Source organism: Trichomycterus rosablanca, chromosome 1 (genome assembly GCF_030014385.1).
Source record: "Trichomycterus rosablanca isolate fTriRos1 chromosome 1, fTriRos1.hap1, whole genome shotgun sequence".
Lineage (NCBI taxonomy): Eukaryota > Metazoa > Chordata > Actinopteri > Siluriformes > Trichomycteridae > Trichomycterus > Trichomycterus rosablanca.
In genome coordinates, this window is record NC_085988.1 from 58094066 (window position 1) to 58234740 (window position 140675).

Genomic DNA, 140675 nt, shown 5'->3' on the forward strand with positions numbered 1-140675 from the left:
CATCTTAATCTGTATATTATGTATATACCACTCTAATCTGTATATCCTGTATGTAGTACATTCTATAATATATTCACCTGTATATCTTGCCCATACCACTGCTCATATCCTGTAAATAATGTATATCGTAGATACTGTACATCCTGCACTTGCTGCTTATTGCACTTCTGGTTAGATGCTAAACTGCATTTCGTGTAATGACAATAAAGTTGAATCTAATCTAATCTAATATATGTTAAGAATCAAAGAATCAGATTATTTAAAGGCACTGATGATAGCGCATAGCAGTAACAGAGGCACTAATGCATTAATGTCCTGCATGTCAAAGTGACTAAACAGCTGTGTTTTTTTTTATATATCACACTTGTTGATGTCTGTTTGTATACCTGGTTGATAATTTAATTGTCTGCTTGTTATTAATTATAATTATTTCATAATCATAATTAAAATAAATTAAATTTAAATTATACAATCTTAAAAATAAACAAGATGCTCCAAATATAAATCTTGTTATGGTGTTAGTGTTTTAAAGTCAGTGTGTTAAAGGTGCTAGGGTGTTTTATTGCGAAGGAACATATGTTATTGATCTGGTGGACTAAGTAGGTTTTCAAATGTTAATGAACTGTTTTGGTTCTTTTATTGTATTTTGGGGATAAGATTAACCAGTGTTCACAATTGCATGTTAATAAAGAAGAGAAAGACGTTTAAAAAAAAAAAAACAATTATTCCATATTTCATGTAATCAATTGTTTTAAAAAACAGCAAAAATGACTGAAGATTAAATCTCTTTAACTTCGTAAATGTGCCACAATCGATAATAAATATAGCTATAGTCTTTGTAATAACAGTGTATGTGCGTCGTAATAAGAAGACAATAAGTATAAACTAGGGCTGGCTCGATACCACTTTTTTATGTTCGATACGATACTGCAAATTGAGTATCTGCCGATACCGATACCAATCCGATACCGTTATTTCTCCTCTCAAACAACTAAGCAGTAATAATACATGTCTCAATGCACCATGGTTAAACTAGCTATCTAAATTACAATGCTCAGACTTTGAAAGAAATATTCTAAAGGAATAAATACAGAACAACATCACACTTATGCAAAACTGCTGTTTTTTTTTTTTTTTTACACACATTTTTGGCTTGTTTAACAACACCATACAGACATTTCAAATTAAATTTAAACTGCAACTTTATCTGTATTTCACAAGTAAATTATAATTTCAGTATAAAATTCTAGATCTGTCAACTCTCAGGTTTACACCTTCAAGTGGCAGCGAAAAAAATATCAAATAAATAATAAAAAATATTATTTATAAACAATAAAAATGAAACAATTAAATAATAAAAAATAAACAAATGTATCTATCTTGTCTTGTCATTGGAGATATCTCACATCCTCAATGAAATTAAACCCATTAGTGTTATGAAATAAAACAAACTGCACCCTTTCCCGTTTAGCCACAGACGTCCTCTTCAAAATCCAGCAGGGTTTTTTAATAAGCGCTTTGGTTCTTAATAATCTAAAAATGTGACAGAACTTTAACGGAAAATCTCAACCAAACTCTGCGTCAATTCTAATTGATCCATCACGTTTGATTGACATCCACATCTTCCAATTGTAGACACTTTGAATGACACGCCGTAAAACAGTGTTTTTAGTTGTGGCAGTAGTAGATGATTTTTTTACAATGCTAAAAGTCTAAGTAGATCAGTGTGTTTTAATTTCTGAATGGCCTTATTTACATTAAGTGTTATTTACATTAAGTGTTATTTACATTAAGCAACAGTATCGGATCGGATTACACGTTTTTTTTCCTTCCGATATCCGATCCAGTGATTTGGGCTAATATCGGACCGATACCGATACAGAGTATCAGATCGGTGCCAGCCCTAGTATAAACAGTATGTGAAAACCCTAGATACGCTGATGCACTTAATACACAAATAGCAGTATAACATACACTACTATGTCAATGCCATGTTACTCTCATTGACATACCATTACTGGTCTACCAATCAGTACCACTTGGGTGGTACAGCAGTTTAATACGTTAGCCCACCAAAGCAGAGAACAAAGTTCAGTGAAGCCACCAGTCTGGTTAGATATACAGTGTATCACAAAAGTGAGTACACCCCTCACATTTCTGCAGATATTTAAGTATATCTTTTCATGGGACAACACTGACAAAATGACACTTTGACACAATGAAAAGTAGTCTGTGTGCAGCTTATATAACAGTGTAAATTTATTCTTCCCTCAAAATAACTTAATATACAGCCATTAATGTCTAAATGGCTGGCAACATAAGTGAGTACACCCCACAGTGAACATGTCCAAATGTGAACATATCCAAAAGTGAACGTGACCACCATTATTATCCAGCACTGCCTTAACCCTCCTGGGCATGGAATTCACCAGAGCTGCACAGGTTGCTACTGGAATCCTCTTCCACTCCTCCATGATGACATCACGGAGCTGGTGGATGTTAGACACCTTGAACTCCCCCACCTTCCACTTGAGGATGCGCCACAGGTGCTCAATTGGGTTTAGTCCATCACCTTTACCTTCAGCTTCCTCAGCAAGGCAGTTGTCATCTTGGAGGTTGTGTTTGGGGTCGTTATCCTGTTGGAAAACTGCCATGAGGCCCAGTTTTCGAAGGGAGGGGATCATGCTCTGCTTCAGAATGTCACAGTACATGTTGGAATTCATGTTTCCCTCAATGAACTGCAGCTCCCCAGTGCCAGCAACACTCATGCAGCCCAAGACCATGATGCTACCACCACCATGCTTGACTGTAGGCAAGATACAGTTGTCTTGGTACTTCTCACCAGGGCGCCGCCACACATGCTGGACACCATCTGAGCCAAACAAGTTTATCTTGGTCTCGTCAGACCACAGGGCATTCCAGTAATCCATGTTCTTGGACTGCTTGTCTTCAGCAAACTGTTTGCGGGCTTTCTTGTGCGTCAGCTTCCTTCTGGGATGACGACCATGCAGACCGAGTTGATGCAGTGTGCGGCGTATGGTCTGAGCACTGACAGGCTGACCTCCCACGTCTTCAACCTCTGCAGCAATGCTGGCAGCACTCATGTGTCTATTTTTTAAAGCCAACCTCTGGATATGACGCCGAACACGTGGACTCAACTTCTTTGGTCGACCCTGGTGAAGCCTGTTCCGAGTGGAACCTGTCCTGGAAAACCGCTGTATGACCTTGGCCACCATGCTGTAGCTCAGTTTCAGGGTGTTAGCAATCTTCTTATAGCCCAGGCCATCTTTGTGGAGAGCAACAATTCTATTTCTCACATCCTCAGAGAGTTCTTTGCCATGAGGTGCCATGTTGAATATCCAGTGGCCAGTATGAGAGAATTGTACCCAAAACACCAAATTTAACAGCCCTGCTCCCCATTTACACCTGGGACCTTGACACATGACACCAGGGAGGGACAACGACACATTTGGGCACAATTTGGACATGTTCACTGTGGGGTGTACTCACTTATGTTGCCAGCTATTTAGACATTAATGGCTGTGTGTTGAGTTATTTTCAGAAGACAGTAAATCTACACTGCTATACAAGCTGTACACTGACTACTCTAAATCATATCCAAGTTTCATGTCTATAGTGTTGTCCCATGAAAAGGTATAATGAAATATTTGCAGAAATGTGAGGGGTGTACTCACTTTTGTGATACACTGTATGTCTAAGGAAGGAAAGGATGTGAAATCACCTTTTATCACTGTAACAGCAACTAATGGTAGACGCAATGTAAAAATGCAGGCATCTGCTTCACAGGTCCCTGAGAATACATGTGCTAGCCTGGAACCAGTAAGGGTATTCTGCAAAAGTGCTTAGGGGAATTGGATATATCAAAATTAGTAGAAAAAAGGGACAAAATGCAAAAACTGAAAGTGTGCATGACAACAGATGGGCTACAGTCAGTAAATGATTTGTATTTTAAGAGTAGCTCATGAACAAATGTATTCTGACGCCACCTTCTTACCAAGTATCATATTTGAACACAAATGCCTGTTCATTGGATTGTGAATACGTGTATTTTATTACTGCCCAGTCTTAGTCCTGAATCTGTAGAAACTTTGGAAGCTGGTCATGCAGTAACACTGATAACCCTGTAGTCTCTTCTGTTCTCCTACAGGCTCACACAGTGAAGAAGAAATGAATGGCTCTTTGAGTTTTGGTTGGTCTTTTCTCAGGCACATACACGCTTGCATAGAGGGCAGGTTGGGGGCCCACGGTTGCCATGGTACCATGGGGTCATGCAGGTCGCAGCTGCAAGGTGCAGCTTTGTAGGGAACTGCAAACCAGAGGGAGTCTGCTAATCTCTCTGATGCAAACACATACTTAATCTATTACAAATAAACAAAGACTTTAATATGACAAGACATGTATATACACAAATAGATATGAATCCAAGGTACAGCAAACGTGTTATATCCTGCTTAGCCATTTTTGCAGAAGATTATCTCCTTCCATTTCTTTCTTGCAAGAATCGCTTGCACACACGCACACATATTCACACCATGCCCATGGCCCTTTATGATAGAGGACAGATGGTGTCCTGTCTTAAACCACTTCTTGTCTTTTTTCTCCTTCATACGGGGGAGAGGGGCTCTTGGGAAAGTGACCTAAACGAGGGGAAAGCCTTAGTGAGGCTTGAGTGGATCTTAAGAGAGAGAAGGATGGGGGAATTGGTGGGTTTGTTGGTCCAACAAAGAGGGTGGAGGTGAAAGACTGGGACAAAGATGGTGCAAACAAGAAATAAAGGAAGGAAAAAGAAAGAAAGGAGGGGAATTGGGGAAAAAAGATAATTGGTGTGATGGGATATTGGTTTTATCGAGACTTGTCAAGCTGGTCTCAATATGCCTGTTTATTTCTGACTCATTGCCAGACTATGATACAGAGATCAATAACAATGACTATTAAGTTAGTAGTCACTTTCCACTGTCTTGTTAGTACTGGTTAGTAGAAAAGTATTCAGAGATCATTGTAAACACTGGAACACAGATGCATATTAGTATGCATATCGCTGTGTGTATATTTTAAATACTGCTGTCTTGTCTTTCATGATTTTCCTCCACTTTATCACTTTAATTGCAGTGTAGATTTGCAGCAGCTTCTCCTGCGCCACAGTCGACTGCACTGACATGCATGAGATTCACTTTGTTAACCAATGCTTTTGCAACAAACCAATTTACTTTGGCTTTTAGCTGCCGTACCATGGCCATTAGTACTGAACTAGGCAGATATACTGCCATTTTAAACTGAAGTTCAGCCATTTATATTGATTTGGACTGATATACTCCAGCTTTAACCTGTAGCATAACCATCCGGATCGATTTGTCCAGATTTACTTTAGGTCTAATCGGGGTGGGCCCATCTATATTGATCAGCTTTAGACTTTCATAGCGTTAACCTCCAGAGATGTTGTGAATATTCCAAGGGCCCATAAAAGAGCTAAAAGGCCTTCTCTAGCACTAGCATTAGTGAAAGTGACAATGTGCTTCGCAAAATGAAGACATATTTCTATAAAGGGTTTTGTAAATGGCGACAAGCTGGAGAAGTGAGATAGAAGAGTGTGTGCATCACTTTAGTAATAAACTTTAAAATTATCATACAAAATATAATACCATAAGAAGAATAATGTAGGTTAAAATCAGATGTATATATTTTATTTATTTATTTATTTAAATTAAATAAATTGATGATATTTTCATTTTTACCACATGCCAACCCACAACAAATTGCTTTGCATTAAAATACCTTAAGATAGTTCTTTTGCTATTTCTCTTGTACAAATATAGAAAAGCTTATACATACACCGTTCAGCCATAACATTAAAACCACCTCCTTGTTTCTACACTCACTGTCCATTTTATCAGCTCCACTTACCATATAGAAGCACTTTGTAATTCTACAATTACTGACTGTAGTCCATCTGTTTCTCTACATACCTTTTTAGCCTGCTTTCACCCTGTTCTTCAATGGTCAGGACCCCCACAGGACCACCACAGAGTAGGTATTATTTGGGTGGTGGGTCATTTTCTCATTCTCAGCACTGCAGTGACAATGACATGGTGGTGGTGTGTTAGTGTGTGTTGTGCCAGTATGAGTGGATCAGACACAGCAGCGCTGTTGAAGTTTTATAATACCATGTCCACTCACTGTCCACTCTATTAGACACACCAGCACCTGGTTGGTCCACCTTGTAGATGTAAAGTCAGAGCCGATTGCTCAGCTATTGCTGCTGTTTAAGTTGGTCATCTTCTAGACCTTCATCAGTGGTCAAAGGACGCTGCCCACAGGGCACTGTTGGCTGGATGTTTTTGGTTGGTGGACTATTCTCAGTCCAGCAGTGACAGTGAAGTGTTTAAAAACTCCAGCAGAGCTGCTGTGTCTTATCCACTTATACCAGCACAACACACAATAACACACCACCACTATGTCATTGTCACTGCAGTGCTGAGAATGATCCACCACCTAAATAATACCTACTCTGTGGTGGTCCTGACCATTGAAGAACAGCATAAAAGGGGGCTAACAAAGCATGCAGAGAAACAGATGGACTACAGTCAATAATTGTAGAACTACAAAGTGCTCCTATACGGTAAGTGGAGCTGAAAAAATGGACAGTGAGTCTAGAAACAAGGAGGTGGTCATAATGTTACGGTTGATCATGTATATTAAATATAAATAAATTAATATAGTAATTAATTGATTAATTAATTATATGCATACACTATATGGCCAAAAGTATGTGAACACATTACAATTATCTAGTTGGACATCCCATTTTAAATAAGTAAAGTCTTGGCCCGCATTTTGCATATGTCAAAGCCTACTCTGTTCTGGGAAGGCTTTCTGCAACATTCTAAAGTGTGTTTGCAGGAATTTGTGCTTATGAAGGTGGTTTTGTACAGACTTCTTTTCATGTAGGAGGTGTAGCACTAACATTTGTTTTGTTGGTATTGTAGTAGTAGACATAATGGTACAGACATCTGTTTTTATTGGTGTAGTAAACCAAGTATCTGTTTATGCTAGTGGTAAAGTACAGACATTTGTTTTTGGTAAGTATGCCAATGATGTTATATGAGCATTTATTTACACAAATAAGCTAAATGGATATGGAGTGAAGCATACATTGACAGGTCAGTAATGCAATTTATTGAGCATACAAAGTGAACAGATCTTATAGGAGTTGGGAATACCAGTGTTTCATGAAGTACCATTAGCATGGCTCATTAAACTTATCCAATACTATGAAATACCCAGACATAAAAAAGAATATAGCAAGGTAAAAAAGGTACATTTGGCAAAACCACACTAAAGCAGCAAACTAAAATGATCAGATAAAGCTTTTAAGCATTGTAAGCTTTAAATATGAACATATACCTCCACCTATAAATATCCACATAAATAAATGGCTGTACTACACCACCTACATAAACAGAAGCCAATACTGCTTTAGCAATGTAAACAGATGTCTGTACTACAACACTACCATAAACAGTTGTCCTTAGATGGTCACCAGCATAAACAGATACATTACCAAGATAAAAATATATCTATACTACATTACCAGCATAATCAGTATTTACACCACCAGTATTGATAGTCTATATTACACCATTAACATAAACAAATGTACAAACTACACCACCTATGCATAATCTAAACAAATGTTTATACTACAACAGTGTAAACTGATGTCCACAGTACACCACCAACATAAACAGAAACCTGTTCTGCACCATTGAAATAAACGTCTGTAAAAGAATATAATGTAAACATGTAAAGATGTACTAAACTCTGTACTATGCCACCTACATAAACAGATATCCAAACTACACCAATGTAATCTGATGTTGTACTACACCATCAGTGTAATAGCACCAATGCACCAAAGTCTGTACTACAACATAAACTACAACATAAACAAATTACAAATCCATACCACACCACAAACGTAAACAGATGCCCATACCACTGCACATATGTGAACAGATGTCTGTACTACATTTCTGTTTAAACAGATGTCTGTACTACACAACTTACATAAAAAGATGTCTATACCACTGCACATATGTAAATAGATGTCTACACAACTTACATAAACAGATGTCTAAATTATAAGACCAATGTAAACAAAAGACTATACATCACACATGTCTATAATTTACCACCTATGTAAAGATGTCCACACTGTACCACCTACATAAGCAGACGTCTATGCTACTAACTACAAACCCCATTTACAGAAATGTTGGGACATTTTGTAAAATGCAATAAAAACCTAAATCTGTAATTTGTTAATTCTCTTTAACTTTTATTTAACTGACAAAAGTACAAAGAATTTTTTTTCAAATTATAACCTTTTCTAATTATAATTATAATTATAATTACTACTTTCCTACACACATTTAATAATTTGGGAGATGATGCAACAACTGATTAAGGATTAAAAAAAAATTTTTAACATCTGAACTAGGCGCTTGTGTGAGGCAGTGGTCTCTACACAGCTATTGGCTTCAGCACAGACACTGCAACCCTGACCAAGATAAAATGTTAGATGAACAATTAGTAACTAGGATGGGTGTCCACATACATTGTACTTCTAATGTTTTTTTTTTTAAATAAAATGTTCTCCAAACTATTACATTTTGAATCATAACACAGTAGAACAATGATTTTTAAGCAGTGTTTTAAGTACAAAAGTGTAACCTTTAAGGTTTGAAGATATGACCCTACTCCTATCACCACTGAGCCCCTCCCCCCCCCAAAAAGAAGCTATATTGTCTGAATCAGGCATGCATGAGGAGTAAATCTAATTGTTCCAGTGTTTTGCAAGTGGGGAGTTTTCCCCTAGCTTTTATGCTTGATACAAGATGTCAGCTGGTCAAAACTTACTGCAGCTTTACTACTGCACTAACATTATTTTTATCTTTATGATTGTGTCTGAAGTGTTTTTTTTGGTTCTCAATTTTACAGCCTTTAACTGGTTATCATTTTTAGCATTTAAACTATTCAAGCAGTGTTCTGTGATCTTGCACTCACTGGCTCAAAGAACAACCAGAAACCAAATGCCTCTAAGCCAAAGATTTACTTCCATTATGTAAAGAATACCAATCATTAGACTGCTAATTACAGCACCCTACACTAAGACTGAGACTTGTTCTTATAATATCCATACAGTGCAGTAATGTCAGTAAAAGTTTACATAGTCACATTAGCTTAAATTTTACGTTGATCCAGTGGATTGAAGCTGCTGGTCAAATGTGGACTTGTAAACATATTAAATGTGTTGGGCATGAAGTAATTGCATTAAACATTTCATGCTTATAAATGTTTTCATATCTACCCAAACAACAAGATGCTATTACATTTTACTCTACTGTAAAAAACTGACACTTAGTGATATACTATAAGACAATTCATATAAAAATGTACTATATTTAAAATCAGTGTAGTTCTGTTGTATCATGTGAGAAAATATAGACCACTAAATTCTTTAAAGACCAGTCACCATATTGTGTATTTAATTTACACTATTTGTGACTACACAAATAGAAAATGGTCTAGAAATACAGTATAATTTCACATGTACCCCAATAAATTAATTGCTACAGTGCTGTCAGTGCTTGAGTAAAAGTAAATGGAATGTTAAAAAACTAAAATAAAAAAAAAATAAAAAACATATGAGAATTATCTGTTAATTACACACCCTATAAAATGTGATAAATTAATTTAAGCTATTCATTATCTTTGGGGTAGCTGGTTTGAAAGCTGCAGTAATTTAAAGTTGTTTTTTTCAATAGCATTAAATATACTCAAAAACACAGTATTGTTCTTGTATTGTACTGCTCAAAAATATTGGAAGGCACTGCTGTTTAGTTAGGATTTACACGTCATCAAGGATTTATGGCAAAAAAAAAAAACATACATTTATTTACTTTTTACACTTTTTGCCATCAGTATGATAGGTTAAGTTGCTTGAAATAATATATAATAAAAGGTCTTACAGAGAGAGCTTCAAATCCCAAAAAACATGAACTCTACAGGAACAGAAAGTTTGGGGTTTCATTATTTTGTATATTTGATCTAATGATCTATAAATCCATTAATGATACTTCACTGCTTGTTCTTGATATAGAGCTTGTGTGGGCTTTGTGTGTGTGTGTTTGTGTGTGTGTGTGTGTGTGTGTGTGTGCGAGTGACCCCAGTGTTGATGTACTCAGTGGGAACCAGTTGCACTGAACTAAGCTGAAGGTCTTTTATAACAAGGATAATGCTCATTCGCCTACAGCTGGCCAACACTATCAAAGGGGAAAGGAGTCCCGGGATTACACATTTAACAAGGCCTTTGTGTGGCCTAATTGCATGTGAATGTGGGACAGTGGGCCCAGCTAACCCAAACCCACTCATATGGCTTACCTCAAACAATCTGTCCAGAATAGCAGAAAGCTATAAGAGGACCAACTAAAAGAAAAAACAATTCTTAATAATTGAAATGTTTGTTATAAATCATGCTTTATAAGGACTGGCATTCTTCCAAAAGTGTAATTACACTAGTCTTAAGACGTACTGTTTTATGAGTTGGAATAAATGCCTGGCTGAGAATGTATTTTTATAATTCTTTAAGTTTTGTGTAATTTGCTGAATCTATCAGAAACCGCAAACTTCCATGTCTGCATACACATAAGCTATTAACATCTCCATATGAGTGCATGGCCATGTTTCAAAACATTCTATTAAGCTTTTAGGGGTTTGGACAGCTAACAAACTGCTTTACCCAATTAGACCGTAAGAAATTAAATCGTTGCGGCATGGGGTCGATATAATTACTGTTAATTTAACGCTCAGATACTTCACTGCTAATTTGTAGGCTACCTTTTAAAAAGACAGATCAGATGAGAGCACGGATTTAAAAGCTAAAATAATCGCAGACTGTAATGTGCTGGTTGGTCTGTGTGTCCTAATAACAGGTCGCGCATCATTTATACGTTATTAAGTCATGTAATTGAACGATCCACAGTTTACATATTACTCTATTAAGGTAATGTGTTCTCTGTCGCGCCTGACACGATTGTCTAAGAGTCGACGGCTTGTAATTATAACAATTACATCCCGATTATGGCAAATGTTCTTTCAGCTTGAGAGGTTCATGGTCATTGTTCAGCTTTCATTCATTTGTCTATTAGGCTGTTTTTGGTCAAGCATAATAAACTTAGTGAATAAAGGTGTTTATTAGTGCTTGACCAGTTGAAACATTTGGTTAATTATTTGCAAAAAAATAAAGATCTAAATTAATTTTGGGGGTTTTTTGGTCTGTTGGTCCTGGATTCTGTAAAGTTGATTTGAAACAATGTTCATTGTAAAAAGCTCTATATAAATGAGTCTGACTTGACTTGATACACATAACTTATTCTGTACAACACTTGCACATCTGGACATTATTAAATGATTCTAATTCTAAACTGAAACGTTATATGCCGGAATAAATCTTGAAACATTTACATTTGCATATCAGAATATGTTTTCTACCTCACCCATCATTTACTCAGTACCATGTACTGACCAACACTTGTCTCTAGTCTTGTCTTCCTTAATTACTCTTTAGATTAGAAATGTCTTTTTTGTATTTATTTTTGGCCTTTTTTGTATTTATTGTACTGTTGTCTACCTGCACTGTATTGTACTGTCTTGCACTTTTTGTTCTATGTTGCACCCTGGTCCTACAGGAACGTATGTACTTGTATACAGTATAGCTGAAATGACAATAAAGCCTCTCTTGACCTCTCAAAAAAAAAAACAGCATACGTGCTATTTTATATAAAATCAGCAATTATCACAGTTATGTCATAAAATGACAAATGTTATAGAAAAATGTTAATTTACACAATAAGTATAAATACATATTTAATTAGGTCATATTCCAAGAATACTGCTACAATAGAATGTTACTGGATGTGTACATGATGATAAGAAGTGCGTCAGTTACATTGTATGACGTCCAAAACCCAGTTCTAGCTGATTCAGACCAGTTCCTATGTTAACTGTGGAATCATCCACTGTCCTACAGGGTCACCAACAAGATATACAAGGATGTTTGTTGTTATTATTATTGTTATCGCATCCACAGAGCTTTTGTGTGATCCTTCTCTGCAGACAAGATTAAAACTTTTCAACTCACAATCCAGTTTTTGAGGTGTTTTATTACGAGTTTTTCCACCACAGTCAAAGTCTCAGGTGTTATCTAAGACAGTTTGGTTACATAATATAAACTATACTATCCTAGTTAGATCATGTGAACAGTAGAATCCGTTTGGCATTCCTGGGTCAGGCAACTACATGTAGAATTAAATCAGCAGTGATTCTGCAGTAACGAAAAAATTATAAATAAAATGTAGCATGTAAAACTGAATTAACAGCGTGGTGATCAGCAAAAGAACTGCAAGATTCTGTTTAAGTGCTTTGCAGATGTTACAAAATACATTTTATTATAAAGATTTGAAGTAACAGTTAATTCTGTTAAGTCCCTTCCGCAGTTTAGCATTAATATTGTAGTTAAGACATACTAGTGTTCCTGCTGCGCAAGGATTGTGCGCCCTGAATTGTGTTGACAAAACAGAGAAGCCTACACTTTTGGGCAGGAACACATTTACCTCTCCTCGGCCTCGAGGCCCGCGCTGCCCTTAGCTGTTCTCAGCCATTGTGCAGTTTTAAATGGACCTATTGCACCCAAACAGCAGAATCGAGCAGATGTGACGTGGGCGGCGTTGTTTTCATTCACGTCTCGCCATAGCAACGCGCAGAGCCTCGTGAAATATGTCCCACTGCGCACTGGGGCTGGATGACAGAGGACTAAATATGTGGGGAGAGGAATGTGTGCAATAATAGTAATAATAATAATAATAATTATAATAATAATAATAATAATAATAATATAAAATAAACATTTAATAATAGTTCACTGAAGCAGAGATTAATAATAATAATAATAATAATAATAATGATAATAATAGTAATAATAATAATAATAATAATAATCAAGAAACATTTATTAATAGTTCTAGCAACACTGAAGCAGAGATTAATAATAATAATAATAATAATAATAATGATAATAATAGTAATAATAATAATAATAATAATAATAATAATAATGATAATAATAATAATAATCAAGAAACATTTATTAATAGTTCTAGCAACACTGAAGCAGAGATTAATAATAATAATAATAATAATAATATACAAGAAACATTTAATAATATTTCACTGAAGCAGAGATTATTAATAATAATAATAATAATAATAATAATAATAACAATAATAATAATAATACTATACAAGAAACATTTAATAATAGTTCACTAAAGCACAGTTTATTAATAATAATACTAATAATACTTACTTTCACTGAAGCATAACCTCTTTGCTATTTATTAACCCTTCAATGGTCTTCTCAACCATTTAGTTAAGCTAACTTTGAGTCTAAATACTTAGGTAGAAATAAGCTGTATTTAAATAATCTTGTTTGGGCCATATCTACTGCTTGTTTGACATGTGTTGAACTCAAAGATATTGATGGATGGTTTTAAGAAAACAGCATTTTTAACCTATATGTCAACTTGAAGCTAGCAGCTAAAAAAATCATCCATGAGAAAGTGCATCATTTTTGTGACCAGCTCAACTGTTTGGTAAAGACTTATTATTGTGTACACTAGTAAACAAACATTAATTGTTTGTTGTTGGTATAGTCCCAAGGAACTAAGAAATGCAAATAAATATTTTTTTAAACATTATTTTCTTGGTAAAACTATTACAGGGTTAATATATAGCATGATCTTATAATAACGAAAATAATAATAATCATCGTCATAAAAGTAATAAAAACTATATGTATTGTTATAGTTTTTATTACTTTCATGATGATGATGATGATGATGACGTTGTATTATATTCATAACTTAAAGCCTACAATAGGAAAAAAAATCATCATCGTTTTTATCTGAATAATTTTCAGTAATCATTCAGTTGTGACAGGTGTCATTCTTCATGCGAACAATATAAATTCATCTTTTTCACCAGTTTAAAGTTCTAATTTTAGTGAGTCCGTTTGTTGTAGATTAAGATTTCCCTTGTCTAACTGATTAGGTCACTTAAATTAACGATAAAATCTTTAATTTAATTTGAAAATGTTTTTAATATTTTTTTTTTTACAGATGAGCTACATGCCCCTCCCCTAATATAATATATAATATATTTTATAATTAAGATAATGCTTTATAGGCTAATAAATTATTTATCATATCAAATTATAATATATTTCTTTCTTATATTGTAAAATATATATTAATATACATTTTATATTTGTATTCATCTTTATAAACCACTGTATCCTGGTCAGGGTCACGGCGGGTCTGGTTCATCTGGGAAAAACTGGGTGCAAGGCATACATTGAACAGATATCAGCGGTGGTGGGCTATAGCGTAATAATTGTATTATACATATTTTATCATTATTTTAGAATTTTAATGGAAAACAAGCAAAGTCTTTTGACATTGATTGATTGATGTTAGGCAACGGATTAGTTCAAACAAAGAGATGTGAACCAAAATCTGAAATTTAGAACACAAATTTTAAAATGACATAATATTGATTGCATGTGGTTCATGAACAATTTGTCTTTCTCTGTCACTACAGGGACAGTGGTAGCCTATAGTGGATACAGCTTTGGACTGTCAATTGAAAGGTTGAGAGTTCAACTCCCAGCTCTGCCATGCAGCCACTGTTGGGCCCTTGAACAAGGGTTTTACCCCTGTCTGCTCCAGGGGCGCCGTACAATGACTGACCCTGCGCTCTGACCCCAGCTTTTAATCAAGCTGGGATAAGAGAAGAGAGAATTTCATTCTACTGTACACGTGTATATGTGTATATGACAAATAAAGGCATTCTATTCTTCTATTCTATACAGGTCCTTACGTGTCGGCACTCAGGCTCGTGCAAAACTTCAAGCGCCGTTCCCCAGGAGCGCGAGGGGTTCTGAATCTGCAATGACCAATAAACGAGCCGCTGTCAGGGGCAACCGCGTCTGTCAAGTCTTTCCGACCAATCAGGGGCGGAACGAGGCGGAACCGCGAGTCGCGCGCCTTTACTCGGCGCTGGGGAGCCGCCTGTGGCACAAAAAAGTAAGTGTGAAAATCGTCTAGGCGAGCAAATCCCACCTCTGTGTCTGTCCCTCTGTCTCTCTCTCTGCTCTGCTGGAGGCTATGGCGACCGCGGCGTCCAACCACTACCGCCTCCTGACGTCGAGCGCGTCCGAAACGGGCAGCATGCAGCAGGCGCCAGCTTACAGGGACGCGCCGAGCCTGCTGCACAGCGACTACACGACCCTGCAGAGCGCCGCCAACCCGCTTGGGCACGCGCACCAGTGGCTGGCTGCATTGTCGCACGGCGGCGAGGGCTCACCGTGGTCCGAGCAGGACATCAAGCCCGCGCTGCACGGAGACGCCGACGAGCTACAGCACTCCCCGAGTCTGCAGCCGCAAGCGCAACAGCAGCAGCAACAGTCGCGATCGACTCATTTATTGCACGAGAGCGCGCATCATCAGGACCATCACTGGAGACCGAGCACGACAGCGCACATGGCCAGCATGCCCAGCTCAAACGGAACAAGCATGATCTACTCGCAGCCAGGCTATGGAGCCGAGCAGGGCATGCACCACCACGCAAGCGCCCTGAGCGAGACGCACGAGGACGAGCCGAGCCCGGGCCTGAGCGAGCACGGTCACGCCGCGAGCCTTCGTCCGGGCCAGCACGAGCACTCAGACGACGACGTGCCCACCTCAGACGACCTAGAGCACTTCGCTAAGCAGTTCAAACAGCGGCGCATCAAACTCGGCTTTACGCAGGCAGACGTGGGGCTCGCGCTTGGCACGCTTTATGGCAACGTGTTCTCGCAGACCACCATCTGTAGGTTCGAGGCTCTACAGCTCAGTTTCAAGAACATGTGCAAGCTGAAACCTCTCCTGAACAAGTGGCTGGAGGAGGCCGACTCGACCTCGGGCAGCCCAACGAGTCTGGATAAAATTGCAGCGCAGGGAAGGAAGAGGAAAAAGCGCACCTCCATCGAGGTGGGCGTCAAGGGCGCACTGGAGAGCCATTTCCTAAAGTGTCCTAAACCTGGTGCAGCAGAGATAACCGCGCTAGCGGACAGCCTGCAGCTGGACAAGGAGGTGGTGCGGGTTTGGTTTTGCAACAGGCGGCAGAAAGAGAAGCGCATGACGCCTCAGTGCGCTCCTCTGACCGATAAGAAAGACGTATACGGGGACACGCCGCCGCACCGCGGTGATCGGACACCGGGTCCGTGATTAAGGGGGATTATTGTTGTGGATTTTTTTTCACCACCTGTACAAACTCGGACCGTGTCTTTGTTCACGCCACGACAGCCCGTTAACGGCGTGCAGATCTGCCAGAAAGCCTACGTGACACCGCATAGGTGTTGCATATTGTTGCCCGAACAATGCGGACAAGGGCAGGCAGCAGAACGCGCGGTACTGTATGTGGCGCATAAAAGACGCACGGAAAGCCAAACACAGGGCTGGTACAAAAATGCTTCATTAAAACTTAAAAGCCCGACGATCTGTGAAAGCACGTCATGCCGGGTCGTAGCTAAGAGCTGAGAAAAGGCGTTCATCACGCCATGTTCCTGTTAGTGCCACAAAACATGTCAACACGCACTGATGCGGTATCTGCCGTTCAGTGTGTCAACCATGATCTAAGGCGTATTATTATTATTATTATTATTATATTTAATACTGGGAAAAAAATCTACCTCTTCTGTAGAGTTTAATGCTGGTTTGGGCTTTGATTACAACAAAAGACTGCTAAGAGCTGTTTTTTAAACTGCACACTCAAACAAGTCCACTTTCATGCAGGTCACGAATTCTCAGCATTGATGTGCAAAACTGAAATCCCTGACAATGTGAAATAAATGACATATCATTAAGAAAGTATGACGTAAGACAAGTAACGCTGTCATCAAACAACGCTGTCCAGTTAAACTAAATACACAATGTAGAAATAATTTAAAAACTGTATTTATCATTCCTATACATTAAAGGTCTACCTTACTGTCATTTATATCAACATTTTAAATGTTTCAATATTTGACAAAACATCCCATTTATTTTTAAATAATAGTAAAAGGTCAATCAAATGACTATTAAGATCTGGAGAAAACTAACGTGTCAAGGATTTATTACTCTTTAAACTTAACCTTTTAAATACTTCAATATCGAATAAAAATACTACACATTGTGCTTGGTTTGCAGGTCAGTTAAATATTACTATGGTCTAAACAGAAAGTGTGGCTATGTAAGGTTGGTTGTGTTGTGCAAAAGTATTTGTAAAATCAGTGATTGATGACTAAATGGGTGCATGTATGCAGAGTAGAACAGATGCCATTATAACAAAATGCTAAAACCGTTTAGGGTTTTATTGGACAAGTTTTTAAAAACCCATAAGCTTTTAATTGTAGTGTAAACAATTATCTTTTCACAATTTAATGAATGGAATGGGGTGGGGGTGGTGGGTTAATATGCTTAAATATATTTACAAATGAAAACAATCGAAGGCCAAGATCTGCATATAGGGATGTATACAATTTTGGAAAATATACAGTCTACAAACTATTATAAATCGGGACCAAATTTCTTTATTATTATTATTTTAATTTTATTATTATTATTATTATTATTATTATTATTTGACTTGAAACAGTAAACATTAAAACAACAACAGAGAAATAACAATAAAAATAAAAAACAATAACAATATATAACACAACAACAATAATAATAATAATAATAATAAACACTATCGCTGACCACGTTTTACTGTGATTATAAACTTGCTATGACAGCGTCATCCTAATGTATATCTATACGTGTTTGTTTGTGTTATGTATTTATCTCTTGTTTTGACAACTACATTGTTAATTTGACTATTTCTGTCAGTCAGAATACGACCTGTGTTCTTTATCTTTTAAGTAAAAATGACCAGCGCTAACCCTGTGCTCAGTGAAAAACCATCAAAAAATGAAAGTGACACATGGAAAATACGGTTGCTTTAAAACACTTTGTATGTATTTTTGTATGGGTTTGTCAGCATTGTTTATTCTTGTCTGCTTATCTTGGCTCCCCGCCAAAGCACAACCTGGATGTAGCTACAGTCTTTTGAAACGAGCAATTATTCTGGTTTTAAAAATTCCCACTGACAACTTGCACAATTTTTAATATCTTTTTGTCATTAAAGGAAATACTCGCTTTTACATAATAGGCTGGTGCATCAATTTGCAGTAATGTGCTAAGTGTATGTTTTTTGGCTATTTTTGTTGGTTCATCCATCACTGTGATTTTACGTAAGGACAAATAGGGGCAGATTTCACTCACAGCATGGTAAATTCATACAAAGGTTATTTTAACTCTAAAAAGAAAGTTTAAATGCAAATACTGTATTGCCTAACGCAGGAGAAGCTATAGTCCAATTTATTACATTTCGCCATAGCCTTGATTTTACTGTTACGCGTTTAAACAGTATTAAATATTTAATTAGGCCTATGTATATCAATTAAATGTAACAAGACCAATAAACTATAATAATATAATACAACACTTAATTGTTTTAAATCCCATTTTCTTTTGATTGCCCACTGCTGATTGGGATTAAATCCAACTGAAAGTGCGCATTGGTTTATTTAACACCAAAGTGATTTATAACCAATTGTTTATTTACAGTTGAACACACACACACCCTCACACATACACACACCCATGCACACATACAACGATTACCTTTAAATCAGAGCACAATTTGACCAGCAGTGAGATAATAGTTATTATTGTTTCAGCATCTCAAAATTCTTGTAAGCTTAAACCACTTCAAACTAATAACAGCACTGCCATTTATAGACCTGACTTACTGTATCATACCTTTCTACTAATTCTGTAAACACAAGCTTATACAGGCTTATAAACCCAACCAGAAATCAAGAAACAGTCACGTTTATTGACTGTTGTTTTGTTTGTTTTTTAACACAAAGAGCTGTTTTGCTGAGGTTTTTTTTATACCTCAAACTAATGATGGGAAAAAGTCAGATACACTTACCCAATGATGTCATTGTATCTGGATTATGCAGAATTCACATCCCAAAAATTCAAGTGGCAATGTAAATTGTTTACTATTAAATGCCTCTAGATGAGTTATTTACCTACTTCTTACAGACACAGTGACATCATTGGTCTAGTTTTCTTTTAGGTCATTAACGTTTGTCATTGCACAACTCTTTCTGCTGTTAAAATGGACAAATGTGATTGTCCCCATTTAGCAAATTCCAGATAAACACTGTAGATATAATTTTAGAACTGTGAGTATGATTTCAGCACTGAAGATTAAGCTGTGCTTTGTCTATATCCTTTTTTTAAATGATTTAAACAGTTACCAAATCAAAAGAACCCTGACACTGGATGGTTTATACCGTTTCTTTATACCATCTTTTTTGGGCTATACAGTTAAGAAAGAATAATTGACATTATTCATTTACAAAACTTAACCGACCGTAAATGAATGCATTTGAAGTGAGATGGAAAATCATGTTGTTAAATTATTGGATCTACTCATAAGCTGTTCATGGGCAAATCACCAATGGGTGCACCACCACCCATTGGCAGTAACCGGTGAAAGACTAGAATTGTATTGGGAAGGAGTAAATGCTTTAAACTGCATAAATAAGATACAAACTGTTTACTTTTTTGTTGTTTTGTAGGATTAAACAGTCAGGAATTAATTTCTGCTTAATCTAAATTACGAGCTCCATCTAAACTCAAAGTGAAGTGTGCATGTACCACCTAGTGGCCAGAGTATATCTGCATTCAACCCTAATGTCCAATCTAAATCGAGGATTAACTCCAAGGGTCAAAGTTCATCAGTTTGGGGATTTTACTTCTGTACTTCTACAACCAGTAAATATTAGGTGTGTTTAAATATTGGAAGGGAAATATTGAAACTGTGCTGAAGTTCAGTGCATTATGGACACGTCCTGGAGTTGTGCACCAGATTGTGGCTAACTTTTCCATGTAAAAGACAAAATGACCACCTGTAAATGCTCTTACACACAAACCATAATATCCATGATAGAATGAAAGGAATGTTTAAAAGAGTAGATGAAACTGATTAATATATACAAAGTTTTAAATCTGAAAAAGTTTTACATTCTATTTTAGGAAGATGTTTTGGCCATTTTAAAACTGAAATAAGTTGAAACCAACATATCAAATGTGTCTTTTAAATATAACAAAAGGATTATTCTGGATATTATCACACTGCCATACACTAATCTGCACTTGCACCCATGTACACAGAATGTAAACGGATGTGTTATTTTCTCCTAAAACCATAGATTAAATAGCTGCTCATTAAAGTGAATCTACAACTCCAAATCAGAAAAAGTTGAGACAGACAAAGGATGAACACCTGTGATCTCCGATCCCTCAGATGGCACTGCACCATGAACCATCTTTCATCAATAGCTACTCTGGCTTACTTACTTTGGCAAACCTTTGTCAGGGACTACAATACAGAGATACATTCACAAAATCCACTTAAAACTTTATTGTGCCGAAAAGAAGCCTTATGTTAACCATGTCCAGGAGCAGTGTTGAGTTTTTTTGGCTCTGAGGCATCTGGGAAGGACCATAACACAGTAAAAACATGCATTATGGTCAGACAAATCAGTATTCTGGACCTTTTTTTTGGAAGAAAGGGATGTCACGTGCTCTAGACCAAAGACACAAAGGACACAGCTGTTAAAAAATTTTGGCCCATTTATTTTTTTATTTCTTAAATTTCTTTAAATTCTGTTCAATTCCAACAGATGTTCAGTGGAGTAAATGTCAGAACTCTGGGCCACTCAAAATTTCAGTGTTGCCTTGGTGGCATGCATTATGTAATTGTCTAGGTATATGAGATAGAACATTTAGGTGGCTAAAACTTTCTTTAAGGCACTCTGTACACTGATCTTCTAAAATATATTGGTACATGTTTGTTTATTAGGATTTTTAACGTCATGTTTTACACTTTGGTTACATTCATGACAGGAACGGTAGTTAATCATTACACAAGATGCATCAGTTCACAAGGTTATATCGAACACAGTCATGGACAATTTAGTGTCTCCAATTCACCTCACTTGCATGTCTTTGGACTGTGGGAGGAAACCAGAGCTCTCAGAGTAAACCCACGCAGGCACAAGGAGAACATGCAAACTTAACACAGAAAGGACCTGGACCACCCCACCTGGGGATTGAACCCTGGGGATTGCTGTGAGGCGACAGTGCTACCCACTTAGCCATTGTGTCGCCACCTATATTGGTAAATAATAAACTAACCATGTAACCTAATTACGCCAGACACTGACATTAGGCAGCAGAATGAAATCAGTATCAATACAATCACTAAAAAGTGGTCAAAAAATGACCAGTACACAGCAGTGAGATAACCATAGCTATATTTAATTAAGTAGACTTTTTAGTACTTAGTTTCATACAGCCATTTATCTCTAAATACTATACACTTATTTCTTATTTTACATTGGCCAACATCATATACATAATACCCTTTCCAACATATTTACAGTGTATCACAAAAGTGAGTACACCCCTCACATTTCTGCAGATATTTAAGTATATCTTTTCATGGGACAACACTGACAAAATGACACTTTGACACAATGAAAAGTAGTCTGTGTGCAGCTTATATAACAGTGTAAATTTATTCTTCCCTCAAAATAACTCAATATACAGCCATTAATGTCTAAACCACCGGCAACAAAAGTGAGTACACCCCTAAGAGACTACACCCCTAAATGTCCAAATTGAGCACTGCTTGTCATTTTCCCTCCAAAATGTCATGTGATTTGTTAGTCTTACTAGGTCTCAGGTGTGCATAGGGAGCAGGTGTGTTCAATTTAGTAGTACAGCTCTCACACTCTCTCATACTGGTCACTGAAAGTTCCAACATGGCACCTCATGGCAAAGAACTCTCTGAGGATCTTAAAAGACGAATTGTTGTGCTACATGAAGATGGCCAAGGCTACAAGAAGATTGCCAACACCCTGAAACTGAGCTGCAGCACAGTGGCCAAAATCATCCAGCGTTTTAAAAGAGCAGGGTCCACTCAGAACAGACTCGCGTTGGTCGTCCAAAGAAGCTGAGTGCACGTGCTCAGCGTCACATCCAACTGTTGTCTTTGAAAGATAGGCGCAGGAGTGCTGTCAGCATTGCTGCAGAGATTGAAAAGGTGGGGGGTCAGCCTGTCAGTGCTCAGACCATACGCCGCACACTACATCAAATTGGTCTGCATGGCTGTCACCCCAGAAGGAAGCCTCTTCTGAAGTCTCTACACAAGAAAGCCCGCAAACAGTTTGCTGAAGACATGTCAACAAAGGACATGGATTACTGGAACCATGTCCTATGGTCTGATGAGACCAAGATTCATTTGTTTGGTTCAGATGGTCTCAAGCATGTGTGGCGGCAATCAGGTGAGGAGTACAAAGATAAGTGTGTCATGCCTACAGTCAAGCATGGTGGTGGGAATGCCATGGTCTGGGGCTGCATGAGTGCAGCAGGTGTTGGGGAGTTACATTTCATTGAGGGACACATGAACAATATGTACTGTGAAATACTGAAGCAGAGCATGATCCCCTCCCTCCGGAAACTGGGTCGCAGGGCAGTGTTCCAGCATGATAATGACCCCAAACACACCTCTAAGACAACCACTGCTTTATTGAAGAGGCTGAGGGTAAAGGTGATGGACTGGCCAAGCATGTCTCCAGACCTAAACCCAATAGAACATCTTTGGGGCATCCTCAAGCGGAAGGTGGAGGAGCGCAAAGTCTCGAATATCCGCCAGCTCCGTGATGTCGTCATGGAGGAGTGGAAAAGCATTCCAGTGGCAACCTGTGAAGCTCTGGTAAACTCCATGCCCAGGAGAGTTAAGGCAGTTCTGGGAAATAATGGTGGCCACACAAAATATTGACACTTCAGGAACTTTCACTAAGGGGTGTACTCACTTTTGTTGCCGGTGGTTTAGACATTAATGGCTGTATATTGAGTTATTTTGAGGAAAGAATAAATTTACACTGTTATATAAGCTGCACACAGACTACTTTTCATTGTGTCAAAGTATCATTTTGTCAGTGTTGTCCCATGAAAAGATATACTTAAATATCTGCAGAAATGTGAGGGGTGTACTCACTTTTGTGATACACTGTACATTATATCCCAGAAAACACTAAACCTGACAACTCTATAGTTCACTAGTTCCCATATGCACATGCACACACATACTCACACAGACAACTGGAAAATATACGTATTATAAATGAGGTTATTTTGACATGACATGTTTTTGTCACCATTTCTTATATTTCGTTTTACACAACATACATGTACATGATTTGGTGTAACAATAGACAGCTTAGCGTTTAGTTTTCCACAAATACACTGAGACAACGTTTTGCTGGATTTGAGGTTTTATGATATGGAGGGTTGCACAATTATAAAAACAAAATTGAAAGATTTTTTTTACTTCTTCGATTGATAACACATTTGCATATGACATTTAATTGCTTTGCAACAGACTTATGTGCTTTATGCACTACTTTAAAAATCAAAAATATAAATATATTCAGTGTAGAATATTCTAATTATTGAACATATAGTTTGATTAACAGGAATCTTTGGTTGTTTTGCCACCTTTGGTTTGGCCACACACTGTCCACAGTGCTTTACACATAGGATGACTTTAATCTGGCAAAAATATAAATTGTTTAAATAAGAATTCATATACATATATTCAGGCATGTGTGGAAAACATGCTGCAAAGTAAGAATGCTTTCAAAAATAGAAGTGTTAATTGTTTATTTTCAAGTGAATGAGGTTTATGATTAACCAGTTATACCAAACAGGTGGTAATGATAATTTTCATATTTGGGATGAAACGGTCATTAAGTGAAACAGGAACAGCTGTGTAGTAGGCTTAAAACTGGGTGAGCAACAGCAAACTTTGCTACAAAAGTGACGTTTTTGAAGAAAGTTTCAAGTCACAGGTCATACACCATGGCAAGACTGAGCACAAGACACAAGGCAGTTCTACAGCATCAGCAAGTTCTCTCCCAGTCAAAGATTTCAAAGCAGACTGGTGTTTCAAGACATGCTTTTCAAGCTCTTTTGAAGAAGAACAAAGAAAACAGGCAACATTGAGGATCGTAGATGCAGTGGTCGGCCAAGGAAACTTAATGCAGCAGATGAAAGACACATCATGCGCACTTCCCTTCAAAATCGGAAGATGTCCAGCAGTGCCATCAGCACGTAAATGGCAGAAACCTGTGGGACCCAGGTACACCCTTGGGGAGGTCTGGCCAGAAGTGGCCTTCATGGAAGAATTGTGGCCAAAAAGTCATACCTTCATCGTGGAAACAAGGCCAAGTGACTCGACTATGCACGAAAACATAGAAACTGGGGTGCAAAAAATGTCAGCTCTGGAGTGATGAGTACACAACTTAGATGGTCATGTGTTTCTGTAAATGAGTTACCAGAACTTTTTTTATTTCATTGGTTTGGCACAAAAATCCAAAAATGCCGTATTAATGCCACTTTAATAGTTAGCACCTTAGACATACACCGACCAGGCATAACATTATGACCACTGACAGGTGAAGTGTATAACACTGATTATCATCACGGCACCTGTTAGTGGTATATTAGGCAGCAAGTGAACATTTTATCCTCAAAGTTGATGTGTTAGAAGCAGGAAAAATGGGCAAGCATAAGGATTTGAGCGAGTCTGACAAGGGCCAAATTGTGATGGCTAGACGACTGGGTCAGAGCATCTTCAAAACTGCAGCTCTTGTGGGGTGTTCCCAGTCTGCAGTGGTCAATATCTATCAGAAGTGGTCCAAGAAAGGAACAGTGGTAAACCGGCGACAGGGTCATGGGCGGCCAAGGCTCATTGATGCACGTGGGGAGCGAAGGCTGGTCTGATCGAGCTACTGTAGCTCAAATTTCTGAAGGAGTTAATGCTGCTTCTGATAGAAAGGTGTCAGAATACACAGTGCATCACAGTTGCAGGGCTGTTTTGGCAGCAAAAAGGGGGACCAACACAATATTAGGATAATGGTCATAATGTTATGGCTGATCTGTGTATTTCAGTTTCTTTTAAGTTCCATATCAAAATGTGTGTACGCTACAGTCATGCTCATTTCGCTGCAATGCAGAGAGATGGTGGACCTGTGCGCATGGCCCAAGTGTGTAGGCCACCCATGAGACAACCGCTGTTAGGTGAATTCATGCATGACTATGACTCATTCATGCACCAGATGAACACACACACACACAACACACACACACAGTTCTCCACCAATTGTGTTAAAAACTCTTACAATAAAACCACTAGGGTTTTCACATTTATGAATATAAAATTTGGTTCCTATGTATGTACAATGTTTGTATTTCACATTAGGTTATATTTAGCTAGGAAAAAGACACATATACCCAGTGATGCCAGCTCAACTTTTTTATTAGCTGGGCCACAACAGGCTGTAACAGTGCCTCGCGGGCTGCACCTCTACATCAAAAGCTGCAAATGATCCACAGGCCACAGGTTAAGAAGTGCTTTGCTAACACAACCAAGATTTATTTTTAGTGGACAATTTAATACATTACAGGTTCATGAATGTACATCTGTGTACTGCACGACAGTTTGCTCAATAAGGGCCTTGGATTTTGTGATATCCATTCTTGGGGTAGAAAGAAGAGAACAAATCTTTACAGAATTCCCATTAAATTGTCATAATACAATAATTTACTATATACTTAACTGTCAATTATTAAATTCAAGCTATGAGCTGTAGAATTGAAGCTGGGCATTTTTGAAAGATTGGTTTGGCACTTTTATAATATTTCATTTTCACCAAGTTAATCCAGCTACTTTTAGTGATATACACTGATCAGCCATAACATTAAAACCACCTCCTTGTTTCTACACTCACATTTATCAGCTCCACTTACCATATAGAAGCACTTTGTAGTTCTACAATTACTGACTGTAGTCCATCTGTTTCTCTACATACCTTTTTAACCTGCTTTCACCCTGTTCTTTAATGGTCAGGACCCCCACAGGACCACCACAGAGTAGGTATTATTTAAATGGTGGATCATTCTCAGCACTGCAGTGACACTGACACGGTGGTGGTTAGTGTGTGTTGTGCTGGTATGAGTGGATCAGACACAGCAGTCCTGCTGGAGTTTTTAAATACCATGTCCACTCACTGTCCACTCTATTAGACACTCCTACCTAGTTGGTCCCCTTGTAGATGTAAAGTCAGAGACGATCGCTCATCTATTGCTGCTGTTTGGGTTGGTCATCTTCTAGACCTTTATCAGTGGTCACAGGACGCTGCCCACGGGACGCTGTTGGCTGGATATATTTATGGGTGGTGGACTATTCTCAGTCCAGCAGTGACAGTGAGGTGTTTAAAAACTCCAGCAGCACTCATACCAGCACAACACACACTAACACACCACCACCATGTCATTGTCACTGCAGTGCTGAGAATCATCCACCACTTAAATAATACCTGCTATATAGTGGTCCTGGGAGAGTGCTGACCATTGAAGAACAGCAGTAAGAGGGCTAACAAAGCATGCAGAGAAACAGATGGACTACAGTCAGTAATTGTAGAACTACAAAGTGCTTCTATATGGTAAGTGGAGCTGATCAAATGGACAGTGAGTGTAGAAACAAGGAGGTGGTTTTAATGTAATGGTTGATTGGTGTAAATCTGATATTAAACAAAAGATGTTTAGGCACAAATTCACAATAAAATATATGTATTCTTGGAGTTCTTTATGTTGTATTAACTACAAATATTGTAAGCTGATCAGTACATGACAGAAGATGTTCTATACAGAACATTCCACTGGTTGTAATGTTTGTACATATTAAAATCAACTTGCTGTATATTCTGATTTGTGTTCAAGCTATAAATAATTAAACAGAGCTATGGGTTTTCAAATTTACTTACAGTGGTGTTCAAAAAAATAGCAGTCCAACACCATTAACCTGATAAATCACTGTTTTTACATAGCAAAAAATTCACTTGAAAGTGTAGTAGAGTAATGAAAACAAAACAAACCCAACAATTAGGACATGCATGCCTCTCATTCTGAGTAATTGAAGCATTGATTGAAAGGGGGTTGTTCAATAATAATAGCAGTGAGGAGTTCAATTGGTGAAGTCATTCATTCTGCAGAAGAACGGGTGTCAATTTTGGCCCTTATTTAAGGTAGGAGGGTGGCAAATGTTGCACAGGTTGGTCATAGCACATTTCCTTCTGAAATACTGGGTAAAATGGGTTGTTCCAGACATTGTTCTGATGAACAGCGTACTTTGATTAAAAAGTTTATTGTAGAGGAAAAAAACATACAGAGAAGTGCAGCAAATTATTGGCTGCTTAGCTAAAATGATCTCAAATGCCTTGAAGTGAAAACCAAAACCTGAAAGACGCAGAAGGAAGCGTGGAACTACTGTTCGAATAGATCGAAGAATAGCCAAAATGGCAAATACTCAGCCAGTGATCACCTCCAGAAAGATCAAGGAACATGTGAAGTTACCAGTGAGTACAGATGATGAATAAGTGAAGCCAATTTACCAGCAAGAACTCCTTGCAAAGTCCCGTTGTTAAGAAAAAGACACGTCCTGAATGGGTTAACATTTGCCAAGGAACACATTGACTGGTCGAAAGAGAAATGGCTCAACATTTTGTGGACTGATGAAAGCAAAATTGTTTTTTTTGGTCTAGTGGCCGTAGACAGTATGTCAGACGACCCCCGAGCACTGAATTCAAGCCAAAGTTCACTGTGAAGACAGTAAAGCATGGTGGTACAAAATGATGATATGGGATGTTTTTCATACCATGGTGTTATGTCTATTTATCAAATACAAGGGATCATGGATCAGTTTAAATATATCAGAATACTTGAGGAGATCATGTTGCCCTATGTCGAAGAAGAAATGTCCTTAAAATGGGTGTTTCAACATGACAATGACCCAAAACATCTTGGTTACAGACAAACAAGATTGAGGTAATAGAGTGACCAGCACAATCCCCTGACTTCAATCTCATAGAAAACTTGTGTTCTGACATCTGAAACAAATTTTTTTTTAGGCAAAACCCAAAAATGCAGAAGAACTGTGGAATGTAGTGTAATCATCCTGGACTGGAATACCTGTTCAGAGGTGCCAGAAGTTGGTCGACTCCATGCAACACAGATCTTGGAAACAATTGTTATGCCACTAATTATTAATTCAGTAATTTAAAGTAAAGTGAAACCTCAAACATTTTTAGTTTATAGATACATTTTTACAGAGTTTTTAAAGAAAAATGCTGGCACTGCTATTTTTTTTGAACAGCCTAATATTCATTTTTCTTAATTTTCTGTAAAGGATTAACACAAACTGGATAAATTGTGTTAATGTTTTGATTTAGAATTGAAAGTGTAGTATTTTCAGTGCATTTGCATTTAAGGAAATAAAAGTTATTATAATGATTTTGTGCTTTATTCGATTTTTAAAATTTCTGCTATTTTTTTGAACACCACTGTATATGTTGTAAGAAAATGCTGGTTTATTCATTTTTCTTTTTTATCAACTGATTTATTCTGGTTAGGTTTCACAGAGCATCTGGTTTCACCCGCAAACACTCAGAGAAAGGAATGACCTGCACAGGGCGCCAATTAATCTCTAGTCAGACATAGCCAATCAAGTGTTTGTAGACGCCCAGCTGGCCTATAGCACTGCTGAGACTCATACCCGGATCTTGGTGGGCTATGGCAAGCACATGGATTTTATTTATGCATTCATGACAATTTTCCTCCAAATCTAGTCGTATCCAATTACCCTATTGCATTGTGCTTCCTCTCCACTGATGTTGATCTCCACCCTGATTGAGGAGAGCCATGACTAACACACCCCCCCTCCGACACGTGTGCAGTATCCGACTGCATCTTTTCACCTGCACGAGGCGAGTTCATATGTAGATTAGCTTTGTGTACGGAGAGCCACACCCTGATTCCCATTATCCCTCGACATGTGCAGATGCCATCAATCAGCCAGCAGAGGTTGTAACTGCATCAGTTATGAGGACCCTTCCGGCACCCTGCCCTTGTTTGTTTGTTTATTACTCCAGTTCACCTCACTTGCATGTCTTTGGACTGTGGGAGGAAACCGGAGCACCCAGAGGAAACCCACGTGGACACGGTGAGAACATGCAAACTCCACCTGGGGATCAAACAGAGGACCTTCTTGCTGTGAGGCGACAGTGCCACCCACCCTGCCCTTGAACAACAGCCAATTGTTGCTCATGTAGACGCCCAGCCTGGCAGATGGCAGAGCTGAGTTTCAAACCAACATTTTTTTTTGAGGTGTCAGCTCTGGTGTGCTAGCATGTTTTACCGCTGTGCCACCTGAGCGGCCTTTGGGTGCAAATGTAACTAAAACTCAAATGATTGGGTTAAATTGAACAAGTGGTATACACAGGATAGCTTCCTTCTGCGTTTTTAGCCTACAGTACCTTGTTTATTAAAATATTTAAGCCCTATTACAGTAATTTGTTATATGACAATTAATTTATAACGATTACAGATGAGATCAAAAGTTTACACTCAAGGGATATGTATCCAACTTGAAGTTTCAATAATTTCTGTTGTCTTTTAAAGACTCAAAGACGTTCGAGCTCTTACTGTGATGTTTGTGCTGGGTAAAATATACATACACTAACCTTAATTAATAAGGTTTATGCATAAGGAAATTTGTTTGTTTTTTATAGTTCATGTCCAACAAACTTCAGTTATGCAGTCAAGCTTTAGTTAATTCTGTAGCAGAGGCTTCTATCTTCACAGCTGCCTCTAAGACTGGTGGTTTTCGAGACATGCCCCAAATTCTTGTAGAAGGCCTTACCTTTGCTGTCATAGGAGTCAAATTCATATTAATAACCATGATTTTGAATATAATGTCCAACAAATGTGATCAAGCTAGTTCCTATAGGTGTGATAGTCAGGTCTCTACATATGTTCTATGGACAGAAGTATTAGTAGTATGACTAGACTAATTCATGTGTTTTAGCCACAACAATTGGATCTGGATATCTGAATCTGTTTCAACTCATATCAAAGGTGTTCAGTGGATTTAAGGCTCTGTGCAGGACACTACAATTCCTCCACACTAAACTTCATGTTACACATTTCAGCACTCAGCAGTGTGTTCTACCGCTTCATGGCTGAGCTGTTGATGCTCTTTAAGTGCTATTTCACAGTAACACTAAAAGTTGCTGGGAAAAGATCAATCAGGGTAGAAACTTTACAAAGTGATTTGTTGTAAAGGTGCCAACTTATGAGTACTTCACATAAAAAGTCACTTCAGTATGACTCGTCTTACTGCCAGTAGTTTTCTATTGAGATTGCATGGCTACAAACCCAATTCATGTGACTGAAACAGCTAAATATGATGATTAAAACAGCCCCCTTCCCCAATTTTTTCCTAATTGCGTTATGCTTCCTCTCTACTGGTGCTGACCCCCGCACCTGATTGAGGAGAGCAAACTAATACATGTCCCCTCTGATACGTGAGCAGTAGCCGACTGCATTTTTTTTACCTGCACCAGCCGAGTTCATATGCGAATCAGCCCTGTGCACGGAGAGCCACACCCTGATCAGCATTATTCCTCTACTCTGTGCAGACACCATCAACCAGCCAGCAGAGGTCGTAATTGCATCAGTTATGAGGTCCTTGTCCGGCTTCTTAACCTTGTATGAACAACAGCCAAACGTTTATATAGCCGCCCAGCCCAGCCGAATGGCAGAGCTGAGATTCGATACGATGTATTCAAAATCCCAGCTCTGGTGTGCTAGTGTATTTTACTGCTGCGCCTGTGAGTGGCTAGACTACATTTTTTATGAAACTAGCCCTATATGCACGGTCTTCAACAGTCAATTAAAAAGTAAGGAAATATTTTCAGGAAACTCACAATAAACTTATGACAGAACTTGAAATAATAATAAAAAAGTTATAGGTGAAAAAGAATCTTTTAATTATTCACAGCAGAAGCCTTGAAATCCCAGGACTGCCATAGCATACATGTCCCTTTTACCTGCATGTAAACGTTCGACCTTAACTATATGCATTAAAACAGCAGCCCCCAAACTTTTTTGCACCATGGACCAGTTTTATATAAGATATAATTTCACGGGCCAGTTTTATATAAGATATAATTTCACGGACTGGCAGGGGCGGGGGGATTTTAAAAAGAATAACTATAGAATGGAAAATCAGTGTAAATCCTGAGCTATTTTCGCTGCAACAAGATGTTGCTCCCACCTAGGGGTGATTGGGGACAATAACACCCGAGTATTGGAAATTTAATTGCTCTTCTAGCGATCTGTAATTATTTATTCTTTCTGTGCGGCCCGGTAATAAATGACCCACAGACCGGTACCGGTCCACAGCCCGGTGGTTGGGAACCACTGCATTAAAGTATACTAAAACACGGCTTGACCAGGTAGGGATGTTTTCATTTATTTGGGATCTTATCTTTGCACAATAAACATATTAAGCAGAACAGGATCCCATAAACACTTCTGGAAATGGGATTAAAGGCATAATCAGGGTGTTCAGATTAAAGTGGGCTGCAGTGAACAGTACTTAAACACAAGTAATTTTATTTGGTTTTACATTGTTACTATGAAATTTTATTATTATCCAGTCTATCTAGTGGTCTTTAAAAATAAAGAGGAAGAAATCTGCTGGACCAAAATCTCACACTTATAATTGGGCACTTAAATGCACTAAAGATGTTTGTTGTTTGACAAACACATGTATGATCATTCAGTACACATAAGACATTAATAACTGTGGTGTAGTGATTGTGTGAATTTTGCACCTCACTGTTGGTCACTAAGTTTTCCAGATGCTTGAGCAGCGACATTGCAACCTCACAAGGCCAATATCCATCGTCATCAAATGCATACAAATGCATAACTTCTACAAACTTTCTTGGTCCTCATGGCTTTGATTCTAGAACTAGTGTACAGTTAACACATGCACTGACTACAATATACAAAGGTTATGGATCACACAGACAAACATGTAGAGGAAAAGACTGTAGTAATATATTATTATCTGTCCGTTTTAGTGTACATGCTGAGAGGTCACTCAGGAGGCCAAGCACACAAGGCCAATAAAGTTTGCTGAAAACCGGCCTAAGGTCTAGACTGATTAATTGTGCATTAAGTTGTTAAAGCACCCATATCACATATATGTGTGAATACATGATAATATAGATGCTTCTGTCCATCATTATCTATGATCATTTCTCATTTCTATAATCTGATTCTTGTCCAAGATGAAAACTGAACCTGAACTGGACATTCCTCCTCCTCAATCATCTAGGGGTTTAAAGAGAAGGATTTAGTTTTTCCATCAGTACCAGGGAAGTTACTGAATGGATCAGGCTTTTCAAAATAAAACTTGTCTAATAACAGACAGATCTAAGAACAGGCATCAAGGCCAAAACTGTGGAAGAGAACAAGATATATATACACTGCAGAGGGTAAAATCTGGTACACTTTACACACCTAAGAGCATGACAAGGCTAGGTGACATGTAAAATCTGAGCAGCTCCAAGTAGTCCCAAAATATTCAGTGCTATATTGTAAATCCATACAATAACTGAATACAGGACACAATCCTTAAGAGACACATGGTGCGAGGATGCAGCTTGCACATTGAGTATACGTCAAACTGTGGCACAACAATCTTTCACTTCTTGTGGAATGATTTACCAGTGGTGCAGTTTAATGTTTACATTTTTTGGCTGCATGACTCAGTTGTTTTTTATTTTTTCCTCTCCTTTTTTTCAGTAGAGCCTCAATTCTTGCATTTCTTTCCACGTCAAACAATTTAACTTATATACTATCACTGGATTTTATGTCCCTTTACTCCTTCCTACGATCACATTTCATTTTTATTTCAAACCTATTCTATCACAAGTAAAAGGAAACTTTAGCATTACCATTTGATTGTAATCATACCATTGCACATAGTCCATACTCCTTTTACTCTTTTCTCTAAAACTTAGAGAACTGTCCTCTCCAGAAGATAAGATCTTCTTTATATAACTGGGAGAAGTCCAGACAACAGGAATGCAGGATATGGTGATTAGCCTTTGACCTCCTCCATCTCTGAGCATTCTGCATCCATGTCGGAGTCGAAGAGAGAGTGTCCAGTGTGGTCACTGTCCAGCGAGTGTGTGGTGGTGGAACGTGAGAGACTGCTGGGCTCCTCACTACGTGAAAACAAGCCAAGGTCAAGCATCTGAGACGGGGAGTTGGGCTCCTCGCTTAAACCGTCATAGTCGAAGTCATCGACGTCAACAAACCACTCGGGCCAAAATTTCCTCCGGATACGCTCGCAGTACATGGCTAGATTCATGAACTCACCTGCACAAATTGCGTAATGTGATTAGCAAACTGCATTAGAATCAGCAATGAATGTTTCATTTCACTTCATATTGTTCAGTTTAATGTCAGCTTACCACATGTTGTACTATACACTGATCAGCCATAACATTAAAACCACCTCCTTGTTTCTACACTCACTGTCCATTTTATCAGCTCCACTTACCATATAGAAGAACTTTGTAGTTCTACAATTACTGACTGTAGTCCATCTGTTTGTCTACATACCTTTTTAACTTGCTTTCACCCTGTTCTTCAATGGTCAGGACCCCCACAGGACCACCAAAGTGTAGGTATTATTTGGGTGGTGGATCATTCTCAGCACTGCAGTGACACTGACATGGTGGTGGTGTGTTAGTGTGTGTTATGTTGGTATGAGTGGATCAGACACAGCAACGCTGCTGGAGTTTTAAAATACTGTGTCCACTCACTGTCCACTCTATTAGACACTCCTACCTAGTTGGTCCACCTTGTAGATGTAAAATCAGAGACGATCGCTCATCTATTGCTGCTGTTTAAGTTGGTCATCTTCTAGACCTTCTTAGTCCAGCAGTGACAGTGAGGTGTTTAAAAACTCCAGCAGCGCTGCTGTGTCTGATCTATTCATACCAGCACAACACACACTAACACACCACCACCATGTCAGAGTCACTGCAGTGCTGAGAATCATCCACCACTTAAATAATACCTACTCTGTGGTGGTCCTGGGAGAGTCCTGACCATTGAAGAACAGCATGACTACAGTCAGTAATTGTAGAATTACAATTCTATATGGTAAGTGGAGCTGATAACATGGACAGTGAGTGTAGAAACAAGAAGGTGGTTTTAATTTTATGGCTGATCGGTGTATATATATACACTACTACTAGAGCAATACATAAAAAAGTTGTACAAGTCTTAAACAAGTCAGTATTTAATATTCTGGTTGCCTTGAGGAAGCTTTTTCTTCATGCCTTATTCCCAGGTGAGTGACAGTGGCAAGAAAAAAATGCTTAGATGGAACTAACAAGAAAAAAAACCTTCAGAAAATTTATTTTGAGCCCGACCTCCTCTGGCTGGCACTGAAATTCCAGAATCCATGTGCGACAGCTGAGAAAAAAAAGGGGCAGGATTTTTTTTTATTACTTCGTTTTATGCTATTTCTCTCCTTTTTCCCCCCGACTTTTAGCGCGTCCAATTGCCCGATTGCATCACGCTTCCTCTCCACTAATGCCAATCCCTGCTCTGATTTGAGGAGAACGAAGCTACCCACGCCCCCTCTGACACGTGGGCAGCAGCCATATGCATTTTTTGTCAGTGCTAATGCGAATGAGCGCTAATGCAGATCAGCCCTGTGTACGGAGAGACACACCCTGATCAACACACTCCTTCCCCATCCCTGTGCAGGCGCTATCAATCAGTTATGAGGAGACTTTATTGATGAGAATGGGCAGAGGACTCAAAGTCTAAATTTGTTGCTGCTACATGAACAATAACACTAAGCATAGTTTTTGTGCTGATGTTAATGCCAGAGGAGGTTTGGGACTGCAGTTATTGAGTCAGCAGAGCGTTGACAACTTTTATGCACTATGCACCTCAGCATTCGACAATCCTGCTCTGTAGCTTTACATAGTATTTGGAGTTGCTCTGGTTCCTTATTGCTTCTACTTTTCAATAATACTACTCACAGCGGATGATAGAATATCTAGGAGGGACGAAATTTCACAAAATGACTTGCTGCACTGGTGGCATCCTAGTACCATGCTCAATTTCAATGGACTCTTTAGAACAATCCATTCTTTCACAAATGTTTGTAAAGGCAGACTGCATGGCTGGATACTTAATTTTATAATCCTTATGGCAACAGGACTGAATGAAACAACTAAATTCATATTCATAACAACTAATAATTTATATTTTGTCAAATAACCACCAACTCATTGAAATGTCATACAAAAGTCAAACAATGACATCATATGACCTACAAAAAGAACGGCGAATGGTAGCTGGAGCAAAGTGTATGCAAGTATGGTTCAAAACAGGCAAATAGGGGCAGAGCTGAAGTCATGCGAAGCTGGAAAAATACTCTTTATCAATAAGAAACAAACTAAGGTTTGCCAGTCTTAGTTTTACAAAAGACCTTAAGATTTGGACTGTAGAGGACTTCGGTAAGGTCATCATCTTTGATGTGTCCAATTTTCAGCATGGCTCAACATCTGGTTGTCTAATGATTAGATGAAGACCTGGAGAGGCCTACAAGCCACAGTGTCTGCCACATACTGCAAAATTTGGTGAAGAAACCAAATGATTTGAGGTGCTTCAGGCAGGATTTGTCTTTGTGAAGGACATATGAATTAGGAAATGTACAAGGTTATCCTGGAAGAAAACTTGGTTCCTTCTGCTCTGACAATGTCCCAACTCGGGACACACAGCCAGCTCAATGCAGGTGTGAATGAAGAAACCTCAAATCAAAACCCTGTAACAGCCAGCCCTATCTTCAGACCTGAACCCATTTGAAAACCTCTTGAATGTGATCAAGAGAAAGACGGATGATCACAAGCCATTTAAAAAAATTGTTTTACTTCATTTGAGCAAACTTATTAAAATTTTGTCCATATTGTGAATGTACGGCTATTAATCATGAAGACTAACTACTGTTAATACTGCAGAGCAGCGGTTCCCAACCTTTTTTGCACCACGGACCGGTTTCATATAAGATATCATTTCACAGACCCGTGGGTGCAAGAGAATTTAATGTAGAATAACTATAGAATATAAAATCAGTGTGAATCCTAAGCTTTTTACGCTGCATGAGACACTGCTCCCACCTAGTGGTGATGAGACAATAACACCCGAAGAGTTTTGAATTTTTTATTTATTTATATATTTTGTTTTACGAATTTTCTTCCCTTTTTCTCCCGACTTTTTTAGCCCGTTTGCATCATGCTTCCTCTCCACTAATGCCGACCCCCGCTCTGATTTGACGAGAATGAAGCAAACCCACGCCCCCCGACATGTGGGCAGCAGCCGTATGCATTTTGTCACCCACACTAGGCAAGTGCATATATGCAAATCAGCCTTGTGTACGGAGAGACACACCCTGATCTGGCCCCCTTCCCCGCCTCTGTGCAGGTGCCACCAATCAGCCAGCAGAGGTCGTAGTTCATCAGTTACAAGGAGTCCCTATCCGGCTTAATACCCCACCCCTATACGAACAACAGGACAATCGTTGTTCATGTGGCCGCTCAGCCCAGCCGGATGACAGAGCTGAGATTCGATGTATTCGAAATCCCAGCTCTGGTGCACTAGTGTGTGTTTTTACCGCTGCGTGGTTGAGTTTTGGAAATTTAATTGCTCTTGTAGCGATCTCCAATTATTTATTATTTCTGTGCGGTCCGGTAATAAATGACCCACGAACTGGTACCGGTCCATGGCTCTGTGGTTGGGGACCAACGCTGCAAAGAATAATCACTGATAGCACTTGGTCCTCACTACAGCTGAGATTGGGGGTTCGAATCTCAGCTGCGGTTTGGTCTACACAGCCATAATTGAGTATTTGGGGACGGGGGTGTTGGGGGGCTGTCATACAGTCAAGCCATTGGGATGTGCACTTGTCAGTGCATTTTCAAAGTCCAAACAAAAGTACGTACGATTGTGCCATGAAGGGCATAAACACTGTGCCAAATTAGGTAAGTGGACCAAAATGATCCACTGTGGCAAACACTAATTAAAGGAGTAGATGCAAGAAAAAGCCTTAAAATCGAAGAACAAAGAAAGTTAGACTAAAAGCTAACCTCCTCCGCAGTGTTTTAGCACACATTTTATTATTATGGCTGTGGCATTTAAAAACTTGGGAAAATCTATTTTGCCAGGCAGTTAGATGGTACTCATTGGTTGACATGTGGGGCAAATATTACAGCTATAAGCCCAAACGCGTTTTCTTCTTCTCACATCAGGGTGTATTTAGCCAGCCACTGATCAACAGTAAAATCTGCAATTTAAGTATGTTGTTGGGCCAAGCATTTGATTAACGACTAATGTTTCAAGAAAAATCATTATGCTCACCCTTAATGAGCTGCTCTGGTCGTGTGCCGGGTAATGTCCACATGGCCTGGGCTAGATGGCCAAAAACTGCAGCATCAACCGTGGAAACCTTGGGGCCCATGATGTACTTCTTATCCCCTGTGACAGAAAACGGAACAATAAACAAATATACATAGTCACGATTTCCATAAAATCCGGGTGCTTTGATTTCCATCTTCATTATGATCCACGCAAAGTGTAAATGGCTCCCCCAGGTGGCCAATTGTCTGCTAACTAAACGAGGGGAAGTCACTTTAATACTGTGCATTAAAATATTACATACTAATTGTAAATTATTTTTGCTCGTTTGCTTTATTACATAAAAATTGGGAAATTATTCTGTGTTGCTCCCTTCAGAGAAACATGTCCATTTTTAAGGGCAGGACATTTTAGAAACTGAACAAAAACCTTCAACGCTACACAAAAGCTAATTATCAAAAAGCTGTATGTGAACTCAGCCCCATCAATCTGGATTAACTGAAAATGCTAGTTGATTTGTTGTTCTACAATTACTGTTCTTCAATGGTCAGGACTCTCACAGAGCAGGTATTATTTAGATGGTGGGTCATTCTCAGCACTGCAGTGACACTGACATGGTGGTGGTGTGTTAGTGTGTGTTGCGCCGGTATGAGTGGATAAGACACAGCAGCACTGCTGGAGTTTTTAAACACCTCACTGTCACTGCTGAACTCAGAATAGTCCACCAACCAAAAATATCCAGCCAACAGCGCCCTGTGGGCAGCGTCATGTGACCACTGATGAAAGTCTAGAAGATGACCCAGCTAGGTGAACCAGCTAGGTAGGAGTGTCTAATAGAGTGGGCAGTTAGTGGACCCGGTATTTAAAAATTCCAGCAGCGCTGCTGTGTCTGATCCACTCATACCAGCACAACACACACTAACATACCACCACCATGTCAGTGCACTGCAGTGCTGAGAATCATCCACCACCTAAATAATACATGCTCTGTGGTGGTCCTGACCATTGAAGAAAGCAGGCTAAAAAGGTATGTAGAGAAACAAAAACAGTCAGTAATTGTAGAACTACAAAGTGCTTCTATATGGTAAGTGGAGCTGATAAAATGGACAGTGAGTGTGGAAACAAGGAGGTGGTTTTAATGTTATAGCTGATCAGTGTGTATATTATGTATATTGCATGCAGCCCAAATTGTCCCTAACCACATTCCTTTTATATATAAAAGAATAGTGTGCTGGTGAAAGTAGTGCCCATCAGTCAAAAAACATTTGTGAGGAGTCAACACCAATGTTGACAAGCAGGTCTAGCTCAAAACTGATGCTCCAATTCATACCAAAGGTGTTTTAATTGGGTTGAGGTCAAGGGTCTGTACAGACCAAGCAATAAAACATTTAAGGACCCCTGCCAAACTGTTGCCACATGAATGGAAGCATGTGATTTGTTTAACAAAATGATTTTATGCAGCTGTTAGCAGTAGGTGTCAATGGTTAGGAGGGATCTCCACATTCTAAAAATTAACACCTATATGACACCTTTCTTGCTTATAATAAAACATTAGTGGATACAATCATTAAATATGTATTTGAAAGTCATTTCAGTGCTGTGACGTGTGTGTATGGAGACTTGCATGAAAAGATGCAAAAGTGTTTGCTAGAGCCTGTCACTCCATAAAAACAAGCAGATGACAGAACAGACCTTATAATTTGATGACATGATGTGATAACATCATCACTGCACAGAATACTGAATTAACATTACATTTAAACATATTAAATGTGAATTTAAACATATTTAAATCAAGTCAAAGATGTCACTGATTTAACATGTTTACTAAAGAGTAGGTTTTACACAGAAATTATGCTTCTAATTAGAGTTGAAATGGGATAATATTCAGCCCCCCCACAGGCAATAAGGATTCAGAACTCTGCAGAGCTAGATTTTGCTTAAACAAAATATTTATCAGTTGAATGATATAACATATAAACAAAGAAAATGAATGATGTAGTATTTTAGAGTGGCAGGATATTTTGTTCATACTGTCATGTTAAAATTTTTCAGTTATTCAACCCCTTCATCATATTGCAGGTCTTAAACCCCACTGCTAGTCTGTATGAATTGCTGGGAACTGGGTCACAACATGATGAAACCACTGGGAACTCCATAACGGTGATGTGCTGTATAAACACCACCCTGAGATGTGTTCAAGGTGTGTTGCAACCATGGTGAAAACTAAGGATCTGTCACAAAAGCTGAGAGCCAGTTTAATTCAACAAAAGGGCAATGGTATAAGATTTCCAAAACCTTAAACGTTTCTAAAGACACCACTGGGAGCACTGTCTGGAAGATACAACTTATAACGGAGAAGCAAACCTGCCTGGCTGTGTGAGGAAGCCAATAAAGAACAATAAAGAAAAACCCTTGTGTTAGTGCAAAAACCCCACAGGATGACCTGATGAAGGCTGGGACGAATGTGTCCAAATGCTAAAATAAGATAATCATTTAACAACGAAGGAATCAGAATCAAAGGAATCAAAGAGTCCACAAGTGGTATTAGAAGTTTGTAAGCACTTATTAGAGATTATTAAGGCAAAAGGATATTTCACCAAGTACTGAGGCTGGGGGTTAAAAATAATTGCACATGGACATTTGTCAAAAGAAATATATGTTTTTCATTTAAACTTACAATTCTGTAAGCATATGTTACCAAAATTGCCTGTTTATATGAATAAATATTAATATTAATAATAATATAATACTATTATATTATTAAATATTAATAATACGCATCTAAATATTCACCATCTTGCATTCTTTTTCCTAATTTTTCCCCTTTTTGAATTTTTCCCCACCTCACCCTTAACACACAAATTACAGTGCCACACATATAAGGTTATTAATCACTGACCGAGTAGCGTGGCCAAAGTTCGCATGTCCTTCTCCATTAGAGCATAAATTTCTTCTTTGGAGAATCGCCCAATGCCATGGCCATACATCTCTCTCTTCACAATGCCACAGTTTATGCGACTCAAAATCCACTTAAGCACGTCGCTCAGAGGCCCACTCACAGCCAGCATGTTTTTAGTCTCCTCCAGGTTATCAACCCACTGACAATAGGCAATAGTCCTGCAAAACAAACACAAGGAAACACACATGCACAGTGTTATTGGAAAGCAAACACTAACTTCAAAACATAGCGTATTCATAGTCTTGGTCTATATGCTTACTTGCTTTAAACATACACCGATCAGGCATAACATAACAATATTGTGTTGGTCCCCCTTTTTGCTGCCAAAACAGCCCTGACCTGTCAAGGCATGGAGTCCACTAGATCTGGCACCAAGATGTTAGCAGCAGATCCTTGTAGTTGTGAGGTGGGGCCTCCATGGATCAGACTTGTTTGTCCAGCAGATCCCACAGATGCTCGACTGGATTGAGATCTAGGGAATTTGGAGGCCAAGTCAACACCTCAAACTTGTTGTCATGCTCCTCAAACCATTCCCGAACCACTGTTGCTTTGTGGCAGGGTGCATTATCCTGCTGAAAGAGGCCACAGCCATCAGGGAATACCGTTTCCATGAAAGGGAGTACATGCTCTGCAATAATGCTTAGGCAGGTGTCAAAGTAACATCCACATGGAGGGCAGGAACCAAGGTTTCACAGCAGAACATTGCCCAAAGCATCACACTGCCTCCGCCGGCTTGCCTTCTTCCCATAGTGCATCCTGGTGCCATGTGTTCCCCAGGTAAGCGACACACACGCACCCGGCCATCCACGTGATGTAAAAGAAAACATGATTCATCAGACCAGGCCACCTTCTTCCATTGCTCCGTAGACCAGTTCTGATGCTCACATGCCCATTGTTGGCGCTTTCGTCGGTGGTCGGTGTATACATACACTGCCATTCCAAAAACTTCTTTTAAGACATTCAAAGGTGGACTTGCTTGTGTGTTTCTGGTTACTGCCTGCTGTATAACCCAGCTGTTACAAACTGACAGGCAGACACTGCCCTTTAGGATTTTCAGTTATGGCAAGTCGTTCACATCTTGCAGAAAACAAAGCAGCTCCAGGATACCTTTCTCTGACAAAAATCAAGGCACCTCAACTAGTCCTTATGAGCAGGCTGGGGACCTTTTTACCCTGGGTCCCAATGGGAAACTTTTCATAAATTAATCACTTAAAAAGTTTTACATAATATATATAAATTATGTTTTTTTTAACATATTTCTAAATACATGTTAAATCACATCAAACTGCACAATGAAGCGTGCAATTATTAAAATAATTATTACTTGTAGCCCCACCTAGCAAATAAGTGCATATACTGTCCTCCTAAGGCAGCGCTTAATTTGCTACCTGTGCAAATCCTATTAAATAAATGTTTATTTACTGTTTCATTCAGTACTGTTTTTTATCAGACTTTAAGCAAACAGAATTGTACTAAAATAAGTAAAAGAAGACCAGAAACCCTTACCAGTAAAAGTGCTCCTCCACCATCTTGGTGATGGCACGTGACACAGCTTGCTCCTCAGGACTTAAGGTGCTGTTCAGGTTCATACCCAGTTTCTCCTCCAGAAAGTCAATGATAAACTCGGTGCCGCTCACCTGCTCATGATTGTACTCGATCCATGGCATCTTCCCCTGCGGAGACAGCTTCCCATCAAAAAAGTTCTGTTGAAAGCGATGAGGAGAAAAACAAGATGATGAGAAGAGAAGTGAGATACTGAAGGTGTCAATATAAATCTTAAAAAACATGCAACGTGGCCTAGTTTTATTGAATGATACACTTTTTTTTTCTCTCTCTAAATTATTCTGTATCACAAAAGCATGAATGAATGAATAAATAACAAGCACCTGATAAGGCAGGTCTACCATGCGCAGATAGGTCTCCATCTTCAGGCAAAAAGGAGACAAGCTGGGAACTCCGTTTTTGGGTCTGGTGAATTGGTGAAGGATAATGGTGTCTTTGGAATCCAATTCCTGCTCTTTTCTGTGCAACAACAGGAACACATTGTTAAAGATCACCATTTTAAGTGTTAGTCCTCATATATTGTTGGGTTTGGTTTTTCAAAACACCTGATTAATACATACAAACCAAAGACGGGGACTGTGACTCCAGAGTGACTCATGACTCGCAAACAACGAGTCCCTAGGGTCAGCAGTTTGAAGTTCACTTCATTTGAACATTTTCGTTACCTTTGGATTGGAATCTCACTTAAAATGGTGGAATACACTACGTAGTGCACTTCACTGGAACAACTGGGGTGAATGGAACGCTCCTACAGAATTGGCGCTAATGGTTGAAAGACTGAACCAATCAGACCTTCTGATTTTAATTTTTAGTAAGAAATGCTTTTATTTGCATTTATTCAGTTTGTGTCACATAGATGATCGTCAATGAAACGCTTGATTGGCTTTCTACTTCACACCCGGGAAAAGTTTGGAGGTTTTTACTTATAAACACAGAATTATATTCCTAATGGGACAACACACAGTTATAAATTTAATAGCATCTGGAAAAACATAAGCTAAGGTAAGCAGTGGTTATGATTTTTTTTGCTGTGTTTTGGATTTTGGCCGCTGTGCCGTGATTTATTGCACGAAAACAAAACATATCAGTTTAAGCTTTTAACTGGTACCTTCTTGTTACGGAAATTACATTCATTTGCACAATGACTAGGAAAGTAAAGGCACTAAGTAAAACGGCAAAATACACTCACTAATCTGTTGTTGTTTTTTATCTGAACTTACATATTATTTGTTTATTTCTACGCTACATTTCCATTATATGTTTTGTGTATATTATATTGACTCGTGACGTAATTCGAACTGTAGTCTAAAGACTTGTGACCTGACTCGGACTCTAGCCTAAAGACTCGTGACTTAATTCGAACTCTAGTCTAAAGACCTGTGACTTGACTCGGACTCTAGCCTAAAGACTCGTGACTTAATTCGAACTCTAGTCTAAAGACTTGTGACTTGACTCGGACTCTAGCCTAAAGACTCGTGACTTAATTCGAACTCTAGTCTAAAGACTTGTGACCTGACTCGGACTCTAGCCTAAAAACTAGTGACTTAATTCGAACTCTAGTCTAAAGACTTGTGACCTGACTCGGACTCTAGCCTAAAGACTCGTGACTTAATTCGAACTCTAGTCTAAAGACTTGTGACTTAATTCGAACTCTAGTCTAAAGACTCGTGACTTAATTCGAACTCTAGTCTAAAGACTTGTGACCTGACTCGGACTCTAGCCTAAAGACTTGTGACTTAATTCGAACTCTAGTCTAAAGACCTGTGACTTGACTCGGACTCTAGCCTAAAGACTCGTGACTTAATTCGAACTCTAGTCTAAAGACTTGTGACTTGACTCGGACTCTAGCCTAAAGACTCGTGACTTAATTCGAACTCTAGTCTAAAGACTTGTGACCTGACTCGGACTCTAGCCTAAAAACTAGTGACTTAATTCGAACTCTAGTCTAAAGACTTGTGACCTGACTCGGACTCTAGCCTAAAGAGACTTAAAATCAGCTTAAAATGCAAGTGACCTGGATTTTAGCAACTAGATCTAGTCTTTTGTAACATTACATTCTCCCTTTCCATAGTCTTAAAATAAAAAAACCCATAATAATAATTCATTTTTGTTTGTATCCGAATGTACATTTCTAATTTTATTCAGCAGACAAACCTAAAGTAACTGCAATACATTAGAGGATTTTTTTTTTTTAATATACAATGATGAGCCAAAACATTAGGACCACCCCCTTAAATGTAACGGAATGCCTATTTCGTATAAACTGTACATGTCACGGTCAGGCATAAAGACCTGAGTGTCCAGTGGCCAGACGACTGGGTTGAAGTAACTTTGAAACAGCACGGGATATGTGTTCACAGGCAGTCATGGTGAGCACCCACCATCAGTGGTCTGAGGAGAGGCAAGCCAACAACCGCCAGTAGGTTGTTAGGTGGCCAAGACTCATTGATGACAAAGAAAATGAAGGCTATGGCGTCTTGTAAACACAGACTGATAGGCTACTCTTGCTCAAATTGCTGATGATTGTGTCACTGCACAGCACCTGTCAAAGTGCCCATGTCCCAAATGCCTGTCCACGGTTGAAAGCCCCTACAATGGGCACCCAGGCATCAGAACTGAACATCAAAGCAAAAGGTCCCTCTTTTCTCCAAAATCATCTGCATGCCAGGGCACATGTGCATTGTTTACCCACAGAGGAGGCCCTGTTGGACAATCCACCTTGGAATGTACAGAAGTTGAAGGACGTGCTGGTAATGTCCTGGCACTGGATAACACAGAACGTCTTAAGTGACATGGACTATATGTCTCAGTCGGTCAGAGAACATTAGGTAAGTGGTCCTAATGTTTTGGCTCATCAGTGTAGGTCCTCCACGATGTCATCAGTCTTAAACATGTCCACCTAAAAATCATTGTGACTGAAATTAATTTTCAAAACATTTCTGGCATTAAGTCTGATAATTAAACATTTATAAGAAAATCAATAAAGATATTTGTAGCAAAAAAGGTCTCAGCTATTTTGTTTTTCACCTGATGCAGTCATTTTGTATTTCATACCTCAAATAAGATACATTTGGGTGGTATGAAAAATGCAAATTAAAAATACAGTGTTTCTTACATTTACTTTGACTTATTTTGTTGCAGACAGTTTGAACCCAACATATTTAAAGTTCTGTCTGGTCAACTTCTTTTCATTTGTTTATATACCTCCACTCCTGCATTTCAGGACTGTAACACATAAAAAATAGTTGGGACAGTAGAGCATTTACCACCTGCAATGTTGTAATTTTTGTCATTTTGTCCCATTCTTCTCGCATACACACCTTAGGGTGTGCAACAGTATGAAATTGTTGTCACATTTTATCATTTTATTTAAATAACCTTTGTCAAGGGCACTGACACATCCCCATACCATGACAGACCCTGACTTTTGGACTTGTTGCTGCTAATGTTTGGTTCAGAGAACACGGCATCTGTTTCATTCAAAGATGCCATGTGTAATGGTCCATCCCAGATGCTTCAGAACCCAGAGAATTCTCATAGACAAGGTTAACTGGACATGATTAAAATAAGCCTTGTTTTTGCACAGTACAGTTTTAAGTGGCATTTGTGAATGTAACTCAATACTCCATTTTGCTTGACAAAGGTTTGCCAATGTAATCCCTTGCCATGTTGTTATATCAGCTATCGATGAGTGATGCAGTGTCATGTGAGGGATTGGAGATCACGTGTTTAGCTTAAGCTTGAGCATAAGTTCCTTTAGTCGTTTAATGATATTACACACTGCAGAGAGAGAAATATGTAAATCCCTTCTTTTCTTGAGGAACACTGTTTTTTTTTTGTTTTTTTTTAATTATCTATTTTTCCCACTTTTTCCCCCAACTTTTATCCCCATTCTAATCGTGTCCAATTACCCTGATTGTGTCCTCCATACTGATTCGACACTTTTGCCGCTGACTGAGGACGCCACTCAACTGACTTGCTCCCCCTCCGGCACGCAATCAGTACAGCCTGCATTTTTCACCTGCACGAGCCGAGTTCATACACCGAGAGACACTGTGCACGGAGGGTCACACCCCCCTCAATGTTATTCCTCAGCCCTGTGCAGGCGCCGTCAGTCAACCAGCAGGGGTCGCAGTTGTACCAGTTATGAGGACCTATGCTCTGACTCTACCTCTAAGCCCCTGAACAACGGCAAATCGTTGTTCATACTGCCGCCCAACCCAGTCGGAAAGGTAGAGCTGAGTTTTGATACGATGTATCTAGAAACCCAACTCTGGTGCGCTAGCGTACTTTACCGCTGTGCCACCTGAGCGGTGACGAACACTGTTTTTAAACATTTTTTGCTTGTGCAAATTGTAGTCCTCAAACATTCAGCCCTTCATGGATGCTGCTTTTGTACCAAATCATAATTACAATCACCTGTTGACATCACCTGTTTCAAATACATTTACCTCATTATCAGCCTTAAATAGCCTCATCCCAACTTATCTTGGAATGTGTTGCAGGCCTAAAATGGAATTAATGTTTACTAACAAATGAAATGAAGTTGACCAAATTAAACATGAAACAAAAAAAAAAAGACAACAAAAAAGTTGGGACAGAGGCATTATATGACTGGAAAGTTTGTGGAGTAATAAAAACCCTGTTTTAAACTCTTCACAGATTAAGATGCTATTAAGATTGAGTACAAAAGCAGCACTAGCTTTTATGAGCAGTGCTTAAGCAAACATTCCACCAGGTTTAAAACATTTCCTTAGGCAAGTTTTAGGTAATTTAGGGGTTTTAGAGAATCCTAAGAAATCTCAGTGTGTAAAAGACGAGGCAGAAAAACAATATTGAATGCCTTTGACCTTTAATTCCTCCGACAGCACTGCATTCAAAAACCAGCTTGCTTCTATAGTGAATTTAACCACATAGGTTTGGAAATACCAAAGCAATTCACCTGTCATGCCATGAGGGTGCGTTAGTGCCAAGGACACAAGTTACTTCTGTAACCTAGCGGTTAAGGTACTGCACTAGTAATCCAAAGGTTGCTGGTTCAAGCCTTACTACTGCCAGGTTGCCACTGCTGGGCCCTTGAGCAAGACCATTAACTCTCAATAATAGACAGTATACTGTCATTGTACTTTGAATAAAAGCGTCCGCTAAATGCTAAAAATGTAAAATGAAAATGTAAATAGCCACTTTTAACATATTTAACCCAAATTTACAGTTGCCATTGTGTTGAGAAAAAAGAGAAATCTTTGTTAAATGTATATTAACTTATAGATTTTCTGAGTAGCTGGTTTGGTCATTTTTTAATTATTGCTGCAAACGTAATAATATTACACACTTAAAATCATCTAGGCCTGTTCTTCAGTGGAAAGGATAGTACTGAAAATAATCTGACCTTTAGTACAAAATAATTGACACGGTCTGTTTCACAAATGTACTTACTTGCTTATCAGTAGTACCAGTAGTACTTATACATTCTGAAAATTATTTTTCAATGATTCAATTGTATGTATACTGGTTTCCTTTCATCCTCCCAAACACATGAGGAATGCGGTGATGCCCTGTCCTGGGTGTAACCCCACCATGCAACCAGTGTTTCCTGGTGGTGCTGGACCCACCTCAATTGTTGCCAGGATGAAGTAGTCAGTGACAATGAATGTTGGTTAGTTTGTTTTTTTAAACGTTTGCACACGTGTGATATTCATGGCAGGAATAGTGTTGAATATATATACACTGACCAGGCATGCTGACCCCTGTCCATGCTGACCCCTGTCCACTGCCGAAAGCGCCAACAATTGGCACATGAGCATTGGAACTGGACCACAGAGCAATAGAAGGAGGTGGCCTGGTCTGATGAAACACATTTTCTTTTACATCACGTGGATGGCCGGGTGCGTGTGCGTCGCTTACCTGGGGAACACATGGCGCCAGGATGCACTATGGGAAAAAGGCAAGCCGGCAGAGGCAGTGTGATGCTTTGGGCAATGTTCTGCTGGGAAACCTTGGTTCCTGCCCTCCATGTGGATGTTATTTTGACACCTAAGCATTGTTGCAGACCATGTACTCCCTTTCATGGAAACGGTATTCCCTGATGGCTGTGGCCTCTTTCAGCAGGATAATGCGCCCTGCCACAAAGCAACAGTGGTTCAGGAATGGTTTGAGGAGCACAACAACAAGTTTGAGGTGTTGACTTTGCCTCCAAATTCCCAGATCTCAATCCAATCGAGCATCTGTGGGATGTGCTGGATAAACAAGTCTGATCCATGGAGGCCCCACCTCACAACTTACAGGAGTTAAAGGATCTGCTGCTAACATCTTGGTGCCAGATACCACAGCACACCTTCAGGGGTCTAGTGGAGTCCATGACTCGATGGGTCAGGGCTGTTTTGGCAGCAAAAGTAGAACCAACAATATTAGAAAGATGATCATAATGTTATGCCTGATCGGTGTAAATGATAATATTACTCAAATGTAAACTAGACTGGAGATTTAAGATAGATTTGCGTGTATATATATATATACGTATATATATAAATATATATATATATATATACATATATATACAGGGGTTGGACAAAATAACTGAAACACCTGTCATTTTAGTGTGGTAGGTTTCATGGCTAAATTGGACCAGTCTGGTGGCCAATCTTCATTAATTGCACATTGCACCAGTAAGAGCAGAGTGTGAAGGTTCAATTAGCAGGGTAAGAGCACAGTTTTGCTCAAAATATTGCAATGCACACAACATTATGGGTGACATACCAGAGTTCAAAAGAGGACAAATTGTTGGTGCACGTCTTGCTGGCGCATCTGTGACCAAGACAGCAAGTCTTTGTGATGTATCAAGAGCCACGGTATCCAGGGTAATGTCAGCATACCACCAAGAAGGACAAACCACATCCAACAGGATTAACCGTGGACGCAAGAGGAAGCTGTCTGAAAGGGATGTTCGGGTGCTAACCCGGATTGTATCCAAAAAACATAAAACCACGGCTGCCAAAATCACAGCAGAATTAAATGTGCACCTCAACTCTCCTGTTTCCACCAGAACTGTCCGTCGGGAGCTCCACAGGGTCAATATACATGGCCGGGCTGCTATAGCCAAACCTTTGGTCACTCGTGCCAATGCCAAACGTCGGTTTCAATGGTGCAAGGAGCGCAAATCTTGGGCTGTGGACAATGTGAAACATGTATTGTTCTCTGATGAGTCCACCTTTACTGTTTTCCCCACATCCGGGAGAGTTACGGTGTGGAGAAGCCCCAAAGAAGCGTACCACCCAGACTGTTGCATGCCCAGAGTGAAGCATGGGGGTGGATCAGTGATGGTTTGGGCTGCCATATCATGGCATTCCCTTGGCCCAATACTTGTGCTAGATGGGCACGTCACTGCCAAGGACTACCGAACCATTCTGGAGGACCATGTGCATCCAATGGCGGTGCCGTGTATCAGGATGACAATGCACCAATACACACAGCAAGACTGGTGAAAGATTGGTTTGATGAACATGAAAGTGAAGTTGAACATCTCCCATGGCCTGCACAGTCACCAGATCTAAATATTATTGAGCCACTTTGGGGTGTTTTGGAGAAGCGAGTCAGGAAACGTTTTCCTCCTCCAGCATCACGTAGTGACCTGGCCACTATCCTGCAAGAAGAATGGCTTAAAATCCCTCTGACCACTGTGCAGGACTTGTATATGTCATTTCCAAGACGAATTGACGCTGTATTGGCCGCAAAAGGAGGCCCTACACCATACTAATAAATTATTGTGGTCTAAAACCAGGTGTTTCAGTTATTTTGTCCAACCCCTGTATATACTGTATATACAGGTTCTTCTCAAAAAATTAGCATATTGCGATAAAGTTCATTATTTTCCATAATGTAATGATAAAAATTAAACTTTCATATATTTTAGATTCATTGCACACCAACTGAAATATTTCAGGTCTTTTATTGTTTTAATACTGATGATTTTGGCATACAGCTCATGAAAACCCAAAATTCCTATCTCAAAAAATTAGCATATTTCATCCGACCAATAAAAGAAAAGTGTTTTTAATACAAAAAAAGTCAACCTTCAAATAATTATGTTCAGTTATGCACTCAATACTTGGTCGGGAATCCTTTTGCAGAAATGACTGCTTCAATGCGGCGTGGCATGGAGGCAATCAGCCTGTGGCACTGCTGAGGTGTTATGGAGGCCCAGGATGCTTCGATAGCGGCCTTAAGCTCATCCAGAGTGTTGGGTCTTGTGTCTCTCAACTTTCTCTTCACAATATCCCACAGATTCTCTATGGGGTTCAGGTCAGGAGAGTTGGCAGGCCAATTGAGCACAGTAATACCATGGTCAGTAAACCATTCACCAGTGGTTTTGGCACTGTGAGCAGGTGCCAGGTCGTGCTGAAAAATGAAATCTTCATCTCCATAAAGCTTTTCAGCAGATGGAAGCATGAAGTGCTCCAAAATCTCCTGATAGCTAGCTGCATTGACCCTGCCCTTGATAAAACACAGTGGACCAACACCAGCAGCTGACATGGCACCCCAGACCATCACTGACTGTGGGTACTTGACACTGGACTTCAGGCATTTTGGCATTTCCTTCTCCCCAGTCTTCCTCCAGACTCTGGCACCTTGATTTCCGAAAACAGTACTTTGGACCACTGAGCAACAGTCCAGTGCTGCTTCTCTGTAGCCCAGGTCAGGCGCTTCTGCCGCTGTTTCTGGTTCAAAAGTGGCTTGACCTGGGGAATGCGGCACCTGTAGCCCATTTCCCGCACACGCCTGTGCACGGTGGCTCTGGATGTTTCTACTCCAGACTCAGTCCACTGCTTCCGCAGGTCCCCCAAGGTCTGGAATCGGCCCTTCTCCACAATCTTCCTCAGGGTCCGGTCACCTCTTCTCGTTGTGCAGCGTTTTCTGCCACACTTTTTCCTTCCCACAGACTTCCCACTGAGGTGCCTTGATACAGCACTCTGGGAACAGCCTATTCGTTCAGAAATTTCTTTCTGTGTCTTACCCTCTTGCTTGAGGGTGTCAATGATGGCCTTCTGGACAGCAGTCAGGTCGGCAGTCTTACCCATGATTGCAGTTTTGAGTAATGAACCAGGCTGGGAGTTTTTAAAAGCCTCAGGAATCTTTTGCAGGTGTTTAGAGTTAATTCGTTGATTCAGATGATTAGGTTAATAGCTCGTTTAGAGAACCTTTTCATGATATGCTAATTTTTTGAGATAGGAATTTTGGGTTTTCATGAGCTGTATGCCAAAATCATCAGTATTAAAACAATAAAAGACCTGAAATATCAGTTGGTGTGAAATGAATCTAAAATATATGAAAGTTAAATTTTTACCATTACATTATGGAAAATAATGAACTTTATCACAATATGCTAATTTTTTCAGAAGGACCTGTATATACAGGGTGGGCCATTTATATGGATACACCTAAATAAAATGGGAATGGTTGGTGATATTAACTTCCTGTTTGTGGCACATTAGTATATGGGAGGGGGGAAACTTTTCAAGATGGGTGGTGACCATGGCGGCCATTTTGAAGTCGGCCATTTTGGATCCAACTTTAGTTTTTTCAATGGGAAGAGGGTCATGTGACACATCAAACTTATTGAGAATTTCACAAGAAAAACAATGGTGTGCTTGGTTTTAACGTAACTTTATTCTTTCATGAGTTATTTACAAGCTTCTCTTTGTTTACAGCCAGACATGTCGCAGAGGTTAACACGTGAGGAGCGGATAGAAATTGTGTTGATGTCTGGTGAACGCAGTACCCGGGTCATTGCAGCAGATTTCAATGCAAGACACCCTACGAGACCACCCATCTCCCATGCTACAGTTAGCAAACTGCTTGGCAAGTTTCGTGAAACTGGTTCAGTGTTCGATTTGCCAAAATGTGGACGCATTAAAACCGTCACTAATGAAGAAACATCAGTGGCTGTCCTAGCTTCATTCAGCAAGAGCCCACAGCGTAGCACTCGCCGCATGTCACTGGAGAGTGGCATCAGTCGAACATCCCTTCGGCGGATATTAGCTACTCACAAATGGCACCCTTACAAACTCCAGCTGCTGCAGCATCTCAACGAGGATGACCCAGATCGGCGCACTGAATTTGCAGAATGGGCAAAACAAAAATTGGAACAGGACCCTCAGTTTACACAGAACATTTTGTTCAGTGATGAGGCAAACTTTTATGTGAATGGTGAAGTTAACAAACAAAACCACCGCTATTGGTCTGACACTAACCCACATTGGATAGATCCCTCCAAGACTGTTGGAACACAAAAATTGATGGTATGGTGTGGTATATGGGGTACAAAGATAGTGGGGCCATTCTTCATCAATGGAAACCTCAAGGCCACTGGATATTTGAAATTGCTACATGATGATGTGTTTCCCTCTTTATGCACTGAAGCTGGCACGTTCCCTGAGTTTTTCCAGCAAGATGGTGCACCACCACATTATGGGTGTCAGGTCCGAGCATTCCTAGATGAACAGTTTCCTGGAAAGTGGATTGGTCGTCGTGGGCCAGTTGAATGGCCCCCAAGGTCTCCCGATCTGACCCCCTTAGACTTTTATCTTTGGGGTCATCTGAAGGCAATTGTCTATGCTGTGAAGATACGAGATGTGCAGCACCTGAAACTACGGATACTGGAAGCCTGTGCTAGCATTTCTTCTGCGGTGTTGCTATCAGTGTGTGAAGAGTGGGAGAAGAGGGTTGCATTGACAATCCAACACAATGGGCAGCACTTTGAACACATTTTATAAGTGGTCAGAAACTTGTAAATAACTCATGAAAGAATAAAGTTACGTTAAAACCAATTTCTTGTGAAATTCTCAATTCACATGACCCTATTCCCATTAAAAAAACTAAAGTTGGATCCAAAATGGCCGACTTCAAAATGGCCGCCATGGTCACCACCCATCTTGAAAAGTTTTCCCCCTCCCATATACTAATGTGCCACAAACAGGAAGTTAATATCACCAACCAGATAGATAGATAGATAGATAGATAGATAGATAGATAGATAGATAGATAGATAGAGGTTGGACAAAATAACTGAAACACCTGTCATTTTAGTGTGGGAGGTTTCATGGCTAAATTGGACCAGTCTGGTGGCCAATCTTCATTAATTGCACATTGCACCAGTAAGAGCAGAGTGTGAAGGTTCAATTAGCAGGGTAAGAGCACAGTTTTGCTCAAAATATTGCAATGCACACAACATTATGGGTGACATACCAGAGTTCAAAAGAGGACAAATTGTTGGTGCACATCTTGCTGGCGCATCTGTGACCAAGACAGCAAGTCTTTGTGATGTATCAAGAGCCACGGTATCCAGGGTAATGTCAGCATACCACCAAGAAGGACAAACCACATCCAACAGGATTAACCGTGGACGCAAGAGGAAGCTGTCTGAAAGGGATGTTCGGGTGCTAACCCGGATTGTATCCAAAAAACATAAAACCACGGCTGCCCAAATCACGGCAGAATTAAATGTGCACCTCAACTCTCCTGTTTCCACCAGAACTGTCCGTCGGGAGCTCCACAGGGTCAATATACACGGCCGGGCTGCTATAGCCAAACCTTTGGTCACTCGTGCCAATGCCAAACGTCGGTTTCAATGGTGCAAGGAGCGCAAATCTTGGGCTGTGGACAATGTGAAACATGTATTGTTCTCTGATGAGTCCACCTTTACTGTTTTCCCCACATCCGGGGGAGTTACGGTGTGGAGAAGCCCCAAAGAAGCGTACCACCCAGACTGTTGCATGCCCAGAGTGAAGCATGGGGGTGGATCAGTGATGGTTTGGGCTGCCATATCATGGCATTCCCTTGGCCCAATACTTGTGCTAGATGGGCGCGTCACTGCCAAGGACTACCGAACCATTCTGGAGGACCATGTGCATCCAATGGCGGTGCCGTGTATCAGGATGACAATGCACCAATACACACAGCAAGACTGGTGAAAGATTGGTTTGATGAACATGAAAGTGAAGTTGAACATCTCCCATGGCCTGCACAGTCACCAGATCTAAATATTATTGAGCCACTTTGGGGTGTTTTGGAGAAGCGAGTCAGGAAACGTTTTCCTCCACCAGCATCACGTAGTGACCTGGCCACTATCCTGCAAGAAGAATGGCTTAAAATCCCTCTGACCACTGTGCAGGACTTGTATATGTCATTTCCAAGACGAATTGACGCTGTATTGGCCGCAAAAGGAGGCCCTACACCATACTAATAAATTATTGTGGTCTAAAACCAGGTGTTTCAGTTATTTTGTCCAACCCCTGTAGATTTACACACATACAGTAGATCAACCATAGGATTAAAACCACCTCCTTGTTTCTACACTCACTGTCCATTTTATCAGCTCCACTTACCAAATAGAAGCACTTTGTAGTTCTACAATTACTGACTAGTGTGTTTCTCTGCATGCTTTGTTAGCCCCCGTTCATGCTGTTCTTCAATGGTCAAGACTCAGTGGTGGATCAACACTGCAGTGACACTTACATGGTGGTGGTGTGTTAGTGTGTGTTGTGCTGGTATGAGTGGATAGGACACACCAATGCTGATGGAGTTTTTAAACACCTCACTGTCACTGCTGGATTGAGAATAGTCCACCAACCAAAAATATATCCAGCCAACAGCACCTCAAGGGCAGCGTCCTGTGACCCCCCATAAAGATCTCAAAGATGACCAACTCAAACAGCAGCAATAGATGAGCGATCGTCTCTGACTTTACATCTACAAGGTGGACCAACTAGGTAGGAGTGTCTAATAGAGTGGACAGTGAGTGGACACGTTATTTAAAAACTCCAGCAGCACTGCTGTCTTATCCACTTATACCAGCACAACATACACTAACACACCACCACCATGTCATTGTCACTTCAGTGCTGAGAATGACCCACCACCTAATTAATACCTGCTCTGTGGGGGTCCTGACCATTGAAGAACAGCATGAAAGCAGGCTAAAACGGTATGTAGAGAAACAGATGAACTAGAGTCAGTAATTGTAGAACTACAAAGTGCTTCTAAGCTGATAAAATGGACAGTGAGTGTAGAAACAAGAGGTGGTTTTAATGTTATGGCTGATCAGTGTATCTACAGTATAAAGGAGAATAAGCTGCTTGACGAAAACTGGTCGCTGTCCATACTTGACTGGTGCTGAATCGTGAACGTGAGTGTAACTAATAGAACTCGTTACTTTACCAAGCTGCTTAATGACACATTGTGAGTATTTGTGAGCTATTTGTGAGTACATCTTACATCTTAGGCATTTAGCAGACGCTTTTATCCAAAGCGACTTACATTAAAGTTACAGTATACAGTCTGAGCAATTGAGGGTTAAGGGCCTTGTTCAAGGGCCCGACAGCAGCAACCTGGCAGTGGTGGGGCTTGAACCAGCGACCTTCTGTTTACTAGTCCAGTGCCTTAACCACTAGGCTACAGCTTGAGTAAAAGATGAAGTCAGCAGGCTTTCTTGATACCGCATCCAAAAAATAAGTCATTGCCAGGAGTAAATAAACTGCAAAGCAGTAAACTGTGGGTATGCTGCATTAAATGAACAATTTGCATTTATAGCAAAACAGGCAATGCAAAGTAAAGCAAGGTTCATCATATATTTAGAAAGCATAATAACTGTAAGGCTAAAAGGTTAGCAAAAGGTCATTCATACACAAGAGGAGACATTTACAGGGAATCCAGTGGAGCAAGCTACACCATTTTAGGGGAAACCAGATACAGTGAAAGTACAGTAAAAAACCCGTGCACCTGCCATTAGTCTATTTAATTATTCTTCACTCCATCATGCAGCATCTCTAACATCTGGGATGGAAGGTTATCGACCGTCCTACTCTAGGTTATTATTTCTCCACAACACAAGGACAGATCCTCCCACAACAGTGACGTACCAGCAGCGTTCCTCTTCCTCACGAGCGCCTAATCAAGCGTCTGCTCGTGCATCTCCCACACAATTACATAAGATTGTGTACGATTAAATTAGCATATACTTAAAACTCAATAAATACATCAAAGCATTAAAAGTAAAAGGACATTTAAGCGCATGGGTGTAAACCAGCATCTCACGTACCTGACGACGAGCAGCTCGTGCAGTAAATAGGCAGCGGCGGCGAGCAGCGCGCCCCCGGTGATATACAGTGTCTTTCGCCACCATGAGTCCGAGCCCAGTGCCGCCATGATGCCGCCGTAGTCCTGCAGCGGGTACGCGATGACGTAGCCATAAAACGAGAGCTGCTGTTCGTCCGAGCTACACAAGCCGAACGGGAAGAAGCTCTTATTGCGGCCGAGGTCGAGCAGGAACGAGCGGCTCCAGGCCAAGCCTACGCGCCAGTACATTCTCGCGCACCTCTTTCCGCCCGTCGGCCCCGTTCTGCTTCACCACTTGGCCCGTCATGGGTGCTGCCCGGTGAAGTCGGTCGTCTTTTTCTTGCGGAAAGGATTAAAAAGGGTCATGTCGTCCCGTTAGTCGTCCCCACCACCAGCTCAGCGTCCTTCCCGTGGCCGCTCGCCGCCGCTCCTACTGGAAGCGAGGCGTGAGACGTCATCACGCAGGACGCAGCAGTAACGGACGTTATGATTCAATCAACTGAGTCAATTCGCTTGTCACGACTCACTGTTCATTTCTGTTAAAGGAATAGTCTTACCAAATCTGTGGTTTATTTACGAGTGCTACCAGTAATAATTTCAACACGTCCCTGTTCTAGAAAAAAAGAACAAAAAAAAACTGTCTACTGACTCCTTTTAAGGTGGTGTAGAACAATCGTATATGGGGCATTCACATCTGAATAAATGAGTCCACCTCCTTGTTTCTACACTCACTGTCCATTTGATCAGCTCCACTATAGAAGCACTTTGTAGTTCTACAATTACTGACTGTAGTCCATCTGTTTCTCTGCATGCTTTGTTAGCCCCCTTTCATGCTGTTCTTCAATGGTCAGGACTCTCCCAGGACCACTAAAGAGTAGGCATTATTTGGGTGGTGGGTCATTCTCAGCACTGCAGTGACACTGACATGGTGGTGGTGTGTTAGTGTGTGTTGTGCTGGACTGAGTGGATCAGACCACCAACCAAAAAATATCCAGCCAACAGCACCCCGTGGGGCAGCGTCCTGTGACCACTGATGAAGGTCTAGAAGATGACCAACCCAAACAGCAGCAATAGATGAGCGATCGTCTCTGACTTTACATCTACAAGGTGGACCGGGCGGCACGGTGGCTAAGTGGGTAGCACTGTCGCATCACAGCAAGAAGTCCTGGGTTCGATCCCCAGGTGGGGCGGCCCGGGTCCTTTCTGTGTGGAGTTTGCATGTTCTCCCCGTGTCTGCGTGGGTTTACTGCGGGTGCTCCGGTTTCCTCCCACAGTGCAAAGACATGCAAGTGAGGTGAATTGTAGATACTAAACTGTCCATGACTGTGTTCGATATAACCTTGTGTGAACTGATGAATCTTGTGTAATGAGTGACTACCGTTCCTGTCATGAATGTGACCAAAGTGTAAAACATGACGATAAAATCCTAGGTAGGAGTGTCTAATAGAGTGGACAGCGAGTGGACACGGTATTTAAAAACTCCAGCAGCGCTGCTGTGTCTGATCCACTCTGCACAACACACACTAACACACCACCACCATGTCATTGTCACTGCAGTGCTTGCAGTGTGTGAAAAGAGTGTGCAGATCAGTTAGCTGGGATTTTTACAAAGATCTTCAATGCTTCACTTTCCCAGTCCTTCATCCCACCATGTCTGAAAGCGGCCACAATCATACCACTGCCGAAAAAGACCAGCATCAGCAGCCTCAATGACTACCGACCAGTCGCTCTGACACCGATTGTCATGAAGTGCTTCGAAAAACTGGTGAAACGTCACATCATGTCCTGCCTCCCACCCACCCTCGACCCATTTCAGTTCGCATACAGAGCTAACCGATCTACAGAGGATGCCATAGTATAAGCGCTCCACACCCCCATCTCTCACCTGGAACTGCAGGGACGCTATGCCAGGCTGCTCTTTGTCGACTTTAGTTCGGCTTTTAATACCATACTCCTGGAAAAACTAACTTTTAAGTTAATGGACATTGGACTTTCAACCAACATCTGCTGCTGGATTAGAGACTTCCTCTCAGACCGTACACAGAGAGTTAGAGTCGGCTCACATCTCTCCACAGCCCTCAGACTCAACACTGGGTCTCCACAGGGCCGTGTGCTGAGTCCACTACTCTATACCCTGTACACGTACGACTGTGTCAGTAGCCATCCAGACAACGTCACAATTAAGTTTGCAGATGACACCACCCTGGTCGGGCTTATCTCTAATGGCGATGAAACGGCATATAAGGAGGAGGTCCAAAGGCTAGTGGGGTGGTGTGCAGATAACAACTTGGTCATCAACACCTCCAAGACCAAAGAACTGATTGTAGACTTCAGGAGGAGGAAGTCTGATCTGCAACCAATTTGGATTAACGGGGAGTGTGTGGAGAGGGTACCCAGCTTCATGTTTCTGGGGGTGCATATGGACGCAGACCTCCAATGGAGCTCTAACACCTCGGCGGTAGAGAAGAGGGTCCAGCAGCGCCTCCACTTTCTGAGGATCCTCAGGAGGCTCAACCTGAGGAAAGAACTGCTGACTGCTTTCTACCGCTGCTCCGTGGAGAGTGTGCTGACCTATTGCGTCTCTGTGTGGTTCTCCAGCTGTACTACTGCACACAAGAAGGCCATACAGAGGGTCATCAACACCGCCCAGAAAATCATTGGGCACCCTCTCCCATCACTAAAGGAGTTCTACAGCACCCGCTGTCTCAGGAGGGCACACAAAATTAAAAAAGACAGCACACACCCAGGGTACCGACTGTTCGAACTGCTGCCCTCGGGTAGACGGTACAGGCAAATAAAAACAAGGACTAATAGACTGAGAGACAGTTTTTACAACAGTGCCATAGCCCTGTTAAACACAAATATGCATCATTCAATGGGTATTGTGCAATTTCACTTATTTCACTTTAAATGGGACATGTGCAACTTCTAATTTAATTTAATTTGAATAGGACATGTGCAATAGCTCCGGTTCTGCTTCTGTTTTGTTTAAGTACTGTTTTATATTTTTATATTCATATTTGTATATAGTACTTTTATTGTTTGCTGTTTTTTGTCTTGCACCTAGAGGGGGGGGGGGTTGTATTCCAATTTCGTTGTGCAAGTGTACAAGTACAATGTGCAATGACAATAAAGGATTCGTATTCGTATTCGTATTCGTATTGTCCTGACCATTGAGGAACAGGGTGAAAGCAGCTAAAAAGTATGTAGAGAAATAGATGGACTACAGTCAGTAATTGTAGAACTACAAAGTGCTTCTATATGGTAAGTGGAGCTGATAAAATGGACAGTGAGTGTAGAAACTAGGAGGTAATTTTAATGTTATGGCTGATCAGTGTATGCGTCAACAATGTACTGCATTATATATAATGTGTATGTATACAAATGTTAAGAAGTCCCAGCTGATAATAGTTAATTTTGGATCAACACAGAAACAGGGAAGGACTTAAAAGTCTAAAAGGGGATTTATTATTAGTTTTAAGGCATATGTGTATACACCAAGAGAAAGGTACAGACCTGAATGCATGATCACTACAGTGTAAACTCTGTTACGCTATGAATGCACTTTGCTGGCATATTTTGAGTGTACTTATCTGTTCAAGTTCTGTGTTATGACGCTGTTAAGGCTTGCGGTTTTGGGCTGGCCTCTGGTACCTTATGCAGAATTTTTGGAAAAAATACATCTTGTAATTGCGAAACAGTGTGTATCACGTATAGTTAGTAAAGTACAGTTCCTGCATAGCCTTCCTAATATACACTATCAAGTACAAAACAGTTCGATGGGAGAGCATCAAATACTACCAGTGGTACTTTTATGAACCAATTTATCCTGTCACAGACATCCAGGTCCGAGATGCCCAGTGTAGTGCATTAGATTGCTGTGCCACACTGCCATAAAGCATGAAAAAAAGATTTTGTACTGATTGATTTGTCTAAAACATACATTTAATGACCATGTTATGTGCTACATGCACCATTAAGATTCAGTTTGTAGGTATACAGTTACTGACTGTATCCCATTTGTTGCTCTGTAGACCTTGTCTACAACCTCAACCCCATCCACTAATCGAATGGGATCCCCTGAGTACCCCCACTTACTGTACACTATCTAAATGACACATCATTTTCAGCACTGCATTGACACTAACCACAAAATGATATGGACACTTTCTGATCACATGATGCTGCTGACTGTATATTGTTGCTTTAGTCTTCTCCCAGCACTAACATTAAGATGTTTAAACTGCTCAACCCTTTTAACAAAGTGCATCTATATGGTAGTTTTACCTTAATAATAAATAATAACCCAACCATTTTTACATTTTCTTTTTTAACTAACAAATACTGTATAACTGCAGTTGTAGCGGACCTCTGCATTTCAATAACAATGCACCTTTAAAACAAGCTTGAATTCGTTCTTACTGGATTCAAAAGAGTTGTTCGACAAGAACCGATTCGTTACCATCCTTTTCCCACGCGGCTTTGCGCCTTATTTATCAACAAGCTAGTGTCAACGCATAGATAAGGAGAAGGATATAAAAACACTGTAAGGCTTGCTGAATTTAAGTGAGGTTGTTGTTTCATCTCAGTCTTTAATAAGTCACAACTGTGGACAAGCTGAACACTTTTCAACTAGTTTTTCAACCTTGTTCTAAGCCTGTTAATAATCATCCATGGAAGAGTGGGGAATACTGGATATAAAAAAAAGGATTAAAGAGGATCGAGAAAAAAAGTGAAAAGTTGACAATAAAAGAAGTAATAGGACGGTAAAGAAAATAATTTACCAGTGTTACACCGAAATCTGTCACCACCAAAATCTGTGACTGAAGCCTTGCCACTGCTACACATTTTCTCCCACTGTGTAGTTGAGAAAAGGCACGCATAATAGCTTTTACACAAACTAAAATAATAAATAAACACAAACTTAAATATTAAAGCTGGAATAAAGCTGGAATCGCTGCTTTTTGCATCAAATGGGAAAAAAACGGGCATATTCCAAGATGACAATGCCAGGATTCATTGGGCTCAAATTGTGAAAGAGTGGTTCAGGGAGCATGAGACATCATTTTCACACATGGATTGGCCACCACAGAGTCCAGACCTGAACCCCATTGATAATCTTTGGGATGTGCTGGAGAAGACTTTGCGCAGTGGTCCAAAGATCTTGGGGAAAAATTAATGCAACTCTGGACAGAAGTAAATGTTGTGACATTGCAGAAGCTTGTGGAAACGATGCCACAGCGAATGCGTGCCGTAATCAAAGCTAAAGGCGGTCCAACCAAATATTAGAGTGTGTGACCTTTCCTTTGGCCAGGCAGTGTATACGCTGAGTTTTTTCAGTACATTCATGCATTGTTTTACCATGCAGTGCTTTATTTTGTTCAGGCAGGAAACACCCTCAACAGGTCGCCAGGCCATCACAGGATAGACAAACCCCACGTAGACACAGAGATGACATGCAAACACCACACAAAAAGAATCCTGGCCGCCTGACACGGGCAATCCACCCAAGGCTTTTTCACTATGAGGCGACAGCTCTACCCACTATGCCATCATGCTGCGCCATTTATTCATTTATTAGGATTTTAACTTCATGTTTTACACTTTGGTTACATTCATGACAGAAACGGTAGTTACACATTGCACAAGGTTCATCAGTTCAGGTCTTTACACAGTCATGGACAATTTTGTATCTCCAATACACCTCACTTGCATGTCCTTGGACTATGGGAGGAAACCGGAGCTCCCGGAGGAAACCCAAGCAGACACGGGGAGAACATGCAAAGTCCACAGAAAGGACCCAGACTGCTCCACCTGGGGCTTGAACCCAGGACCTTCTTGCTGTAGACGACAGTGCTACCCACCGAGCCACCGTGCCTCTTTTTATTGGATTTAATTTAGCATGACTAAGTCCTCTTTTTAGACCTAAAATGCGTCCAGCCGGGATTTTTTAATTACTAAAAATGTCCAGGATTCGGCTTTTGTAGTCTGCGTGCGCTAGTCTTTCTGATGAACTATTTTATTTGTTGTTGTAATCATTTAGGGCTAAATGCTAAATTGAAAGTAATAAGATTATATGATCATAAATGCATTTGTTAGTAGTTAGTAGTCTAGTTGAAAAGTAGCTGTTTATTTATTAAAGTTCAATGGCATAGTTGCGTGGTTATAGATGCATTTGTTAAATATGTAAAACCCTACTTTATACACATTGCCATGGTGCCACCACTTAAGTGAAATTACTTTAGTATAGCATTATCGTTAATGGTGCTGCTGGTGGAGTTAGGAAAACATTGTTTGAACAGTCTGGCATGTACTTTGTGTGTCCACAGGGCTTTTCCCCATCTCCTCAAAACATGCAAAAGTTGATAGGCTACTCTGAAATTGCTCATAGGTGAGTTTGAGTTGATGGATAAGTGTGTGTTGCCCTGCGATAGACTGATGCACTGCCCAGGGTGTGTGCAGAACACACCAGAATAAAGCAGTTAGTCAAAAAATAAATTAATTATTAGTTCATATTGTATTACAATACGGATTATATATTGCATCTTAAAATAAGTTCAAACTACGGGCCGCTCAGGTGGCGCAGCGGTAAAAACACACACTGAAACCAGAGCTGGATCTCAAATACATCGTATCGAATCTCAGCTCTGCCATGTCAGCTAGGCTGAGCGGCCACATGAACAATGATTGGCCTGTTGTTCAGATATGGGCGGGACTAAGCTGGATGGGGTCTCTCTCTCGCTCATGGCTGGTGCAATTACGACCTCTGCTGGCTGATTGATGGCACCTGCACAGAGATGAGAAAAGAGTGCTCTCAGGGTGTGTCTCTCCTGTACACAGTGCTGAGCTGCACTGCACTCGTCAAAGTGTAGGTGATAAGATGCACACGGCCTGCTGCCCACGTGTCAGAGGGGGCATGGGTTAGCTTCGTTCTCCTCAATCAGAGCAGGGATTGGCATTGGTGGAGAGGAAGCATGATGCAATCGGGCAATTGGACGTGCTAAAAGGGAGAAAAAGGGGAGAAAATGCATAAATAAAAAAAATGTGTAAACCACTAAAAGGTAAAGGTGTTTAACCAGCAGCTTTATTGAATAAGGCATTCAGTCTGACACCAAAGTAAAGAAAAACATTAAAACCTACTTCACTAACCAACTTAAGCATTTACAATTAATTTACTCTCCCAACCAAAACACTGTTTAAAATACAGGATTTCCCAGATTATATATTAAAGCTAGAAAACTTGAGAAGGGGCTATAACACTATTCAAAACAATGTTGTAATCATAGAAAAGTGGCCAAGGACCCTTTAAAAAGTTGTCTTTACTTTTGCTTTCCAAAAGAAAGAAATCCCCTACACTCAAACACTAGATACGAGAAACGTAATAACCATACGGCGTCATTAACAAAACATTTGAAATGAACAAATACAAGCAATAAAGTATAAAATTATTGACAACGTGAACTTAAAAGAACTGGTTGGTTATTTGCCAGCACAAACACATATTTACAAATGCAGTTTTGGGAGAAATTGGTAAACACATTAAAAAGAAAACATGACCTGTGCGTTCATATTCACAGTGCCTTCGCTCAATCTTAAGAAAAGAAAAGAGTACAATCCAGTCAGGATTTAATGACACAGTACAAGGTCTGATGAAGTTACCATCCAGTTACAACTCCATTTACAGACAGCTTTTTACAAAGCACATCGTCCTGCCCTGAGGAATGCAAACTGTGATGTGGTCAACAACAGGCGCACATACAAACACAGACATTTTATTACCAAACCCAAAAAAGGGGTCAAGTTTTCTTTTTTCCCCTCTAACAGAGCACCTGCTTCATGGAATTCTCATGGAAGTCAGGATAATCAACAATGCCAGTCAAACACACTTTACTGATGTGCTGGTGTGCATGACCAGTATGTGAAGCCAATGTATGAAGAAGTAACAGCCATGTTATAGACATGCCAGTCTTGATTGTATTTCCACCAGTGACTATCTGAACCCTGCACTGTGTCTTAATGCAGATGTTTGGTCTGAACGTCCTCCGTAAATGTGGCTCGACTGTTCCACCAGATGGAGCTTTAGGACTGGCTGTAAGAGCTGTTCTGATTCCCGTTGGAGCTTTGGTCATTCTCACTGCAAAATGAGCAAGTATGGAAAAAAGTTAAATACATTTTTATGTATACAGGTCCTTCTCAAAAAATTAGCATATTGTGATAAAGTTCATTATTTTCCATAATGTAATGATAAAAATTAAACTTTCATATATTTTAGATTCATTGCACACCAACTGAAATATTTCAGGTCTTTTATTGTTTTAATACTGATGATTTTGGCATACAGCTCATGAAAACCCAAAATTCCTATCTCAAAAAATTAGCATATCATGAAAAGGTTCTCTAAACGAGCTATTAACCTAATCATCTGTATCAACGAATTAACTCTAAACACCTGCAAAAGATTCCTGAGGCTTTTAAAAACTCCCAGCCTGGTTCATTACTCAAAACTGCAATCATGGGTAAGACTGCCGACCTGACTGCTGTCCAGAAGGCCATCATTGACACCCGCAAGCAAGAGGGTAAGACACAGAAAGAAATTTCTGAACGAATAGGCTGTTCCCAGAGTGCTGTATCAAGGCACCTCAGTGGGAAGTCTGTGGGAAGGAAAAAGTGTGGCAGAAAACGCTGCACAACGAGAAGAGGTGACCGGACCCTGAGGAAGATTGTGGAGAAGGGCCGATTCCAGACCTTGGGGGACCTGCGGAAGCAGTGGACTGAGTCTGGAGTAGAAACATCCAGAGCCACCGTGCACAGGCGTGTGCAGGAAATGGGCTACAGGTGCCGCATTCCCCAGGTCAAGCCACTTTTGAACCAGAAACAGCGGCAGAAGCGCCTGACCTGGGCTACAGAGAAGCAGCACTGGACTGTTGCTCAGTGGTCCAAAGTACTGTTTTCGGAAATCAAGGTGCCAGAGTCTGGAGGAAGACTGGGGAGAAGGAAATGCCAAAATGCCTGAAGTCCAGTGTCAAGTACCCACAGTCAGTGATGGTCTGGGGTGCCATGTCAGCTGCTGGTGTTGGTCCACTGTGTTTTATCAAGGGCAGGGTCAATGCAGCTAGCTATCAGGAGATTTTGGAGCACTTCATGCTTCCATCTGCTGAAAAGCTTTATGGAGATGAAGATTTCATTTTTCAGCACGACCTGGCACCTGCTCACAGTGCCAAAACCACTGGTGAATGGTTTACTGACCATGGTATTACTGTGCTCAATTGGCCTGCCAACTCTCCTGACCTGAACCCCATAGAGAATCTGTGGGATATTGTGAAGAGAAAGTTGAGAGACACAAGACCCAACACTCTGGATGAGCTTAAGGCCGCTATCGAAGCATCCTGGGCCTCCATAACACCTCAGCAGTGCCACAGGCTGATTGCCTCCATGCCACGCCGCATTGAAGCAGTCATTTCTGCAAAAGGATTCCCGACCAAGTATTGAGTGCATAACTGAACATAATTATTTGAAGGTTGACTTTTTTTGTATTAAAAACACTTTTCTTTTATTGGTCGGATGAAATATGCTAATTTTTTTAGATAGGAATTTTGGGTTTTCATGAGCTGTATGCCAAAATCATCAGTATTAAAACAATAAAAGACCTGAAATATTTCAGTTGGTGTGCAATGAATCTAAAATATATGAAAGTTTAATTTTTATCATTACATTATGGAAAATAATGAACTTTATCACAATATGCTAATTTTTTTAGAAGGACCTGTACATGACTTTGCAGTCTATGACAGGTCATACATTTTCTATTAATACATAATAAAAAGCATTTAGTTCTCTTGACAAATACTATATGCCATATGCACTATTATTAGGGCAAAAGGATGTGCCACAAAGTACTGAAGCTGGGGGTTAAATAACCTCTATTAAGCAATTTCGGTAAGTGCCAACAAGCTTCTGACACCTATCATGTCGAATCTTCACCCATTCCTCTTTTTAAAAAGCTTCTAGCTCATAGTTTGATGACTTTAGTGTTGCAACAGCTTTCTTTAAATCCTAAAGACTTTCTATGAGATTTTAAATTAGAGAATGAAAAGGCCACTCTAGGATATTCCAGGACTGATTTTTTAACCAAGCTTTGGTAGATTTGTAGGTGGGCTTGGAGTTATTGTCTTGCCAAAGTTCATTAGACCACTGAAGAATTCCTCCTCGAAATGCCTTGGTATTTCTTTGTATCCGTAATGCCAGTTACACAGTGTCACGAATCCAGCCTGCTGGAGCTCCTATGTGCCACACCCTCTCTCTGGGGGCACTCTGCCACCCCCCTTTTATGATTGGTCCCCTCTGCTAATTAGCCCCAGGTGCCCCTCTTCTGAGGGTATTCAAGAGGGGAGCTGTTGGTGGAGACTATTTTGATTTGATCTGGTATGCCTTTTGTAGTGACTGTTCTGTTGGTTTGGTTTTCTTAAATTTACTTAGATTTAATCCTGTCTTGTTTAGCCTTTGTCTCTGTTTGTTAGCTTTAGCTTTTTCCCTTACCTTTGTTTATCAGCCCTGTTTAGCTCTGTTTAGCCTTGTTTCGCTTTAGCATAGGTCATGTTAGTTTGTCTTGTCTAAATCTGTTTTGTGTTACCCTGTCTTGTGTTTTATTAAAACTTGTATTAAAAATGTCTCTGCGTGTGTGTCCGCCCCTTTTGTCTTAAGGTTTGTAAATCTTTTATCGACTGCCTTTTAGTGCAGTGAATTAATCATAATAATCAATTAATCAATAATAATATTTTTCACCATGATTGCAACATACCTTAAACACACCTGGGTGGTGCTTATATAACACATCACAGCAAAAGCAAAAGCAAAGTAGGGGCTGTTATCAAGCTCCCAATTGTTTTATAATTCTGTAACCCAACTTTAGGTCATACAGACAAGCAGTAAGTTTTAAGATCAGCAATATTATGTTGGTGTTTAAAAATTGTGACATTGCAGTAATAACAAAATATCCTTCTAATAATACTTTTAAATACATTGATTTGATCTGGTATGCCTTTTGTAGTGACTCTGTTCTGTTGGTTTGGTTTTCTTGAATTTACTTAGATGTAATCCTTGTCTTGTTAGTCTTGTTTAGCCTTTGTCTCTGTTTGTTAGCTTTAGCTTTTTCCTTTCCTTTGTTTATAAGCCCTGTTTCGCTCTGTTTAGCCTTGTTCAGCTCTGTTAGCTCTGTTTAGTCCCGTCTTAGTCTAGTTCCTGTTTTGTCTTATTCATGTCTTGTTTAGTTCTGTTCCTGTTTGTCTTAAGTTTAGTTCTGGTTTAGCTTTGTTTATGTTTGTTTAGTGATTCTGTCTTGTTCCATGTTATTAGCTTAGCTTAGGGTTTAGGTTTCTTTAGGTCATACAGACAAGCAGTAAGTTTTAAGATCAGCAATATTCTGTTGGTGTTCAAAAATTGTGACATTGCAGTAATAACAAAATATCCTTCTAATAATATTAAAAAAAAAAAAAAATTTAATGGTCAAGTGACAAACACAATAAAATGCTTATTTTAGGTACTGTGTCTTACAGAGAAAAAACACAGAGCAGCCTTGGCAACTACACAATTTAAAGGCTCAGTAGTAACCCTTGTCCCCTTTTAGACCTGAAAGGGTCATGATGCATTATGTATTTGGATTATATCCCAATAGTGGTAACCACATACATTTACATTTGCAGTCAAATGCATTCAATGACAGTGTTTTAAGTAATCTTCAAAAAAAAGTCTTATCATGCCTACTCATGCCAGGAGACATTCTACCTACTATAACAGTGTAGTCATTATTAGTGGTTAGCTCTGTCGTACCTGTTAGGAGGTGGTTTGGGTTTGGGCACCTTGTTAAGCACACCAGGCATTTCTTTCCTGTCATCAAAGTTCTTCCACTGATCATACAGCTTCAAAATTACACGAATTATCTCCAAGATCTACTCAAAAACAAAGAAGAACAGAAATAGGATCAAAGCATAAAAGTGGTTGATAGTAACAACTGTGTAAAATTCATGCTTGAAATCACAAAGTACAAATTCCATTTCCAGAAAAGCTGGGTCATTTGGTGTAATACATTAGAAGAAGAATCTGTGATTTGTGCATTTTATTTAACATTTATATAAAGTACAAAGAAATAATTTTCCAGAAAGGCCAGAAACCACTGCTGAATGTGTGTGACACATTCATTGTCTGACCGATGAAAAGCTGAAGTTTAGCATCAAGACTGGGCAAAAAATTCCACTTGCTGAACTACAACTATTAGCATCCTTAATCCACAAATGTTTATAAGTGTATCAATAGAAAATATCACATGGCGCTCAGGTAGTGCAGCGTAAAACATGCTAGCACACCGGAGGTGAATTTTCGAACACATCGTTTCTAATCTTAGCTCTGCCATCCGGCAGGCTGGGCGACTACATGAACAGCAAGTGGCTGTTGTTCATACAGGGTGGGAAGCCAGACCAGGGCTCCTCATAACTGACACAATTACAACCTCTGCTGGCTGATTAATAGTGCCTGCACAGAGTCGTGGAATAATGCGTTGATCAGGGTGTGGCTCTCCGTACACAAAAGCTGATCTGCATATGAACTTGGCTCGTGCAGGTGAAAAGATGCAGTTGGTACTGCACACGTGTCGGAGGGGGCGTGTGTCAGTTGCGGCACTTCTCAGTCAGCGGTGGAGGGTAGTATTGGTAGAGGGGAAGCAATCGGGGTGATTGGATGCGGCTAGATTAGGGAGAAAATTAGGGGAAAAAAACATGCTCCTACCTTATCCATGTCCACTGAGAGCTCAGCAAACCATTGCCGGGCATCCTTCTGTTGCACTACACATGCCACATGCAAACATGCTGAGGAAGACATAAAAGATCATGTAAAATGAGAAATACAGAAGAGAACGATTACTTGAAAGCATCAAACACATGATAAAAGCAGCAATCAACTATACGTAGAAAGAAGACAGGGCTGGTTTATACTATGTGCTTCAGACAGTTGCTTAAACTTCAGAAAAATGAGAATATTCATAATTTAGTAGTGCTAAAAAAAACTTTTAGCTAACAAACAACCATAAACAGGCAGTAAAAGATACACTTTTTCCTAAACAATAGGCTAAAACAGGGGTACAATACTTTAAACACTGCATTTAACAGTGTTTCATGAGCACTGAATTCAGACCCCTTGACATTTTGCACACATTACTGTGTTTTAGATTTAAATTGGGCTGTTTATCTCATTTTTCATGACAGATCTTCTCATACCCTTTCAGATTGGATGGCTAGTGTACAGTGTATCACAAAAGTGAGTACACCCCTCACATTTCTGCAGATATTTAAGTATATCTTTTCATGGGACAACACTGACAAAATGACACTTTGACACAATGAAAAGTAGTCTGTGTGCAGCTTATATAACAGTGTAAATTTATTCTTCCCTCAAAATAACTCAATATACAGCCATTAATGTCTAAACCACCGGCAACAAAAGTGAGTACACCCCTTAGTGAAAGTTCCTGAAGTGTCAATATTTTGTGTGGCCACCATTATTTCCCAGAACTGCCTTAACTCTCCTTGGCATGGAGTTTACCAGAGCTTCACAGGTTGCCACTGGAATGCTTTTCCACTCCTCCATGACGACATCACGGAGCCGGCGGATATTCGAGACTTTGCGTTCCTCTACCTTCCGCTTGAGGATGCCCCAAAGATGTTCTATTGGGTTTAGGTCTGGAGACATGCTTGGCCAGTCCATCACCTTTACCCTCAGCCTCTTCAATAAAGCAGTGGTCGTCTTAGAGGTGTGTTTGGGGTCATTATCATGCTGGAACACTGCCCTGCGAACCAGTTTCCGGAGGGAGGGGATCATGCTCTGCTTCAGTATTTCACAGTACATATTGGAGTTAATGTGTCCCTCAATGAAATGTATCTCCCCAACACCTGCTGCACTCATGCAGCTCCAGACCATGGCATTCCCACCACCATGCTTGACTGTAGGCATGACACACTTATCTTTGTACTCCTCACCTGATTGCCGCCACACATGCTTGAGACCATCTGAACCAAACAAATTAATCTTGGTCTCATCAAACCATAGGACATGGTTCCAGTAATCCATGTCCTTTGTTGACATGTCTTCAGCAAACTGTTTGCGGGCTTTCTTGTGTAGAGACTTCAGAAGAGGCTTCCTTCTGGGGTGACAGCCATGCAGACCAATTTGATGTAGTGTGCGGCGTATGGTCTGAGCACTGACAGGCTGACCCCCCACCTTTTCAATCTCTGCAGCAATGCTGACAGCACTCCTGCGCCTATCTTTCAAAGACAGCAGCTGGATGTAACGCTGAGCACGTGCACTCAGCTTCTTTGGACGACCAACACGAGGTCTGTTCTGAGTGGACCCTGCTCTTTTAAAACGCTGGATGATCTTGGCCACTGTGCTGCAGCTCAGTTTCAGGGTGTTGGCAATCTTCTTGTAGCCTTGGCCATCTTCATGTAGCGCAACAATTCGTCTTTTAAGATCCTCAGAGAGTTCTTTGCCATGAGGTGCCATGTTGGAACTTTCAGTGACCAGTATCAGAGAGTGTGAGAGCTGTACTACTAAATTGAACACACCTGCTCCCTATGCACACCTGAGACCTAGTAACACTAACAAATCACATGACATTTTGGAGGGAAAATGACAAGCAGTGCTCAATTTGGACATTTAGGGGTGTAGTCTCTTAGGGGTGTACTCACTTTTGTTGCCGATGGTTTAGACATTAATGGCTGTATTTTGAGTTATTTTGAGGGAAGAATAAATTTACACTGTTATATAAGCTGCACACAGACTACTTTTCATTGTGTCAAAGTGTCATTTTGTCAGTGTTGTCCCATGAAAAGATATACTTAAATATCTGCAGAAATGTGAGGGGTGTACTCACTTTTGTGATACACTGTATGTGAATGGTCATTTTCAGGTTTCCCCACAGAGATTTGATAGGGTTTAGGTCTTGGCTTTGACTGGGCCACTCAAGGACATTCAGAGATTTGCCTCAAAGTCATTTCAGTGCGGTTTTGACTGTGTGCTTTGGGTCATTGTTGTGGTAAATGGTGAACTGCCACCACAGTCTGAGTTTATGTACACGGTGAAGGAGGATTTCTTCAAGGATGTATTTGCTGACATTCATTAGCCTCTCAGTTCCTACCAGTAACTGTGGCTGAGAAGCACCCTCGTAACATGATGCTACCACCACAATATTTTACTGCAGGGAGGGTATTAGCCAGGTGATGTATAGTAAATACTTTACACCAGATATAGTGCTTGGTGTTCTGCTGAAGAAGTTTAATTAATGTCTTATCAGACCAGAGAATATTTTCCTTGCCAGAGCCCTTAAAGAAGGCTGTCATATACAGTGTATCACAAAAGTGAGTACACCCCTCACATTTCTGCAAATATTTTATTATATCTTTTCATGGGACAACACTATAGACATGAAACTTGGATATAACTTAGAGTAGTCAGTGTACAACTTGTATAGCAGTGTAGATTTACTGTCTTCTGAAAATAACTCAACACACAGCCATTAATGTCTAAATGGCTGGCAACATAAGTGAGTACACCCCACAGTGAACATGTCCAAATTGTGCCCAAAGTGTCAATATTTTGTGTGACCACCATTATTATCCAGCACTGCCTTAACCCTCCTGGGCATGGAATTCACCAGAGCTGCACAGGTTGCTACTGGAATCCTCTTCCACTCCTCCATGATGACATCACGGAGCTGGTGGATGTTAGACACCTTGAACTCCTCCACCTTCCACTTGAGGATGCGCCACAGGTGCTCAATTGGGTTTAGTCCATCACCTTTACCTTCAGCTTCCTCAGCAAGGCAGTTGTCATCTTGGAGGTTGTGTTTGGGGTCGTTATCCTGTTGGAAAACTGCCATGAGGCCCAGTTTTCGAAGGGAGGGGATCATGCTCTGTTTCAGAATGTCACAGTACATGTTGGAATTCATGTTTCCCTCAATGAACCGCAGCTCCCCAGTGCCAGCAACACTCATGCAGCCCAAGACCATGATGCTACCACCACCATGCTTGACTGTAGGCAAGATACAGTTGTCTTGGTACTTCTCACCAGGGCGCCGCCACACATGCTGGACACCATCTGAGCCAAACAAGTTTATCTTGGTCTCGTCAGACCACAGGGCATTCCAGTAATCCATGTTCTTGGACTGCTTGTCTTCAGCAAACTGTTTGCGGGCTTTCTTGTGCGTCAGCTTCCTTCTGGGATGACGACCATGCAGACCGAGTTGATGCAGTGTGCGGCGTATGGTCTGAGCACTGACAGGCTGACCTCCCATGTCTTCAACCTCTGCAGCAATGCTGGCAGCACTTATGTGTCTATTTTTTAAAGCCAACCTCTGGATATGACGCCGAACACGTGGACTCGACTTCTTTGGTCGACCCTGGCGAAGCCTGTTCCGAGTGGAACCTGTCCTGGAAAACCGCAGTGTGACCTTGGCCACCATGCTGTAGCTCAGTTTCAGGGTGTTAGCAATCTTCTTATAGCCCAGGCCATCTTTGTGGAGAGCAACAATTCTATTTCTCACATCCTCAGAGAGTTCTTTGCCATGAGGTGCCATGTTGAATATCCAGTGGCCAGTATGAGAGAATTGTACCCAAAACACCAAATTTAACAGCCCTGCTCCCCATTTACACCTGGGACCTTGACACACGACACCAGGGAGGGACAACGACACATTTGGGCACAATTTGGACATGTTCACTGTGGGGTGTACTCACTTATGTTGCCAGCCATTTAGACATTAATGGCTGTGTGTTGAGTTATTTTCAAAAGACAGTAAATCTACACTGCTATACAAGTTGTACACTGACTACTCTAAGTTATATACAAGTTTCATGTCTATAGTGTTGTCCCATGAAAAGATATAATGAAATATTTGCAGAAATGTGAGGGGTGTACTCACTTTTGTGATACACTGTATATGCCTTTTATGGTTGCTCATCCAACAAGTTCTCCAATTTCTGCACAGTACTTTTGCAGCTCTTTTAGAAAGACTGTTGGGTTCTACCTTTCCTCCCTGACAAAGGCCGTTCTTTCCCTGATGCCAATTTTGGCCAGACAACTTTAAGAAGATTCAAAGTTGTGCCAAACTTCTTCCATTTGAAAGATACGGAGGCCACTGTAGTCTTGGGATCACTCAAAATCCTTGCCACATTTGTTTGCAGAGATTACCAGACAGATCCATGGACTTCATGTCACACACACACCACTTCCGGTGGTACGCACGCTGAGACGCTAGCCTAGTTGTTTGTTTGTAGCCTTTAGCTAAATAACTTTTTATATACGTATGTTTTAAACATATAATTTATACGTTAATCTTCCGTGTGTTGTTGATTTAGTTTTATTTTGTTTATCGTAAAAAAGCGCTTGTGTTTACTAACGTAAATTCGTGCTGTGTTGGAAACTAGGAAACTTCTGCTACCGGCATCCGAACGAAGCCGGTTTTGTTTGTTTTTGTACTTCAGCGCATAAACATCATAATTATCCAGAATTAAAACCGTTTTCGGTCCGCACGAAGCACGTTTGTGTTTGGTTGTGTTCTGTATTTCAGCTCTTAAAACACCTCTGTTTTGTGGGGAGTTATAACCGTTTCTGTTCGTAGGAAGCGCGTTTATTTGTTTTGTACACCAGCGCATAACACCGTTTTCCTTTAGAATTACAGCCGCTTTTGTCCGAACGAAGCGCATTTGTGTTGCTTTGCTTGGTGGTTTTTGTATTCCAGCTCATCATCGCCTGTTTCATCCGGAATTAAAGCCGTTCTTCTGTGACTACCAGCAGAAGCGCCGGTGAATCCAACATAAACATCATCTCCAACTCATCTTGTAAAGCTAAGTATATTACTTTGTTACTATGGCCCCAGCAGGAGCTTTGTATCCATGTTCCGAGTGTAATATGTTCAGTTATTCCTTCTCAGTGTTTAGTGATAACTTTACATGTGATAAGTGTAGATTAGTGGTTAGTCTAACGGAGAAGATCTCAGTGTTAGAAGGGCGCATTCGGGCGTTAGAACAGACTACTACTAGTGAGGACTTAGATTCAGCTGTAGCAGCCCCGAATGCCAGCAGTTCAGGTACAGAACCCCAGACTCCGGCATTAGAGCCCTCACAGCGGGGCGACTGGGTGACGTCTCGGCGACATAGTCGTAGGGAAAAGCACCGACCATCTCAGTTGCACGTGTCCAACAGGTTTTCCCCACTCAGTGAGCCACCCGCTGAGAAGCCTGTTAATGTAAGTGCTCTGGTTATAGGAGATTCTCAGCTCCGACACGTGCGTATTGCAACCCCCATAGAGACACCAGCAACCATAGTCACTTGTATTCCGGGGGCCAGGGCGCCTGACATCAGAGCAAATCTGAAAGTGCTGGCTAATGCTAATCGTAGATTTTCGAAGATTGTTATCCACGTCGGCACTAATGATGTTCGTTTACGGCAGTCTGAGGTTACTAAGAGTAATGTTAAAGAGGTGTGTGAGTTAGCTAGGTCGATGTCTGAGGCAGTAGTGTGCTCTGGCCCCTTACCGATTCGACCCAGTGGCGAAACCTACAGCAGGTTGTTGTCGCTGAACCGCTGGATGTCTAAATGGTGCTCAGAAAACTGCATTGATTTTGTAGATAACTGGTCCACCTTTGAGGGAAGGCCTGGTCTTTTGAAGCGGGATGGTGTCCACCCCACGTGGGAGGGTGCTGCTCGCATTTCTTGCAGCATAGGTGACAGGCTTTACCACCGCGTTAGTGTAGCGGCAGATAGAGGTAAATGACTATCCAGAGCCAAGACCAGGCAGCAGACTAACAGGCCTAACCGACTGTCTGCGAGTCGCCATCGGACGTCACCCGGAATCCTTAGGTCACAAACCATTGAGACTGTGTCTGTTTACCGTGGCAGGTGTAAGCCAAAACAAAATCAAAAAGTATGTCATAATAACTTAATTAAAATTAATCTAAATGAGCATCATGAAAACCCTAGTAAAGTTAAACTAAAGTTAGGACTTCTAAACATCAGGTCACTTGCATGCAAAACAGTAATTGTAAATGAAATAATTACAGATAATAGTCTTAGTGCCCTGTGTTTAACCGAGACCTGGGCTAGACCTGATGAGTATCTAGGTTTAAATGAAGCATCTCCTCCGGGTTACAGTTATGAACATAAGCCACGTCTTAGCGGTCGTGGTGGAGGAATAGCCGCAATTTATGATAAAGACATAGGTCTTACTGTAAAATCAACTCCCATAACAAACTCGTTTGAAGTTCTTATCTCTGACATAACCAATAAATGTTCATCTGATAAAAATAGTATGTTTAAACTGGTTACTGTTTATCGACCCCCTGGTCCTTACTCAGAATTTCTTAACGAATTTGCCGATTTTCTTTCTAAATTAGTTTTATCAACTAAGAAAGCTTTAATTGTTGGTGACTTTAATATTCATTATGAGGATAAGTGTAATCCACTCAAAATTGCGTTTGATTCTATTTTAGAATCCTTAGGCATCACCCAAAATGTAACAGGACCCACTCACCGCTGTAAACATACCTTAGATTTAATACTTACTTATGGTATAAACATAGACAACCTGGAAATTATACCACAGAATGACTTAATCTCTGATCACTCCCTACTAATATATGAAGTGTCCCTGTCCAATAATATACAGCAACCAAATCGTTTTAAATGTAAGCGCACTATTACATCTGCAACTGCAGCAGCGTTCATAAACTGCCTACCAGAATTACCAAATATATCAGCATCAGAACCTAAAGAACTAGATCAGGCAACTCAAAACCTAGAGACCGTACTGCGCACAACCTTAGATAACGTAGCCCCACTCAAAACTAAACTGATTAGGGAGAAAAAACTTGCTCCATGGTACAATGACCACACATGCGCACTTAAACAAGCAGCACGGAAATTAGAACGTAAGTGGCGTCACACTACACTGGAGGTGTATAAGATTGCTTGGAAAGATGCTCTAACTGAGTATAAACATGCACTTATAAAAGCTAAATCTGTATATTATTCATCCCTAATAGAGAAAAATAAAAACAATCCTAGATTCCTTTTTGAGACAGTGTCCAAATTAACTAAAAACGTTAATGAAACTGAATCTAATATACCGCCTGACTGTACCAGTGATGATTTTTTAAAATTCTTTAATGACAAGATAGAAAAAATACGACTTCAGAGTCAGAGTGTGTCACTTGCCAATGTTAAGTATGGACTCACTCCGAGCAGCATTGGTGATAATAGTAACGAGTTAATCCAACTAAATTCCTTTAATCCAATCTCCCAAAATGAACTAACTGTGTTGATTAAATCATCGAAGTCATCATCGTGTATACTCGATCCTGTTCCAACTCGTTTACTTAAAGATTTACTCCCAGCTATTGTAGAGCCCCTGCTTACATTAATCAATGCATCCCTTAGCCTTGGGTATGTACCTAAATTGTTTAAAAGTGCTGTTATTAAACCTCTGATTAAAAAACCTAATCTTGATCCACATGTTTTATCTAATTATAGGCCAATTTCAAACCTTCCTTTTGTCTCAAAGATATTAGAAAAAGTCGTTTCCAAACAGCTATGTTCTTATTTGAATGAAAATTGTATTCATGAAAAATTTCAATCAGGATTTAGACCCAATCATAGTACCGAAACCGCATTAATTAGAGTAGTTAACGAGTTGTTAATGTCTTCTGATAATGGATGTGTCTCTTTTCTTGTTCTATTAGATCTTAGTGCAGCGTTTGATACGGTCGATCATAACATTTTACTGGAGAGGCTAGAAAATACAGTAGGTGTTAAAGGACTCGCACTCTCTTGGTTTCAATCATATTTGACTGACCGCTCTCAATTCGTTTATGTAAATAATAAATGCTCAGAAACTACAAAAGTAAAGTGTGGTGTTCCACAGGGGTCGGTACTTGGACCGCTATTATTTACACTCTATATGCTTCCACTAGGTGAAATTATTCATAAACATGGCATAAACTTTCACTGCTATGCAGATGACACACAGCTGTATATATCAGCCAAACCAAATGATACTGACACAATCAGTAAGATAGAAGATTGTGTAAACGACATAAAAAACTGGATGTCGTGTAATTTTCTTTTACTTAATTCAGATAAAACTGAGGTTTTACTTGTTGGCTCTAAAGCTGCAAGAGACAAGTTGTCTAACCTGGTGCTAAACTTAAACACGTTCTCTGTTACTCCCAGCCCAGATGTAAAAAACTTAGGTGTCACAATAGATTCAGATCTCTCATTTGATACACACATTAATAATATTACTAGAGTTGCTTTCTATCATTTGCGTAATATCTCTAAAATAAGAAATATACTATCTGTTAATGACGCCGAAAAACTGATCCATGCGTTTATAACTTCTCGGTTAGATTATTGTAATGCTCTTCTAACTGGATGCTCTGGTAGATCCTTAAACAAACTCCAGTTAGTTCAAAATGCAGCAGCTCGAGTGCTAACTAGAACTAAAAAATTTGATCATATCACTCCTGTTCTATCATCTCTACACTGGCTGCCAGTTAAATTTCGCATTGATTACAAAATACTTTTACTAACCTATAAAGCGCTACATGGTCTGGCTCCACAGTATCTGAGTGAGCTTATTAATTACTACAACCCAGCACGTCCACTTTGTTCACAAGATGCAGGGTTACTTATAGTTCCTAAAATTAAAAAGACCAAAGCTGGTGGAAGAGCATTTTCTTACAAAGCTCCACAACTTTGGAATAATCTTCCTGCCTCTGTTCGGTATTCGGACACAGTCTCAATGTTTAAGTCTAAACTGAAAACATATTTATTTTCTCAGGCTTTTGATTAGTATAGACAAAGGCGCAGAGCTTGGGGGTTCTTGGTCATAGAAACTTGTGGTGATCAGGGATGTTGGGTCGCTGTCGTTCTGCCTCTCTTGTCCAATCACTCTGGTTTGGGTAGGAGAGGTGGGCGCTGATGTCCTGTGAAAGCCTTCATGACCTTGTTACCTGCTCGCTCTCCCTTTTAGTTATGCTGTAATAATTAGGGCTGCCGGAGTCTAAAACTCTCTGTAAAACTGTTTGTCAACTAGCATTGTACATTATTAACTACATTCTCTGTTGTTTTACCCCGAGGGCATTCTGATGGAAACCTGTTTACCCGCCGAGGTTAAGGATTAAAGTCGAGACTGCCGGGACAACGATGCTGCTCCTGTCAGATGTGACGGGTCTGGAGTAATTGCAACGACAAGAAATCACTACAGACTTTATTGAAGACTAGAGCGGATAACAACTCTATTATTATTTAATTGTTTATTTATCTATTTATTACCACTGTATGACTTTTAGATCATTCAATTCTGTGTTTGTATGATTTGTGTAAATCGTGTATTTATTTAAAGTATCCTCCAGACCACCCAAGAAGGATGGGCCCTGTTGAGTCTGGTTCCTCTCAAGGTTTCTTCCTGTAATTTTCAGGGAGTTTTTCCTTGCCACAGTCGCCCTCGGCTTGCTCAACAGGGGTTTTTGTATCTGTTGGTCCTGGATTTTGTAAAGTTGCTTTGAGACAATGTATATTGTAAAAAGCGCTATATAAATAAAGTTGACTTGACTTGACTTGACTTGACTTCATGGTCTGTGCCTTTCAAACTATGTCAAGGGGTCTCAGTACATTCTGAACTCACTGTTGCCTCTTTTGTTACAGAGACTACCAAACAAACTGCACATATTAATAAAGAGAATGGACTCATTTGAAACACGGTTGTTTTGGCCACATGCTGTTTAAGACAAACATAATTTTTTATTTACTACAAAAAATTAAACAAATGTCCATGGAGCATTGTCCTATGAGGGGTATACAATTTCAGAAAATCATTGGCAATTTAGAAGTTTACTTTTTCGTGCTTGGTTTAAAAGCTATAATTGTGTAAGAAGTCCTACAGTTCTACAGAGGTCTGTTGTTTAGCTTTATAAAATCTAGTAAAGTTGGCTGATTAAAAATGTTAAATGACATACAGGGGTACTGTTGATGCTTTCTGTGGCTTGATCAAAGCCAAGACATTAAAATTAAAAGCATGTGTAAAATAAGAAGGTAATAGTAATACTAAAAAGGTGGTAGTTACCAAGAGCTATCATGAAGGGTGGGTAGAGCAGACACAGGTCTGTCCTGTATGTGTCATTCACTATTCTCCTGCAGAGGCAGAAAGAGACAAGGTGCTGCATAATCCCATTATTGTTTATCATATTACATTATCAATATAAATGAAAACACTGGAGTTTGGCCTAAGGTTAAATACATTTTCCCATGTAGTAAGTAATTAAAGTAATTAAAAGTAATTAGCCAAAAACAGAACCACAGTGTGACACAGTATTTAATCATTTGTTGTTCACACAACTCTACCCACAGTCTCATATACACACATTTCTTACCAAGCTAGTGGAAGAAGCATGTCTTCTTGACCCATGTCCTGTACATACTGCAATAAAGGTCTATATGGATGGTATACAATCAAACAGCAATCCTGAAAAACACCAACAGAATTCAATTCATGACATTTACAAACTCCAAATCAACAAAAGTTGGGACAATTTGTGAAATGCAATAATTACAAATCCAATTTGTTGAATCTCTAAAGCTTTATTTCACTGGGCAGTGGTGGCTGAGTGATTAAGGTAATGGACTAGTAATCAGAAGGTCGCCAGTTCAAGTCCCACCATCGCCAAGTTGGCACTGTTGGACCCCTGAGTAAGGCCCTTAACCCTTAATTTGTATTCAGGCATAATTGTAAGCTGTTTTAAATAAAAGCGTCTGCTAAATGCCAAAAAATTTAATGTAAATGCCACCATGCTGACCATAAAATGTACAACAGTTTTGAAAAAAGGCATTGCCATGCACATTTGTAAGGGGTGAGGGGGTGGTACTATTTTTTCAGCTAATCAGTGTATATGTCATTACAGTGGATGTAAAGTCTACAGACCCCTGTAAAAATTCCAGATTTTCATGATGTAAAAATCAGACCAAGATAAATCATTTCAGATTTAAATAAAAAAAATAAACAATAAATAAAATAAACCAAAATAAATAAGAAAAATGTAGTTGCATAAGTGTGCACACCCTCTTACAATTGGGAATGTGGCTGTGTTCACAATGAACCAATCACATTTACACTCGGATTACTCTACTACTCTCTTACTTTACTACATAAATTTCTGCTGTTCTAGTAGGATTTTCTGACATTTACTTAAATGTATCTTACAGCAAAATGACTGGGCGCCCCTGGATAAAAAAAATTGATAAAAAAAAGACAAGAAAAAAAGGCTGTCAAGAGGCCTTCAGCAACATTACAGTATTTGTTGTGTGCTACATGTGACAACAATCTCCCGTGTTCTTCATATGACTTGGTGGTGGAGTAAAATATCCAAGCCTGGCTACATTTAGCAAAAACCTACATCAAGTCATGAGGGAAAAAATGTTATGGTCTAATGAGACCAAGGTTAAACTTTTTGGTCATAATTCCAAAAGGTATGTTTGGTGCAAAAACAACACGGTGCATCACCTAAAGAACAACATACCCACAGTGGAGTATGGTGGTGCTGGCAGGAATTATTTTATTCATTAGCTATTAATGGGGATTTAGTCAAGGAGGGTATTATTAACAGTTCCAAATATCAGTCAAGTTTGGCACAAAACCTTTAGGCATCTGCTAAGACGCTAAAGACCTTTCAGCCTGACAATGACCTAAAACGTACTTCCACATAAAAAAAAGAATGGCCTCACCAGAAGACGTTCAAGGTTTTGGGATGACACAGAGCCCAAACCTGAATTCAATTGAAAATCTGTGGAGTGACCTATAGAGGGCTGTGCACAGGAGATGCCCTCACAATATGACAGATTTGAAGTGCTTTTGCAAGGACAAGTGGGCAAAGACTGCCAAGTTTAAATGTGCTATGCTGGCAGACTCCTGCTGTCATAAAATCAAAGATAAATATTAGTTTATGGGTGTTTCAGGTTGTTTTGGTGTCATTTTGTACATCACAAAAACCAAGCATTATAACATGGGTGTGTAGATGTTTTGTATCCACTGTATAACAAAGTGAAACAATAATGGTAGAACTTAGAAATAGTTGATTTGTGAAATGAACATTAAACAATTTCACATTACTTCAGATTTTAGTAGCGTAGTCTGATTGTGTGCATTTAAGTGCACTTATTCAACTTTTAGCATTGAGAGACATGGCAGTAGAGAAACACTTACCATGAGCTCCAGAAGATAGAACTCACACTCCAATATCTAAAATATAAAAAGAACAACATTTAAGTATGGTTTTGGAAGTGAAATATAAATGAAAAATGGTTTTAGATAACCCCGATCTGATAGGGCATACATTATTCATTTTGTATTTTTCGATGAGCACAATTTATCTAATGGCATGTGCCAATACACAGTTTTGCAATAAACTTTAACACTGAATAGACACACTGTTATTTTGAAAACACTTGATTTCTGAGCTGCAGGAGCAATTGGAAATATTTGACCCTTCTCGGCTTAAAGTTTTTATGGTGATGTGTATAGAATGTCAAATTAAGTTTACATCATTTTGAGTTAGAAGGAAAAAATATCTAGTTTATTTGACAAATGTCTTTGTGTACTGTTATTCAATCCCCAGTCTCAGTATTTGGTGGTAGATCCTTTTGTCTTGATAACCTTTAACAAGCAATTTTGGTAAGTGCTCATAAACAATGGAATCTTGTGGAATCATCACCCATTCCTCTAATCTAAAGCTGCCATCTCATTGATGATTATGGCTTTAGTGTCGCAACTGCTTTCCTAACATCCCACCAATTCAAATCTGAAGACTGAGAAGGCAACCCAAAAATATGCCAGGACTGATTCTTTAGACAAATGTTGGTTGACTTGGAAGTGTGCTTCATATCATTGTCCTGCTAGAAAGTCCAACTATGACAATGCTTCAGTTTCACCAAAGGCGGCCTAACATTCCTTCTCAAAATGCTTTGGCATTTATGTAAATCCATAAATCCAGTCACATGGTCAGGATTCTAATTTGCCACAGCAGAAAATGATCCTCACATTATCACTGACCCACCTCCACAGTAGCATGATGGTTTCTCATTCATTGCTGTCTAAGAACTCAAAGGTCAAGCACATTCAACAGTTATTTCCAGCCTTTCCCAAGAACAGAGATTTTTCAGCTTTTCATAAATCTGTTCACAATATCATGTACAGTAGACGATTCCCCCACAAAGTTTGGCACAAAGTGGTAAGCCACTACCCATCTGTGACTGCAAAGACTGAGCTTTTCCATACCCAATAATGACATCATTATCCATCATCAATTCACCTGTTTACTGGGGAATGTTTTAACTCTTATTTTGCCCCTTTTCCAACTTTTTTGACTAAGTTGAAGACATTAAATTTATTGTGTGTTTATATTTACAAAATACAATCAAGTTGGTCAGCCAAAACATTAAAGGTAATGTTTTTGTAATTTTGTCAGTTAAATAAAGGTTCCTGAGAATTAATAAACCAAAGACTGAATTAACATGTTGCAAGCAGTAAATAAAAAAAATGTTTATATACAGTGATGCCGGACTCACTCCAATCCGGTTTTCTGCTGGCACAGATGCCAACACACTTTTATTCTGGGAACTCGGCTAGTGTTGCGGGACTTTTTGGTCGTTATGATAGAAACACCATGGCTAAGCCAGCTTCACCAGAGGAGGTGTGTCAGCTCTTTTTAAAGCAGGCCCAACATTTGTAAACATTACATTTGAAATGTGTTTATATTTATAAAATACAATTAAGTTGGTATAATTTTTTTGTACTTTTGTCAGTTAAAAAAGGTTCCTGAGAATTAATACATCAAAGTCTCTTGTTAGTACTGTATTTTACAAAATGTCCCATTTGAAATGTGGTTTGTATTTAGGTATATTATTTGCAGTGTAGCTTGCAGAAGATATCAGAAAAATGCCACTTATTGATTTGTCATTGCAATTATATTTGCTTGCTGACAGCTTCCTATGATTGAGATCCTCTTTTTGAATTTGTTCAAACAATAACCCTTACTGCTTTTCAGAAAGCACTTAACACCAGTGTGTGGAAGAGGAACCATTCCTAGTCTAATTTCCCAGGGCAGCATGCCACTTTGCCACAGTGATGACACTTTGACGCCAGGGCGTTTGGAAGAATGTCATTAAGGATGGCAGAAACAGTGACGAATGCTACATGACTAAAGTGTGCTTCAGCATGCACACAAATGGGAGCGGCACGGCTGTTTGAGCTGGACAGGAAGCATGGAGTCTCTGTAACCTTTCCACAATGTACCAATTTATCATTGACTAATGAACTAAGAGGATTAAAAATTTACATGAATTTAAAAATCATTTTGATACAAAACCAATGTTACTTACATGGTTCATTCTGTATGGAAACTCCTTAGGAAAGGCATAGGAAAATCGTGTTTTTACTGGGGAGAAAGAACACAAATTTAGTGTTGAGCTCCTAAGGTGAAAAATATTAAAATCATTTTTGTAAAGTAAATCTATTAAAGAATAAATAAGGATAATAGATAAAATAGTAAGAAGTGTTCCTGAAGTAGCAATGTCATCAAAGACTTTCCCAATATAAGCACTGTTATAACCCTTGGAATATAGAAATTGATACAGTAGTATAGTATCAGGGAAATGCAGGCCCAAATAACAACTGCCCCTAACAACTGTTATTACTGGTAGGAGTATTTTATATTACTTTACTTACAAACAGAGGTTGCTGCAGAAATGAGGCGAGTGTTTGAAACAACTCCAAATTCCTTCAAAGACAAATAAAACATTGTTACTTTTACAGCAAATGCTAATCACAAAAAGCAGTATTCCATGATCTTATTTTTACCTCCACTTTAGAGGCTAGAAATACACACGTAGGAGCCATTAAAAGTGGGTCTATGCTCTTCAAAGAGTACCTGCAAGATAAGACATTACAAAAACTGCATTATGACTGATTCGGTACACAAAAATATAACAATTTTCCCCAATTAAATTCTAATTAGGGATGCATCAATACCATTTTTTCCCAACCGACTACAAATACAAGTACATGTATTTTTGTACTTGCTGATACCGATACCAATACCTCCATTTAGAATGATGGAGTTAATGAGTTAATGGAGTTAATGAGTTGAAGGTTATTAAATATTTTTGCAATGTTGGTGTTTTGTTGTTATGTTTTGTAGAGAACGATCAGGTCAGAAATACTGTAAAATGTGTGTGTGCCGGTGTATTCTGATATAAACTATATTATCCCCTGTCCCACCTGTTTACACTCCTCTCCAGCGTTTCCCCTCACACCGTATCCTGCGTTCTCACTGGCTGTTCGACATGTCACTCATTCCCAGTCGCACATCTCAGATCAGATATCTGACATGCTAGAAAACTCGATCCGGTCGCCGAGCGCTCGGCGAGCCGGTCGGATCGGGTTGTTGAGTAGTTCACACTTAGCGATCGAGAGCCGAGTTTTGATCGCCGAGCGAACGCCGAGTTGCTCCCGAGCCGGCAAATCTAGCGTCGACCAGTCGCCGAGCGAAAATCAGGGCAAAAATCGTGTAGTGTAAACTAGGCATAACGCAGCAACGTGCACTAGGCACACGGTATCGGATGTTTAGTATCGGAGTCTCGTTTGCGAGTACGAGTACAAGTAAATGAGCGCGGTATCGCGCAAATACCCGGTACCAGTATCGGTACTCATGCATCTCTAATTCTAATGTATTCAGTTTCAGTTCCACAACCAACCCAAGAGCGTCTTGGTAAAATAATGAATAAATATGACGCAGGAAGTAAATAAACTTTCTTATATATACAGTGATGCCTGGCTCATTCCAATCAGATATTTTTTTCTGGGAACTCAGCTGTGGATCTTTTTCCCTGTTGATGGATAAGCAAGTTGTCCAAGAGGAGGTATGTGGGCCCAACATTTGGATCCATGCTGAGCCTACTCCCAGTTATATATACAGTGTATCACATAAGTGAGTACACCCCTTACATTTCTGCAGATATTTAAGTATATCTTTTCATGGGACAACACTGACAAAATGACACTTTGACACAATGAAAAGTAGTCTGTGTGCAGCTTATATAACAGTGTAAATTTATTCTTCCCTCAAAATAACTCAATATACAGCCATTAATGTCTAAACCACCGGCAACAAAAGTGAGTACACCCCTAAGAGACTACACCCCTAAATGTCCAAATTGAGCACTGCTTGTCATTTTCCCTCCAAAATGTCATGTGACTCGTTAGTGTTACTAGGTCTCAGGTGTGCATAGGGAGCAGGTGTGTTCAATTTAGTAGTACAGCTCTCACACTCTCTCATACTGGTCACTGAAAGTTCCAACATGGCACCTCATGGCAAAGAACTCTCTGAGGATGAACTCCAATATGTACTGTGAAATACTGAAGCAGAGCATGATCCCCTCCCTCCGGAAACTGGGTCGCAGGGCAGTGTTCCAGCATGATAATGACCCCAAACACACCTCTAAGACGACCACTGCTTTATTGAAGAGGCTGAGGGTAAAGGTGATGGACTGGCCAAGCATGTCTCCAGACCTAAACCCAATAGAACATCTTTGGGGCATCCTCAAGCGGAAGGTGGAGGAGCGCAAAGTCTCGAATATCCGCCAGCTCCGTGATGTCGTCATGGAGGAGTGGAAAAGCATTCCAGTGGCAACCTGTGAAGCTCTGGTAAACTCCATGCCCAGGAGAGTTAAGGCAGTTCTGGGAAATAATGGTGGCCACACAAAATATTGACACTTCAGGAACTTTCACTAAGGGGTGTACTCACTTTTGTTGCCGGCGGTTTAGACATTAATGGCTGTATATTGAGTTATTTTGAGGGAAGAATAAATTTACACTGTTATATAAGCTGCACACAGACTACTTTTCATTGTGTCAAAGTGTCATTTTGTCAGTGTTGTCCCATGAAAAGATATACTTAAATATCTGCAGAAATGTGAGGGGTGTACTCACTTTTGTGATACACTGTATATATATATATACACTGCCTGGCCAAAAAAAAAAGGTCACACACTCTAATATCTCGTTGGACCGCCTTTAGCTTTGATTACGGCACGCATTCGCTGTGGCATCGTTTCCACAAGCTTCTGCAATGTCACAACATTTATTTCTGTCCAGAGTTGCATTAATTTTCCCCCAAGATCTTGTATTGATGATGGGAGATTTGGACCACTGCACAAAGTCTTCTCCAGCACATCCCAAAGATTCTCAATGGGGTTCAGGTCTGGACTCTGTAGTGGCCAATCCATGTGTGAAAATGATGTCTCATGCTCCCTGAACCACTCTTTCCCAATTTGAGCCAGATGAATCCTGGCATTGTCATCTTGGAATATGCCCGTGCCATCAGAGAAGAAAAAATCCATAGATGGAATAACCTGGTCGTTCAGTATATTCAGGTAGTCAGCTGACCTCATTCTTTGGGCACATAACGTTGCTGAACCTAGACCTGACCAACTGCAGCAACCCCAGATCATAGCACTGCCCCCACAGGCTTGTACGGTAGGCACTAGGCATGATGGGTGCATCACTTCAGCCGCCTCTCTTCTTACCCTGACTCATCAGACCACATGACCTTCTTCCATTGCTCCAGAGTCCAATCTTTATGCTCCCTAGCAAATTGAAGCCGTTTTTGCCGGTTAGCCTCACTGACAAGTGGTTTTCTTAAGGCTACACAGCTGTTTAGTCCCAATCCCTTGAATTCCCTTCGCATTGTGCGTGTGGAAATGCTCTTACTTTCACTATTAAACATCTCCCCGAGTTCTACTGTAGTTTTTCCACCATTTGATTTCACCAAACGTTTAAGTGATCGTCGATCACGATTATTCAAGATTTTTTCCGACCACATTCCTTCCTCGAAGATGATGTTTCCCCACTGTCCTTCCACTTTTTAATAATGCGTTGGACAGTTCTTAACCAGATTTTAGTAGTTTCAGCAATCTCCTTAGATGTTTTCTCTGCTTGATGCATGCCAATAATTTGACCCTTCTGAAACAGATTAACATCTTTTCCACGACCACAGGATGTGTCTTTCAACATGGTTGTTTAACAAATGAGAAGCTACTCACTGCATCAGTTAGGGTTAAATAACTTGTTGCCAGCTGAAACAAAATCACCCATGCAGTAATTATCCAATGGGAGGCTCTTACCTATTTGCTTAGTTAAATCCAGGTGGTGACCTTTTTTTGGCCAAGCAGTCTACCAATATGGTATATAGTAGGGCTGGGCGATATGGATCAAAAAATATATCTCGATATTTTTTTATCCCATAAGGTAATAACAAAAAGACACTTCTGAGACAAAGCTACATGTTCCAAATTTTTTACAGGCACTTTTATTAAAATTCATGCAGGGGAAGCTTCACACAAGAACTATTTTTACTTAAAAAAAAGAGCTATTCTAAGAAAAAGAAAGTTGTTTCTAAGGTATCTCCTGTCGTGTAATGTAAACGTTTTTTCAAAAATCCACCCAAACTTTTTCTCAACAGTTGAGGGAATTTTTGGCTAGATTGTTGGGAATGGTTGGGTGAATTGTTGAGGGAACATTTGTTTGGGTGAATTGTTGAGGGAACGTTTGGGTGAATTGTTGAGGGAACGTTTGGGTGAATTGTTAAGGGAATGGTTGGGTGAATTGTTGAAAACCCAAACGTTTTCTCAACGATCCACCCAACCATTACCTCAACAATTCCCCCAACCATTCCCAACAATCTACCCAAACGTTCCCTCAACGTTCCCCCCTCATGTTCCCCCCCCTCATGTTCCGTCAACGTTCCCCCCAAACGTTCCCTAAACGTTCCCCCCGAACGTTCCCCCACGAACGTTCCTTCACAAACGTTCCCTCAACGTTTCCCCCGAACGTTCCCCCACGAACGTTCCTTCAATGTTCCTTCACAAATGTTCCCCCCGAACGTTCCCCCAACGTTTCCCCCTGAACGTTCCCCCCTGAACGTTCTTCCACAAACGTTCCCCCCGAAAGTTCCCCCAACGTTCCTTCACGAACATTCCCCCAACGTTTCCACACAAACGTTTCCACAAGAACATTCCCTCAACGTTCCCCCTCAACGTTTCCTCAACGTTTATTCACGAACGTTCCCCCAATGTTCCTTCACGAACATCCCCCCAACGCTCCCCCCACGAATGTTCCCCCCCGAACGTTCCCTCAACGTTCCTTCACGAACGTTCCCCCCGAACGGTCCCCCACGAACGTTCCTCCAACGTTCCCCCACAAACGTTCCCTCAAGGTTCCTTCACGAACGTTCCCCCAACGTTTCCCCACGAACGTTCCCTCAATGTTCCTTCACGAACGTTTCCACACAAACGTTCCCTCAATGTTCCCCCCGAACGTTCCCTCAACGTTCCCCCACGAACGTTCCCTCAATGTTCCCCCTCAATGTTTCCTCAACGCTCCCTCCCCCCAACGTTCACTCAACGCCCCCCCCCCCCCCCCCCAAACGTTCCCTCAACGTTCAGAGGCATGCTGGTACATACCGGATAGCAATTACAAATATATTGTCTGGCCCTTTAAGAATGTTAAGTGCACTATAGGGCGCAGGGAGCGAGTGTGTAGGGAAGGTGTCGGAATTTATCGTTTCCGTCTGTGTTCGTGTTCTTCTGTTGTTTAGCACTGAGCTTGTGTGACATTAAATATAGCGTTCTTGTTAAACCCCCCTCACATGTTTGGACTTTATACATTATTTTATGTATATGTCGCCACAACATTTACATTAATATTTTTTTACCATATAGAACTCAGTTCTGTAATACAGGCAGAACTAATCGTTAATGTTACTGTGTAACTATTACAACATTTCATGCATTTTAATCAGCGTTCTGCTTCATGCACTTTATTATTATTTAACAGCTTTATTTGTTGTTTAATTGCTGTTTGCTCCTTGTTTACTGCAGAGTTAGTTCTTGCAATTTTATTAATTTTTGGTTGTTTATTGGCCAAGAACAAGAAATACTATAATAGAAGATAAATAAATAAATGAGTCTCGGACGTCGGGCGATCATCCAGTATAAACTAACACGACCACGTACAACATCCAGTACAGAAATCACTCCCCATAATGTTTTTTACAGATATAGCAAATATCTATACATGCACATCACATATACAAACACAAGAGTCAGAACAACAGGAGATGCACCATTATGTTATTATTACTGTTTATAACACTTGTGCTTGATTTACACTGTTTAAATATGAAGTAAATACATGCATGTCAGCGTGTGCATGCGCTTGTATGTATTTCCGTTTTCCAATATTGGTTTTTGAAATGAATAACGACTCGTTTTCTTGTTTTTCAACTTTGGAATTTGAAGCGAAAAACAAATGACCAAAGGTACACGGAGCTGGAACCTTTTGTCTGGACTTGTTTTCGGCGTTCTCTACAGAATACATGATTCTGCTGCTCATCTGACACTTTGAATCCGAACCATCTCCAAATAATTGAGCCATTATTATTCTTTTTACTAAGCAGCTCCTCCACCGTCTCCATGCTATCATGGGAGTTTTACTTACAGAAATGTGTTCTGAGGGCAGAAAGAATTGGCGGTGGGGAGGGGCGAGTTGTGTTCAGTGAGGGAGAGAGGCGGGGCAGGTGAACATGCGCAGAGACTAACTGGGAGAAGAGGAAGACGAACTGTCGGATCTAATTGGAACGCAACATCTATATCGATATAGACGATATTGTCTTATCTTATATCGCGTATGAAAATATATCGATATTTTATAAAATCTTGATATATCGCCCAGCCCTAGTATATACACCTATTTTCTGCTGAAGTTACATGCCATAGCTAGTTAATATTTTAAAAAAAAGGTTTTAAAAAATGCAGATTGCTCACTTACCTTGCATAGAAACGTTTGAAGTAAACAGTTGCTGTGGCAATAACTTGCTGTCTAAGTTTCAGATGTTCCCCCAGAGCCTGGATAACTAAAAATCATTACAAATTACAATCTAACTCTGTCGCTCTTAAACACATTACATTTAAAGATTACATTGCTAAACACATTTTAAATAATCTACTAAATAATCAACTAAAACTACAGTGGCACCTTACCAAAATTGTTGTAAACCTGAAATGCAATTAAGGATAAAAAAAAAAAAAAGAATAGCTTCCTCTCTACTACTGCTGATGAGAAGGACTACTGAGGCTGTTATCAAAAAGCCAGGGTCTGACATGGTAATTTACACTTTTGTGATGGCATCAGTAATGCAGAAAAGTACATTACAATTTAAGAGCAACAAATGCTGCCTTTAAGACGACATCTTTTCCAGGGACGTCCATAAATGTTTCAAAATGAAAATGCTCCGGTGGCACAGTGGTAAAAACATGTTAGCACACAAGAGCTAACATCTGAAAGGTTTCGAATCTCACTCTGGGGATAATGGGGATCAGTGTGCAATACCGAGTGCCATAGAGTCGCGTGGGTAAAAAGATGATTATACTGCATACGTGTTTGAGGAGGGGAGTGTTAGTCACTTATCTCCTTGGTCAGTAGTCAAAGTCAGCAGCAGTAGAGAGGAAGCAAAATGCAGTTGGGCATTTAAATTTCATCACAGGACAAGTAATCACTGGTACATTAGTTCAAGTTTTTAATGTCAAACACAGTCATAGACTATTTTGTATCTTCAATTCACCTCACTTACATGTCTTTGGACAGTGAACTAATTTGGGTTCAAACTGTCTGTAATAAAAATAAAAGCAAAAAAAAATCATAAGACATGTCTAGTAAGAGCTTGCAATTAATTGTTTGCTACTGGGTACCATTTCAAATATACTTCCATGATGCTAAACTGTGACAGTGGTAGCCTAGTGGGTAGAGTTTTGGGCTATCAACCGGAAGATTGGCGGTTCAAATACAGGCTCTGCTATGCATCCAGTGTTGGGTCCTTGAGCAAGGCCCTTAACCCTCTGCTCCAGGGGCGCCGTACGATGGCTGACCCTGCGCTCTGACCCCAGCTTCCAAACAAGATGGGATATGCGAAAAAAGAATTTAATTGTACTGTACATCTGTATATGTATATATGACAAATAAAGTATATCTATATCTTCTATCTAAACTGGTCTGCTCACTGCGTATATGTTAATTTCATTGTTTTACATTACTGCCATGTTCACTAAACTCTGCCTTTTTTCTTTAAATAGAGTGTAAACACTGTAATATGTTTTATACTTTGTTGTGATGATATGAGCTTGCCGGTTGTTGGTGAACAATCCACTAATGGTTAGTTATCAATTAAAAGCAATTGACTAAACCTGAATCTCTAATACATAATTAGGGAGTAAATATACTTTACAAATGTCAGCTTTTGTTGTTATTATTATTTTCAAAAAAAATGTTAATTGTGGTTTCTTGTGAGATGCATAACAAATAAGGAAGTTGAATGAATTTATTGAAAACCAAGTCGTTGTTGTTTTACCATTTGCGAAAAAAATCTGCAGTTTCCAGTACTCCTCCTCTGTAAGGAACTTTAAGTCTTTCTGACGCTCTTTTAGCAGGTCCTGCTTATCCAGCACCCACTGCAGGCTGTTACAGAAAAAGAAAGAAAGAAAGAAATTTATACATAAAAGGTTTGGCCAAAGATGATGTAGAAACAAGACATAACACATGCTGAAAATAATTTTACATATGTTGCATTGACCTTATTTAAATGTCAATCATTTTTTGAAATAATTATCAAATAATAGCAATGCATTGATTATTTTCCATATATCAAATTGTAGAGATAATTTAGTAGTGTTTTATCAGGTGATAAATTAACTTCTAAATGAGAAAAACTTCTAAAATTGTCATATTTTTATTATCAAACTTTTTATGTAAACTGGTAATTTTATGAAGCAAATCTACCACAGATGGGCACATTTAAGGTAGATAATTGCCAGCCTTCACCGAATGATCAATAAAAATCATCAGCTGTCAATTTGGTAGAAATATTAACATGGTATGGCATGTGTTTTTGGTGTATTATGCACAACCGTTAACCCATTTTGGCCACTGCGGAATTAAAAAAAAAAAAAAAAAAAAAGAGTCCAAGATTAAAAATAATGGTATCAAAAAGTTTCCATTTAATTTTTTTTGTTACTGTTATGCTGATATGAGGAGAGATGAGGGCAGTCAACCGCAATTATAAACTCTTTGCATCATTCTTCAGCAAGGTTCACATCAGGACTTAATGCAGGCTTTCTCAAAGAAGTCCAAAGTTTTATTCTCATTCATTCTTAGGAGCTTTTTGGTGTGTGTTTCAGTGCATTATTCTGCTTCCTAACAGTCGACTGTATCTTCTGCTCTGAAATGCATAGCCTTCTAATTTCATTGTGACCAGTGCACACATTCAAGTCATTCAATGCCTGAGGCAGCAAAGCACCCCCAAAACATTACTGAGTCTCCACCATGTTTAGCAATAGACATAGTGTTATATTCTCCTTTGACCAAAGAGTTGGTTTAACTTGCTCACGATAGCATAAAAAAGCAAGATGAGTAATTTCCCACATTAGCAGCTTGAGTGATTGCTTGGTTGAAAACACTTGCAAGACTAATTAAATCCGAACAGACTGCTTAATGTTTTTACTTGTTTTTTAAATGTTTGGGTGGTTTGCAAACCAAATCAAGGACACGTGTATAGAAGAATAAATTGCAAGGGTATCAATATATTTATCTATGTCTGTATACAAGATGCAGTAAAGCATTACCTTAAATATATGGTATATAGTTAAATATAGTGGGGAATTTAAGTATAATAATATTTAAGTAAGATTCCCTGCTACAAGAAGCAATTATGGTGAGTGTAGTTGTTCGAAGTTTTACGGAAAAAGTGCATAAACAATATTAACATTAAAAACCAACAGAATTCATTACAACACAATTCATAGTTCCCTTGAAAAGAGCAGTCACTTGAAAAAAGGTTGCAGAATAAATTGAAAGCAGCAAGAACAACATTTACATAGTAAACTAAGCAATAAACTGTGCCTTAATCATATATTTCTACACCCCCACACAAAACTGCATGTACAATTTGCACACAATCATTTATACAAACCATAACAATGGTCAGATACAACAAAAATTCAACAGTTTTAGCAATATTTCCAATCACGCTCAAGCTCTCAATCTGCCCCATTTTTTAGAGAAATAGGAGTTGTGTGCCGCTTTTCCAGAAGTACAAAAGTGTGATCATCAAATTATACAAGTACTATACTTGGATAAATCTGGATAAAATCTTGACGTCTAAACAATACCACAAACTCAAAGATAAAGTCAACAAAAGTTCAGAGTTAGTTCTAAAATGTATTTATTTATTTATCTGACAAAAAAACAGTTACTCATAACACAAGATTCATCAGTTCACAAGTTTAATGTCAAACACAGTCATGGACAAATTTGTATCTCCAATTCACCTCACTTTCATGTCTTTGGACTGTGTGAGGAAACCGGAGCTCCCGGAGGTAAGCCATGCAGACACGGGGAGAACATGCAAACTCCACACAGGAAGGACCCGGACCACCCCACCTGAGGATCAAACCCAGGACCTTCTTGCTGTGAGGCGACAGTGCTACCCACTGAGTCACTGTGTTGCCTAGTGCAATGATAGTTCAGCGTTTATGTACTTAAAATGTTGACGTTCTTAAAAGCAGCTGCTAGCTAAGCAACTTCTGTTTCACAATATAGAACAAGCCAACAAATGTGGGCTATAAAAACCCCTATTTCCCAGGTTCATTTAAACAACTAAATTCGAATATCATTCCACTCGAACCATTACTGACAGCTTTACTTAAGAAGAACGTTACACACATATCTTACCACAAACAGACTCGTTTCTGATAAACAAGCGTCAGCTAGCTGCTAGCTACAGCTAACGTTATAAAGCGCCAAAGCGCAAGAATTATTAAAAGCGACAGTAAGGATATAAGGTAAAAACTTACTAATGTGAACTCTGCCAGAAGTTCCCTGCCATTGTGCATAAACAGAGGTAGAAAAAATAACTTTATATTGTTTTAAAGTTGAAGACAGGAATGGACGCTTTAATTTAACTGCACAACAAACACTCGGACCATTCTCTGTCCTATAGAGAAAACATTCCGGAAGGAAACACCACTAGTTCTAACTATGGTTCCGAAAAGCCAAATAAACCAAGATTCCAGGATGACAAACAACAGTTAACCACAAAAACACAAAAAAAATAATAACAACGCAGTTATGACTCTGGTGTCAGACGTTGAACTACACTCGCCTAAGGCTTAGATTCTAAGCTTTAATAATGTGATAAGTAGATCTCTATGTACAGAGTGCAAACCAGTGGTGGTTCTTCAATCCTTTTCATGCATGAAATAAAAAAAAAATCTGAATTTTTAGGGTTCGTTAAGTTACTCAAAATATTCTGTTTTATTTTAAAATTATTTAACTGTCCACATACATGGACGCCATGCAATAAAGGCAGAACATTCCACAACGACAATATTGAATATTATGTTTCTGATATTGACAACCAACAATAAAACACAGATTTTAGGAACAAAGAGAGGGAAAACACTCACAGTGGTATTTATAACTGTAATTATGTGTATGTGGAAACCCAGTAGCAATGTGGGTAATTATTAGAAAACATTCAGTGCTGATAAAGTAATAAATTGTTATATATTTACCCTAATCTAACTTTGTGTCAAATCATCTGAATGAGTTTGAATGTATCCATAATGCAGTGGCGATTTCTCTAAGACTGCGAGGGAAGCTCAGCTTCCCCTAAAATGTCAAAAATTAAATGGTCAAATATGTACAGTTGTGTTAACATTTCATTGACCACAAATGCGTTAGAACACGTTCATCTCGAAGGCGAGTTCGTTCAGAATCAGCTACTTATCACAAATCGACTGACTCGATTTTGTTAACTCCCGTAACATCAATGCATTTGCCCGTAGAAGTTGAGCGTCTATTCAGTTCAACGGGACTGCATGGAACGGTTTTTTTTATTGCTTCGAAACTCGCCGGTCATTGGATAAATGCCACGATTTTGTCCCGCCCCCGGACGCTGAGCGTCTCTGCGTCTCTCGAAAGACAAACTGCAACCCATTTCTTGGTATTTGCTTGGTGAAATTACTTGACCATTTCCATTGTTCATTGTGTAAATAAAACACACTCATAGTATTTGTTTCAGGACACTGGTCAAGTCCCTGGAAAAGTTATGATTTTTATGATGTAAGCCGACAATGAGCTTCCCCTCTTTGAAAGACCAGCAGCCGCCACTGCCATAATGTAACAGATAACATACTAGTTAAAACTTAGTTTCTTTACAGTATGTGAGTACAGTACTTATTCTTATTTCACATGAAAGCCTTTAAAGCAGTCAGGACAGTGGGCAACCTGACACTGGACACAGATGTAACTGGTTCTCTTACATTTCAAAGAGGCATCTCATAGTGTTCTTTGTGACAGCACTTTTTGGCCAGTGTTTCCCAATGCCATAGTGTCTGGGTTAGTCTTGGCCTCCATATGGATATATAAAGTTGCAATTTAATGCTGTAATATGTATTTTTTTATTACTATTCATGATCATAAATGGCTAAAATGGTTATTGTATTATAATGTAATTCATCACATCTTTGAAAAAAAAATTAAAGACAGACTAGCAGGTTACAAAAATCAGGCGTACTGCAATGTGACTCCCATGTGGACAATTGTTTTTTGTGTATAAAACTGTATTTACTCTAAATTTTAGTGTATAACATATATACGTCATTATCATACATAACTGTACAGTACATAGTTCTATTTTTACTACCTCAGTTGCCCTCATTAAATAAAAGTTCACAGATATGCCTGAGGCATGTAGCACATTGCTGTCTCTCTCTGCCATCTTAGATTGATAATGTCATCAAGCGATGAGTATTTGAAATACAGGATAGTAACCACTGTTACAATATTGCTATCAATTAACTAACACCGCCCTTAGGAGGCTTGAAAATGTGATATATTAACCCAAATTGGAATTGAAGTAACTGTTTTCAAATGTGGACACCATGCTTGAAAGAATTAAGTTTATTGTACAATCCCAATTTTTTTAAAAACATTTGGTGAAATGCAATAAAAAAAGAATCTGTAATTTATTTCTTTATTTAACCGGCAAAAATACAAAGAAAAGATTTCCAATGTTTTTACTGATCAAATTGTATTTTATACAGATAAACACATTTAAGATTTAATGACTGCAACACACTTAAAAAAGTTGGTGCAGAGGTACGTTCACCATTGTAATCATAGATTACTAGTTATAATAATGTTTCCTATTAATTACACTTTTTAATCATTTGGGAACTGGAAATACTAATGTTGCTGTTCTGCAAGTGACAATTTCACTTTAACAGTCCATGTGTTATGTGCCAAAATCCCAATGAACCTTTACATACATGACCATGCAGTGGGCACAGATGCACCCCATACCATGAAATGTTTGCTTTTGCATCTTTTGCTGACAGCAGCCTGGATGTTCCTTTGGCACAAAGAAACTGAGGTTCATTTTTTCCAGAAAGCAAGCTGAAATGTGGACTTATCTGTCCACAACACATGTATCACACATGTGTCTTTCAGTCTGTCTGAGATGAACTCGGGCTTAGAGAACAGCGTTTCTACTCAGGTCTGTGGAATTTCTGCAGAGATTTTATTTATGGATTTTCTCACTGAATAATAGGGTCTGGGGTTGCATTTATTGATATAGAAGAAGATTGTGTTTAAAGACAAGGGTTTTTCAAAGTAATCCCAAGCTTATAAGGCTATGTTTATCACAGTACCATGACAATCTTTCATGCAGTGCCATCTGAGAGCTTAAAAGTCACACACATTCAATAGTTGCTTTGCCCTACACAAACTGAAATTTTGATATCTTTTCACAATATTTTGTACAACAGATGGCAAAATACCTTAATTTTTTGCAATATTGATTTGAGAAATGTTTTTTTTTAAACGATGACAATGGTCTCACAAGGTTTGGTACAAAGTGGTAAGGAATAAAGCTTGAGCCTTTAGTGGATCCTCCTTTAATACTCAATCATGATACCTTCATCTGTTGTTCCCAGTCCACCTGCTTATTGAGAAATGTTTACAATTGTGTAACTTAAATATACTAAAAACCTTTTATTATTATTTTGCTTTTTATGTGTGTTACAGGCACCACATTCTAAATTTACAATACAAATTTACAAAGACTAACAGTAATTTCTTTGTACCTTTGTTTATTTATTAGGATTTTAATATCATGTTTCACACTTTGGTTACATTCATAACAGAAAAGGTAGTTACTCATTACACAAGGTTTATCAGTTCACAAGTTTTTGTTAAACACAGTCGTGGACAATTTAGTATTTTCAATTCACCTCACTTGCATGTCTTTGGACTGTGGGAGGAAACCGGAGCTCCCAGAGGAAACCCACACAAACACGGGGAGAACATGCACATTCCACACAGAAAGGACCGAGACCCCCTTGACCTTCTTGCTGTGAGGTGACAATGCTACCCACTGAGCCACCGAGTTTAGATGTTTCGATTAATCAGGTCTTGCTGTGACTAATTCAACCCATATAAGTGTGACAAATATGCAGAAATTAAAGAAAATGGAAAATGGCAAATACTTTTCAGAGTACAGTATGAATAGATACGTTATATACTATATACACCAATCAGCCATAACATTAAAACCACCTTCTTGTTTCTACACTCACTGTCCATTTTATCAGCTCCACTTACCATATAGAAGCACTTTGTAGTTCTACAATTACTGACTGTAGTCCATCTATTTCTCTACATACTTTTTTAGCCTGCTTTCACCCTGTTCTTCAGTGGTCAGGACCCTCACAGGACCACTACAGAGTAGGTGTTATTTAGGTGGTGGATCATTCTCAGCACTGAAGTGACAATGACATGGTGGTGGTGTGTTAGTGTGTGTTGTGCTGGTGGAGCGCTGCTGGAGTTTTTAAATACCATGTCCACTCACTGTCCACTCTATTCGATATTCCTACCTAGTTGGTCCACCTTGTAGATGTAAAGTCAGAGACGATCGCTCATCTATTGTTGCTGTTTGAGTTGGTCATCTTCTAGACCTTCATCAGTGGTTACAGGACGCTGCCCACAGGGTGCTATTGGCTGGATATATTTTTGGTTGGTGGACTATTCTCAGTCCATCAGTGACAGTGAGGTGTTTAAAAACTCCATCAGCGCTGCTGTGTCTGATCCACTCATACCAGCACAACACACACTAACACACCACCCCCATGTCAGTGTCACTGCAGTGCTGAGAATGATCCACCACCCAAATAATACCTACTCTGTAGTGGTCCTGGGAGAGTCCTGACCATTGAAGAACAGCATGAAAGGGGCTAACAAAGCATGCAGAGAAACAGATGGACTACAGTCAGTAATTGTAGAACTACAAAGTAGTTCTATATGGTAAGTGGAGCTAACAAAATGGACAGTGAGTGTAGAAACAAGGAGGTGGTTTTAATGTTATGGTTGATCAGTGTACTTTGTCTTTATATTGTGCGGTTATTCTTTATTTCCAACATTTTAGGTGTGACGTGTGTCTTTTCTTATGTTTTTATAGTTTTTCAGTATTACCTATTAGCTAAAAATTTAAAAGAACATCACAGCTTTTAGACTTTCCCGTGGTGAGAAATCCTATGGAACAGTTACTATCACGGGGAGATCATAATGAAGACAGGTCATCAGTCTATTTTCTGAGTTTCGCAGGGGTGCGTCAGATAGCTGAAGTGTTCGGTTAGGTGTTAAAGTCAGGTTCGACATTCCTCGCTCGCTTCCAGACGGCTTTATAAAGTCCTGCCCAGCCTGAACAGAGACACACACTCATTACAGCTCTTTCTGTGTCCAGCAGAGTGAAAGGAAACAGCGATTTTAACATGAGCCGAAGCCCGGAGCGTATGTCCTCCTACAGGAGACACTTTGAGGGGGCGCTGGCCTCCTCATCCTCCACCTGTCAAATCCGAGTCTCCAGCCCATCACCCCGCCGCCGTGAGACCCGCCACCGCTCCGCCAGCTACAGCCGCACCTCGCGCAGGGCTCTGTCCGGCACGCGCAGCTCGCGCCTCACTGGGTAACAGCAATGCATTTCATCTGCTAAATTCTTCCCACCTCTGATCTGTTGAACTGTTCCGTATTCTGTTTTCCAGTCTTCCCAATTCTGCTCTCTACTCTGATCTGTTGAACTGTTCCGTATTCTGTTTTCCAGTCTTCCCAATTCTGCTCTCTACTCTGATCTGTTAATCTCTTCCCTATTCTGTTTTCCAGTCTTCCCACCTCTGATCTGTTAAACTCTTCCCTATTCTGTTTTCCAGTCTTCCCACCTCTGATCTGTTGAACTCTTCCCTATTCTGTTTTCCAGTCTTCCCACCTCTGATCTGTTGAACTCTTCCCTATTCTGTTTTCCAGTCTTCCTACCTCTGATCTGTTGAACTCTTCCCTATTCTGTTTTCCAGTCTTCCCACCTGTTTTCTACTGTGATCTCTATTATTGTTCCATATTCTGTTTTCCAGTCTTCCCACCTCTGATCTGTTAATCTCTTCCCTATTCTGTTTTCCAGTCTTCCCACCTCTGATCTGTTAATCTCTTCCCTATTCTGTTTTCCAGTCTTCCCACCTGTTTTCTACTGTGATCTCTATTATTGTTCCATATTCTGTTTTCCAGTCTTCCCACCTCTGATCTGTTGAACTCTTCCCTATTCTGTTTTCCAGTCTTCCCACTTGTGTTTTCTACTGTGATCTCTATTATTGTTCCATATTCTGCTTTCCAGTCTTCCCACCTCTGTTTTCTACTCTGATCTGTTGAACTCTTCTCTATTCTGTTTTCCAGTCTTCCCAATTCTGCTCTCTACTCTGATCTGTTGAACTCTTCCCTATTCTGTTTTCCAGTCTTCCCACCTCGGTTTTCTACTCTGATCTGTTGAACTCTTCCATGTTCTGTTTTCCAGTCTTCCCACCTCTGTTTTCTACTCTGATCTGTTGAACTCTTCTCTATTCTGTTTTCCAGTCTTCCCAATTCTGCTCTCTACTCTGATCTGTTGAACTCTTCCATATTCTGTTTTCCAGTTGTCCCACCTCGGTTTTCTACTCTGATCTGTTGAACTCTTCCCTATTCTGTTTTCCAGTCTTCCCATCTGTGTTTTCTACTCTGATCTGTTGAAGTGTTTCATATTCTGTTTTCCAGTCTTCCCACCTCTGTTTTCTACTCTGATCTGTTGAACTCTTCCCTATTTTGTTTTCCAGTCTTCCCACCTCTGTTTTCTACTCTGATCTGTTGAACTGTTCCATATTCTGTTTTCCAGTCTACCCACCTCTGTTTTCTACTCTGATCTGTTAACCTCCTCCCTATTCTGTTTCCCACTCTTCCCTATTCTGTTCTCTGATCTGTTGAACTGTTCCCTATTCTGTTTTTCAGTCTTCCCACCTCTGTTCTCTACTCTAATCTGTTATATTCTTCCCTATTCTGTTTTCTAATCCTATCTAAAATATGATTCCCAACTTTATTATTTTTAAAACACTAAATAATGTTTGTTTTCAACTCTTTCTACCATAATCTGCAAAATACTTTCCTATTCTTTTTTTTATGTTATGTACTTTGATCTGTTATAGTAATAGTCTAACCAGCTTTATTTTTACTCTAATCTGCTATGTACTTCTCTGCTCTGTTTTAGTCTTTGCTACTCTTATTTCTTATCTGATCTGCTATATGTACTATATGTGTATCCCTACTGTACTATAAACTGCTATATTCTTGCCTACTCCGTACCATTTGTTTACTTATCTATGCTATAAATGTAACTTCTATATGATTTCACTCACTTTCTTAACCGCTTATCCAATCAGGGGCGGGGGGTTGGGTGCTGAAGCCTATCCCAGCTTTTCAATGGGCGCAAGGCACACAGTAACACCCTGGACGGGGCGCCAGTCCATCGCAGGGCAGACACACATACACACACATACACACACTCATTCACCTATAGGGCAATTCAGTGTCTCCAATTAACCTGACTGCATGTTTTTGGACTGTGGGAGGAAACAGGAGCTCCCAGAGAAAACCCACGCAGACACAGGGAGAACATGCAAACTTTGCACAGAAAAGACCTGGATCGCCCCTTCTATATGATTTAAATCGTTCAAATAATTTTTATAATCAAAATCGCTTAATGTGCAAATTTACATTTATGGCATTTATCAGATGCTTTTATCCAAATTGACTTACTGTACAGTGACAGTACGCTGTCTAAGCAACTGAGGGTTAAGGGCCTTGCTCATGGGCCCAATAGTGACAACCTGGCAGTGGTGAGGCTTGAACCAGCGACCTTTTGATTACTAGTCCAGTACCTTAACTGCTAGGCTACAACTGCCCTATTTCTTGCATCTCCCTGTACCTTGTCTTCTGAACTCTGTTTACTTTGTTGTTCTCTACTGTAATTTGATCCACTTTGCTCTACCTTAGACCAGCATACAGAATTTATGGTACTACCTTATTCTGGTTTACTGTACTCATGCACTCTACAGCACTTTAGCCTTCTAGAAGACTCCTTGCTTTGGTTCTATTTTTTCTGGTTCTATTATGATCTGCTGCAATATTCTCTACTGTACTCTACTGTCCTCCCACCCATACTTTATGCTCTTAATTATTGTACTTTACTGTTCTGCGCTGTACTCTGCACTACTGCACTTTTCTTATATATACTATATACTGTTCAGTATCACAGTTTGCTCCATGTGACCCTTTGTATTAGATTCTGTTGTAATGTACATCTTCACTGTACTGTTCTGTACTTTGCTATTCCTGTCTTCTTATCTCTACTGTGCTATTCTGTAGTCAACTGTTCTCCCTTATCTACCATACAGTACTTTTACAGTACAGTGTTTTTAGCACACCCCATTGTAAAATATTTAATGTAATGTATTTCATTCCACATTGTTTTTCATGGTAGTGTACTTTATTCCATGCCTCTCTTTTTACCATATATCAGCTTTTTTGCTCTGATTTTTCAGCAGTGTGAGTATGGGTGCACTGTGTGTTGGAATGGGTATTAAAGGACTGGACCTGGAAGCTGCTGCTGCTGCCAACCAAGCCTTCCTTAACACACGCACCGGTGAGAGGCAGGAGATGATTATCCTCAATGACCGTCTGGCTGTATACATTGAGAAGGTAGGATGTGTGGACATTTACCATTAGTTCTTTTCCCCTGGTTTAGAAGTGCACCAAATTGTTCTGACATGTTATTATAATGGTGCATTCCAGGTGCGTTCTCTAGAGCAGCAAAATAAAGTTCTGGAGACTGAGATTGAAGCCCTGAAATCCCGCTATGTGAAGCCTTCAGGTTTGCGCATGATGTATGAGGAACAACTGAGAGAGCTTAGGAGAGTTGCTGATCAGATGCAGGCCCAGAGGGTAAGTACAAAATCAGGAGGGTAAGCTCATACAGCACCTGATACTTTAATAACACAACTTTTTGACAACACTGCTTTAAACCGCACAGCCAAAACCACCTCCTTGTTTCTACACTCACTGTCCATTTTATCAGCCCCACTTACCATATAGAAGCACTTTATAGTTCTACAATAACTGACTGTAGTCCATCTGTTTCTCTACATACTTTTTTAGCCTGCTTTCACCCTGTTCTTCAATGGTCAGGACCCTCACAGGACCACCACAGAGTAGGTATTATTTGTGTGGTGGATCATTCTCAGCACTGCAGTGACAATGACATGGTGGTGGTGTGTTAGTGTGTGTTGTGCTGGTATGAGTGGATCAGACACAGCAGCGCTGCTGGAGTTTTTAAACACCTCACTGTCCCTGCTGGACTTAGAATAGTCCACCAACCAAAAATATATCCAGCCAGCAGTGCCCGTGGGCCTGCGTCCTGTGACCACCAATGAAGGTCTAGAAGATGACCAACTAAAACAGCAGCAATAGATGAGCGATTGTCTCTCATTGACTTTACATCTACAAGGTGGACCAAATAGGTAGGAGTGTCTAATAGAGTGGACAGTGAGTGGACACGGTATTCAAAAACTCCAGCAGAGCTGCTGTGTCTGATACCAGCACAACACACACTAACACACCACCACCATGTCAGTGTCACTGCAGTGCTGAGAATGCTCCACCACCCAAATAATACCTGCTCTGTGTTGGTCCTGACCAATGAGGAACAGCATGAAAGGGGGCTAACAAAGCATGCAGAGAAACAGATGGACTACAGTCAGTAATTGTAGAACTACAAAGTGCTTCTATATGGTAAGTGAAGCTGATAAAATGGACAGTGAGTGTGGAAACAAGGGGGTGGTTTTAATGTTATGGCTGATCAGTGTATATTACAACAACTGTCTCACAGCAAGGGTTAGAGTACGCAACAGCTAAGTTCTCACGGAAGAGTTTTAATGATGCACAACTCTTTTCCTTAAGGACATGTCTATTGCTGCTAAGGAGGCCATGGCAGCACAGCTGGAGATGATAAAGACCAAGTACGAAGAGGCACTGGAGGCCAGAAAAAAAGCTGAGCTGGACATTGAGGCCTTTAAGCCGGTAAGTGGTTAACACCAGGAAAAAGTTCCATTGACCTTTACTGAGACAAAGCAAAGGAAGATTATAATACTGTAACAGTAATTGGCGAGTTTTTCTGTACATTTATGTATTAATGAATGTTTAGTGATGAATATTATGCTTCTGTCTGGCAGGATGTCGATGCTGCCACTGCTGCTCGCATTGCCCTGGAGAAACAACTAGAGAACCTGGAGGTAGAGATGGAGTTCCTACAGAGGATTCACAAACAGGTATCATGTTTTGCTGACCTGCTCTAATTTAATTCTTATTTTCTTGATAGATTTAGGACCAACATTCAGTTGAATGACAGTGAGTTATAATATTAAATTGTGTATAAAAATGTGTCTTAACATCTTGCTTTGAAAAAGTGTATTCAATCAATGTGCAATTATTTAACTTGGACAGGAAATTGAGGAGTTGATGGCTCAGATTTATCAAACAGTGGCTAAGGTTGATGTGGCCTTTTCTCTGCCTGACCTATCCTCTGCCCTCAAAGACATCCAGACCCAGTACGACACCATCGCAGCACGGAACTTGCAGGTAGTCAGTTATTACCACAAATAAGCTCACTTTTCTCATTAGCTTTAGCTCTCTGTCACTCATTTTTATTACATTTCATATAGAAAAAATCCTATATACCCATAAATTACCAATATGATCTCTGTCAGTTTGCATTATTTCACTCATCATATCTCTAGGAAATGGATGCATGGTACAAGACAAAATTCCAGGACTTGAACTCAGCATCAACCCGGCATGTGGAATCTGTGAGGGGGATTAGAGAAGAAGTCGTGGGCTACAAGAAAGATGTTAGTGCACTACTATAATTTCTCATTAATACCTTTGTAGTTAAAGGTGAAGTGTATTTTGATGTATAGCATCTGATCTCTGTCTGTGTGTGTCTATAGATTCAGAATAAGCAGCGGGAGCTGGATGCTCTTAACACCAGGTATGAGACTTTGCTTGCCCAGATACGTGACAACCAGGAAAAATATAGAAAGGTGGAGCAGGATTTACAGGTAAATGAAAAATACCATACACAAAAAATTACCATGAAGGTAATAGACAATAGAAATGGAGTAAAAATGTAGATGGTTAAATAAATGAAATACAGATCAAAGTGTTGTCAAAATGTGTAAGTGGACTTGTAAATAAAGAACTATACAATAAATTTTAGACTATTTTTTAGATTATTTTCACCTTTAACAAAAGGCGTTATAAGGTTTAACTGAAGGGTCTGATTGTGATCAATTTTGCAGGATCGCATAGAGGCACTGAAGCTGGATATGAAGACAGTAAAAGAGAAGATAGCTCTGCTACTGAAAGAATATCAGGACCTTCTTAATGTGAAAATGGCTCTTGAGCTTGAAATCACCACCTATAGGTATTGTAATGTAGCTACATTATACTTAAGGGTTTGTGGTGGGTCCAATTTACTGGGCAAAATGTAAAAATTCACACACATGCACACACACACACCTACACACACACACACACACACACATACACACACAATTTTAGTTGCTGCAATTAACCTGCATGTCTTTGGACCCAAAAGAAAACCCACACAGACACAGAGGGACCATTCAGACTGCACACAGAAAGGACCTGGACCCATTTAATTTGTTAATATACATTCATTCATTCATTTTAGGCCTGCAAGATATTCCAAAAAAGTTGGGACATGGCTATTTAGAGCTAGTAATGAGGTTAAACAAACTAAAAAATGATGTGATTCAAAACAGGTGATTGTAATCCTGATTTTGTAAAAAAGCAGTACCCACAAAAGGCTTTGAGGAGCAAAGATGGGCATCTCTAATTTATAAACGAATATGCAAGAAAATTGTTTAAAAACAATATTTCTTGAAGGTTAGGAAAAAGATTTGCATATTTTGCCCTATACAATGCATAATATTATGAAACGATTCAGGGAATCTGAAGAAATTTCAGCATGTAAAGAACAAGGGTGCAAGCCTAAACTGAACACCTGTGATCTCCAATCCTTCAGACAGCACTGCATCAAGAACTGTCATTCATAAATAGCTAATTTAACCACATGGGAAAGAAGTTACATTCATAAATGCCACTTAAAACTTAACTTAAATGTTAACCATGTCCAGAAAGCAGTCTCAAGTTCTTTGGGCTCTGAGGCATCTGAAATGGACCATGACACCATAAAAATGTGTCTTGTGATTAAAAGAATAAGTGTTTCAGATCTTTTTTGGAAGAAGTGGACATTGTGTGCTCCAGACTAAAGACAAAAAGACCATCCATAATGTTATCAGCAAGAAGTCCAAAAGCCAGGGTCTGTCATGTTATGGGTTTGTGTCAGTGCTCCTGGCAAAAGTAATTAAAACATCTGTCATGGCAGCATTAATCACAATAAGTCCAGTGAGATTTTAGCGCAACATATGCTGCTTTCAATTTCTTTCCAGGGACGTCCAATATTTAATAACCACATACTGCACACATTACAAAGAAATGGCTGTGGAAGACGAGGGTACAGGTACAGGTACTGGACTGGCCTGACACCTTAATACGTGTTTAAGGTTTGAATGAAGAATGGGACAAAAAAACACCTGAAACACTTAAGCGCTTGGTATCCTCAGTGCCAAAGTGTTTTAAGAAGGAATGGCAATATTACAAAGTGGTAAATGCTTTACCATCCCAACTTTTTTTGGAATGTAAAAAACACTACATTTTGTAATTTGCATTTTCCATACTGCCCCATTTTTTTCTGATTCAGGTTTCTAGTTCACCTCATTTTAAAAAGAATAGCTTAATGTAATAAATAAAATAAATTCTCTTTAAAAGGGGCAACAACTGTTTTCCTTTTATTTCATATTTCCCTAGAAAACTAATAGAAGGAGAGGACACCCGGCTTTCGACCATGGTTCAAGGCCTTTCTCTGATGAGCATCACCGCTTCTGGAAGTGTCAGTGCTTTAGGCCTTGTCAGCACTGTAGGGGCCAGAGTGAGTGGAGCCTTGGCTGGGGTGGCTGGTGGTGCACCTCTGAACGCAGCAAATATGTCTTTACCTTCTAATGGCCAACCGGGAACCACAGAGGAGTTCACCGAGGAGCAAGCCGTGGAGATGACAGAGAGGAAGACTGTCCTCATCAGGTAAATTTAATCATAGCAATAAAAAATAAATACAGGGCTGGGGAACAGTATTTGTCCTACCCTATGTTTAAACTCATTTTAATATAAGAAAAAACATAAATAAACACAAAATGAAGCTTTAACAACTGCAATTAAACATTTTTGTTGTGATGAGTCTTTTACATTGCTGTGGAGGAATTTTGGCCCACTCTTCTTTACAGAATTGTTTAATCAGGCTGCTTTGGAGGGTTTTAAAACATTATGTGCTGCTGTTTGAAACCTTTTAACCTGCTTTATATTATGAGACAGGTTTTATTTAAGCAATGTGTAGATTCAAACAGGTCTGGTAGTAATCATGACTGGGTGTGGCTTGTGTTTGGTTAACTGGTTTAACTGATTTAGTATCAAAGGAGGCAATTATCTTCTCCACATAGGACCATTTTGGGTTTACTTGGTTGTTTTTTTTTGTCTAATATTTAAAGTACTTTGATTTAAACCGCTCAGGTGGCGCAGCAGTAAAATACATTGTATCAAATCTCAGCTCTGCCATCAAGCTGGGCTGGGCGGCCATATGAACAACGTTTGGCTGTTGTTCACACAGGGTAGGGAGACGAATAGGGACCTCATAACTGATGCAATTAAGACCTCTGCTGGCTGACTGATGGCGTCTGCACAGAGTAAAGGAATAATGCATTCAATGTGTGGCTCTCCGTGCACAGGGCTGATTCGCATATGAACTCGCCTCGTGCAGGTGAAAAAATGCAGTCGGCTACTGCTCAGGTGTCGGAGGGGGCAAGTGTCAGTTCGCTCTCCTCAATCAGGGGCGGGGGTCAGCACCAGAAGAGAGGAAGCATAACGCAATTGGGTAAAAATGGGGAGAAAAGGTATTTAAAAAATGCAAAAAAAGTACTTTAATTAGCAAATATGCAAAAACATGAAACAGGGAAAAGAGCAAATAGTTTTTCACAGCAATGTAGCATCTTTTATAAAACATCTAAACCTTGTTGAGTCTTAACGTTCTACTAGAATTTGACTACTAGTAAATGTATTTTATTTTGCAAATAGAAATTAATTTACATAATATTTTGTTGAAGCACATTTTGACTTTATTCCAGCATTCAGTTTTTTTGGGTAGAAGTCTATCACAGGAGCTTTTATTATAAATTAAAGTAAGAGATGCGCTGATTTATAAATTATTCTCAAAATTTGACATTGTTTAATTATATTTCTGAATATGTGTTGCACATTTCTTAATGCTAATGTTATTTCTTCAGAACAGTTAAGACAGATGAGGATGTCATTCAAAGGGACACACAGGAACGCACCATCACCATCTCTGGAGCAGCAGATGAGACCGAGAAGTAAACTATCATGCAACTACAAAACCATCTGAGCTTAGAAATCTCTACAAGAACCTTTTTTAATGGAAATTAAAATGAATTAAAACCAGTATTTACAAAAGGACAATCAAAATAACACTTTATAATAGTTAAATCATCAGAATATATAAATACAATACAGTAGTACATTGATAAAAAAGTAAATACAATTTACTGACCCTTTTACATATACAACCTCGGAAGATTTGTTTTTTAAAAACAGGTTTAAATTTTACATTGTGAATTCTGTTCTTATTAGTAATTTCTGTGACTGAAGACGAGAATGAGTTCTAGAGATTGCATGTCATGTCACATACAAAATTCCTTGCTGTCTACCTCGTCTCGTGGTGCTCCCATGCTACTAAACTTGCTAATGCACTGGATTTTAGCCTTTCAAAGATTCTTTCTTCTAATTCTTAACTGTGTGTCCTGTAATTCTGTTTAAACCCATGCACAAATAAACTTCACTGCAAAGCAACTGTTTGTTTCTTCTTTTTTGTGGGGGGTGCCTACTGACTGGAAAAAAAAACCTCTAAGGTCAGTCACCTTAAGCATTAGGACCTTCACACCTGCCTTTTTACCAGGCAAAAGTGGAGAATCTCCAGTCACAAGCACAGCATCTCAGGTCCCAGACCCTGAATCTCTAGTCCCAAGCACAGCATTTCAGGTCTTAGGCACAGCACATTTAATCCCAAGCACAGAATCTCTAATCCCAAGCAAATCATCTCAGGTCCCAGGCCCTGAATCTCCAGTTGCAAGCACAGCATCTCAGGTCCCAGACCCTGAATCTCTAGTCCCAAGCAAAGCATTTCAGGTTTTAGGCACAGCACCTTTAATCCCAAGCACAGAATCTCTAATCCCAAGCAAATCATCTCAGGTCCCAGGCCCTGAATCTCCAGTTGCAAGCACAGCATCTCACACCTCAAATAGTCAAATAGCAGCATCTCAAGTTACAGGCACAGCACTTTCGGTCCAAGGCACAGAATCTCCAGTCCCAAGCACAGCATCTTACATCCTAAACACAGCACCTTCAGTCCCAAGCACAGACATACTGTCCCATACACAACAAACTGCGATGCACATATTCTGACACCTTTCTATCAGAACCTGCGTTAACTTCTTCAGCAATTTGAGCTACAGTAGCTCGTCTGTTGGATCGGACCACACGGGCCAGCCTTCGCCCCCCACGTGCATCAATGAGCCTTGGCCGCCCATGACCCCATCGCCAGTTTTCCACTGTTCCTTCATTGGACCACTTTTGATAGATACTGACCACTGCAGACCGGAAACACCCCAGTTTTGGAGATGTTCTGACCCAGTCGTCTAGCCATCACAATTTGGCCCTTGTCAAACTTGCTCAAATCCTTACGCTTGTCCATTTTTTCTGCTTCAACTTTGAAGATAAAATGTTCACTTGCTGCCTAATATATCCCACCCACTAACAGGTGCCGTGATGAAGAGACAATCAGTGTTATTCACCTCACCTGTCAGTGGTCATAATGTCATGCCTGGTTGGTGTATTTTTGGACACATTTAATTTGCCCACCACGAAAGTGCTAAGGTCAACGGATGACAACTATGAAAAAGCACTCGTTGCACCAAAAACGTTTTTCTACTTTATACAATAGCAGACACGTTTTAGCAAAAGGTTATTTATTTCCACAATTACAGTTTCAGCACCAAATGACATATTGGCATTAATGTTACCTTGTTCTTACAAGTCAGAGCTGTTATTTAGACTCAACTGAAGTTCTGGTAAGGTGTTACAATAAGGTGTTACAATAATAACTGTCCCATCAACAACTGAAGGGAACACTGATGGACTATAACATTATGCAAAGCTAGTGAGTGGAATATCTTTCATTCATATTTAATCCCAAAACCAGACTTCTAAAGATTAAAAAGTAATGCTGTATGTAATCAGTGTATGATTTTTATTATTGTCGTTAAGATCAGCATCTGTTTAGGTAGGTGTAAGAATAATTAATTGCTGTTTTTCCCCTAAAGCAAAAATAAAAATTGTGATTAACTTTTTATGATTTTTTTTATATATGCTTTTTACATGACAGGGACAAAAATTACATAAAAATATAATCCAGTTTAAAAAAGTGCAGGTAGAAAATACAATCAATTGAACATTAATATGAACAGCATTGACAGTCAGGATTATTGTAAAGGCTTTGGCTCCTCTCCCACCCCTCCAGCCAGTCGGTGTACAGCCAGACTTACTTGATGTGCCAGGCTATCTACACTCTCCTGCAAACAGAAACACAATTATATTGGCATATTTTAAAATAAAGAGCAAGAAGTAGGGATGTAACGATACACCACAAGACAGTTAAAAATGTATTCCCATGTGTAACAATTCAAATCAGTTTACATGTATAATGAATCAATATTCACTTTAAACAGCAGAGGGCACTGGCTCTATTCACCTCGCCTGGTTGACGTGACTACAGGATTGCCAGGTTCGGAATTTTCCAGCCAAATTTATTTATGTGAGGATACTTTCTTTATTTGTATTATTCATTTATTTTTTTTAATGTGGGATTTATTTCATTTCAGTTTTTTTTTTACACAAAAAGGGAAATGTGCAGCATTGTTTTGCATAGTTTGTACCTACCTAAATAAATAAAAATAAAAGGGCATTCATTATTTAGATACATAAAAGATAAGCACAAATACAGTATTTTTATTTTTATTTTTTTAAAGAAATAATAAAAGGAAACTTTGCCCTCAAATTAATTTTGTTTTAAAAAATCTGTGTACCTGTGTGTCAGCCTCAGCATACACTCTGACAACATCCTCAGTGCCAGAGGGTCTAACAAAGGCTCTGGCTTGCTTGAACTTCTTGACCAGAGCATCTATGGAGTCTTGTAATCCTTCTGGTGTTGTTGCACGACGCTCTGCATCCGTTGTTTCTATTACGCGCCTATCTGCTACCTACAGTCGCAACATACACACGCATAAAACAAAATTAATATTTACCAAGACACCACATAACATGCAAACACACAAAATACTAGTTAACAATACACAAACATGCACAGGTAGTATTAACAGCCAATCGAAGCTCAGTGAGTAGCACTCTTGCCTTACAGAGAGTGCCCTGGGTTCGGTTCCCATATGGGTGTGGTCCGGGTACTTTCCTTGTGGAGTTTGCATGTTCTCCCCATGTCTGTGTGGGTTTTCTCCCATCGTCCAAAGAAATGTGAGGTGAATTGGAGATACAAAATTGCCTGTGATAGTGTTTGACATTAAACTTAAACTTATGAATCATGTGTAAGCTGTAATTACCTGTCTTGTCATGAATGTAACAAAAGTGTAAAGCGTAATAAATTAATGAATTAATATATATGATTTGTTATTTATTAGGATTTTAATCTCATGTTTTACACACTTTGGTTACATTCATGACAGTACAGGTAACTACTGGTGATACAAGATTCATCAGTTCAAGTCCTCAATGCCAAACACATTTTGGCAATTTTGTATCTCCAATTCACTTCACTTGCACGTCTTTGGACTGTGGGAGGAAACCGGAGTTCCTGGAGAAAACCCACACAGACATGAGAAGAAAACGCAAACTCCACACAGAAATGACCCGGATCGCTCCACCTGGGAATCTAACCCAGGACCTTCTTGCTGTGAGGCGTCAGCGCTACCCACCAATAAATAAATAAATAAATAAACAATCAGCCAAACAGACCTTCACTTTGAGTTGTCGATTGGGCAGGTCTGTGTAAATGGCATCCCATTCCTGAACAGTCATCCCTCTGATAGCCAGAACAGCTTCAATTAGCAGCATATCAGAAATAGCATCACCTGTAGCCTACAGCAGAGAAAAAGCAGAAAAACATATCTTTTTTTATTCAAGCTGTATACAGTTATATTATACAATATAGTGCTATTTATCCTGGATTACTGTTGTTGGAGTTTCTGTTTATGTAATGTTTAATCATTTCAGATCTGATTAAGAGATCTGTGTTTATATAAACTGCACCATTTGTGCTTTGTTGTCAGTCTAAAGTTTAATGTGTATATTGTGAAGCTTTTTTTAGGCACATTATGAAAATTATTAGCTGTTATTATTATTGGCAACATGATGATCACTAAAACCATAACCATAATTCTACACAAACAATTCTCATAACTGCATAGCAACTCATCAAAATATCCATTTATTCATCTATTCATCTTCAGGAACTAATTTATCCTGATACCACCACTGTTCCGTTTATCCTAGCTTTTGCTGGGGTTACATGGTTTATAGAGTAACCAGGAGTGAGCAATCACCCTTTTCACACTGATGATATACATGTTAAATACCTTTGTTTGCTAAAAATGAATAAAATGATGCATCGCAAAATGTGTTGTCACCCAATCTCACTTGTACATTATGTTTTGTTCAGTGGTTTCAAATACCTCAGTGTAACTAATATGCAATCAAAGGGCATTGGAAATGGGGCAATAACATTTTCATAGCACTGCATGTAAAATAAAATGTCTTTAAACATCCACACTGTTCTGTGTCTGCTGTTGAGCAACCACTGGCAACTGATTTTAGTATGGAATGTCCAACAAGATAAAGGTGTCCATATACTTTCGATCATTTAGTTTATATAACTATGGTTAGGGTTACATTCTAAAACTTGCATGAATAAACTGCTTATTTTTATAAGTAAATTACAATGCTGCCTCTTGTACCTGGTTGATGAGGTTGACAGTGCCCTCCAGAAGCTTTGCTGCATGTTTCTTCTCTCCGTTAGCACTTTGGTCTTTGGCTAGCTGCTGGATCTGCTCCATAGCATTTTTACTAAAAAGAACCTACAATAAACCACAAAACTGTCATTTAAAGCCCTAACTGCAATAGCAGGTAGTTATTGCAAGGACAGTAGACCCTTGAGTTACGAACAGTTTACCATACGAACATTTTGGGTTACGAACAATCTTTTTCAACAAATTTCGGATTACGAACAGAAATTCGCGAAACACGTGACGTCACGAACAAGTTGACTCCAACCGTTTCTGTCTTTGTATATATATATACAGTGAGCAAACACTCGGACAGTGGACGATGTTTTTCCGATGTTTTCTTTATATTTCGTAAAATTCTATATTAAAATGTCCCCAAAGAAAGTGCAGAGGAAGCATAGTAGCGAGAAAATGAAAAAAAATCCCTGTTTGTTGTGTTGTATAATTACTCCTGCCAGTAGGTGTCACTGTGTATCAGACAGAGGGGACAGTGAGTGAGAGAGAAGGACTTCAGCTCAGTATTCTTTCTTTTGAGCAATTACACCTACAAAATACAACACTATTGAAATAAAAAAGGAAATAATAGAGAAATATGAGAGTTATTGTTTCTGCTAGATACATTTTATAAAAAAGAAAGGAATTTATTACAGTTTAAGGTACAGCACACGTACTGTACTGAAATGTGATGTGTTATTTTATGTACAGTACAGTACTACTGTGCAATGTTGTTTATTATTGTGTATTACAGGAATGTCTATTCTATAATTTAAGATTTAAGGGAAATATACTTGTATTTATAACAAAAAACACCATTTAAGACATTAGAAAGGTTAGGTAAGGGGGAGGTTTGGGAGGTCTGGCATGGATTAATTCTATTTACATTATTTCTTATAGGAAAAATAGGTTTAACTAACGAACATTTTGACTTACAGTGGGGGAAATAAGTATTTGATCCCCTGCTGATTTTGTAAGTTTACCCCCTTACAAAGACTTGAACAGTCTATAATTTTTATGGAAGGTTTATTTTAACAGAGAGAGACAGAATATCAACAAAAAATCCAGAAAAATAATAAAATTAATTTGTATTTAATTAAGGGAAATAAGTATTTGATCCCCTACCAACCAGCAAGAATTCTGACCCCCACAGACCGGTTATGTGCCCATGAGGCACACAAATTAGTCCTGTCCCTGTATAAAAGACTCCTGTCACAGAATCAGTTTCTTCCGTTCAAATCTCTTGACCACCATGGGCAAGACCAAAGAGCTATCAAAGGACGTCAGGGACAAGATTGTAGACCTGCACAAGGCTGGAATGGGCTACAAGACCATCAGCAAGAAGCTTGGTGAGAAAGAGACCACTGTTGGTGCGATCATTCGAAAATGGAAGAAATACAAGATCACAGTCAATCACCCTCACTCTGGAGCTCCATGCAAGATCTCACCTGGTGGGGTAAGAATGATTCTGAGAAAGGTGAGGTCAGTCCAGAATTACACGGGAGGAGCTTGTCAATGATCTCAAGGGAGCTGATAGCAGAGAAATGCTGGATATGACCCCAAGAACACCATCCCCACCGGGCATTTCTCTGCCTCCAAACACGGCGAGTGGAGTTGATGCCAAAGAGCTCAATTTTGGTCTCATCTGACCATATCACATTCTCCCAAGCTTTCTCTGAATCATTCAGGTGTTCATTGGCAAACTTCAGACGGGCCTGTACATGAGCCTTCTTGAGCAAAGGGACTTTGCGGGCACTGCAGGATCTCAATCCATTACGGCGAAGTGTGTTACTAATGGTTTTCTTGGTGACTGTGCTCCCAGCTCCCTTGAGATCATTGACAAGCTCCTCCCGTGTAATTCTGGACTGACCTCACCTTTCTCAGAATCATTCTTACCCCACCAGGTGAGATCTTGCATGGAGCTCCAGAGTGAGGGTGATTGACTGTGATCTTGTATTTCTTCCATTTTCGAATTATCGCACCAACAGTGGTCTCTTTCTCACCCATCTTCTTGCTGATGGTCTTGTAGCCCATTCCAGCCTTGTGCAGGTCTGCAATCTTGTTCCTGACGTCCTTTGATAGCTCTTTGGTCTTGCCCATGGTGGTTGAGAGATTTGAACGGAAGAAACTGATTCTGTGACAGGAGTCTTTTATACAGGGACAGGACTAATTTGTGTGCCTCATGGGCACATAACCGGTCTGTGGGGGTCAGAATTCTTGCTGGTTGGTAGGGGATCAAATACTTATTTCCCTTAATTAAATACAAATTATTTTTTTTTCTGGATTTTTTGTTGATATTCTGTCTCTCTCTGTTAAAATAAACCTTTCATAAAAATTATAGACTGTTCAAGTCTTTGTAAGGGAGTAAACTTACAAAATCAGCAGGGCATCAAATACTTATTTCCCCCACTGTAAGAACTGCCCTTTGGAACCAATTAAATTCGTAAGTCAAGGGTCCTCTGTATTATGACTGCACTTACCGTTCCATGGCCATTGGCTTCAAAGTAAACTCCAATGTCAAACTCCTGAGCTGCATGGTGTAGATGCTTTACTCCTGTCTTTGTACAGCATACTGTAACCTATCAGTGAAGGTACAGTACTTACACAATTTAGTTATATTTGTCATTACGTTAACATTAAGAAAGACTAGATTATTACAAAATACCTTCATGACGTTTTCAAGATATTGTGTAGAGCTTCCATTGGCATATGCTGTCTGAACAACAGCCACTTGCAGATTTAGTCCTGCCTGTACAAAATACATAGAACATGTATAACACAAAACATAGTGCGAGACTAGTAACGGACGTTAAAAAGTCAAAAACCATTTACAACCAACAAACATTAAGTCCCATTGAGTTTCATGTCAACAAGGCTGTAGCTAGCGCTCCAATAAAAGATAAGTCTAACCAAATCAGGTTAAACCAATAAAAACATGCAGCAGGACAATTATGTACCTGTGTTAGCAGGTCCTTCAGGTATGTGCTAATGAGAGTAGCTATTTTATCTCCGTCCAACAGATGAAAACATCCAGCCGAGTCACTGTAATAGTAAACAACCCGATCAGCATCACCATCAAAGGAGCAGCATCGCTCATCTGGTCCTATTTTCATACCTAAAGAGATTAAGAAAAGATGATACTTTATATGAATGGTGATGGGGTATGGCATATACTTTCACCACCTTAAATAACATTGAAAAAGTTATCACATCATCTCTGCCAAAAAACAACCTGTGCATCAGCAAAATGACTTGGGTCATCAATTTGTAATTCCACTTCATTGTGTTTAGGATCACAGTGGGTCCAAAACAGCCATCAAACGTTAGGTTAAAAGGTTAGGTTAGCTTAGGGAAGCGCAGCGGCAAACTAAGCAGCACTGCTACACTCCATAGGAAACATTAGGACAGCCAGTGCAAAAGCAGTTTTCCCACTTCTCATGTGATTGCGCCCTTAGACAAAGCCAATCTAAATGCAGACACCCAACAGACCAATAGCACAGCTGGGGCTATTGTAATTAATATATACACCGATCAGCCATAACATTAAAACCACCTCCTTGTTTCTACACACGTCCATTTTATCGGCTTCACTTACCATATAGGAGCACTTTGTAGTTATACAATTACTGACTGTAGTCCATCTGTTTCTCTGCATGCTTTGTTAGCCCCTTTCATGCTGTTCTTCAATGGTCAGGACTCTCCCAGGACCACTACAGAGCAGGTATTATTTGGGTGGTGGATCATTCTCAGCACTGCAGTGACACTGACATGGTGGTGGTGTGTTAGTGTGTGTTGTGCTGGTATGAGTGGATAAGACACAGCAGCACTGATGGAGTTTTTAAATACCTCACTGTCACTGATGGACTGAGAATAGTCCACCAACCAAAAATATCTAGCCAACAGCGTCGCGTGGGCAGCATCCTGTGACCACTGATGAAGGTCTAGAAGATGACCAACTCAAACAGCAGCAATAGATGAGCGATCGTCTCTGACTTTACATCTACAAGGTGGACCAACTAGGTAGGAGTGTCTAATAGATTGGACAGTGAGTGGACACGGTTTTCAAAAACTCCAGCAGCACTGCTGTGTCTGAACCACTCATACCAGCACAACACACAAACACACCACCACCATGTCAGTGTCACTGCTCTGTGGGGGTCCTGACCCTTGAAGAACAGGGTGAAAGCAGGCTAAAAAGGTATGTAGAGAAACAGATGGACTACAGTCAGTAATTGTAGAACTACAAAGTGCTTCAATATGGTAAGTGGAGCTGATCACATGTACATTGAGTGTAGAAACAAGGAGGTGGTTTTAATGTTATGGCTGAGTTGCAGTATTGCTCAGGTGGTACAGCAGTCATGTACAGTATATACACACATATTATTAAGTATAATTATTAAACATAGCCATATTAAAAATTCTAATTTCATAAATACACCTTGGGCCCATGAGAAAAGCCAATGTCTCAGGGTTCACCAGATTGGAAAACATTTGGGAAACACCACAACATTTGTCATGTGGCATTTATAACCTATCAATGTAATGTTTATTGCTATGAAGTGTCCAAATATCTGGACTAACTGAACCTAAATAAACCAAAGTTAAATGTCAATATAAACAGCATGGAACTGTCAATCACAAACAACAAATACAGTTAGTTTGAATTCCAATAAATTTTTCGCCACAGTGGCTCTGGTTTGCATACCAGATTTGGCACAATTTTCATGCTGAATGCCCTTCTTGGGGCAACCCTCCCTATTTTTAAGCAGGCCTGGGACCGGCACTGAGAGCACATTGACAAGTGCACCTTCCAATGACTTGGCTGTTTCAGCCAACCCACTCTTGGACATTAGCCTATCATGTCTGTGCAGATGCCCAACTGGTCGATAGCACCACTGCTATTCAAAATCTGAAGATGTGTTTCAGTAAACGTTAAGTAATGTAAAGTAATTCTATAAGCTGGTAAGCACCTTGTGGGGGTTTCTGCTGTACTTTCACGTAGTCAGCTCCACACAGATAGTTGAGTTTGCCACTGCTGCCATCATTAAAGAGTTTCACCTGCAGCTCAGACTGGAGGAAAGGTTCCATTTCTTTCAACTTAAGCGCTCCAATACCATTAGCTCCATCCACCATCAGTCTCTTTTTAACATCGGTGCGATTTTTACCCTGAAACACATGTACAGAAGCAGGTCTGGTTTGAAGTATGTCTAACATTTATATGTATTTATATGTTTTACAATGCACAAGAATTCAGTTCTGTCATCTTACATACAAAAATACATACCCTATTTCTGGAAAAGTGGAAGCATTTTGTAAAACGCAATAAAAGAAATATGTGATTTATTTATTCTCTTGAATATTTATTTATTTGACCAAAGTAGAATGAAAAGATTTCCAATGTTTTCATTCTTTCTTCCTATGGCACCCCCTACAGTTCTCTGCAAAGAAAGACTCCTACAGTAGTTGAGAGTTGGGTGTGAGAACGTTTGCAAAGGTTTTGATACTCATTAGATTGTCCGCTTGAACCCTCTATAAACACTCTACTAGTGTCTAAGCTTACTGGAGTTTCTTAGCAGCTTTCACTGTTTATTATATTCATTTGTGTCAATTCTATAAGAATAAATCTAGTTATCATATGCAGTGAAGGAAGTCGATCTGGCAAGCCAATCAGGTTTAATACCACAGTCTGTCAGTTTGTGTTTTGGGGTGTGTTTTGTACTCATATTAAAAGGTTGTTGGCTCACCAATCTTGAGTCCCACCCACCTTGGAGCCCAACATGGAAGTGCACAGAGCCATGGAGCTCCAGCAGTTGTGCACCGGGGCTGCAAGTGAGATATACTCGAGACACAGGATTTTGCTAGCACATGATCAGCCCCAGCGCCTTCTAGGGATCTTTTAGGAGATGCAACTTAGGGCAAGTTAGGGCAAGAAAGAGCTGTGTTGGGGACATGGCAGCCGTAGCTACAACTCCCCTCAAACATGACAAGGGTTGCCCCTCAAGGCAAAAAAGGTGATGAACATTGTTTTTTAAATATTTCAAATTTATTGACAAACAGGAGATCCTCTGCCCATCTTTGCTTTTCATTCATACCGCATTTTTGTACCATATCATGATTACAATCACCTACTGACATCACCTGTTTTTTTTTTTTTTTTTTACCTCATTACTAGCACTAAACTGCCCTTGTTCCAACTTTTTAAGAATGTGTTGCACGCCTAAAATGCAGGAATGTATGTATAATGACATGGAATTGACCAGAGAAAACAATAAATTAAAATAAAAGTCACAGTAAATATAAGAAACTTTGCATTCTTTTATTTTTTTCTGATTTGGGATTGTAAATAAATGTACAGTACATGTATGAGTCATTTCACCTAATTCTTGTTTTCTTAGTGTGACTTACATGCTTAGTGAGTTCGATGAAAGCCTTGGAAAGTTTCTCATAATAGCCTTGTGTTGTGGCAGTACCATAGCAACCTTGGGTGTTGCAACAACGAACCATAAAATGCAGCTGAGGTGTGGTTACCAGTCCATAGTCTGCAAAAAAAATTACACACATACATACATAACCCATGAAAAAATTACTAAAATATTGTCATTATATTTAATGTGTTATTAAAATATAGTCAGACAATAGTAAGTCTATTAAACTAACACTACTATATGCAATTAACAATATAGCCAAGTTGTGTTGAGAAAAAAATAAGGTCATGAACACACCTAAACTGTTCCCCTCCAAACTGGAAACTCCATCCATAACCGCCATTGACAGGCTTTTACTGCTTGGCCTGAGTGACAAGAACTCCAACTTATCAGCTATTAAACAAAAGTGACTATATTATGCAAAAAACACTTAAGTCAACTACATATAAGCTACCTTGTATCTCTTCCGATGAAAACAGAAGCTTTTTCAGACATGTTAATGGTTTCTCTCTCAATTATGTCTTTCAGTGCAGTGCACAGAGCTTCTTGCTCTGCATTGGCCAGCTGGGTGGCATAGTCCTCCCAAGCTGGGGTTATCATCTCTCCCATTGGGTCAATCAGCTTTACACCATTGTCCTCCTGAAAACAAGCAAAGACGAGACAAGCAGAGAAAACATTATGTAGTCAGCAATGTATGTAGCCAGTGTTACTATCTTTTTTCTGACATACACTAAAGTCAATGTTTGTAAGCATTTTATAGAATTCATTTCATATTCATTTTTACCACCACTTTACCCTTGTCAGCGCCGTGGTGGATACAGTAAACACTGAGAACTGGGTAGGAATTTCCCCCGGACAGGGCACCAATTCATCACTGGGCTTCGGCCCATGCTCACCTCTGGATTGTGACTTGCAGTCACCATCACTCCAATAGCAGACTTTGTTTGTTTGGACCTCAGTGTGGCCAGCAGACCCATGCGGAACATGACGTGGTCCAAACACTTTGCAGTGGTGCGAAACCCTGCTGTACCATACTGCAAAGTCAGCTCCTTTGGCTTCGGATGGAGCGCAGACTTCTGGGCCACCTCTTCAAACAGGGCCATGTCTACAGAAATTAGATATACAAATTATTATTATTATAATTATATATAATGACAATATTTGTTATTGTAAACAGATTTTAAGTGCTGCTGCTATCTAAAACTGGTCAGATATGAATAAATGATTCTTAAAGAACTCATACACTTGATTAGTTTTTTCTCATTCCTTGGTTAAGGTAGCATCATAGTATTCGAATGCCCTTTACCATATTACATCCAGGTAACTAAAACTAATTCATACTAATCAGTACTAAATAATACAACCCAGTAACTGAACCCACCAAAGTTAGGAAAGCAGTGAATGCCCTGTCATAGATTGTGACTACTGTGGCATCATGCTTACATGTGGTTGCAGTAAAGTACAGTAGACCCTTGACTTACAAATTTAATTGGTTCCAAAGGGCTGTTCTTAAGTCAAAATGTTCGTTAGTTAAACCTATTTTTCCCATAAGAAATAATGTAAATAGAATTAATCTATGCCAGACCCCCCAAACCACCCCCTTACCTAACCCTTCTAATGTCTTAAATGGTCTTTTTTTGTTATAAATACAAGTATATTTTCCCTTAAATCTTAAATTATAGAATAGACATCCCTGTAATAAACAATAGTAAACAACAATACACAGTAGTACTGGACACACATCACATTTCAGTATGTGTGCTGTACCATACACCATAATAACTTTTCTTCTTTTTTTTATAAAATGTATCTACCAGAAACAACAATAACTCTCATATTTCTCTATTATTTCCTTCTTTATTTCAATAGTGTTGTATTTTGTAGGTGTAACTACACGAAAGAAAGAATACTTTACCGAATTCCTTTTTCTCTCTCACTCACTGTCCCCTCTGTCTGATACACAGTGACAGCTACTGGCAGGAGAAATTATACAACAACAAATGTAATAGATTTTTAAATTTTTCAACACTACACTTTCTCTGCACCTTTCTTGGGGACATTTTAATATATAATTTTACAAAATATAAAGAAAACATCGGAAAAACACCGTCCGCTGTCCGAATGTTCGCTCACTGTATGTATAGAGAGAGAGAGACGGTCGGAGTCAACTTGTTCGTGACGTCACGTGTTTCGCGAATTTCGGTTCGTAATCCAAAATTTGTTCGTATGTTAATTTGAAAAAGATCGTTCGTAACCCGAAATGTTCGTATGGTAAACCGTTCGTAACTCAAGGCTCAACTGTATGTATGATTTGTATTGAATGATTTGTATTGAATCTAAATCTGTGGGCCATTAAAAATTAGAATCTGTTTTTCCATCAGAATCTGTTTTCTTAACCTCACCTATCATTTACTCAGTACCACGTACTGGCCAACACTACACTTGTCTCTAGTCTTTTCTCCCTTAATTACTTTTTTTAGATTAGAAATGTATTTTGTATTTATTGCAGGTCTTTTTGTATTTATTGTAGTGTTTTTTATCTGCACTGTGTATACTATACTGTCTTGCACTTTTTGTTCTATGTTGCACCCTGGTCCTAGAGGAACGTATGTACTTGTATATAGCTGAAATGACAATAAAGCCTCTCTTAAACTCTTGAACTTGAAATGACAGCAGGAAAGACGCCATAAAAGTGATCTACATGTTGTCCTTTAGATCTAAATAGGGTATACGTTTGACTGTGGCACTGTTTCATAGACAGTACAGAATACTCTAAGAAGTAACAATGTTCCACACGGTCTGTCAACAGCAGATCCATTCATTTATTTATCAGTTCATCTTCAACTGTATAATCCTTATGATGTTGGTGGGTCCAGAGTCCGGAGAACAAGACATGGTGCAAAGCAGGAATACACCAAACACAGGACGTAAAACTCAACGATTCAATCACCCATTCAACCAAGCTAACACAGAACGTTCCTGTAACGTTAGATTTTGGTTCCCCTATGGTTATTTTTAGAGAACCATCCCATAACGTTATGGGAACGTTCTATTTTCGTTAAAAAAATTAGCGCTGTTCCCGGAACGTTCCGGGAACTATGAAACCTAACGTTCTCTCATGGTTTTATGAAAACTAACAGAGAACGTTATCTAAAAGTTGCCTTAAGGTTTTCTTTCTTATGTGTTTAAAGTAACGTTCCAGTAACGTTCCCGGAAGGTTTTCTTATGATCTTTAAAGTTTTTTGGTAGGAACTTACCAAAAAAACAGCCTTTTGCTTGAGACAATCCATGTAGATCAACCTTTACTTACAAGCACCAACTATAAAACTATGAAACCTAACGTTCTCTTTATGAGAACTAACAGAGAACGTTAGGTAAAGCTTGTATAAGGTTTTACTTCTTATGTGTATAAAGTTTCGCTCCAGTAACGTTCCCGGAAGGTTTCTAAGTTAACCCAGCTAGCACAATCATCTGGCCCAGTTCCCACTTTTCTATCGGCACAGTCGGCCGAGTGTCAGAATCGGCCAGAATCAATGTAGCCAGATCCGGCCCAGTTGTTACCACAGCTGGGTTTGGCTGGTGCTCGTAGAAACGCGTGCGCGCCGACGCTGGTTGTCCGGCTGTGGCCCAGCGTCCAGTCTCTGATTCGGCGCCGGCAGAACAGCGTCACCATAGCAACAGTGCGACGCGAGCCGTTGAAGAAGAGGAATCGTTCGTTCGTGTGAGGTAAATAAACATTTAATCTTAACAACTTTTTACTTAGTAAAATGTAAGCAGAAAGTATATTAATGAGTTTTGGATTAAGATAGAGAACAATTTGGAAATGGAAACTGTTTATGGTAATGTTATCTAGTGAGTTTCAGGTTAACTGGTAGTCTGAACTGAAACACTTCAGGTAACGTTAGCTAAAAGGCTAACAGTTTCTAGCATTAGACAACAGCTGCTAAATAATTAAAGTTCATTGAATACTGTGGATAACGTAAACTTAAAAGCTACAATAAGCAACAAGAACAACAACAACAATAATAGTAATACAATAATAAGCAACAGACGAACTACCATCTCTGACTACATCCACAAGGTGGACCAACAAAGCAGGTGTGTATAATTTGGAGTGGACACGGTATTTGAAAACTCCAGCAGCGATGCTGTGTCTGATCCAGTCATATAAGCACAACACACAGTAACACACCACCAACCACGTCAGTGTCACTGCAGTGCTGAGAATGATCCACCACCTAAATAATACCTGCTCTGAGGTGGTCATGTGGAGGTCCTGACTATTGAAGAATAAGGTAAAAAGGGGCTAACAAAGTATGCAGAGTAACTGATGGACGACAGTGGAACTGTAGAGCTACAAAGTGCACCTATAGATAGATAACTTTATTAATCCCATAGGGAAAGTCAGTAAATGGTTAGTAAACTATATGGTTAGTGGAGCTGATAGAAAAAGAGTATACATACAAAGAGGTGGTTTTAATGTTATGGCTGATCGTATATAATTTTATAACCCAAAGATTGTCCCTTGTATTTTTTGTAGATATTCAAGTGTCCACTACCATCACTGAGCCACATTTGCTTATTCACCTCTCATACATGAGTAAAAACTATGAACACTACTCTGCAGCATCTAACAGCTGGTGTAGATCATCAGCCAAGGTCACAAGATCCAGCAAGAAGGTTCTGGGTTCGATCCCCAGGTGGGGCGGTCTGGGTCATTTCTGTGTTGTTTGCATGTTCTCCCCATGTCCACGTAGGTTTCATCCGGGTGCTCCGGTTTCCTCCCACAGTCCAAAGACATGCAAGTGAGGTGAATTGGAGACACTAAATTGTTCATGACTGTGTTTGATATAACCTTGTGAACTGATGAATCTTGTGTTATGAGTAACTACCGTTCCTGTCATGAATGTAACCAAAGTGTAAAGCATGAGGTTAAAATCCTAATAAACAAACAGTACTTCTTTATATTGTATATATATATATTAAGGCTGTCAAACGATTAAAATTTTTAATCGCGATTAATCTCAGAATTTCATATAGTTAATCGCGATTAATCGCATTAAAAAAATCTGTGTAAATGTTATAGAAAACAAGGATTTTTAAGTGAAATGTTACAATTAAAATGGTGTTTTTCATTTTATGCTAAATGTACTTATGTTAAAAACTGCTGGGACAAGAGAAAACTGTAAGGGAGTTTTATTCACTCACATACTAGGCAGTAATACTATCCAATGGTTTGATGGACGTTTCTACACGAAGTGAGTGTGTTTTGACCCTTTGGGGCTTCCATAGTTCATGAACTAACGTGCTTGACTCAGCTGTCCGGTATTCTTTACCGTAACAGATTAAGTTAATAAAGTGTTCTGCTCCCGACAACTTGTGAATATAGCGTGTATTTATTTCTTTATTATGCAAGTGCAGATGCTACGACGCTCTTTTACATTTTGTTAACAAACCGCAAATGAAAAACGGTGACGTCCGACATTAAAACGTTTGTTCTACCAGTCAAGTCTCAACATGAACTAGAATTTGCGTTAATGGCACTATTTATCTTAATCGCGTTAAATTGAGATTGCGTTAATGCGTTATTATCGCGTTAACTTCGACAGCCCTAATATATATATATATATATATATATATATATATATATATATATATACAGTACAGGCCAAAAGTTTGGACACACCTTCTCATTCCTGTGGTTTTTCTTAATTTTTTTTAAAATTTTCTACATTGTAGATTAATACTAAAGACATCCAAACTATGAAGGAACACATATGGAATTATGTAGTAAACAAAAAAGTGTTAAATAAACCAGAATATGTTTTAGATTTTAGATTCTTCAAAGTAGCCATCTTTTGCTTTAATGACAGATTTGCACACTCTTTGAAATTTTCTCAACCAGCTTTATTAGGTTTCCACCTGGAACGGTTTTCAATGAATGTTTGCGCCTTGTCTAGAGTGAATTTTTGGAATTTGTTGCTTTTTTAATGTGTTTGAGACCATCAGTTGGGTTGTGCAGAGGTAGAGTTGGTAAAATATAAAACATATTCTGGTTTGTTTAACACTTTTTGGTTCACTACATAATTCTTCATAGTTTGGATGTCTTCAGTATTAATCTACAGTGTAGAAAATAAAAATAATCAAGAAAAAACATTGAAGAGAAGGTGTGTCCAAACTTTTGACTGGTGTGTCCAAACTTTTGGCCTGTACTGTATATATATATATATACAGTGTATCACAAAAGTGAGTACACCCCTCACATTTCTGCAAATATTTCATTATATCTTTTCATGGGACAACACTATAGACATGAAACTTGGATATAACTTAAGAGTAGTCAGTGTACAGCTTGTATAGCAGTGTAGATTTACTGTCTTCTGAAAATAACTCAACACACAGCCATTAATGTCTAAATAGCTGGCAACATAAGTGAGTACACCCCACAGTGAACATGTCCAAATTGTGCCCAAATGTGTCGTTGTCCCTCCCTGGTGTCATGTGTCAAGGTCCCAGGTGTAAATGGGGAGCAGGGCTGTTAAATTTGGTGTTTTGGGTACAATTCTCTCATACTGGCCACTGGATATTCAACATGGCACCTCATGGCAAAGAACTCTCTGAGGATGTGAGAAATAGAATTGTTGCTCTCCACAAAGATGGCCTGGGCTATAAGAAGATTGCTAACACTCTGAAACTGAGCTACAGCATGGTGGCCAAGGTCATACAGCGGTTTTCCAGGACAGGTTCCACTCGGAACAGGCTTCGCCAGGGTCGACCAAAGAAGTTGAGGCCACGTGTTCGGCGTCATATCCAGAGGTTGGCTTTAAAAAATAGACACATGAGTGCTGCCAGCATTGCTGCAGAGGTTGAAGAGGTGGGAGGTCAGCCTGTCAGTGCTCAGACCATACGCCGCACACTGCATCAACTCGGTCTGCATGGTCGTCATCCCAGAAGGAAGCTGACGCACAAGAAAGCCAGCAAACAGTTTGCTGAAAACAAGCAGTCCAAGAACATGGATTACTGGAATGCCCTGTGGTCTGACGAGACCAAGATAAATTAGTTTGGCTCAGATGGTGTCCAGCATGTGTGGCGGCGCCCTGGTGAGAAGTACCAAGACAACTGTATCTTGCCTACAGTCAAGCATGGTGGTGGTAGCATCATGGTCTTAGGCTGCATGAGTGTTGCTGGCACTGGGGAGCTGCAGTTCATTGAGGGAAACATGAATTCCAACATGTACTGTGACATTCTGAAACAGAGCATGATCCCCTCCCTTCGAAAACTGGGCCTCATGGCAGTTTTCCAACAGGATAAAGACCCCAAACACAACCTCCAAGATGACAACTGCCTTGCTGAGGAAGCTGAAGGTAAAGGTGATGGACTAAACCCAATTGAGCACCTGTGGCGCATCCTCAAGTGGAAGGTGGAGGAGTTCAAGGTGTCTAACATCCACCAGCTCCGTGATGTCATCATGGAGGAGTGGAAGAGGATTCCAGTAGCAACCTGTGCAGCTCTGGTGAATTCCATGCCCAGGAGGGTTAAGGCAGTGCTGGATAATAATGGTGGTCACACAAAATATTGACACTTTGGGCACAATTTGGACATGTTCACTGTGGGGTGTACTCACTTATGTTGACAGCCATTTAGACATTAATGGCTGTGTGTTGAGTTATTTTCAGAAGACAGTAAATCTACACTGCTATACAAGCTGTACACTGACTACTCTAAGTTATATCCAAGTTTCATGTCTATAGTGTTGTCCCATGAAAAGATATAATAAAATATCTGCAGAAATGTGAGGGGTGTACTCACTTTTGTGATACACTGTATATATATAGTTTACTTTTATAATTATTATTCTTATATGCAATTATATGTTATTTTCTATGTATAGTATTCATATAGCTGTCATTTTGGTTCACTTTTGTAATTGGTCTTATTTATAATATTCTGATTATTATTATTATACTACTTGCTGCAATTATCTTAATAAAATACTTTCTACTGCACAATCTGTAGTTAATCTGTAGCATCTGTAGTTAATCTGTAGCATAAATCTACTATTTTATCTATGAGGATGTGAAAGGAGAAGAAAACGGTAAATAAATGGTATCGTAGTGTTTCGGGGGCTATTCCGGCCCAGTTATGGGAGAGTCGGCGGAGATCCGGCATCCGGATTTGGGCCAGTGTATTTGGCCCGATTCTGGGCAGTCATTCAAAAAGAGTCAGAGCCGACACGGGCTGCCGGTGTTACCGGAGTGTTATTGCAAGGTTGTCTAAAGTTTTCAATAATTTAAAGGTTAGTACAAGGTTCCCTTAAGGTTTCAATAATTTTAAGGTTACGGGAACGTTAGGGGAACGTTCCCACAACTATAATGCACAACCAAACGGGAACGTTCTATTTCCGTAAAGAAAACTTTCCTGGGGAACCAAAGGGCAACCAAAACGATCCGTTCCCAGAACGTTCTGGGAACCAAAAACTAACGTTCCCGGAACGTTCTGGGAACCAAAAATTGTTAGCTGGGAATACATCTGCTGGCTTGTTTGAAAACCGGGTTAACCGGACCTGGATGTAACATGCGGTAAAACATCTACCTGGCTGTGATCCGAAACATACACCCCACAACCCTGTGCTGTGATTACCAGATACTGAACCAGTCAAGACACATTGTCCTTAATCTAACTTTGTATTGTTTATTGCAGATTGACAAATATTTATGTTTACCCAACAACATGTGTGTAACAATCCAGTAATTATGTCGCCGTGATATTATTGAAATTAAACATTGAATCTACAGTACAGTTTCATCTACAGGAAATCTATTAACCACACTAGCTTCAACACAACAAAATAATTTACAGTCTAAATCAAGCTGTCAAACAAGTGCTCACAGCATTTATGCCATCCAGACTACAACACACAGCTAAAATTATTAAACACACAATTTAGGATTGCTTTCCTTATTTTCATAGTTGTAATATAATACATTTATTATAATACAATGCATTTTCATATAAAAGTGACAGGCTTCGGTGTTCATACTCACTTGATCAGTTTTACCACAAACTCGAGAATGAATGGATTTACTTCCGTATCTGTGATGTGGCCAGGCGGAGTCTCAAACAGCTTTATCCTCCCTACATAGGTGTGCTACTTAGGGTGTAAAGACGCTTCTACCCTGCGGAGTGCAGTGAAGAGCGACTTCTCATCATCGCAGATGTTTTGCTTGTTAAAGTAAAACATTGCCATTTTATTAAACACGCCAACATGTGCCAACATTTAATGTCTTAAATGGTCTTTTTTGTTATAAATACAAGTATATTTTCCCTTAAATATTAAATTATAAAATAGACATTACAGAATAGACTGTAATAAACAGTAATACACAACAATACACAGTAGTACTGTACAGTACTTTAAAACACACACCACATTTCAGTACAGTACGTGTGCTGTACCATACACCATAATAACTTTCCTTCTTTTTTTATAAAATGTATCTACCATAAACAACATAACTCTCATATTTCTTTATTATTTCCTTCTTTATTTCAATAGTGTTGTATTTTGTAGGTGTAATTGCACGAAAGAAAGAATACTTTACTGAGCCGAATTCCTTCTTCTCTCTCACTAACTGTCCCCTCTGTCTGATACACAGTGACACCTACTGGCAATTATACAACAACAAATGTAATAGATTTTTTAGTTTCTCAACACTACGCTTTCTCTGCACCTTCTTTGGGGACATTTTAATATAGAAATTTAAAAAATATAAAGAATATAAAGGGGCAGTGGTTTAAAAAAGGTAATCCTGTTGTGGTCCCTTGCAAACGTTTTGTTTTCCCATGCAGAGAATGTGTTTGCTCATTAAATGTGTCTAATGACACTGCCTACGTTAAAGCTTTTTGTTCATAGCATAGTTAACCATACATATGTTTTCTCAGTCTTTGCTGAGTTGATCTAGCAGTTGTTTGAAACTCACTGTAACTGGAGCTAACTGAAGACACTGCAGTTGTTACACACATTAAATACAGGTAATATTATATAAGCTCCAGTTAAGACCTCTGTCTTACCTTTATATAATTTCTGTATTACTGGAGAAAAAGTCAAGAATATGGTATTGCTCCACTTTTTAACATTTTATAACTCACATTTTGAGAGTTTAATATAAAATGTATTAAATATTTTAAAAGGAACAAACTAAGCAGTACATAAAATTGATAAAACATAATAGATAAAACAAATGTCACATTTTAGAATCAAAATTCAGGATTTGACAGACTGATGCCTTTCCCCACCTGTAGATGGCAGTAACGTTTTTTAAACAAACATTATTGTCTAAAAATAAATTGAATTTAATAAAACAACAGCGCCAGTTTAAAAGAACTCTTACAACGCAATGTCAAGAACTTCCATAATAGCATACTTAAGTGGAGTGTAGTATAAGTGATACTTATGCAACACCCTATCCAAATCCAATTGAACAATGTACAGTGGTACCTTGTAACTCAACGTCCCCTAACCTCAAAATCTTTTAAACTCAGCACCCTTCATTGAGGATTTTGTACCGTTAAACTCAACGTTTACCATTAACTCAACGTGTTCAGCATCTACATGTATCTGTGTTCAACTGGATTTTTCTCCTGTTTCACTTTTAAACTTGTGTTACAGCTCAGGGTTCTGAGAAATTGTAAGAATCAGCTTTTTTTCAAGAGAGTCTTAAAAGCTTATCGTTAAAAAAAAGCTTAAATTGACGTAATGTATTTAAAGAACGACACAGGAACACTAAACTTCTTTTAATTATTACTGCTCATAACTTCTCTCCACTAATGAAATTCCTCGCTTGTTTTAGTACAATAAGTCACGTTAAGCTTTGTGCATCGGCACAGCCAGTGCAAAAGCTATTGTGCTGCTTCTCATGTGAACTCGCCTTTACTGAACAAAATTCGGTATTCCAAAATCAAGCATCTCCACGACTAAGAAGAGTAAGGAAACAATAAAGAAGTAAAGTGCAGGTTTTATTGTGTTGAACTGTTTTTCAATTGTATTTCTATGTTTTTTATATTATATTTGTGTTATTTTCAGTGTATAAGTGTCAAAAACAACCCCATTATTTTACATTAGTCTAAAATATATGCAGTTCCACCGGACCATAGAACGCATTAACAGGTTTCCCATACATTCTTATGAAAAAAATTACATTGAAACTCAACGCCACTCCCAGAACCAATTGACATTGAGTTTCAAGGTACCACTGCATTACATTCTATGTTTTAATCTGAAATAAAGAAAATATATAAACATAATTTTTTTCTTTAGGCTGCTCCTGTTAGGGGTCACCACAGTGGATAATTCGTCTCTTTATTTATTCCTTTCTCTGTCTAGATGTTACACCAAGTACCTTTATAACTGGTTCCTTAACCACTTGTGGTTGTTGCACAGTTTTTTAGCACATCTTTACCGCCACCCAGCGCCTGTCTCACCTTTTCTTTACATTTTACACTACTGTCTTTTTTCTTTATCCTCCACAATTTTATTATTGGTTCCACCTTCACTCTTTTCCTCCTCTTCACATCCAAACATATCCTACACACCACCATCCAATGCTGTCTGTCTACACTTTTCCCCTGCCACCACCTTCCAATCTCCAATCTCTTTCAGGTTCCAATCTCTTTCCCCCATTCTTATATGTCACCCTGTGTTCCTTCTTCTTAAACTATGTGTTCACTACAGCTATTTCCATCCTTTTTGCTAAATCTACCACCATCTGACCCTTCCTATTCCTGTGCTTAACACCATATCTACCCAACACCTTCTCATCACCTCTGTTTCCTTAACCAACATGCCCATTGAAGTCACCTCCAATTACAACTCTCTTGCTGGGTACCCTTTATCTAACTTACTCCAGAAATCTTCTTCCTCCTCCACATCCCACTTAAAGGGCAGATGTACTGATGAATTTATCAGTACTCCATTAATTTTCATCTTTATACTCACCAATCTATCAGACTATCCTTTCACCTCCACTACATTCTTGATGTACTCTTCAGCATTGCACCTATCCCATTTCTCTTCCTATCTACACCATGGCAAAACAGTTTGAACCCACCTCTGATGTTTCTAGCCCTACTCCCTTTTCACTTGGTCTCTTGCACACATAGTCAATCCTTCTCCTTTCCATCATACAGTGCCCACATTCAAAGTTCCAATTCTCACCTCCAGACAGCCATTATTAACCTGGATTTGACAGATCTGGTGTAAATCTGACTATTAATCTGCATATTTGATTTGGAGTTTCTAACTAGGTGCCCTTCCTGATGCAACCCTCCCTATTTATACCCGAAATGTGTACCATACCCAAATGTAAGACCTACTGCCTATACATTTGTTAATGTATATATTTAGAAAAAGTCTAACCATTTTATTTAGTTAGTTCAGATGTGTTTCAATGCACTTTTACATTCTTTCTCATGAGAAACAGCACACATCATAACTTTTCTAAAATTCCTAGCATTCATATTTCAATTACTGTCACTGCTAAATCCTTTAGCATTTACCCTGACTGTCTGGTATTTTAGTGATTTGCAAAGACACATAGCACTTTTAACCTCTTTACAAAGATTTCTTCTAATGCTACAGCAACTTAGCAAAATATATACATATATCAAATAGTTCCATAATTTTAAAAAGAGAAAAATTGCAGTTTAAGACTTTTTACTATGATGCTTCAATGGCTTTTTTGAATGTACTATTATTGTTAACCTTGAATGTTGAAAAGCATTCTGCTCTTTTACAGCTGTTCAAACATGAGGTCAAACAGACATTAAGAGGTCCTCCTGCAGAGCGTCTTACTGCGAATGTTTTTAAATAGGTCACAACCATGGCACTGTTGTAACTAGGGCCCTACTAAATTCACGGGAAATGTGCTTAAATCCACAGACCTCACAGATTTCATGGATTTTTAAACAAAAGTGCCACTTTTTATGGCAGTCAATACATAACACTCATAAATTGAATGGTGTCAGTGTTTTGACACACCTTCTCTGTGTCCACAGAAGTGGTTGGGAGTTTTCCAAAATCAGTTACCCGAGTAGTGTTTTTAGCTGCTTTAGACTTTGACATCTTGGACATTTTGTCTAACTGATTGCTAGTGTAACCGTGATTGCTAGTGTAACACCTTTAGAGTTTGCTGAGTTTATAAAGAAAGAAAAAAACAGTACATAAGCAAAGTATCAGGAGCAAAATACTTTACTGCCTTGTTCTTTTAAGGCGCAGCACAGAGATGATTGTGTGTGTAGAGAAGCACACTTTTTTTTATTAACTATGGAATCCCCAAAGGGACAAAATGCACTCAATACATAAACACACACATCAAACATTGTCACACCACAGAAAAATCTGTTACACTAACTTAATTACCGTATGATTGCTAGGACCACCTCATATTGCATATTGCGCCTCATATTTTATACACTATGTGAATGAAAAATGTTAAATCGCTAAACACAAACCTTACATTTTAAATTTCATAGCAAATTGCATATTTCACGGGAAACAGCTCATTTCACAGTCCGTGACGTGATTTTCACGGCCGTGAATTAGGTAGGGCCATAAGTTAGAATAGTTAGAATTGTGTGTCTCTAAACTGCTAAGGGATTTAATGTTAACTTAGTGGAAGAAAAAAAAACTACTAAACTAATAAAAATCACTATGTAGGAATAAACGTAAAAAGCCACTATCATCTCAAAGACTCCTGTCACCCCTGTCACATGCAGTCTGTTCATCATTTCATCTAGGTATTACAGAACTCATCACTCTTGCACTTCCAGGCTGCAAAACAGCTTCACTGCTTCACTGCAAAACAGCTCAGTGTCACTGCACTTCTAAACCAAACGTTTATACTTACATTGCCTGCAATACACAATTATTAATACAACTTAAGTTGTTTTTTGAGACTTCAGCTGCTGAACAGTCTGTGGTTACCGTCATCTGATTCTCCTCCTTAGGTTGCATCCTACATTTTCAATAAAAGACAGATCTGGACTGAACAAACTGCACCACTAAAGACGAAAACAAGACAGAGACAGATGCAGTAAATATTATTGGGGCTTAAGATGCTAAGTCTTAAGATGCTTCTTATGCCTAGTTCACACTACGCGATTTTTGCCCCGATTTTTCGCTCGCCAACTGGTTGCCCCTAGCTCGGAGACAACTTGGCGTTGGCTCTGGGATCGAAACTCGGCTCTCGAGCGTTATGTGTAAACTGTTTAACGACTCGATTCAAGCGGTGAGCGCTCGGCAACTGAAGAAAAACATCTAGCATGTTAAATATTTTGACCTGTAGGCGACTCAAAATCGTGTCATGTGAAAGGCGTTGCAAGCAGGTTGCAAGTGGCAGCAAGTGCTATGTTGAATTACAGCCAAGGAGAACACTGGATACGGTGTGAGGGGAAACCCGGGGAAGGAGTTGTAAAAACGTGGGACAGGGGCATAATATAGTTTCTATCAGAATACATCAGCACACACACAAGCTTTACAGTATTTGTGATCTTATCGTCCACACCAAACCATAATACCCACGCTGCATTGCAAAAAATATTTATTGACCTCCAACTCAACACAGAACAAACAACTTTGATCGCTCGCTTATTGTTGACGTGCAGTTTTGGACATGGTATCATGTGAAATGAGTCCATGTTTCATCTTGTTTTTAGGACATCGGCTATTGTGTTCTCAGTGAAGAGAGGGGGGGGGGGTATTGGACTGCATCAGTGGGTGATTTGCATATAAGGAAAAGAAATCCAGAAATGTATTATAAAATACACTTAAAGTTACATATTTAAATATTAAATTAAATATTTAAAAGTGACAGTTACAAGCCTTTTTTAAATGTTGATCAGTAAAGCTTATTATTATTTTGAGTTATTACAACCCCAAGAAAAAGTTGGGACAGTATGGAAAATGCAAATGAAATAAAAATGCAGTGTTCCTTACATTTACTTTGACTTTTATTTGATTGCAGACTGTTCAAGCTGAGATATTTCATGTTTTGTCTGCTCAACTTTCATTTCATTTGTTAATATACCTCCATTCCTGCATTTCAGGCCTGTTTAGGGCCATTAGGGCTAGTAATGAGTTGAAAAAAACTAAATAAATAATGATGTGATTCCAAACAGGTGATGCCAACAGGTGATTGTAATCATGGTTTGGTACAAAAGCAGCATCCAGGAAAGGCTGAGTCTTTGATGAGCAAAGATGATCAGAGGATCTCCAGTTTATCAACAAATGTGAGAGAAAATTATTAAAATGTTTAAAAACAATGTACCTCAAAGAAAGATTGGAAGGGATTCGCATATTTCTCCCTCCACAGTGCATAATATCATTAAACCATTCAAGGAATCGGGAAGAATTGCAGTGCATAAAGGCCAAGGGAGCAAGCTTAAGCTAAGATGGCACTGCATCAAGAACCGCCACTCAACAATAGCTGATATAACCACATTTTTACTTTGCTACAATATGGAGTTACATGTACACATCAGTGGCGATTTCTCTAAGACTGCAAGGGAGCTCAGCTTCCCCTAAAATGTCAAAAATTAAATGGTCAAATATGTACAGTTGTGTAAACATTTCATTGACTACAAATGCGTCAGAACACGTTCATGTTAGGAGTTTCTCCTATGCTGGTTAAATCAGCATGCACCACTCTGGGTGGTTTTGGCGACACCTGGGGGAGCTGAAGAGAAAGTCACCCCTAATTATCCAGCCAATGGATCTCCTGCAGTGCTGATTAGGCACACCTGTGCTCAATCAGCTCCTCAGCCCTCAGCCTTTATAAGCCCCTGGTTTTCCACCACTTCCTTCCAGATCGTCCGTTGATGCTTCTGTGAATTACTACCTGCTTATCGTTTCTTAGTATTCTTGTTACAGTTGCCTTGTCTTTTTCCCTGGACTCCCTGCCTCTTCCTGCTCCCGGACGCCTTCCATTCCTTTGGATTCCCCTGGCTCTTCGACACCTTCCTACTCCCAAGCTCCTCCGGTCCTCCGCTGTTTCCTCTGGCCTTCTTCCCGACCTCCTGGTTCCCTGGCTGCCACTCCCAAGCTCCTCCGGTCCTCCGCTGTTTCCTCTGGCCTTCTTCCCGACCTCCTGGTTCCCTGGCTTCCCATTCCGAACTCCTCCGATCCTGCGTAGCCGGATCTTTTGTGTCATTAATAAACCAGTCAAAACTGATCTCTGTGTCTGTGGCGTGGTGTTTGCCTTGTGGTTCCTTAAAAACCTTTATTGGCCTTGTGCCAACCTAACAGTACGATCTGGCTGCTATGGAACCCGCAAACCCACCCTCAGAAGATCAAAGGTCCCTGGAGGCCCTTCTTTGTCACCAAGCCTCCCAGTTGGACCAGCATGATCAGCTGCTCAAATCCCTTATCGAGAGTAACCGCCAACTGATCCAGCAGTTGGGGAACGTCTCCAGGCAGGTTGCCGCTCTCACCTCCTTCCAACCTATCTCCGTCTCAAACCCGAGCCTCGTTCCTAGTCAGGTGCACTCCGATGCCGGATTCACCCCTCCGGTCCCGGTGCCATTTGCTCCGTCTCAGCCCTTGGCGGAAGCGCTCACCACCCATCCTGAACCTTATCATGGAGAATTAGATAAATGCCGGGGCTTTCTTTATCAGTGTGAACTGGTTTTTGGGCAGCGACAAATCACTTTTGCTGCGGATAGCAGTAAGATTGCTTATGTCATAGGCCTCCTGAGGGGAAGAGCCCTGACTTGGGCTGAGGCCGCTCAGTCCGTTGTTGGCCCCCAGGTGGGTTCATATGAGGACTTCCTCTGCAGGTTCCGGGCAGTGTTTGACCACCCGAACCATGCAGGGGATGCAGCCAGCCGGCTATTAGGGCTACGCCAAGGCTCCCGCACAGTCGCTGATTATGCTGTGGAGTTCTGGACCCTGGCTGCGGACTCCGGCTGGAATGACGCCGCCCTTAGAGGGGTGTTTTGTCGAGGCCTGGAGGAGCGCCTCAAGGATGAGTTGGCTGCCCGTGATGAGCCCTTAGAGCTCAAGGGGCTTATGGATTTGGCCATTCGATTGGACGGACGTCTTCGGGAGCGCCGCCTGGAGAGGTCGACGCGCCTGGTCCAGACTCCGAGACCCCTTGTTACTCGATCCACTCAACTAGAAACCCCTGGCAGCCCACTACCAGCCTGCGTCCAATGCCCCGGAACCCATGCAGCTTGGTCGGGCCCGACTTACAAAGGAGGAACGTTCGAGAAGGCTCCACTCGGGCGAATGCCTGTATTGTGGCCAAGCGGGTCACCTTCTTATTTCTTGCCCGTTACGTCCAAAAGGGGGAGCTCGTCAGTAGGAGTGGGGACTCTGACGAGCTCCAGTATGGTTCCCCCACCGCTACGACCACGGCTACTGGTCCCTGCCAACCTTTGCATTCCAGGTAACTCCATATCCCTCTCCGCTCTCATTGATTCTGGGTCTGAGGACAACCTGATTGATGAGAATCTTGCCACCCAAGCTGGCTGCACTTTTAAGGTCCTCGACACTCCCATTACTGCTTATGCCCTAGATGGACAGGTGCTTGCTCACATTACCCACCGCACCGCTCCTATAACCTTGGTTATTTCTGGGAACCACCGTGAGACCCTGACTTTCTCTGTAGTGAAGATTCCCAAATCTCCTCTTGTCCTAGGATATCCATGGCTTGCTGTCCATAACCCCCGCCTTGACTGGCAACAAGGAAGGGTCACTGCTTGGAGCGACTTTTGCCACTATCATTGCTTGCAGTCTGCTATCCATCCCTCTGGCCCTCGACCAAACACTACTTCCAACGACTCTATAGACCTTTCCAAGGTGCCCCTCAAATATCATGACCTTCGGGAGGTTTTTAGTAAGGACCGTGCTCAGACTTTACCTCCCCACCAACCGTACGACTGCCCTATCGACCTCCTCCCAGGTGCCCCACTTCCCACCAGCCGCCTGTACCATCTGTCACGCCCAGAGAGGGAAGCCATGGAGAACTACATTTCAGAGAGTCTAGCGGCTGGCCTCATCCGTCCTTCCTCCTCTCCTCTCGGTGCAGGGTTCTTCTTTGTTGAGAAGAAAGACAAGACACTGAGGCATTGCATTGATTATAGGGGTCTTAACCAAATAACAGTTCGTTATAAATATCCCCTTCCATTAACCTCCTCAGTTTTTGAGTCCTTGCATGGAGCCACCATTTTCAGTAAGTTAGACCTTCGCAATGCTTACCACCTGGTGCGGATTCGTAAGTGGGACGAGTGGAAGACGGCATTTAACACCCCCCTGGGACACTTTGAATACCTTGTCATGCCGTTTGGCCTTACTAACGCCCCTGCTGTGTTCCAGGCCCTTGTCAACGATGTTTTACGTGACTTCCTGTTTCGATTTGTTTTCGTGTACCTGGATGACATCTTGATTTTTTCCCGTACCTCTGAAGAGCATGTCACTCATGTCCGTCAAGTCCTGTCCCGCTTATTAGAGAACCGACTATTCGTTAAAGCTGAAAAATGTGAATTCCATGTGGACACTATAACCTTTCTTGGCTTTGTGCTCCAGCCAGGCCAAATCAAGGCGGATCCAGAAAAGGTCCGTGCTGTGGTGGAGTGGCCGAGCCCCTCATGTCGTAAGTCACTGCAGCGCTTCCTGGGCTTTGCTAACTTTTACAGAAGGTTTATTCGGGACTACAGCAAGGTAGCCGATCCTCTTACCCGCTTGACATCCACCAAGATCCCTTTTTCATGGACCCCAGAGGCCCAGTCGGCATTCGACCACCTAAAAAATCTATTGACCTCCTTACCCGTCCTCATCCAGCCAGACCCTTCTAAACAATTTGTTGTGGAGGTTGATGCTTCTGACTGTGGGGTAGGAGCAATTCTCTCCCAGCGTGTCATCCCGGGCAATAGGCTTCATCCTTGCGCCTTTTTTTCTCGACGGCTCTCCCCTGCTGAAGCTAATTATGATGTTGGAAATCGTGAGCTCTTGGCTGTAAAACTAGCCCTTGAAGAGTGGAGACACTGGCTGGAAGGTGCTGAACAGCCCTTTGTGGTCTGGACCGATCACAAGAACCTTTCATATGTACAGGCAGCAAAGCGGCTGACTTCCCGACAAGCTAGGTGGGCACTATTCTTTAGCCGGTTCAATTTCACACTAACCTACCGCCCTGGCTCACGCAACACCAAGCCGGACGCGCTCTCTCGTCTTTTCTCCTCAGATGAATCCTCCTCTTCCTCTGAACTGATTCTGCCCTCTGAACGCATCCTTGCCAGCGTTACCTGGGAGATTAAAAGGGCCATCCAAGAGGCCCAAGAAGAAGAACCAGACCCTGGGAATGGACCTCCGAACCGCCTCTTCGTACCCGCAGTGGTAAGATCTTCAGTCCTTAAATGGGCTCACAGCTCAAAGTTTTCCTGCCACCCTGGGGCCAACCGAACTGAGTCCCTCCTGAGGAGATATTTCTGGTGGCCCTCTTTGGAAGCGGATACAAGGGAGTTTGTGGCCGCTTGCTCCACGTGTGCTCGGAGCAAGGCCTCCCATCAATCTCCTGCGGGCCTGCTGCAGCCCCTGCCCATCCCTGGGCGCCCCTGGTCCCACATTGCTCTAGATTTTGTCACTGGCCTTGACGGCATGACCGTCATTCTGACTGTGGTGGACCGGTTCTCCAAGGCTGTACGCCTATTAGCCCTTCCTAAACTCCCTTCTGCCCTAGAGACAGCGCATCTGTTATTCGACCAGGTGTTTAAGATACATGGCATTCCCCTGGAGATCGTTTCAGATTGTGGCCGCCAGTTTGTATCCCAGGTTTGGCGCGCCTTCTGTAAGGCCCTGGGAGCGACAGTCAACCTCTCATCCGGATTTCACCCCCAGTCCAACGGACAGGCTGAGAGGGCTAATCAAGAACTGGAGGCCGCACTGCGCTGCGTGACTGCCAGCAACCCCTCACACTGGAGCACTCATCTCGCCTGGGTGGAATACGCCCACAATTCCCTTACCTGTTCAGCTACTGGGCGATCCCCATTCAAAGCCTCCCTAGGCTATCAACCTCCCTTACTCTGGGAACAGGAACTTGACCTGGCAGTCCCCTCAGTAGAACACCACATCCGTCGCTGCAGGAAAGTCTGGAAAACTATCAAGTCGGCCCTGGTAAAGACCCAGACCTCAACCCAGCGAACAGCCAACCGCCACCGAAGACCCAGCCCCCAGTACCTCCCCGGTCAGTCAGTTTGGCTATCCTCTCGTAACATCCCACTGCGTACGGACTCCAAAAAACTGGCCCCCCGTTTAATTGGCCCCTACACTGTTCTAAAGGTCATCAGCCCCACTGCAGTCCGCCTAAACCTCCCCAGACATATGCGTATTCACCCCACCTTCCATGTGTCACATCTTAAACCAATCCACCACTCTAACCTGTACCCTCCTCTCGGACGCCTTCCATTCCTTTGGATTCCACTGGCTCTTCGACACCTTCCTACTCCCAAGCTCCTCCGGTCCTCCGCTGTTTCCTCTGGCCTTCTTCCCGACCTCCTGGTTCCCTGGCTGCCACTCCCAAGCTCCTCCGGTCCTCCGCTGTTTCCTCTGGCCTTCTTCCCGACCTCCTGGTTCCCTGGCTTCCCATTCCGAACTCCTCCGATCCTGCGTAGCCGGATCTTTTGTGTCATTAATAAACCAGTTAAAACTGATCTCTGTGTCTGTGGCGTGGTGTTTGCCTTGTGGTTCCTTAAAAACCTTTATTGGCCTTGTGCCAACCTAACAGTTAATCTCGAAGACGAGTTCGTTCAGAATCAGCTACTTATTACAAATCGACTGACTCGAACTTCTCATACATTCCCTTATTCACTTCAACGGGACTGCATGGAAAAGTTTTTATCATTGCTTCGAAACTCGCCGGTCATTGGATAAATGCCACGATTTTGTCCCGCCCCCAGACGCTGAGCGACGCTGAGCCTCTCTGGGGATGAA

The 140675-nt window shown here is 40.1% G+C and overlaps 5 protein-coding genes across 5 annotated transcripts; 2 read left to right on the forward strand and 3 right to left on the reverse strand.

The window, feature by feature from the left end:
- The first annotated feature begins 15275 nt into the window (after nucleotides 1–15275).
- Nucleotides 15276–16404, forward strand: pou3f2a (POU class 3 homeobox 2a). The gene has a single exon (XM_063004497.1). The coding sequence runs from the start codon at nucleotides 15303–15305 to the stop codon at nucleotides 16401–16403; it is 1101 nt and encodes a 366-aa protein (XP_062860567.1). The 5' UTR covers nucleotides 15276–15302; the 3' UTR covers nucleotide 16404.
- Nucleotides 16405–31213: 14809 nt separating this feature from the next.
- On the reverse strand, nucleotides 31214–56756 carry faxca (failed axon connections homolog, metaxin like GST domain containing a). Its single transcript, XM_062994685.1, has 6 exons — nucleotides 56321–56756; nucleotides 42552–42687; nucleotides 42172–42368; nucleotides 40606–40823; nucleotides 37707–37823; nucleotides 31214–33644 (listed from the first exon to the last, which is right to left on the reverse strand). Exons 1-6 carry the CDS (start codon nucleotides 56584–56586, stop codon nucleotides 33364–33366), a joined length of 1215 nt encoding a protein of 404 aa, XP_062850755.1. The 5' UTR covers nucleotides 56587–56756; the 3' UTR covers nucleotides 31214–33363.
- A 6658-nt stretch (nucleotides 56757–63414) lies between these two features.
- ccnc (cyclin C) lies at nucleotides 63415–94510 on the reverse strand. The gene is made up of 12 exons (XM_063004518.1): nucleotides 94389–94510; nucleotides 91889–91995; nucleotides 90313–90397; nucleotides 84286–84355; nucleotides 84154–84205; nucleotides 83808–83863; nucleotides 81634–81669; nucleotides 79808–79899; nucleotides 79501–79568; nucleotides 69115–69194; nucleotides 68164–68282; nucleotides 63415–64471 (listed from the first exon to the last, which is right to left on the reverse strand). The coding sequence occupies exons 1-12, from the start codon at nucleotides 94418–94420 to the stop codon at nucleotides 64417–64419; spliced, it is 852 nt and encodes a 283-aa protein (XP_062860588.1). The 5' UTR covers nucleotides 94421–94510; the 3' UTR covers nucleotides 63415–64416.
- A 4855-nt stretch (nucleotides 94511–99365) lies between these two features.
- ngs (notochord granular surface) lies at nucleotides 99366–108507 on the forward strand. The gene is made up of 11 exons (XM_063004536.1): nucleotides 99366–99559; nucleotides 102489–102645; nucleotides 102739–102888; nucleotides 103903–104022; nucleotides 104175–104270; nucleotides 104446–104580; nucleotides 104739–104849; nucleotides 104949–105059; nucleotides 105300–105424; nucleotides 106894–107163; nucleotides 108417–108507. Exons 1-11 carry the CDS (start codon nucleotides 99366–99368, stop codon nucleotides 108505–108507), a joined length of 1560 nt encoding a protein of 519 aa, XP_062860606.1.
- A 1665-nt stretch (nucleotides 108508–110172) lies between these two features.
- Nucleotides 110173–120673, reverse strand: pgm3 (phosphoglucomutase 3). Its single transcript, XM_063004547.1, has 12 exons — nucleotides 120592–120673; nucleotides 120150–120334; nucleotides 119993–120060; nucleotides 119676–119809; nucleotides 118241–118436; nucleotides 116228–116385; nucleotides 115936–116019; nucleotides 115751–115849; nucleotides 113229–113348; nucleotides 112231–112353; nucleotides 111291–111464; nucleotides 110173–110777 (listed from the first exon to the last, which is right to left on the reverse strand). Exons 1-12 carry the CDS (start codon nucleotides 120670–120672, stop codon nucleotides 110688–110690), a joined length of 1512 nt encoding a protein of 503 aa, XP_062860617.1. The 5' UTR covers nucleotide 120673; the 3' UTR covers nucleotides 110173–110687.
- Between the last annotated feature and the right edge of the window lie 20002 nt (nucleotides 120674–140675).

Bases quoted from the DNA above. Each gene is read 5' to 3' on its own strand.
- pou3f2a (XM_063004497.1), top strand. From the start codon at position 15,303: ATGGCGACCGCGGCGTCCAACCACTACCGCCTCCTGACGTCGAGCGCG.
- pgm3 (XM_063004547.1), bottom strand. From the start codon at position 120,672: ATGGGTCTGCTGGCCACACTGAGGTCCAAACAAACAAAGTCTGCTATT. The intron at 118,437-119,675 runs GTAAGTCACACT...CATGTGTTTCAG, and splicing joins TCATCGAACTCACTAAGCAT to GGTAAAAATCGCACCGATGT. The intron at 112,354-113,228 runs GTACAAGAGGCA...TCTCTGCTGTAG, and splicing joins CTGTCAACCTCATCAACCAG to GCTACAGGTGATGCTATTTC.
- faxca (XM_062994685.1), bottom strand. From the start codon at position 56,586: ATGTACTGGCGCGTAGGCTTGGCCTGGAGCCGCTCGTTCCTGCTCGAC. The intron at 42,369-42,551 runs GTGCTTGTTATT...CGCTTTCAACAG, and splicing joins TGGTAGACCTGCCTTATCAG to AACTTTTTTGATGGGAAGCT. The intron at 37,824-40,605 runs GTCAGTGATTAA...TTTCTGTCACAG, and splicing joins AACTTTGGCCACGCTACTCG to GGGATAAGAAGTACATCATG.
- ngs (XM_063004536.1), top strand. From the start codon at position 99,366: ATGAGCCGAAGCCCGGAGCGTATGTCCTCCTACAGGAGACACTTTGAG. The intron at 104,581-104,738 runs GTAGTCAGTTAT...TCATATCTCTAG, and splicing joins TCGCAGCACGGAACTTGCAG to GAAATGGATGCATGGTACAA. The intron at 104,850-104,948 runs GTTAGTGCACTA...GTGTGTCTATAG, and splicing joins TCGTGGGCTACAAGAAAGAT to ATTCAGAATAAGCAGCGGGA.
- ccnc (XM_063004518.1), bottom strand. From the start codon at position 94,420: ATGGCAGGGAACTTCTGGCAGAGTTCACATTA. The intron at 90,398-91,888 runs GTAAAACAACAA...AATGATTTTTAG, and splicing joins GCAGATTTTTTTCGCAAATG to TTATCCAGGCTCTGGGGGAA. The intron at 68,283-69,114 runs GTAGGAGCATGT...GTTTTTGAGTAG, and splicing joins TCTCAGTGGACATGGATAAG to ATCTTGGAGATAATTCGTGT.